Source organism: Leptinotarsa decemlineata, unplaced genomic scaffold (genome assembly GCF_025532065.1).
Source record: "Leptinotarsa decemlineata unplaced genomic scaffold, Ldec_3_MD MMD2_tig00001393_RagTag_RagTag, whole genome shotgun sequence".
NCBI classification, from domain to species: domain Eukaryota; kingdom Metazoa; phylum Arthropoda; class Insecta; order Coleoptera; family Chrysomelidae; genus Leptinotarsa; species Leptinotarsa decemlineata.
The window spans coordinates 8,558,469-8,702,647 of NW_027412562.1; the positions used below are offsets into that span (position 1 = coordinate 8,558,469).

At 35.2% G+C, this 144,179-nt stretch overlaps 1 protein-coding gene across 2 annotated transcripts; it reads right to left on the reverse strand.

The window, feature by feature from the left end:
• Nucleotides 1-7,234: 7,234 nt before the first annotated feature.
• On the reverse strand, nt 7,235-107,214 carry RunxA (RUNX family transcription factor Runt related A). 2 transcript variants are annotated; one of them, XM_074175952.1, is made up of 5 exons: nt 106,179-107,214; nt 48,665-48,778; nt 24,931-25,035; nt 10,676-10,885; nt 7,235-8,469 (listed from the first exon to the last, which is right to left on the reverse strand). In XM_074175952.1, exons 1-5 carry the CDS (start codon nt 106,600-106,602, stop codon nt 7,841-7,843), a joined length of 1,482 nt encoding a protein of 493 aa, XP_074032053.1. In that variant the 5' UTR covers nt 106,603-107,214; the 3' UTR covers nt 7,235-7,840. The 2 variants fall into 2 exon arrangements, with proteins under 2 accessions (XP_074032053.1, XP_074032052.1); XM_074175951.1 differs by having other exon boundaries at nt 24,931-25,050; nt 106,179-107,213.
• Between the last annotated feature and the right edge of the window lie 36,965 nt (nt 107,215-144,179).

Sequence of the window (144,179 nt, forward strand, 5' to 3'; positions counted from 1 at the left end):
TTAGTTTCGTATACTATGAAAGCGTGTTTTTTAGTCTTTTTGAACTATATTTGTTTTTTCTAAACTTTGGGATCAATCAGCCTTATATTGTTCAGAAAAATGACCATTGATATTTTCCGATTCCGGAGAGGGACCCTGAAAATCAGCTACTAAGTCCAAGGCAGCAGGCGCGCAAAGGAGGGTTACAAATAAGGCAGCAGGCGCGCGTGTCAATAAAAAAAGTACTTTTTTCAAATGAAGAAATACATGTGAAGTGAGTTCGAATCCTATTGCGCCATCTGTCCATGAACAGATCAAGCAATAATGTCGATATATCAAAGAGGTTACGTACAGCGCCATCTGCTCGCTACTAGATCAAGCAATAATGTCGATAATTCTGTCAAATACAGATCCTGAGTTTGAGAGTTACAAGCAAACAAACAAACATACATACATACATACATGTAGGTGAATCTGATAAAAGAGTGTCAAAAATGGTTATTGTGATATTCGATTAGCGATTTTACCATTTTGTAATGTTGGTACACTCGTCTTGAACATATCTTCTCAGTTTCAGCTGTTTAGCATATTTAGTTTATTGGTGAGTGGCATTAAAGTTAGAAGTGTTTTGCGTGTTAGTCGTTTTCTGCTATGAAAAAAAAATGGAGCTGAGCATTTTCATTGAATATTGTGTGAATAACAAAAATAAAAAAATATTCATTCATGCTAAACGGTTTCATTGAAAAAAAGATGTAGATAATGTACTAACAACTGGAAATTAATTCTAAATACCGTAGATTGCTAGGGAGAACAGTGCGATGACTACTACCTAGGACCTTTCGAATTATGTTTTAGTTTCAAGTGCATTATCTACACCATTATCATCTTTTTTCTTATAAAACCGTTTCACGAAAATAACACAAAAAATAAACAACTATGAGAAAGAAGAACACAAAAACCTGCAACAGATTCTATATCGGCCAAACCAAGAAAAAACTGATCCAAAGGTACGACGAGTACAAAAAAGCATACATAAAGCATACATCTAATATATAAAAGTGGATGTTTGTTGGTTGGTTGGTAAGTGATAAACTTCTACATCGCCCAACCGATCGTGATGAAACTTGACGTGTATAAGTAATTTTTCATAGAGAAGGTTTTTAGGCTATCAATTTTCCTGTAACTCGCCGCTAGATGGCGCTGTAGAACAAATTTTTTGAAAGCACTATAACGCTGCTCTCGCCTAAGTTCGTTGATTCTGATTCTGTCAAAACATTGAAACAGCAGCGATACAGCAACATAGTACTAATAAGTACTACAACTACAAAATTCCACGCGGGCGAAGCCGCGGGCAACAACTAGTAACATATAAATCAAACCTCGCAACACACGCCATTCAAAAATAACATAACGTTTTCCCACCAGAAAACATCAAACTCATCAAACAAGTCAATAAAGGAAACCTATGGACATCTGGGAAAAACCAAACATCCATAATTCACTTATCGAGGATCAAATACAAATCGAAACACAACAAGGCCTAAAATTCAATATAATACACAATACAATACACATTCCTAGAAACGATGAAACTAGAGACACTCCAACACAAAGGATATTACCTGGTATAACCCAAATACAGGCAAATTTAAAGACACATCCGGATGACAGAAGAGGACAAACACCTGTGTGTGTTTTCACGGTCAGACCAATAGACGTGTGACAAGTAGAATGTACGAACATCAACTTGCTGTCCGAAAGTCTGACCCATCCTCAGCGCTGTCCAAACATTATCAAGAGACAGGACACAACATAGACTTTGCGAACCATCGCCCCAGCGGAAACACTACAAGCTCGGGTAATTCACGAGGTCATCGAAATCGAAAAGCGACCTTTCTGCCTGGGCAAACGTAATGACGGTCAGAAGCTTCCAACTACCTGGAAACCCCTAATTTCCTGATATTCACTCGCCACCAATACGTCCGATGACGGTAATCACCAGTAGCCCCGTCTCCACATTTCCACTTCAGTAGCTCCCGCCAATATGAATACCACCGAACACCCATCGATACCTCAGTTCAATCTAAGGAGTAGGCAGATTAATACCTTAAAGAGAACTCATGACGAGACCTGGGGAGTAGGCAGATTGTGGCCCCGGCTTTGAAATGGGAGCCGAAACGTCGAACGCAAATTCAACAGAAGACAGACATCCAGATCGTGAACCAATTCACCAGACAACCGTCTCCAGGATCAATACTTTAGTCAATAGAACCGGGAGAATAAATGAAACACATGTACAGAGACAAAGAGGGAATATATTATTATTATTATTACTTATGAATAAAGGCTGAGGACAAAGTCCTGTGTGAGCCTAAAAACGAAGGATATCAACAAGTTAATACAATGCATGCAAAAAGAAAAGAAAAATAATTAATATATGCATAGAGCCGATTAAGCAAATAAGCAAATGTCTATTTTGTTTTTGAAACTGTTCACTGAGTCGGAATTCATAACATCGTTGGGTAAGTTATTCCATGTTTCGAAAATACGATTGTCGAAAAATATTGTCTCTGCCTCGTTGAGAATTTTTCCTTTTTTAATTTGAGTGTGTGACCACGTAACCGCGAATCATTGTTGAAAACAAAAAGTTCTTTCTGATTAGCATAGTTATACTTAGCTATACGGAAAAATATGATGAGGTCGACGTTGGTCAAAAGCTAGCAGTTGTGCCATCCTCAGTCTTTCAGGATAGGTTGGACGCACTGCACCAAAAGTCGTACGTGTGTCTCGACGCTGTACATTTTCCAACAAGTCCCTATCGCGCACCAGAACAGGACACCACACTGGACCTGCATACTCCATGATTGGGGGAACGTATGTTTTGTAGAGTTTTATGGAACTTGAATATGATAGATGGAAGAACGTTTTGCGGATGAGGTAAATCAGTGTATTTGCGCGTTTGCATGTGGATATTATCTGTTCGGACCAAGTTAAGTCGGTATTAATAGTCACTCCCAAGTCTACATGTGAGGACACTGTACGTAACGATTGGCCGCTTATTGTGTACATATGGAGTGGATTGTTCATTCCTTGATGAAGTACGACGCATTTGTCGACGTTAAGAGGTAGAAGCCAATCCTCGCACCACTGACTAATCGAGTTGAGGTCTTCTTGGAGGGAATGATGTTCGACTAAGACATTTCCAAACAGTTTAGTATCATCGGCATAAAACGACTTGCTTGACTTTATGTGAAGAGCAAGATCACTTGCATAAACAACGAAGAGGAGCGGGCCAAGAACAGATCCCTGGGGAATTGTCTGTGCGAAGGAAAAGAGTGACTCACTTTGACCGAGAAAGTTCTATCTGTCATGTAATTTTCAATCCATAGGTTTATTTGGCCTCGAATACCGTGTGTGTCAAGTTTGTGCATTAGCCTCCTCACTGGGACCCTGTCGAAAGCCTTGGCAAAGTCAAGATAAACGATATCTGTCGGTATTTTCACATCGTAAGCTGTCGTCCAATCGTTCATGCATTGTAGTAGATTGCTGGTGGTTGATCTACCTTTGACGAAACCATGTTGTTCTGGTGGTATGATTGCGTTTTTTATTAAAAATTCTGACATATCTTCTACGATGATGGAGTCCATTACTTTGGAAGGTACCGATAAAAAACTAATGGGCCTGTCGTTAATTGGATTGAGTTTATCGCCTTTTTTGAAAATAGCGGTGACAGATGCCTTCTTTCAAGCCCGTGGGATGCGAGATTTTGCGAAATAGACTGAAATAATTGTTGACAACGGAGAGCAGAGAGTTTCAGCAAACTTTTTGAGAAAAAATGTAGAGATAGACGGACAAATTTTAGATTATGTTCCATAGATTCACACGTTAACCCTGCGTAGGTCGCGCTCGATCTCTCAGATGTATGACGCATGTGTTTTCAAATTATATCTGTAATTCGCCGAATTTCAAACTGTGCTTCTTGCTATCTTGCTATATGTGTTTCTTCTATGCATTCATGTGGCTAACGTCAGTAGATCTCTGCAGTGTGACTTGTAAACAGCTGATTCCTAACCTCTTGTTGTATTTACATCTGACAGATACTGCGCGACCTTTTGTGTGACACTATTTGACGTCTGAAAATATGAATTCTAAGAGATTATTTGATCTTACAAACCCTGATGATGTTGAATATTTGACACAGTTTGCGTTTCAAGGTAATGAAGAACTCATAAACAATGAAATTCTGGACGAAAGTGATTGTGATGAAGATGATATAATTGAAACTGAAATTCTTCATTCGGACATTGAAAGTGGTAGTGAAGTTGAGTTCAATGAAGACTGCTATGCAGGATACTATTTAGGGAAAGACAATACAAAATGGGGAAAACACGTACCCACGAAAGTTAAAAAAAGAATGCCGCATAACATCCTTACAAAAATACCTGGAGTAATTGGGTTCGCCAAAGGTATAAAAACTGTTCTCGATTCCTGGAAGTGTTTTTTTTCTGACGAAATGATAGATCTCATAGTGAATTCTACTGATCTGAGTATACAGACCATACAACCGAATTATAGTCGTGAAAGAGATATAAAATTGACTGATTTAATTGAAATGAAAGCTTACTTTGGTCTCTTGTACCTAGCAGATATTTTGAGAAGTGGCAGACAGTCTTTAGAAGATTTATGGTCAACAGACGCATGGGTGTTGAGTTGTTCAGAACAACTATGTCTCTAGAAGGTTCAAACTTTTGTACAGATGTTGTAGATTCGACGATAAACGTACAAGAGTTGAAAGGAAAAAAATTGACAAGTTGGCTCCTATTCAAGATTTGTTCGACCTTTTTGTGAACAACTGCAAAGCATGTTATTCCCTCAAAACCCAATAAGTATGGAATAAAAATATTTGCCCTAGTAGATTCCAAATTATTTTATACCGTCAACCTAGAAGTGTATGTCGGCAAGCAACCTGAGGAACCCTTTGAAGTTAGTAATACACCTACTGACTTGGTACTGCGCCTTGCTGAACCTATCTATGACACCGGAAGAAATATCACCGGAGACAATTGGTTTACCAACCTAGAGCTCGTAGAAAAACTAAAGAATAAAAAGCTTTCATATGTTGGCACAATAAGAAAAAACAAAAGGCAGATTCCACCAATATTTTTAAACGTCAAAGAGAGGGTACTACATTCATCTATGTTTGGATTCAGTAAAACAGCCACTTTGGTATCGTATGTGCCAAAAAAAGGCAAAGATGTATTACTCTTATCATCGTTGCATTTTGACGATAATATTGATGAAGGCACAGGGGATCAACATAAACCTGAAATAATCACATATTATAATGCCACAAAATCAGGAGTTGATACTGTAGATCAGCTATGTGCCACATATAACTGTGCACGAAATACAAGAAGATGGCCAATGGTAATCTTCTTTTCTATGATGAATATTGCAGCCATCAATGGAATGATAGTTTTTGCTGATAATAAAAATGCCTTTGCAAATAGGAGGGAATATCTAAAGATGCTAGTTCACAGTTTAGTTGCAGAACATCTTGGACGTAGGGGACAAATAAATAGTCTTCCAACACATCTACAACAGGCACTCAACAAGTATAATCCTGTTTCAGAAAAAAAACATTCTCCACAAAAAGTAGATAACATCAGAAAAACCTGTAGACCGTGCTATTCAAAAAGTAAAACAAGAAGACTGACAAAGTACAGATGCCTCAAATGTGAAGATTATTTTTGTTTAGAACATGCCACAATGCTCTGTCAAAAATGTTTCGATGAGGACACTAATCAAAGTTCAAATTCTGACTGAAACGATTATTTCCAATTTTTGTTATGTTTTTCTATTCAAGCATTATTCATCACATGTTATGTTAAACGTATATGGTGTTCTACCTTAAATCATGTTTTTATTTTATTATAAGGTTAAGGTTTGCTTTTATGTTTATATAAGAATTTATCAATTTATGTTGACTTTTTCTAATTCAATAAAAGTACCTCATATTTGTTTTTGTTTTCATTAATACGACAGTAGTTCGATAGAATATCATTTTTAAGTTCATACATCTGTAAGATACCGCGCGACCCCCTATGATCCACAACAACACGCGACCTACGCAGGGTTAATATATCTAAAATCTGAAATATTATTGATATTGTGCTATTGTTTTTCAATTCAGAAACCCAGGGATAATTTCAATAGAAAGAAAGAGGTAATGAACATTACAATAATCTGGCTACCTGTTCCTAATGGTACACAAACAAGGTCATTCATTCCAATCGGTAGCCGGTCGAGTAAGAGAGTTGTCGTTCAAAAGGTGATGACAGCTGGTTAATGGAAGAACAGATTTTGAACAGTTTTTTAGACAGATTTTCATTGAGGGAATCGAAGCCACGTCCACCAATCATGTTATAAAAGACAAATTTGGAGTGCTCAAGTTGAAAACAACTCGTGCACTTCGACCGTTACCTCATCGCCTATGATAACTTCTACCGCAGTAGTAGACGAAACGAAAGGTAAAATACCGGCAGATCACGGCCAATATTGTTTTTACTTTTATCAACAGAAACTTTTTTTACGTTTATCTCTCTTTTGCTTTTTTTATACTTGGATTGATGATCAACACTCACTCGACTAAGAAATTGAAGATCATTTTCGAAATATATTCTTATTGAAAAAAAAAAACAATGAGAGAACAGCCAAGTTTATATAGAAATATAAAAAAAATTACTTCATTGCATGGTTTCAAAGGAGCAATAGTCTTTAAAATAATACAAAGGAAATATTTTTATGCTACAAAATGGTTTTTGAGGATGCTGATTGAATCTTCTCAGGCCCATTTGCCTACCTGTACATAGTGCCTTTCTTCATTATCAAAAATCTCCTCGGATCCCATGAACTAGACTACTAAAACTACTGTTGGAGCGTTCTCCGTACGCCGGTGGAGACGCATAGTGTGACACCAGCCTTATAGTATAGTACGTTGTAAAATTCCTATCAGACCTGTTTTGCAGGGCTCATTAGTTATGAACTGAAAACGTTTGAAACTGTGGGTTCTATGTTTCCTATTTCATTATATAGTCGTTTCAAAAGATATCACTTCATAAATCATCATCTGCTGTTCTGCAGCGATTCAAATCCATTTCTCATCTGAGGGATTTTATCGTAGTGCATGTATGCATGCTATTGGGAATCTGCTTCTGAAGAACATTGAGATGGAAATACTCGAATGAGACGAAGCTGATTTTTCAAATTTTATTTGCATGATCGTTGTTATGTTACATATCTCAACAAAAATAGTTAGGCTTGTTTGATAACAAATAAAACATTTTTACAAATTTAACTCTAGTTAAAGCATATGGTACATCGCAGAAGGAACAATCACTCTATCTTCTCCCTGAACTTCGGTATTATGAGAGACTATTTGTGACTGCCACTTTCAAAGACTATATACATAGTTGCGACTAAGATTGTGTAATTCTTCATTTTAGCCTAGGTACGTAAAGATCCAGATTGCACATGATAAATCACTTTTCTGTTATATATCGTAACTATTAAAAACATCAATTCTGAGTGAAAATGACTAAAAACAAATATAAACAATATTGCACAAATCTGAGAGTCAGTTCGTTTCTGGTTAGGTTCTTTCACACAAACCTCACAGCTTACTAGCAATTTTTCGGATCGATTAGGAGAGGCTCACTGCATTCAGTTCAGTGAAACCTTTTTATACTGTGGAATTTCAAATCTCTTTCATGAACAGAGTTGGTCTCATGATGGAGGCACGAACCACATTTCTGTTCTCTGAATGCCAAACCAGCGTCTGAAGTTGTGACAAATATCCACATTAATACGGCCTCCACACCACAGCGTCACTATTTTGTCCAGGCCCCCTTTGACCTCCATTGGAACTCAACACCCTGTGTCCATCATCCTGCCTCACTGCTGCGGCTGCGCATGAGCCACTGTTGCTCAGCAAAAGATCTGTACTGCCATTCACCATCTGCCGCTGATTGCTTGTGGACAGATGATCCATCACACTCTGTATGTCATTGTGCTGCGTATGGGTAGTGTGGGTGTGAAGGGAGTGGAAGTTGTGGGACTGATTAGCAGCGGAATAGAGCTGTGAGTACAGTAGACCGGGAAGAACAGGATATATAGAATTGTTACAATTACCAGCGGTGTAAGATCCCTGGGACATATTTTGGTGCAGGGAGAAGTTCGCGTTGTTCACGTGGTTCACCCCCAGACTGGTCTGCGGGTTCAAAAGATCATCTTGGACGGGACTTTCTGCAGCGCTGGAGTTGTCAGAGAGTGATCTTGGTCCTGGTAGGGTGAAATCGGTATGATTTGTGGAGTATCGTGGCACTAGGAGAGATGAAGGATGTGTGCTAGAGTGAGAATGGTTGGTGTGGTTTTGTGAGGAAACTAAGCCCAAATGCTGGTCCAGATCTGTAGTCGCAGCTTCCGGGATCACTGAAACAAAAAATGGTAATGAAACAGAAATACAATGGAAAACTCGAAATGACTGTAGTTATGCGGATAAAACTGGTTAGATTATCCAACATTCTGCTGCATTTCAAAAATGATTACGGTTAAACTGGAGCCTATGGCGTAGAATATATATAAAAGAAGCACTTGTCTCAAACACCAAAACTGCAACACTATACTTGGAGCGCGTTTCATCAATCAACTTGGCGTCTTCAAACAATGAAGTGAACAGTTTACTCACACGCGTTTCACCAACCAAGTTTGCGTCTTCATTTCAGAACTTCATAGAGTATTTCAGTTCTGGTGCTTAGAAAAAGTACTTGTTTTTGATTCAAAAATGATGATGAGCTTCATTGTAAGCTATATCATACCATTTTTCATAATTTTCACTCCTATTTCCTGAAGTTTGATATTATAATTAAGACTTCTTACACTAGAGAAAAAACGAAAATACTGCAACAATACAAAAATTGTAGCTATATCTGTTCAAAACACCCTTTGAGAGAGTCTCAGTGGACAAAGTAGGACCTGTTTCTATGACAAACATCAAATGGTGATGATGAACTATTTCTCTGAACAGCTATAGATTGATTGTTTCTTTATCGAACTGACACAGTAGCGGAAGCCCTTCGTCTTCAGACATGATGGTTGAATGACAAAACAAGAATTATCATTGTTTGTTTCGGAAATACTGATACGAACTGGCTTCAATATTCATTCTGATATATAGAAGCATTGTCCATAAATAGGTTTTGTTGAACCAACGCTTAACTCAGCAAAAAATGGAAGTACTGTCAGACCAAGTATCGAGTGTGTCATTCGGTAACACCACCATACAAAGTTCATCAATTTGATATAGAAGCAATTATACAGAAAAGCCGCAAACGCATGATCTGAACCAGGAGATCCTCTGTGGTTATACTAACCCCAGAAAAATAAAAAAAGTTTGTTCCTACGTGCAATCTATAACCCTACGCGGAATCTATGAGTGTTGGAGGTAACTCATTTATTCTACACCAATATTGTATGTATCTTTTGTAATTTATAATATGTATATTTATTATATTCTTATTCTAGGTAAGACTTGGTGACCAAAATAACCGTGACTAGGGTTTAACACCTAATAACTTCAATGAGCAAACCGATCACCTGAGAAGACTAGCAAGAGGATTGGACCAATTTGATCTAACAAGCTACATATTGACCAAAATGATTCATCATTTGCAAACACATAGAGTTTGAATATTACTGGAGTCTTTTCACAACTCCAAACCATTATTTTAACAACTCTACACGTGTTTAGATCACCAAGTGATCATCTTCAAGAGGAAGATTAAACTAAATATACTTACAATGTTTTCCCTATTTATATCATATCTTCTAGATATCTGCGTCTTAAGTGTCTTAAATTAATTTCACAATATTGCCTTATCTACTAGTCTCAAATTGATTTTACAATGTGTCCTTATGTAATAGTCAGGTAAATGTAATAATTGAAATATTATTTCAACAAGCCATATAATATACTATTAGGTATTGGTCCACCATTGTTATCCATAATATTATTATGTTTACTCATTTCTACATTCACATAGGCATTTATATGCCTGTTGTTAACTTGTCTAACTAATCTCAATGCACTGAAGTCTATGGAATGGTCTTGTTGCAAAATATGATGGGCGACTGCTGATTTTTTTGGTCTTCCATATTTCATGTGTGCTGAGTGTTCCTTATAAAATAAGATATAAGGAACACAGCACACCTAAAATATGGAAGACCAGAAAAATCAGCAGTCACCCATCATATTTTGCAATAAAACCATTTCATAAACTTTAGTTCATCAAGATCAGGCAATATTGTGTAATTAATTCAAGATACTTAAGGCGCAGGTACCTAGAACAGGTACCATCTCGAAGATGGTCACTTGGTGATCGAAACACGTATCGAGGTGTTGAAATGACGATTTGGTGTTGGGAAAAAACTCCAGTAATATTCATTTCAATACCAAAGGTTCCCAACAGTGCAACACAAGTACGTGGAATTTGGCCATACAAGGTCTTATTCCATTTCTCTCTGTTCTATTTCATAACCAGGGTATACAAAGAGCTTCCATGCACTCCAATTTACTAGACAAAGTTGATTATGGAAAATAGAAAGTACTATTTATTGACGCTAATATGTTTTTACTTACAAGAACTAACTGATGAGCTGGTGGTGAAGGCATCTTGTGTGGACGATTGATCAGGCGCGCTTCCTGAAAATCCCAGAGCTGGAGCATTGAACTGGGAAGTCGGCGCTGCGCAAGAACCCAACGCGCTCGATGTGAAGTATGGGGAGTACGCACCCGCAGTACTGTAACCCCAGTGCGAATTTGTACTACTCAGACCAAACTGAGGCATATCTGTAACAAAATTTTTCATTTGATATACTAGTCTGAGAGCGGGTTGCACGGTTTTGGCATGAACAGATATACTAGTAGTAAAATGTAGTCTACAAATGGCGTGCTTCCAATGACAAAAATCATATACTGTTGAAAAGTTTCTATACTAAAAGACTATTAGTAGGAGAATAATTTCAGAAAAATGTAATCCTCTCAATAAATTGTGACGATTGTGTTTTTGTTCAAAGACGATCTATATGAGCTCCAGAAGACCTAATTTACGAATATCAAAGTTAAGCGAGGATTCCCAAGGTGGCTCGTTTGAAAGCATAGCTTTCATATTCATCATTGAAAGAGATCCGTTCACTATATTTTACTCAAAGTAACCAGATGAAACCAGAATCAAAATACAAAGCACTCGTGTTCAACACCAAACAGCGCCATAATTCTCATTAGTGGTGCTAGGCCAAAACACATGCATTGCTGGACTCAACGGTCCTTAAAGCACTAACCTAAGAAAGTGAAGATCTTCTTTCGACAGAAGACTCAATCCAGAAAAAGCACATAGATGGCATATTCATTAGGGAAGATGTCATTGCCTTAACTCACTGAGCGTTGTCTGTCTTTTGAAGGCAGTTGAATCGTGCAAATTCATGGTTCGGTATGATGAGACTTTCGCGGATCAAAAAAATGCTTCGTTTTTGGTTTCTGGTTTCAACCATGTTCTATATAACATAAACTGGCGGGTTGGCTGTCCTTGCTCATCTTTAGCTGCCCAAACCACTGTGCATGCTGTTTTCAGCGAGTGCATTGGCTTGGGATGTGGAAGTTGAGCAAACCGGCCATCGGATGCCTGCTGCCACGTAGCCCCGCTCTATACCGCAATGACAGAATCACTTGTGTTTCTGTTATTTCTTAACTGAATGGCATCCCAAAGATGACTTAGACCTAAGGTGTTGTTGTGATGCTGAGTCTATAGAGGAGATGGAGTTTACGACTCCAACTGACCACCCTGTAAATTCAGTTGGGGAGAGGAAGCTTCTCAACTCCCCAACTCCTGGTCCAACAACTGAACCTTAAAAAAAGGTTTGATGGTGCAGCCAGGAAACGACTGAGTCGTCTCCTCAAGAGCGGGGTACCTTATAAAACCGCCTTGCACCAAATTCTTGAGCGGCGTACACAGAATATGTCTCAGATGGGAGAGCAAACCCCTCATGAGCAGGTTAGCGCACGTTTGCGCTCAAGTGATGATTCACCAAAACCAGAGGCGAAAAAGCCCTGCACGGCTGAATCTGGGGCATCTTCAGATGTAGCTGATATGGGAAAGTTGTCGTGGGTATCAAGATGGAATTCTTGCAACTTGAATATACGACTACCTCATTAATAGAGCATATACTTTGTGCCTGCCCCGCTGGGGACCGAATCAGGTCTTTACGGTTCGGTAGAGCTGTAGTCTTACCATCTGACCTGAAAGACCACACACCATACAAACTAATCGGCTTCGTTAAGAAGCTGGGTTTATTTGCCCGAGTGTGAATAGGTGTGAACCACAATAAACCCTTGCGAGTTGCGGTAGAGGGTTGAATAGACCCACTCACTTTGGACCTAACCTAACCTAATCATTATGCATTATGTTTCAGTAATCATGAAAAATTATCATACCATTGACATTTTCATAAAAATTATGTTAGAATCTATCTAGGGATTTTTGCTGACACAAAATATTTCTCAATTTCAGTGTCAAGTTTAGTTTTCGTTCAGAAAACTAGTTTCAATTGAACATATGTTAATGTTAACTGCTTCCATATTTCTTGTTCAAGTGAAAGAATAAAAATGTAAAATTAAAGTACCTACTACATAAAAAGAGAATTGGAAGTGAACGGTTCATTAGATTCAGGCTATGGCTACTCTGGTCAATTGTTAAGCCAATAATCGAAAATGTTATGATTTCATTAATGATTGTCAGAAGCTGATGAACGATGTGTGCCTCACAGGTGAATTTCCGAATTTCCACTATACAACCAACAGTGTCGAATATTTTTTTACAGCGGATAATTGAATGAAACTCAACTTCTGAAATACTTGGTGATCTGATAAAATATATGTCACCATATTCAACGCAAAACCCAAAAGGTATAAGTGAAAAAAATCGGGCATATATAGACTATATAGAATGTAGTGACTGTTCAGCAGCTTATACAGGACAGACAGGCAGAAATTTCAACATAAATACCATGAGCCTATATGAAAAATCAGCAATATATGGATATCTACAAGAAATGAGCCACACAATGAATGAAGAAAACATGAAAATTCTTCATACGTGTAATGAAGGAAGGGAGATACATTTGTTGGAAGCATTGGAATTAAACTAGAGAAAAAACAAAAAAAAGAGAAAAAAAGGAAGGAGAGGGAAAAGAGGGAGAGGAAACATGTTGGTTGAGCCGCGATGAGATATTTTTGTTATAGCACTTACATAAGAAAACTTTACCAAGTTTATATCTTTGCGGAATATTATTATACAAACTATATATGTTATAACTGAAGGATCGTCGATATAAAGTGGTTCGATGGGACGGAGGAGAAAGTAACCATTCAAACCTCAAATTTAAAGTATGTACATTGTTACGAAATCTTATTTTATTATACAAATATGATGGACATTTGTTATTTAATATTTTATGGAAGAGGTTAGCCGAGTGTAAAACACGTCTATTTTTCATAGTTAACCATTTGGTTTCCTTGAGTTTATATGAAATTCTGACATATTTTCTAATACCATATATATATACCTAAGACATGATTTTTGAACTCTTTCAATTCCAAAAATGTCTTTTCTATACAGCCAAGAACCGGAGATAACATCACAATATGCAAAATGACTCAACACAAGGATAAAGCATTTTCATTTTCATGTAACTTCTTTGAACACATTTTGTGACATGTTTTGTAAACCTTAAATTCACGTCCATTTCGATACCTAAATTTTTAGCCACGTGCGTGGGGCATATTACTGTATCACCAATAACAATATTAATATATCTTTCCACCAAGCTACGATTAGTACCAAAGACAAGCAGATTAGTTTTGTTTGAATCGATTTTGAGGTTATGAGTTTCAGATGCTGAAATGGGACGAGCTAGATCTTTATTCAATTTTCGATTAGCAGTAGCAACGCCATTAGGGTAAATAGATATAGTTGTGTGTCATCGGCATATATATGTGAATTGCAATGTTTTAAAACAGAAACTAGATCGCAAGTGTATACGCAAAACAATAAGGGTCCAAGTATAGATCCCTTTGGCACCCCAAATTTGATAAATTCACTGCTTGATTTTCCCTTTGAAGTTTCTACAAACTGTTAACTATATTTAAAAAAGCTTTTAATTAAATTTATAGCAAGTTCAGAAAACCCGATGAAGTTCAAAATTGCAAATAAAATTGGATAACTAATGGTATCAAAAGCCTTGGAGAAATCTATATGTATTAAAGCAGTCGTGTTACCTTTGTCAGCAGCTTCGAAAATATCATCAGTTATTTTCAAGAGGGCAGTTGAACAGCTGTGTTCTTTACGAAATCCTGACTACTACCTACCTCTGAACAAGTAGGTAGCAGGCTTATGGGGAGCAGATCGTTAGGAGTATTTGGACTTGATATTTTAGGAATAGCCAGTATTTCAGATATCTTCCACATTTCAGGAGATATTTTATTTTGCAAACATGATTTTATTATATGAGTGAGATATGGTGGTATTATAGGACAGCAAAGAAGTAGCATATCTATATTAATTTCATCTCAACCTATAGCTCTTGTTTTTATTTCTGAAATACATTTCTAAACAATATTTTCTGTTATCGGCTTAAAGCAAAAATTGTCAATAGATATATTATTTTTCAAATTACTGTTATAATAATCCAATAACTCATTAGTAGGTATAAAATGTTGGTCAGAATTACTCAAAAAATATTTACTGATTTTAATAGGATCATTAAGTCTTTCTGGCAAGTTATTTTTTTTTTACGAGAAATCTTTAAGTTCATTTTATAATAATTATTTACTCTTATGGTTATCACTTATAACCTGATTGAGATATGCTATTTTCCCATTTCTCATCATGATATTGGTTTGGTTCCTCAGTAATTTATGATAGTTCCAATCAGTAACGTTCTTAGTTTTTTTGAATTTTAACAATTATAAATTGAAAGCTTATAAAGTTGACAACAACTGTCAAGTTGTTTATTAAATACTGCAATTGTTTTCCAAGGCAACCCTTGATTATTATTTATGGTATTTTCAGAAGAGTGCGACTTACAATGATGCGGTGGCTAGACGGTTGTATTGAAGCTGAAGGAGGCCATTTCCAACACTGAATTTAGTGAATTCGTTCGTCTAGATGTTAATGTTATTAAATATTTGTTGTTATTGTTACATAATTAGTAATGGAAAATTGTAAAAATAATAATTTCCAAAAGAAACATTTAATTCCCCATATTATTTCTTGTGAGGTCCAGGGATATGCAATTAGGTCGACTTTTTTTTCTTAAAAACTGAGCAAGATACCAAAAAAATTCAGGAGACAAAACAGTTGTATTTCTAATAGCTCAATCCAAAGAGATAATAAAAATTGCACAAAAGTCAGTAGCGTACATTTTTAGGTCAAAAATATTCGTTCAAATCCCGCTCGAGACGCCACTGGACTTAAAAAATTGAATCGCGTTCAGGCTAAATTAGCTCCCTAATGTTATAAATACCATTGCCAAATTACAACAAAATTAGGTGGAGGATATTTAAGATATTTACGAATAACTTTTCTTTTATTTTTATTTTAACACCCTGTATCTTGAGAACGAAGGAGGTACGGACCCATGTTTATATGAACATTTCGTCCTAAAATTACCTAAAGAATCCTCTGTTGAATTTATGGTACATACTTGATTAACACCCTATACAATATCGCCCCCAAATGGTGATTTTATATTTTTTGAGAATATGTCCTCTTCACTTTTGTTACTCCTGAGAAGTGATAGCTTGTTCATTATAGCTGGAGATTTTAATTTGAATTCTATGGTAGAATCAAAAGATAAATCTGAATTCTCAAATATCTTAAACTCTTTTGACGCTGTGCTAACTATCAATGAATACACTCGTATAACCAACAGATCTGGAACTTTCATTGATGATATTATTATCTTATTTTCAGAAAGGAATTGAAGTATACCTCAAACGTTATAAATTCATGCCTCTCAGACCATCGAACCCAACTCATAACTATTGAACAGCCTGTATATATCAATGCTCCAATTTTACTTATAAAATTTTCAGAAAGTACAATTGGCTATTTCATATCCGAAATAGGACGACTCACCTGGCATCAAGTTTTTAGTGAAGCTGATACTAATGAAAGTGGAATATCTTCTCGAGTAAATTTTGTGATCTTGTCAATTCCCTCTTTCCAGCCAAAAAAAATCAAAAAGAAGCCAATGTAAAACAAAAAGTGGATGTTCATTATCGATTTCGATAATAGTCATTTATCTCCATTTCGGTGGGGAATTTAATTGACGGATGACTGGAATTGACAAATTGGACAATTTTGCCCAACCACCTACTTGTAGCAGATAAACAGACTGAAATATCATCTACGTGTCGGTACCAGTATAAAAAACTATCGTTCAACTGCTTATTTGCAAGTTCATTATCATGGTTACTCATAAAAATTTCAACAGGCAACGAACTTTCTTTCGTAAGCCCTTCGCTGCATAAATAATACTTTCCATTAAATTGAAAAAAGTTTCAACCTAGAGAAATAGAGGGTGAATCTAGAATATGGTTAACAGATTATAACATCCTCAATCGTCTTTGGATGATGAATTAATGCTTGTTTTTTGAACATATCGAATTTATCATATTCAGTTGTGAAATTCGTTCTGGATAGTTGAACATTTCCACTTCAATGAATGTTAATTAACGTTCAGTAGTTTTCACAAATGAACCGAAGATATATAGGGCGTTCCAACGAAAATTCGACCTTCCCTGTAAGTCCCATGTAATCGACAATTTCAAAGAGCACTTCGATTTTTATTTCTATGGGATTAATTCTTGATATGAAAATCATGGTTAACAACTACCGAATGATTCATCATTTGAAAGTTCTTTTGTCCCTCTATTACTTCTATAATTTCTTTCGAAATTGGTTTATTCGTTATTGAGAAATTGAATGTTGAACGTTTTATTTGAGAAAGTACAGAAAATTCGCTGTCGTTCATTTTGATGAGGAAATCAACAACAAATAATATCAGTCTACTCTCGAAAGCGTTCCGTACATTGACAAAATGGTTTAGACTTTCGCGGCTGAGGTTTTCAGTGTCACTGTTTTTTGAGTTTGAAAGCCGTGGATTTTTGGAATTTCTTGCCTAGCTTCTTCAAAGGTTCGAGCCATCATGGCTTGCTGTACGATTACTAAATTTTAGGCTTCGTGAAGCGTATTCATGCCTTGACACGTAATCCTGTATTTGTACCTGTACTTGTACAGGCCTCATGTCATTCTGTTCATTATTCTCGAATTCCTCATAATGGGGTTCCATATTCGATTGAGGTTCACCGCTCTTTCTTTTCTGTTGAAATTCTCCGTGTGTTTGTGGATCTCTATTGCCTCCCGTACCAGTCGGCTATGGTATCCCTGGTTGGGAGCAATTAGTTCTGCGTTTTCAAATTAAATTATGTGGTCTCCTTCACTAAGTGCGTGTTCTGCCACAGCTGATTTGTCCGCTTGGCCTAGTCTGCAGTTTCATTTATGCTCTTTCAGTCTTGTTCCCACGGATCGTTTGGTGGTTTCGATATATACCTTCCCACAATATTTTTAGCCGACCTGAGGCTTTGTTGTATCTTCCTCGTGGGTTTGAACACTGTTTCGATGTCGTGTTTATCCAATAGGAATTGCATACTATGCCAAGCGGACAAGTCAGCTGTGGCAGATCACGCACTTAGTGAAGGAGACCACATAATTTTGTTTGGAAACACAGAACTGATTGCCCCCAACCAGGAATACCATAGCAAACTGGTAAGGGAGGCAATAGAGATCCATAAACACACGGAGAATTTCAACAGAAAAGAAGCAGTGAACCTCAATCGAATATGGAACCCCATTTTAAGGAATTTGAGAATAACGAACAGAATGTTCCAGAAGCAAGTACAGGTACAAGTGCAGGTACAAGTACAGGTACAAATACAAGTACCAATACAACGGATCACCTGATAATGCATAATTACGCTTTACGAACTCTAACAGTTAGTCATCAGACAGCAAGTCATGATGGTTAAACCTCTGAAGAAACTAGCCACTCACGTCAGCGAAACGTCAGGAAGAAATTACAAAAATTCACGGCTTTCAAACTCGTAAAACAGTGGCACTGAACGTTCCGTACATTATTCAAGATGTCCGGAGCCAGCAATTGGCATTATCGAACGATTCTCTGTCACAGGTCTTCTAGATTTGTAGACTTAGTAGAGTACACTTTCGACTTCAGGTGTCCCCACAGAAAGAAATACATTAGTGTGAGATCAGGTGATCTAGGTGGCCACTCCACTGGACCCCTTCTGCCGATCCAACGCATTGGAAAACGTTCGTCCAACGAACATTGAAATGTGGGGGTGCACCATCCTGTTGGAACTTCATTTCATTTTCTTCTAAATTGTCATCATTTTCTAAAATTTGTATAGTTATAGTATCTACACATTCTTGTAATAGATTAAAGTATGTGTCTCCATTGAGATTATCTTCAATGAAGAATGGTCCAACAATATGATTACCGAGAATGCCGGCCCAGACATTCAATTTGTATGTAGTTTGTGAATGTGTTTCCATCACCAAATGAGGATTCACACCGCTCCAGTAAGGACAATTATGTCTATTCACGTCACCATTCAACATGAAAGAACTTTCGCCTGAACAACTCACAAAACAGAAGTCGACGATCAGGATCATTTTCGTTTAATTTCTGAACTAGACTTATTTTGAAAGGATGAACTTATGGGCTTTCAAAATCCGAAAAACACTAGTAGTTGATACACTAGACGCTCTAGCTACTCATCTTGGTAGATTGTCGATTATCCATTTTTACATATCCTGAAACTGCAACTTCAACTCCGTCATTTCTGACAGGACGGATTTCTTCATGTTTTCTGTTGTGAACAGAACCAGAAATTCGAAACTTATCCATCAACCGTTTAACGTATTGATGGCTCACGTTGTGGTCTGGATGATTCGTATTATAAATTCTTGCAGCAGCACATTCATTATTTCAATTACATGTTGCAACAATTTCAATTTTTTCTTCAGTAGAATAAACCATGTTGTTCCACAGTGAACAAGGATGACTCGATAATAATTCGTGAAGAAGTGACAGTGGCCAACTATCTACTTTTTGTTCTGCGACAACTAAATTAAACAAAAACTACCAGTGCAGAAAAAACTAACAGCATCGTCCATTTCGAAACGGTTACTACTGATTAAATAAATTCAATCAATTGAATAAAATCAATCAAGAATGCCGATTTCTTACTCCGGACATCTTCAATAATGTAAGGAACGCTTTCGAAAGTGACTGTACTATGTATGGAACTAGATGGAGGTCATTTTGAATACTTTGTCCGTTGACTGTGGTGCCATTGATATTACTTTTGTTGATTTCCTCAATTAAATGAGCGACAGCGAATTTTGTGTAGTTGTTGTCTGCAGGGGGTGAAATTTCAGGTATGATTTCCATATCAGAATTAGTCTCCCTAGAAATAAAAATTGAAGTGTTCTTCGAAATTTTTGATTACACGTACGTTTCTGACTTGGGGGATCAAGTTGGAACACCCTGTATAATATCCATTAGATAGTGCTAATATTGTCATACAAGATTTTCGAAAAAGAATTATAACAACCATAAAGTATAATTCACCAATTTTTTTTCTATCAGAATATCCCTTTACTTTCATTAATTAAATCTTGACACTCCTCTGAAGGGAATTTATGCACAAACAGATTAAAGAGAGAATATCCAGCATTACTATACGAGAACACTTTACATTCAAATCACTACGCTGAGTTTACAAGCAGAATGAATGGGTTTTGTTTTCATTTAGAATGTTTATCCCTCGGGTAAAATAAAGGGGTACTCCTAAATTAGATATGTTGCACGGCATGGAGAAGTTATTCGGATTTTTGGTTCACTATTTTGAATCTGAGCTTAACAGGATTGTTACTGAGATTTACATTTTCTATGGACCGAAGTAACCATTTGAAAGTGATATGCAAAATAAGAAATTCTTGATTTGATAAAAAATTTGGAATATTTGCTTTTCTTTATTTTACTTCTCTATAACTATAGATGGACATTATCTTTTGATATTAACAGTATACTTCTATTGAGGAATATAGTGAGGACGTAAATATAGTGAGGACTTAAAAAGCCCTTCCCCCTCCCTAACTTTTGAACAAAACAAGCTATCGAGGTCGGGTAAAACTCAGGAAAAAAGTACTAATTTTATTACGTTTTGACATAAAAATGATTGTGGTCACGTGGCTTAGTGTCAAGAGGGCATCATTAACATTTTTTTAATGTAAAGAGGGGTCACGTAGCTCCTGATTTCAAGACCTTTCGATTCTCTATCCAACACCGCTGTGTTCGTAAAAATCAGTCAAGCCTGACAAGCGTCTATTAATTTCAGAAGAATTTCAACTCCGTTACTGATTCTGGTCGAAATAGGTGCGCAAATAATTGTTATTTCAAATTGTGGTTTTTGTTCCAGTTATTTATAGTAGGGGAGCCTACGATGCCAAATGGAGATTTACTCGGGCGTCATAGAGACATATTAGGTTGCAAAGCTTAGATGAAAAGAAGAAAAAAATGTTATATAATATATACCTTTTCATCGGTGGGAGAAGCGGCTATAGATTTTTAAATAGGTAAAAAATTACTGTTGCATGGACATACTCGAGCGCGTCAAATATTGATAGCATCAATGTCCTACTTATTTTTAATAATTTTCGTATGTTAATCTGATTGTTGTTGTACGTAAGGGTTTAAAGTGAAAAGAAAAAAATGTAATCGAGCGCGTCAGATTTTCTAAAGGGGTGTTAAGTGCAACAAAAAAAAGCTCTCATTCGATAATTTGACGATTTCGATCTGACGCAAACTCGAGGCCATTATTATAATGCGGAAAAAAATTGGTAATTTTGAAATACGCAAGCGCGTCAGATTAAGATATATATCGTTCATTTTTATGTTCAAGACGTGATGTCTCATAATCTGACAATTATCTAGAGGGATTCGCCTAATCTGCCAAAAAAAATATTTTTTTAATTTTTTTTTTAAATCATTGAACTTAATTAATTGAGAAGCTCAGGAAATAGCATGCAAATAAATAAGTGTATGTTTCCTAAGTAGAATACTTGCATTTTTAAGGAAATAATTCGAAAAAAATGCCCAAAAAATTTAATTTTTTACAATCATTTGAATAATTAATCTTCATCACGAACGAATCTCTGTGATAGAGAAAAAGTGAAAGAGGAATAGAAACTCTGAGAGGGAAATATAGGTATCACACAGCTGCACGCATTAAACTTTATCGACGAATTTTTGTTATTTCGCCTCGCGGAAATCATCAGATTAAATCTTTTTCGTTATCCTTGAATTATCTTCTTCAAAATAAAAAAAATTAGCTACGCTCGAGAATGTCGAAATGACGTTATTTTTTTACAACTTTGCTGCCCTACCCTATCATTACGTCACTCTCAAACTGTCAGATTACTGGAATATACATTTTTTAGCATGTAATTAACTCACCCTACCTCAATCTGACGCGTTCGAGAATTTCTGATAATCAATTGTTTTTTACTAATCGGATCCTTTTTCCTCCACGGGCGGCCTTATATATGGCCTTATATACCGGTTACAAGGTATTCCCCTATATATTAATCTGCCGCGCTTTAGTAAATCCCGAAATCCCCGCTTGGGCTCCCCTATTATTATACTTTAGTTATTTACTTGTAGACTCCAAATAGCATATAATTTCAATGTCAGTCTAATATTGACGTTAATCGTCTCCGTCCTTTACAAGAAAAAACCGAAGTAATATCTATTTGCGCTGATGATAGGCGTAATTACTATGAAGCAGAAAAAATATTTAATAATCGAATATCTCGTACCTACTTAAGTGAGTAAATTTCAAAGGATTGGTTGCGTAACAGGGAAAAAGGATCTGGATTCTGGCAGTTGTTGTTAATAATTTTTTTTGAGGACACAACACAAGCACTACAGGTAAATTCTTAGGGAGCCCTCTGAGCGGTGCCTGTGAGGAAGTAGCGATTCACATTAGATTTGAATAGCTAGAAATTGAATCTCAGGAAGTAGCGATATGAACCGTTCTTGGTGGAGTCAAATGTGCCAAGTCACTTCCCGTGGAACTATCTATAGAGGAGGGACAAATCTCCAACGTCTCTCCGATGTTTCAGGCTATCAAGGTTGCAAGTGATGTTCGCGTCTCCAATCAGGCGGATGGTTTTTTTCTGGATGGAATCCAGCAGCTTCAGGGTATGTTTGGGGACACAGCTCCATACATGAGAACAATACTCCAAAGAAGGTCTGATCGGAGCTATATAAAGCATCAAAAGTTGTTGAGGTGTATACAGTTTCCTGCTGCGGAACAGTTACAATTCCAGCGACCTTATTGTGCCAAGACATTTGGTGTTCATTTTAACCCCCAACAAACGTATTGAAGCAGACAGCGGAACTGTCTGACCTGACATTTCTATAGCCGGTTCGCAGACATTTACCTTCTTGGAGAAAACCGATGCCTGGGTTTTTGTGGCATTGAATTGAACCTACTTACTATCACCCCAATTCGAAATCACTTATAGATTCTCATTGAGATATGCAACCTCTTGCTGCCAGTGAAGATGTGCCTCCGTAGCCGATGTTCTGGAATCCAAATGGAATGACAAGACAAGTGAGCTGTCGTAAGCGAAGCAATATGTATATTGGACTCTTGGTTTTTCCAATAAGTCGTTGATATACAATAAAAAGAGGGTTGGAGACAATATGGATCCCTGGTGAACACCAGTGTTAATGGTGAAAGTATATGAGAGATATCCCTCGACGGTAACTTGCAGAAAACGTTTTTCAGGAAACTGAAGAGCCATAGAAAAATGATCTGTCAAGCCATAGCATCGAAGCTTGGCCAGCAAATCCTCATGCCACACAACGGCCTTAGAAATATCAAGCGCAACAACTCTTGATTCTCTATGTTTCTCGATTGCGTTATTCCAAATATGGGCGACATACGATAGGTGAGATGGGCCTGTTGATGTATGCCAAATTGATGATCGCTCAAGGTGCTGAAACCTTCTATATATTGAGGATATGTTGGTTTACGACTTTCTCCGTGCTTTTTGATATCACTGAGAGCAAAGCGACTGGACTATAGTTATTTGAAAGATTTTTCTTGGCCTTTTTGATAATAGGCTTAATGTGAGCAATCTTCCAACAAGAAGGAAACCCCTTTCTTGCAAGACAGGTTAGAAAATCAGTAACATCAATACATTATTTGAAGTGTTAATCTGCAGTGGGTGTACACTTCGATAATTCCAGCTCTCCATTCATGTTATTATTTATCAAATCTGTCATAATTTTATCCGTTCTATAACATATCTGTCTTCTTAACAACGATATCATCCACTATCATGTTTTCTCTCGCTTTCGCACTTTTTGTTCTTTCTCTCCAAAGATACGATTATGAAAATCGCAGGCCATTAAAAAGAAAGCTTGATGTAAACTGTTCATTTGCTCGAAGTGACAGAAAATATTTCACAACAAAATATGCGACTCAGACTTGTTTTTATCTGTTTGGTGAAATTCGAGTCTCGAGTTTGTTTTCGAATTCGAAGTTATTTTGTTTCTGTTTCTGAAAACAAAACTAGTCTCAGGCGAGTCCATTTAGTGAAAATCCGCCTTTAAACCTTGTATATCATTCCTTCCTATTGCTAATTGATAGACTGCTAATTGATAGACTAGAACGTTATATTGACGAAAAATTGATTCAAAATCGTAACTTTTCGAGAGCAATAAAACCCGACCGACCCACTTCTTCGGCTTACTCATGAATTGCATCGTCATTTACCAGGATTTATTTCATAGTTTTCTTGATGAAATCAAATTTTTAAAGAAATTGTACCTCTATTTACAACATATTCGCCTGTTATATAATTTATAAGGGCCTCAGTCGTTATACAGTGTGTAATTTGTAAAATAATCGAAAAATGTATTTATACCTACTCAAATGCTTTTCTTTCTCTCAATATATAATGTCACAGCAAAACAGCAAAATGGATTTCTGCAGGGAAAATCAATGGAGAGTGCAACTATTGCGCTTTTCAATTATATTCATTCTTCATTAGATATGAAAAATTATGAAGGTGCCTTATTTTTTCATCTGTCGAAAGCTTTCGAGTCAGTCAATACTCATAATTATTAACAAACTAAGTGAACTGGGTTCCGTGGCAAATTTCTTTCGTGGCTGGCTTCATATCTTGAGGTCAGAAAAGGTATTGTAAGAATTGACAATATTCATTTGATTTTATGTATACATTATGTCTGTGACTGTTCCAATATCATGTAAATATGATATGACTGGAATAAAAATTATTATTATTATTATTATCATATGGGCTTTAGTCGTTACAAGGGTCTCAGTAGTTAATTGCTATTTTCAATTCGAAGAATTATTCGAGATAAATATTTTTTTTTCATTACAAGTTTATTAGTACCTAGTAAAGAGGTCAAGTTCCAGTTCACTAGTGGATAGTGCTTTCGAGTAATTGACAATTGAAAACTGTTTTTATTTTTAATAAGTGAACTGTGCCCCAGTCACAAACATGGATGAACTTTTTGATTGCTACTACCACAATTTCAAAAGTGGTTATCAGAGTTTTTTTCCAAAGTGGAAATTTAACGTGACTTTGATGACGATTATTCTGTTGCCCTGTGTGAATTATTAATATTGCGAAGCTGATCAGGAATACTTACTATTGCAATTTCCTATGGGTGGCATCCTGAATCCAGACAGAGGGTCGGACGCTGCGAAAGGGAAGGGCCGTTGACCGAAGGCAAAGTGGAATTGTTGCTGCTGTCCTAGAAGAGAGAGCACTATATTAGACTAAGTACTGTCCGAAGCTATAGTTGATTTGAAGACACTTAAACTAAATTATTGGGTTTACCCCCAGTTGTTGAGGAGTGAAATGTAGTTTGAGTTCAAAAATACGTTTCTATTATAGAGTGGTTGAGATATAGAGATCCAAAGGTAACGAATAACAAGATGAAAAAAACTAAACGAGAGAGAGAAAAATTAAAACACTTTGTATGTGATGTGCAAATCGCTTTTGATTCAGGTCGCGAAATGTATAAAAATGATATATTCTATTAGGGATTGAAGAGAAGAAAAGAAGAAAAGAAAAAATAAAAGAGAATGTAATATATAGATATAGAGATATATGAATAGCAAAAACCGTTTTCAGGATTCTCGCCCCGGGCCTAGTTATTCTGAATACTGAAGAGATGTTGTTTAAACATATTTTTAAAAACAGTTTCTGACATGTTAAAACAATTGTTTTCCTATTTATGGAGATGATTTATTGAGAAGGAGATATTGTAGAAAAAAGATCGTTTAAATATTTTCTTTTTATGTACAGGAAAGTTTAGCACTATCTTTTTACGCTGATTCAGGTTATGTATATCTGTTCTATAAGACAAATGTTCATATAAGTAGGGAGGATTCCCAATTTGATTATTTTAAAGAATATGCATGTTGTATGAAAACGTCTACGATTAAGCATATTCAAGCACTTCAAATCTGCTAGTTTGTGTAAAATTTTGGACCATCTTCTGTTACCAAATATTAACCTGTTGCAAGAGTTTCGAATTTTTTGTATCATATAGCATTTTCTTAACTTCTACATCCAAATATTGTCTATGGGGATATACGAGTTTCAATGATGAATAAGCAATTTCAAGTTTGTAGGTTACATGTTCACGAAGTCTTAGTTTATGATCTTAACTCAAGCCCAAAATTGTTGAATATGGTCTAAATTGTATCTCAGAGTCTCCAATTTTCAAGCTGTAGTTTTTTACTTCTTCCCTGATGACTTCCAGAGATAATGTATACTGATTTTTTTGGATTGATTTCCAACATAATATTACTACTTGACCTATATCTGAAGATTTGAAAAATAAATATATTTGAGAGTCATGTGCATAAAGGTGATATTCACAAGACTTTAACTTCTTGATGAATGTGGCAGTATGTAGGGTATAGAAAAGTGGGCCTAAAATGCTGCCTTGGGTTACTCCTGTTTTAACTTCTCTCCAAGTAGTAATCTATTATCTAGATAAGATGATATCAACATTACTGATGATGCATCACTGAACCCAAAAATATGTAATATATTACAAAGTATTTTATGACTGATAGTGTCGGATTTTCCGGAAAATGAAATGTGGATAAGCATGTAAATTTAGAAATGGGACAAGTGCATGAGCTGGTGATGAACTTCATTTTTGAAATTAAATAACTGGTGTCTATCTGGTGACTGAGATCTGAAATATATGCCGGCTTACACTCCGCTAGAAGGCACCAACACCACCAGTAACCACCATGAAAAGTTCCAAAGTTATGACAAAATGGTTTAGACTTTTGCGGCTGAGGTTTTCAGTGTCACTGTTTTTCGAGTTTGAAAGCCGTGGATTTTTGTAATTTCTTCCTGACGTTTCACTGCCATCATGGCTTGCTGTTCGATGTTGCTAATTTTTATTTCGGTTTATAAACATTTATAACAATTGTTTTTCTCATTAATATTTCAATGCTGACAGTTTTGGACGCTTCACGGATTCCGAACAACAAGTTTCCATGTTATATAACTTCCTATTCAACGCAATCTCGACGTAAACTGAGGAATATCACTAAGACTAAGACTAAGACTAACCCCTGTACCATCCCAACAGAAAATAATGTAATTTTTTCTTCCTATGGAAAAAGTCAATTCGGTCCTATTGAAGGATGCAGTGTGTCTGTTGACGGTATGATTCAAAGGAATATCTATTTATACCGCCTTCAAAAAACAATGTTTTTTCAATCGCTTTCAACTGAATGATTATTTTTTAGAGAATATATTGGTTGCTACTGGACATATTTTCACATTTATCGTAGTTGATTTGTTATTTTGTTTGTTATGAATGAAATTGTCAAGAATAAGTTTTGTATGTATTTATTCAATTCGTTGAGGTGGATGATTTGAATGCAGTACGCCTGTGACACTAATATATACTGCTGAAGTTTCTATCATTTATAGACAGACTATACAGTGTGTCCAAGATAAGGATCCTAAGCATGGGAATCTCAGTACCTGTTGAAGATACAGCTTTATTTGAAAAGATATCAAAAAACGAATAACACTTTTTCATTGGCACTTTCAAGGTACTATACGATGGTATTTTTAGTTTTTATATCCGACGTTTCGTTTCCAAAAAACCATCATCAACTTTATTTTTTTAAATAGCCCGAAAAAAAAGTACACCCTGTATCTGATTCCATTTTTTATTACGAATTCAACGATGTAACACATGCCATTGTTTTCTTTTTAGTTTAAGGGAAAATTGCATTTTTTCTATTTTTAAAATGTATTTTTAAGTAGGTTAATAATGATTTTTTTAAAGTAATGAAAACAACAAAGAAATTAACGCATTTTTTATTTAATTCAAAGGAGGTGTTCAAACAGGTTTCCGTTATTTTTCAAACATAAGTATGATCTTCTAACTGTAGAACTTAAAACATCACGTAACATCTCTGGTGTAATACTGTTAAATGCGACAGTTACACATTCTCGTAACTGCTGTTCAGTTTCAAAAGAATGTTGGTAAACCCGGTTTTTAACAAAACCCCATATGAAGAAGTCCAGAGGAGTTAAGTTAGGGGATCGCACTAAAGGTTCCAATCCACCTTCCAGGAAATCGCTGCGAAAGATACTCTCGAACTTGTCTAGAATTATGTGCAGGAGCACCGTCTTGTTGAAACCAACAGTTATTGACCTGTGCCAGAGGTAAATTATCTAAACAGTCTTCTACATAGTTTTGCAATAAATGATGGTATCGTTCGGCGGTCAAAGAATTATAGTAAAAAACGGACCTAGTATTTTAGTTCCTAAAATTGCACAACACATATTAAACCCAAAACGTTCTTGATGTCTTGATATTTTCTTAACACGCGGATTTTGCTGAGCCCAGTAATGCGTATTGCGGCGGTTGAAGATACCATTATTAGTGACCATACTTTCGTCGGACCATATTATTTTTGAAGGGAAATTATAATCTTCTTCACACGCGCGTGTATACTATTCGCAAAAATTTCGGCGCCGTTCAAAATCCCCTGGTTTAAGTCCTTGGCAAATCCCAAATTTATAGGGGTGATATCTATTTTTACGCAAAATGAATTGAGCTGTGGATTTGGCTACTCCTACATTATTTTCGATTTGCCTAATTGATATTTCAGGGTTCTCAACAACTGCTTGTAAAACATTATTTTGGGCTTCTTCTGAAGATTCCTTTTTTCGAGATAAAACAGGCTTCTTAAATGAACCATATTCTTTTAAATGTCGAGCCAGCTCTAAGAAAATGGACTTACATAGCTGCTTTCTTTCTGGATATGTATTGAGATACATTGCTGCTGTATTTACAGTATTTTTGTGGCACAAAATGTAGCACGATAGCATGTCAAACTTTTCTTCATGGCTATAATGCTCACCCGGCATATTCGACGATAATAACACAATAAACAATAATAACGACAATAAACAATAATAACGACAACAGTAACAATAACTCTAAAAACAACAACTCGACAAACAGGCTAACAACAACGACGATTACTATTTTATCGTGTAATTAAATAATATTTGACAGGCACGGTGACAGGTATTTACGTCAAAGCATTTGTTTGCAACGCCTACTTAAAGATTTTTTGAAAATAGAAAAAATGTAATTTTCCTTTAAACTAAAAAGAAAACAATGGCATGTGATACATCGTTGAATTCGTAATAGAAAATGGAATCAGATACAGGGTGTACTTTTGTTTCGGGTCATATAAAAAAATAAAGTTGATGATGGTTTCTTGAAAACGAAACGTCGGATATAAAATCTAAAAATACCATCGTGTAGTACTTTAAAAGTGCCAATGAAAAAGTGTTATTCGTTTTTTGATATCTTTTCAAATAAAGTCAGAAAAAAATAAAATTGATATTGTCAAATTCTGGTTTTTCCCAAATATCTCAGCAGGCCATGAAAATTCTTCAAGTTTCTAAACGGCATGTAAATAAGCTTTAAAGAACACAACTTTTTCCTAATTTAACCTAAGCTGTATCTCCAACAGGTACTGAGATTCCCATGCTTAGGATCCTTATCTTGGACACACTGTATATTATATTGTAAAATCGCAACACAGCCAACAAATAATTTGTTTTCCATAAACACCCAAACTATTCCAAGAACTATCATTTTAAAATTACAAATCTCATCACAAATCTATTAATCACCCTTGTAGCGATAAATAACCAAATTCAAATGAAATCAACAAAGTGTCGAGTTAACGTGCGTAGACAAAACAGTAATAGATTCTGGGTGAATATTAAAGAGCAGGCAGAGGTTAAAACGGTAAGTAATTTATCACCCAGTCGGTTTATTCTTGTGCGTAAGAATGCGTAGAGACGGCAAATAAAGACGGAAACCGTGTCTTCCTAACAATCCCTTGGATTTCGTGATGTTCCTACAGGAAGCAACAAGTTGAATATTCACCATGAGATGCTATTAATATTCAGAGTTCAAAGAATTTGTATTTTCGTTTTTGAAATATTGAACGTGGAATTTGGACGCACTAATCAAAATACTTCTCAAGTAAATTAATTCAACCAGTATTTCCACAGGTCTACTGTTTACAGAAGGTCAAAAATGATAAATTAATAATCATCAATGTATTTTATTTACAAACGCCAAAAAAATGTCAAGTTGATTCCAGTCGACAGATTTTTTGAACCCTTCAATACTTAAAATTGAAATCAAATGGATAATTTCTCAAAAAGTCTCATTACTCTTTGAAGCAGGAGTTTTTTCCCAACATCAAATCGTTATTTTGAACACCTCGACACGTGTTTCGATCACCAAGTGATCATCTTGAAAGAGGAAGATTATAAAAAAAAAACTTCAGTAATATTCATTACTACACCAAAGGTTCCAAACAGTGCATCATAAGTACTCTTTAGCGTATAGCGTATAGTCCAGGTATTGAAGTAACGTGAAGGTAATCGGAGATTGAAAACGCATTACTGCCGAATCATATTCTATTCAGGAACACACAAAACAAATCAGAAAACTGGCAGAAAACTGTCTTTAACGGCCCCCCTTTCATTTTTTGAACGGGTCAACTCAAAAAAATGAAATTTGGGATAATGAAATTAATGCATGAATACTTTATTTTGAATTGAAATTGACAGATGAAACTTTCGAAATGGCGGCTAAGCGTCATCTGGAAAAAAAAATAATGGAAAGGGGGGTCTTCTGATAGATATTTTTGAAGCTCCTGACAAATGCTTCACAACCTTCGAATATAATGTCAATATCTTCAACTACTTCAAAATGGCGGAACTTTTAATAATTGCCTGAATACATTGACATTCAACTACATAATATGGATAATGAGCTTGAGGTCACTACGGAAGATGCTCTAAATGGTTGCCTTGAACTTCTTGACATATGAACAGCCTATCCAATATTTCACGCCTAACATTTTCGAACCCAGTAACGTCAATATATCTACAAATATTTATTATTCTCTGCCGTATATCCAATATCGAAGTAGGTTCAATTTCATACACCTTTTGCTCCAAATAGCCCCATAATAAAAAGTCCAAAGGTGTCATATCTGGCGAGCGGGCTGGCCATTCTGTAGGACCTCGACGGCCAATCCAACGACCGGGAAAAGTAGTAGTAACCAAATAGTTTCTTACTTGCATGGTGTAATGTGGTGGTGCTCCATCTTGTTGGAATTCTATATCCATATCGAATTCATTAGGATTCGCTTCGACTTTTTCGGTGATGAGAGGGTCAACAGTAGGTTCCAGCATATTCAAATACAGTTCCCCTGGTAAATTTTGATCAATGAATAGAGGTCCTACAATATGGTTTGCCAATATTTCTGCCCACACGTTAATTTTCTGGATATTGGGTATGTGTTACGCGTTGCACCGTAAATAAAAATCTCTTCAATTTTTTCTTTCAATGGATGAGAACTGATCATTTTAGATATCGTTGACGTGGTACCTTTGTACTAGTAAAACCGAAAACTAAATGAAAATTCTAACTGAACAATGATGTTCATTGTCGTACTGACATTTTTTGACGTTTTTATAAACAAAAAATAACGAAACGAACCTCATCGGGTTGTTGGAATTGCCAGATGGCAGATAAAAAGGAATATTTCTAGAAATATCGATATTAATGTATTCGTCTTCAGGAAATTATTGAATGTTCCGCCATTTTGTAGTAGGTGAAGATATTGACTTTTTAGTCTAGGGTTGTGAAGTATTCGTCAGGAGCTTCAAAATAATATGTCACAAGACCCCCCCTTTCAATTCATTTTTTTCTCAGATGGCGCCCAGTCGCCATCTTGAAATTTTCATCTGTCAATTTCACTTTGAAATAAAGTATTCATGCATTTATTTCATTATCCCAAATTTAAATTTTTTGAGTTGACTCGCTCAAAAAATAATAGCGGGGACATTAAAGGAATGCACTGTATGCGTATACAATTATACTTGAATCATTACTTTTGGAACATCCTCATGAAAATTATCGCCTTAATTCATTCAGTAAAACTATCCAGAATGACTCTATTGATTCCAAGCGAAGATAAATTTTCAAAGTTGACATAATCATATGTCAAAGAACATCAACTTTCGAAGATTTTTGAGATAACGTGCGAAAAATCGATCAGTATTGGCGACATCATTTAACTGATCTTTCAAAACCTGTTTTTGAGTTCTCACATATAGACAATGGGCATACTTGAAGAATGGCTATAAATCAAATCGTGTAAAAGAACAATTCGGTCAGAACAGTCCCAAATTATCTACACTGTAGGTGTACTCCCCTGGCTAATACCATGAAGGGCGTTGGATGATATCCAACAGGTTTGAGTGCAGGATTCTTCACAGAAGTTATTGCTGCATATGATGTTGGCGATACAACTGCCGTAATAGATTTTCAATTGTTGAAACATACTTGCAGACCGGTTTCAGACTGTTTAGCCACTTGTCAGTGCATGGTAGTGTCAATCACCAACATGAAGTCGATGATTTCCGATAATTGAAAATCTAAATCCTTCAGAGTATCACTCCTCGAACTAGGCTGAAGCGGACAACAAACAACAGATTTGTCATCGCCCCATCTGCCTATCAACGAGATAATCAACCGCTTATCCGAAATTCCACCAACTCCTCGTATAAGAAAAGAAAACTTTCCACATATAGTCAGTGGGCATACTTGAAGACTGGCTATAAATGAAATCATTTAAAAGAACAATTCGTTCAGGCCAATGTGAACTCCTTACAGTATAGGTTAATGGGCTGACACCTATCAGAAAACAACTACTGCCCTGAATAGACACCACCTTGCACTGCGAAAAGCCAAACAGCCGGAAACCAGTCTGCAAGTGTGTCCAATAATGAACCTTTCTCCTGAAGTACGAAAAATCACTCACTAGCGGCGCTAGTAGTTCGGTAGGGACAAACACCGCCTAATCCCCATATAAACATATGGTAAAGTACAATTAAAAAAGAATGTTTTTAACAGAAGAAAATGTTCCTGGAGCAAAATTAAAATTTGCAACTGTAAAGGATAACAATGTTATAACATTGAAACGTTGGCTGGCATGCCGTAATTTAAAAGTAACTGGAAAAGAAGTGAATCAATAGACAGGTTAGTATGCAGACTCTAGTAAACGAGTAGCGGTAGATTCAAACTGTAATAGAAGAAATTCAAAATAATTATGAATTTCAGACTTATTTCCGAGTGAAATATGAATCACATATAGATGGTAATGAAATGAATTTAATTAAATATAATGAATATAATTTAATAAACTATTGGGGTTATATCTCATTCTAATCAATGGTAATTAACTATGAAAATTTACTATTCATTTCATGTTTAGAGCATACATATGAATATTAATTTATTTTTTGCACTGTTAAATCCACTCTCCTCGAAGCATGTATCCATTTCTTACATCTAACCTCATTATTATGAGGTTTTATAAATGGTATAAAAAATACGTTTTCTTCCGAATATCGATTATCCGACGTATAATTCCCAAAACAGCAATGCTTTGTTGGCATTATACTAGAACAAAATAATTTTTTATATCAGATTTATATTTTTAAATAATAAATTAATATTACGTAAATAACACTGTTTTACATGTGAATAGTTTATTGTTTGTACCTACTACTAGTGCTGCCTCTCGTGACACGTTTGCTGTACTATTCTCAGGAAAAAGACTCGTTGAAAATCTATCGCGGCAGTTATATCACCAACAGCATATGCAGGAATAACTTCAGTGAAGAATCTTACACTGTCACTTGATTTGTTTTTGAGTGTTCAGTATATAGCTCTTGCCTTCTACCAAAATCGTTAAATCTAAATTTTTCTGGTTTGAAGGCCGTCGATTTTTGTAATTTCTTTCTGATGTTTCAAACTTCATTATATCCACTTTTTTTTTCATGAAAATGAACCTCTGTGTTTAAACTACCTGATGCAAAAATCGATTTTGATATCTATATATATTTTTCTTGGTAAGATCATTACTTACATTTTCACAAACGCACATGGTATGTGTTGTAAGTATTCCAATTCATGTAAATTGAGTATTCTCACTAGGATACCACTTTAAGTTCTAAAGGATTCGAATGGCGCAGATGAGCTAGTTTTGATTAATTAATCACCCAATTCAGTTCGTTAATTCCTCCTAAAGAGCTCCTCAAGCGAGTTTAGGGAAATTCCTTTCTGATGAATATTCACTCCATTATTTTATACCAGATTTTTTGTTTCAGTTTCCAAATGGCTGACACTTAATCAACCCAATTCATCAATTCCATCTATATCAGGGGTTGGAAAGTTGGGAAACTTCTCACAAGTTATATGAATGGGATCATTCAGAAGTATTCTCAACGCTATTATTTCCACAGGTCTTAGAAACCAATTATTTCTATGAAGAGAAGTTGATGGTTCATGAGAAGTTCACTTACTGCAAAATAAGTTTCAAACCAGATTTTTAAAAAAGAACAAACTAGAGTCTCATCAGAATAAATGTATATACTAACCGGGCAAACCGCAGACATCTGTTTTCCAACAACAGTTGAAAACATCTGTGGCTTTAGTGAAAGGGCCTTGAATTCACATGTACGAAACCGAAATTCGCGTAGGTGAATATAGGTTGCATTGAATTCAAAAACGATGTTCATCAAGTTAATAGTATCAACCAAAAATTATATATTAAACAAGAATTCATGAAAATGAATTGGAAGTGCAAACATGTTTCTGGCTTTTCGTCTTTTTTTATGGTTGTGCATTCAAGTGTGAGTGAGGTTGTCTCAAAAATATCATAACAATAATAGGGTTGAGTACTATAGTTTTTCAACAAACATAACAGTCAAATTGATTCAAATAATTGATAATTCAATGAATATACAGCAAATTAATTTGATCAAGTGAATTGAAGATTTTCAAAAAATATATTTGTCATAAATCTGTTTAAAATCTGTTTTTCCGTTGACCAGCTGTTGCACTCCTACGAATGACAACCCTCAGAAGTCGAAACTTGTGCGAGGTGAGGACTACCGAAGTTTTACCTTTCAACGTGTGGTTCAGCCTGGGGCTTGAACCACCGACCAACACGGCGGTCGATTTGAGACAGCGAATAAAGCACCCACGTCGAACCGACCTACTACCGACCGATCGTTTTCATTCCCCAAAATTGAGAGTGAGTTTGGAAAGATCAACGTATGGATCATAGAAGTGATGTAGACAAGGATGTGAATAGTTAAGATCGACAAATTGAAAGACGAACTTGAGGATATCCACGTGTCATTAGTCAAGTTTTATATCGAATAAAGAACATGGGCTTCGATGAAAAACTGATTTTAGAAATACTATCGCAAAGTGAAACTTCAAGACTTTTTTCTGTTAAAGGACATTCATCGCTTGCTATATAATCACCGACAGTTTGAGGTAGATGCCAAAATTTTCATCACAACAGGGATTTTGTGATCCACTGTGGTGTGTGTGTATCGAGGTGTTGAAAATAACGGTTTGGTGTTGACAAAAAAACTCCAATTATATACAAGAGGAAATTAATGAGTTCATTCAAATATTTCAAGGTCAGGTATCAGAAATACTTCAAAACGTTTTGGAAAGTAATCAATATAAATACCAAAGGGCTGCTGGAACTGGAATAAGGACAATTAAAAAAGGCTGGCAGGATAATGAAGCCTACATTGAAAGACAGCTCGATCAGGCCTATCTATGAATGGCCATGGTCATCTACTTATGCAGAAGACTTATTCTTTGAATATCAAAGATAAAAAGGGCACCCACTGCAAAGCGAAAATTGACATTGACCACCGAATAAAATTTGTCTGGATCTGCAGTTTCTACTACAAGGACACTAGTTGAAATCAAAGCCTAAGAACATTCAAGTACCACTGATGAAACATATAGTAGGTCGAAATAATGCTGTCTGGTGTTCGAATGCATTGGTATTGTGAAGTGGCAGATTCGATTCTTCCTCAAATTGTTATGAGTTAAAAAGACAACAAATATCTGATGGTGGAAAGGAACTATTTTCCTGAATGACCAAAGAACTGAAGGGTAATTATTATATTAGCAGACGTATTTTTCAATATAGTTTGAATTTCGGGCTTGAACTGTTTCTGGTTCTGCAATCTAAAAAGGAAGAAGATGAAAGTTGAGACTGTGGGAAGATTTAGGAGTCAGTACGTTTTCATCTACGGTGAGATGGAATGATGGGATAGTATGACAAAATACTTAGCTATCAGTTTTCAAGATCATTACAGAAAAACTGAAGCAAAATTATATAAATATTTCTTAGCTGTTGATTAATAATACACTTATAACACTTACTACCTGGGCTAACAAGTCTCGGGCCTAACACATAGATAGCGCTAGTCATATTACATTCACCGCTTTTTCAATTAGTACTTACTAACTTCCAATAGGAAGCTGTAGAAATTCCATGATATTCTACTTATAAGTTTGTGAGTTATTGTGCTAAGAGTCACACTACTTTTGTTATTTTCAAAACGAAGGATCCAAAACAATTCCATGTTTTAATTTTACACTTCTTCTTGATGGGAGAAAATACCTTTCAAACGACGGCTTGAAAGGTGCTATAAGGACTCCACTTCATCAGAAACAACAATTAAACGTTGATTTGGTGACTTCAAACGTGGTCGTAGAGACGCCGATGATGCAGAATGCAGTGGACAGTAACACCAGAAAACATATAAAAAAATTCACAAAACGTTTTAAATGATCAAAAAGTGAAGTTGTGTGAGTTAGCTGACATTGTAATGAAATCAAAAGAACTTGTTGGTTTTATATTGCATGAGCATTCAACTATGAGAAAAGTGGCTGTCTCGCGAACTCACTCTTCACCAAAAACAAGAACGTCTTGATGATTTTAAGCAGTGTTTGGCCGTGTTTAAACAAACCGGAATTTCGCTCCAATGAAGAGGTTATTGCTGAAACTGAGACCTTTGTTGAGGCAAAAGATTAATCGTTTTACAAAAGTGGTATTGAAAGGTTAGAGCGGCGCTGTGATGATTGTGTGGCTCTTGATGAATGAAGCCAATTTTGAACAAAAAAAACTCGTTTTTCTTCTTAGGCCCGCGACTTTTCAGCCCATGTATTATACACAATGACTCTTATAATGTGAAACGTGAGATGTTGAATAACATATTATGGAAGGAATTTGTGTTTGAATCGAAAGAAAGAGAATGATTTTTGGGAAAGAAAGGTTTTGGCTTTCTACTTTTCCATCTTCATATCTCCTGAGAATATACCCCTTTCTTTTTATACAAAATTCCAATGACTGGGATTTGATCGAATAAGAAAATGAATGTCATTTCGTACTGTCATCGATGAAATGTGTACATTAAACCAAATCTTGACCATAAAGTCGTGATTTCCATTATGAACTGAATGCTTCATCTTATATTGTTATCCATATTTGGTGCTGAAGAAACAATAAAGAAAGTGTCTCACGGCGAAACACTGGATGTTTAGCAGTGAGGATGATAGTGTTCCATATTAATGAAATCTTCCTTCTTTGATTTGCTATATTGTGTAACAATCCTGTGAATTATATCTGATTTGTTTCCATTAGGAATGTTTGGAATACAAACTGAATTGTAAATTTGAGTGGTGTTATCAGCAAACATTTGTACTTTTTCAAATAAATTTGCTGTAGTAAAATACATACGAAACAAAACAGGTCCAAGTATTGATCCTTGCGGTACTCCACATATTATATTTTTTGCAATTAATTATGTCGCCTGTATAGACATATTGCCTTCTATTCAATAAATAATTTTGAAACCAATTATAAACTAAACTTCGGATGCATTATTTTCTGAAGAATTTTATGGTCCACACTTTCAAATGATTTCTTCAGAAAAGACTCCCAATTTTTTGTTTGAATCTCAAAGTAGCTGGATTTCGGTTTTGACATCTAATACTGCAGACTCGGTTGTCACTATTTTTTTTTTTGTATCCGTATTGCTCATCATAATTCTGTCAGCAGACGCTTTCATTTGTTTATTAATTTATTTACGGCATTGTCTATTTTTATACAATGATTAACAATTTCACACATGTACTAAAACTATCAGCTATATGCAGAGAGAAAATATATATACACTCACAGACAAAAATATTGCATATTTTATTTCAAGCCCTGATTTTATTTCTATTTGTCTGAATCTTTATGCAGTTTTTATCATTAAATGGTATATGCTGAAGTATTTTGTGTAATTCAGTGTTCATATAAAAGTATTTGTTTGGAAAGTATTTTTCTTTCGTGTAATTCAATGAAAGTAGTTGTTTCGTAAGGGTTTTTCTTTCAGTTTGTTTCCGAAAGTTACTTCTTCACATGCTCTACACATCTTTATATAGACTTAATTTTTGAAATTGATTGCGTCTTCACTTTCTTTGGGAGATTTCCACATTTTTTTAATGAAAATGGAGAAGCAGAAAGCTAAAGTCTTTTTTTTAAGAACTTGGGTTTGTTTTTATTTCTGTACGTATTTTTTTCAAAACTACAAATTTGTCAAGTATGAGAACAGATGAAAATCATTCTGAGGGTTTACCATCATAACTCTTCTTTAGCCTGTAAGCAGTCTAGACGTCAGACTTCAAATGAGATAAACTTATCAAAGAATTTATTATCAAAACAAAAATATTCTGAAATGTAAGAATCTCTGCAGATTTCTTATATAAACTAATATTAATCGCTTTCAAAACCTATTCTAATGAGAATATATGAAGCAACTACTGTACTGAATTTTGTTTAAATTATTTGAAACAAGTATAACATAAATCATAGAACTCCTAGCCTGCTACGTCGCAATAAAGCATTAAGAAACCGCAAGACTTGTTCGCTAGATAGCAACTTGCCAGAACTTTGTGCTAGTTGTTCGCAAGTGCTTCAAACTCATTGCAATATTAGTTCACTCAACCTTAGGATGCTAGACGAGATCTCTGCGTGAAATTATCAAAAAAAAAAAAGGTTAGTTTCCTTTGTAGTTTAATTCACACATGATAAATGACCAAAAATTTCAAAAATATACTACAAAAAAAAAAGAAAACAGAAGGCTGTTACAGAATTGACTCAATTGCTGCTTTTCTCGTTTTTTAAATCTTTGTACAGAAACTAAATATTTTCGGCAGCTGTTTTCCGGCAGGCATTAACGAAAACCTACTGTGTAAGTACTGTGGGAGATGATGTTCCGAGATTTTATTTCGAAATACTTATTTTCACATATGTATGTATTTCTCCTCGATAGTCTTCAAACGTATATTCACATGTATTCACTTTTTTAGTAGTCGAAAGAAAAAAGTCAGTAGGAAATGATTCGAAAGACCTGTTCAAGTAGAGAAGCTACTGTCTAATAACACGCTTCTTAGTAGAAATTGTTTATTATTATCATGAATGGTGCTATTGAGTTTCATCAAGTAACGGGTTCATTAAATATCAGAAGAGTATTGACAATCAAAGATTGGTTGGATGTTTTGGTCTTTCTTCAGTGTCACTATTTTTCGGGTTTGAAGACCGTCGATTTTGAAATTTCTTCCAGACGTTTCTTCTTCAGATATTTATACATCTTGAGTTTATTTCCGACGACAGGGTATTACGACTGCTAATACCTGTACCTGAATTAGGTAAACTGCGTAAAGCATATATATTTTAACTCAGGTAGATTGATGTGCTAATACCTGTTTCTGAATTAGGTAAATTGCGTAAAACATATTTATGTTGACTCAGGTTGTTTGATGTGATAATACCTGTTTCTGAATTAGGTAAATTGCGTAAAGCATATATATGTTGACTCAGGTAGTTTGATGTGCTAATACCTGCACCTATATTAGGTTGATTGAGTGAAGCGTATTTATGTTGCCTCAGGTAATTTGATGTGCTAATACCTATACCTGAATAAAGTAAATTGAGTTAAGCGTATTTATGTTGACTTGGGTAGATTGATGTGCTAATATACCTGATATTAATTAACTTGCGTGAAGCGTATTTATGTTGACTCAGGTAGTTTGATGTGTCAATAACTGTACCTGAATTAGGTAAATGACGTAAAACGAATTTATGGCATGCTAGCACCTAGGCGATATGCCCCTGTGTGATACCTATGTAATAAGGTATGTGATATGCCACTGCTGCTGATAGTGGGTCTCTTTTGTTTTGTCTTGTCAGCAGGGGTTTATCGCATATGGTGCACTTGTGGAAAGGTGGAAAGATCCACGGAAACAAGGATTAAAGAGCATGAAAGAAACTGCAGGCTAGGCCTAACGAACAAGTCGGCTGTAGCGTACTCAGTGAAGAAAACCACAGGATACTGTTCGAAAACACGAAACTCATTGCCCCCAACAGAAATAAAATAGCAGACTGGTATAGGAGGCAACAGAGATCTACAAAGGCATGGATGATTTCAACAGAAGAGAAGAAGCTGTGAACCTCTATCGAATATGGAATTTTATTCTGATAATTTGAAGAACAGCAACCATCATATATATATATATATATATATATATATATATATATATATATATATATATATATATATATATATATATATATATATATATATATATATATATATATATATATATATATATATATATATATATAAATATCGCGCTAGCGACACGTCAGGAACAAATTCCAGAAATCGCCGGCCTTCAAACCCGAAAAATAGTGAGATTGAAAACTTCGGCCGCGCAAGCTTCAACCATTTTGTTAAGAGTACTGTCCGAAATACGGTATTCACATTTTCTGCCACTGATAATTTATCGATATTTTTAAAATAAACTCGTAGATTCCCCAGCCGAGATTTTTCATTCATATTCAAATGCTCAATTTTTTTCTGCTGTTTGCAGTTTTCCAGTTCTCCAAACTTTTTTCTCTTATGGTCCAATAATGATGATTATTATGAAGCCCTCATTACATAGCAATAATTATAGCGAAAACTAGACTGAATTTTGGTATAGGTATAACCTAAATGTTTTATTTGTATTAACTATATGTAATTTCAATATGAAATCTGTATACAATTTTTCTAGTGTTTTTTTTTGTTCATGCTAAATGTTTTTATTCATATCGACTATATATGATTCAACTGTAATGTCTGTATACAATCTTTCTAGTGCTTTTTTTGTTCATACTGAAAAAAACTTCATTTTTATATTTCATTCATTATAATCTATTGTATATTAAAATGATATAGCCCACGCACAGGTTTATCCTTCTATGGAAACTATATTTATTTGTCGTTAACTAAGATTATTGTGTATTTCAAATTGAATGTCAAATAAATATTATTATCATCATTATAATCTTCAGATACAGCAATAATTCATATTGAGAACGTTTGTAACTTCTCTGCTGGGATTAGGATATTATTGAGATCAAAGTGTCAGTGGAAGCTTCAAAAATATTGTTTTCTCCAAATAAATACAATTTCCGTGTCTGCCAAAAACCTCGAACCGGTAATGACGTGAAACCAGAAAGAGAATTGGTTTTTGTTCGGCAATTTGATGGCATATTGTTCTGCCATCAGCAGGAACGTGCGCGAACCCTTCCATGGTTTAATAAACAAAATTAAAATTACATTGGTGCGAAACAATCAAGCATGTAAAATAATTACTGAATCATGAAGGGAGGGAAGCGGGAAACAGTTTTACCAGAAATGTAATTATTTCCTGTGAGTATATATTAATTAATGTCTGTAGCAGTCGGCGACAGCAGGAGGTGGCAGTAACTATCAGGACCCCGTGTTCTAGAAATACTTCGACAGCTGGACACTTTCCTGATGACATGTATTAGATTAGGGTGAGAATCTCGACACTTGCAGGAATGGAAGGCTTTTCTGCTACTACTCTATTTTGCAGGATCGACACTGGACGCGAAATAAAAGTAGTCCCGAGACTTCATCAGGGTTTGGTTTTTTCCACATTCGAAATGATGTAATCAATTCAACATCGAATGAGTATACGGGGATCAATGTTTAAAAAAAACAGAGGATTTTTTTTACATCGATGAATGGAAACCGAAGACAAATTTCAATAATGTACTAGTTCATATCCATAGTGAAAACAACCCGAGCACACTCCGTTACCTCATCGCATTTGAAAATGTCTATAGCAGTAGTAGTCGAAACGTCAGGCATAAACACCTGCAGATGACGGCCAACAAACACGGATACTAGTTTCGACATAGTTATCTATGAAGGTGGAAGTTCACACTTCATTATTATTGAGAAATCAATTAACATTGTGAACATTCGAACATAAACTAGTGTAACAGGGATAATTTGTGTGGCTTCTGGTTGATAGTGAAGGTTTATCAGGATTCTTCAGTTTATTTACGATTGTCGGTAACGACTCTCAAAACTGAAAATTTACTACTTCCAGTATTTTTATTCAACTAATAAATTTTATTCCAAAGGGCTGTTAGCTTGGTTCGCCGAAATTCAAATTAATAGAAATTCACAGAAAGATATTAAAAAAAACGAAAGGTCAAATAAAATGAAAAACAAAAAAAAATCTTCGTCGTCAATGCTGAATTTTAAACAATTATTTCGCAGACGGTCAACTAGTACCGTACAACTAGTACAATAAATAGCACAGGATACTTCAATATGCTACACTAGAGTGAGTTTTGAATTATGATATTTATCGGTTGTTGGCAGATTCTGATAAACTATTAATATTTCAGGAATAGCTTATCTGTTTAATGTTAGCTTATCTGTAAAATTTATCATTTGTACGGACTAGAAAGATCATTCAATAAAGATCCACTAGTACAGACCATATTGGCATCCATACACTGGACGAATAGGAATGGAAAACACATCGAATTTGCATGGACTCCTACTCACCAAGGAATCTCGAGTAATTAATTAGCAGATCAAGCAGCCAAACGAGCTACCGAAATACCTGATCTGTTTCAAAAAAGCTGTTTCAAAATATATTTTTCCGTTAATCAGCTGTCGCCCCCATACGAAAGACAACTCTCAGAAGTTGAGAAACTTGTGCGAGCTAAGGACTAACGAGGTCTTACACTTTAACGTGTGATTCCTAACACGGTGATGTTTGTAATAATATTCCTATTGGACCGGAAGACGTAAAACTTTATATTAAACAACAGATTATGGATTTATGGCAAACTGAATGGGAGGAAACAGATGCAAAATTGAAAGAGGTTAAGCGAAAAATCACACCCTGGAGGCATTCTATTCCGAAGACACGAAGAGAACAAACTGTGATTACACGCTTGAGAATAGGTCATACCAACTTAACTAACGTATTCATGCTCTCAGAAGAACAACAAACAATATGCCAACAATGTAGACAGAGGCTAACATATCTTGCTGAATTGTGTCCAGTATGATGAAGCTAGACAATGATTTGAAAAACCAAATTCTATGAAGGAGTGTTTGAAAGATCATAATGAAAGTCTGGATAGAATTATAAAATTTATCAAAGCTATTGGGATATACGCAAAAATTTGAACAAGAAAGCAAATGATAAACAAACTAATAGTAGAAGGTCATGACATCGTAGTCGACACCTTTAAACCACAATAAAAATAGGTGAATTAAAGGAAGATTAGAGAGTTTAATCTTCCTCTTGAAGATGATCACTTGGTGATCGAAACACGTGTCGAGATGTTGAAAATAACGATTTGGTGTTGGGGAAAAAACTCCAGTAATGATTATATCTTAGTACTTAATTTATTGCATGAATCTCATTCAATGTCAGATTCAGTATTCTCATTCCTTACACACAGGCAGATCATTTTGCCTCGTAAGATGTATTTTATTTGTTCACCGTTCATTTCTATATGTACATGTATATTCACTGTAAACAATCTTAAGAAAGTGAATGAATATATATTATTATTATCATAAATGCAGTGCCAGCCCAGTTAGTATAAACACGTTTGGGAAAATGCCACGGCTGAGTTTCTGAACATCCCGGAACCAAAGGAATATACAGGTCACTGTTTCAGAAGGTCTTCTGCTTCTTCCCTAGCACAATCAGGAGCAAATATAACGGATATTAAGAAGTACGGATGATGGAAGTCTACAAGAATAGCTGAGGGTTACAATTTCTTATAAGAAGGTTATTGCTGAAAAAATAATCCCAGTTTGCTCCAGCATTACAACATCGTCCTCTTCACTCAAATTTAGTACATTTGTAACATAATTAAATTGTATTTATATATATATATATATATATATATATATATATATATATATATATATATATATATATATATATATAATATATATATATATATATATTGTTCATGATAAAATGTCTTTGAAGATTGAATAATAATGTTTTGGTTATTGCTATTTCGTCGAAAAAAATCGTGTTGAAATATTTTCAACACGCTATTTTGTAAACATCATCTTTCAATACTCTTGACAACCATTAAAAATGACAGTTGTACAAAAACGTATTTTAAGTCAGTTAAATTGACTCTGAACTCAAAATGACGAATCATATACAGAATAATGACAAGAGTTGTATCATTTACACATGTGTTAGAAATCATACGTTAAAAGGTAAGACCTCGTTAGTTCTCAGCTCGCACAAGTTTCTCAACTTCTGAGAGTTGTCGTTCGTATGGGGGCGACAGTTGATTAACGGAAAAACAGAATTTAAACAGACAGAACAGATTTAATTGTAGTTGGAAATATAAGTCATACTATTGACAACCCTTAAAAATGTCATTTTCAATTACAGTTGTACAAAAAACACTTTTATGCCGTTTGTATTTCAAACATTCGTATGGGATCGAATCAGATATCATTCACAGGATTCCTACACAATATAATTAATGAAAGAAGTGAAATTTAATTTACATCGAATACTATCATCCTCACTGCTGGACATCCGATGTTTCGTCGTAAGACACTTGCCTTACCGGCTCTTTCGTAGCAAATTCGGATAACATTATAGAAAAAAACACTGAATTTGTTCGTAATTGAAACTTTTTGTCACAAAATGGGTTGAATCCACTCATGTCATCGACGACAGTCTTAGAAATCACACGTTAAAAGGTAAGACCTCGTTAGTCCTTAGCTCGCACATGTTTCTCAACGCCTCCATACGAACTTGTCGTTCGTATGGAGGCGACAGCTAATTAACGGAAAAATAGATTTTTTAAACAGTATGAATTAAGTATCAAGATGGAGAAGTAGAAGGCCAAAAAGTTTCTCTCCCAAAAAATAATGCTTTCTATTATTCAAAAGAGTTTTTGATATTTCTGAGCACAAATATATAAGTTTTCTAAAGAAGTTAGATGACATGCGCCTAATTTCTTTGTACATCTTGGAGACTTCACTCTATAAACTCAAACCGCTTCAATATTATGTCGGTGAGACCTTTTTGAAATGGATACTTAAAAAGTTTAAAGTCACGAACGGCTGGTATCAAGACGCTCGTTTTGATAAACCGACTTCAGAGGAAGTAAAATTATCTTGCAAATGACTGAATGCCAGTAATAATTTCTTGGCGTTTGTTTATTCGGCTTCAAATTTCTTGAGATGTATGAACTTAGTGGGTGGCATAGGAAAGAATCGTTCATTCACATGAAAGGAAAATTAATTAGCCATCACTGAATTTTGAAACTTTCTCTTTATCTGTCTATTGAAACATAAGTCATTAGTCACGAATTTTGGAACAATAAAACCCTGGCATAATATCAAAATTCGAACTGAATATCAAATTCAGTAAGTTGTTATGTTTAAGATCATATATTGACATATGGAAACACATTTATCCATAAAGTCTGTTATCTGTTGAAAATCTGGTAAAATCTGTTTTTCCATTGACTAGTTGTCGCACCCCTAAGCATGATAACTAAGAAGTCGAAACTTGAACGAACTAAGGACTAACGAGGTTTTACCTTTTAAAGTGTCATTCCTAATAAAGGTGCATCAGTTGCATTTAATCGTATCTATATGGTTTCAGTAACGAAAAAGAAATAATTGAAAGGGGTATATTTGGGAGCGATATATTTTTGGGAAAGAATGGTTTCGACTTTCTACTCTATCTACTCCATCTTTATAAAAAAAAACGTGGGAATTTTACAAAGAAATGAAGAAAGCAATGAATTTCAAACAAGTAACCTCTATGTGTGTAGAGCAGGCGAAGAAGTAAGTTTCAGGCAGAAACTGAAAGAAAAACCCTTCTCGACACAAGTAGTAGTATTTTCATATCAACATTGAATAATATGAAAGGAAAAATACTTTCGAAATAACTACCTTTATGTATATTGTACATAAAATATAGAAAAAACACTTTTTTTTATTCAGTTTGCACTCCAAATATTTGTTATGGAATTGATTCAGATATCATTCACAGGTTTGCTTCACAGTAAGGTATATGAAAGGATTAAAATTTCACTTACATGGAACACTGTCTTTATATAGGGTTTTCTCAAAATAATTTTTTATAGATTTTTTTTGATGTTTTTACTTTCCATACCGATAAGTTACCCCGATAAGTTACCGCGTAAAAATCAAAGTATTTTTCACAAAGAAAAATGTTCTATTCATCAGTAATTTGTCGTATTTAACAATTTCACCTATCAAAAAAATTGCTAAGAAATAATACAATACTTATCTTAACGTTTCGGAGGCAAAAATTTACTTCCATCTTCAGAAAAGGACAAAACATTCAAAGACATTTGCAGTTATTCCTTTCCTGATAATTTATTTCTCAACTTCTTCGACAGATGTCAAAGGAGTTTTGAAATGTGAAATTACATAATTTAGTCAAAATTGATACAACATGATACAACAAGTTTATTGATTTTTACGCAGTAACATATCTATAATATAATTAGAAAATAATATAATTAGACTTATATTTGAAGTTCTTCATTATAATTTTCATATTTTGTCAGATTATATAGGTGAAAATACCCAAAAAAGGTTGATGAAAAACTAATTTTCCTCCACAAAAAATTTTTTTTTCCTTTCATTTTCAACAATTTTTTGGAAGAAGGTGAAGTAGAAAGCCAAACCTTTTTCAAACCTTCGTTCATATAATGACTCAGTACAAAACAAAAAATATTTTTTTGAATACTTCTTGATAATGCCAAATTGGTTGGTGAAAACTCCGCAGAGAAAATATAGAATAGAATAGAAATTTATTTATACTGAACAACAAACAGAATGGTTTCCACTTACATGATGTACAGTTTTTTCGAAAGTTCTTTACATATAGTATTCATTGAATACCATTGATACAGTTAAAATCTATATAAAATATTACAATATAAAACAGTAAATAATAAAATGACCGTGAAAATATTCAGTCACATTTGAGCATTCGGAGGAGTTGTCCCTCTGTAATACTGAATATATCCAGTTCACAGTTCCTCGCCATTTAGTTAACTGTTTCGATACATTGTTGAAGAGGAGACAAATTGTTTGAGATACGAAATAGATTGTCTCTTCTTCTCAGTCTTACGTCAGGTATAATAAAATCAATATTATAGAGAATTTCAGGTACTTTTAGTTTTCTAAGAATGTTAAAAACAAAAATTACTTCCGAGGACTCACGGCGGTCTGTCAATAGTTGCATGTTAAATTCTTGTAATTGGGCTAGAATATGATATAAATAACGGCGAAACATTGTGTTTTCTGAAAAAGAGTGTTCTTAATAATCGTTTCTGGACTGTTTCTATAGTTTCAGAACATAAAAAGGTCTTTGGATTCCAAATGACACAACCATATTCCAGCTTAGAACGAACTTAGTATTTCAGAAAAAAACGTTGATGTTTGATAACGGAAGGGCGTAATGCAACGTATTTATTAAAATAGTCAATGTTTCTTCCAACAATGCGAAAAGAACGACCTATTTCGGTTTTTATATTCGGAATATGAACAATCAATGACTTATGTAATAATTTAATGTCTTCTATTAATAAATGGCAGAACTCTTCACGCCGGCAGGCTCCATATATTCCTAAAATAGTAGCAACCTTTATTATCAAATATTTTTCATCTAGCGCCTCATTTTTAAACCTCTGGAAAACGTAAGAGTTTTTTTATTTTTTTGGCCTATACCTTTGATTTTTCCTTTTTAAGAATGCTATTATCTCAACATATTTGCTTGTATTAACACCATTTTCAATGAATGCATTCGACTTTATCATTGAAAACTTGCTACACAAATTTGACGAGTTTCATATTTTTGATTTCTCTTCTAGATAGGCTAAGAAGACGGTTTCGCTGAAACTTCCTTCGACGTTTTTAAGTTTAAACCAGCTAAGAAAGTTAGAATATGCGATGTTGTACTGCTGAGCCACTTGTTCTGGTAACAATTCAATTGAAGCTCTTTTTGCAGCCTCTTCAATATGGTAAAGAACACACAATTCCTCAATATTGTTCTTCATTATGCAAGACATTAAACACCAGCAAAAACTTCAAATGTGACTTTGAATAAAACGCGTGAGCTGTAAACAATACTGTTTTTTGGGAATACAGGTGATTCGGCGTCACCTGACACGGCCACTTCACAGCGAATGCGATAACATGAAAATATTTAACTAACAAGAGATGTCTAAATGTGTTTTTATAGAAATATCAAATTCATCTATTTTATTATGAAAACAGGACAGTTGTACAAAAAATTTTGTGTGATATTTGTTTTAATAGTAAGTTTTATTTTGTTCGTGAAATTTCTCAACTCGCTACGCTCATTTCGCAAACATTGTCACTCACAAAATAAAACCTTACTTTTAACACTCATATGATAAATAGTTGAATGTTACGGTTTGCAATATGATAAGGAGTTACTAATTTCAGAGTGAATATATAGAACGGATCTTACTCACTTGTTTTGGACCTCGGTTCCCGTGGACCATCGACAGTAACTTTAATTGCTTTATTGTAGGTGGCAACTTGAGGAGGACTACTCGAAACCATTATGGTTAAGGTGAAACTCTTTCCTGAAAATAAAGAAAAATAATATTGAGTATTTCCTTCCGGAGAAACCAAATATCAAAATTTCAATTAGATCCCTGAATAGGTTGAGTCAAGTTATCCAAATATATCCAAATAGAACAACATTAGGTTAAGATACTTTTGGATCAAGTGAATATTTGTTTCTTAATATGTTTGAAAATAATAATCACTGGTATGCTCATTATGAAAGTTATATTACACATCAGTAAGAATATTTTTCAACTATTCACCAGCATTATTCCCCATTTGTTCTCGAAAGTCTCTTCCTAGATTCAACAAGATGTATTGAATATTTTGGGAAAGAATGTTTTTGGCTTTCTACTACTCCATCTGTATCATTGTATCAGATGGAGTAGTAGAAAGCCAAAAACTTTCTTTCCCAAAAATTAATCACTCCTAAAAATATAACCCCTTCAATTCATATGTATTGAATAATACTGTAACATAAACTTATGCATACTAAAACAAGGCTTTTGTGGATGGGAAGTTCATTTTAAAATTCTTATGATATGCTCTTGAGTTATATTGACAAATTCAACCACTCTTATATTCTTATCAATCATTTATAATAATTTATATGACGTTTTGAAAACCCAGACACTCCACTAACGTAATCTTTCCTATAAAACCCCCCACAAATATTATAACGCGATGCCTCTGTCATTCAACAAACCGAGGTTGGTGAGTCCACGGCCGATGGCATTCCATATCCAAGTGCTAAATTGCCAGGGGTTTGGCTAACCCGCAAAACCATACATGGGTCATAGTATACCCCTTTGATTTTACCAAATTCACCATATTGAGGGATTTCGAATGCCAAGACTAGGATCTAATGAAAACCCGATACTGCCCGTAGACAAATATTGGGAATAGTTTCCAAGTCTGAGAGAGACTGAACTGAGATTAGTTTGCAATATTGGGTGCTAGAGTGGAAAAATTGTGGATGGTCACATTATGATCTAAGTTTTATAAGATGGAAGAATTTTTTCTGCATAACGAAGATACTGAATTATGGAAAATAGTTTTAATTGTTCATATATTAACGAGGAAGTAAAAAAAATATCACTCCTGAGAATAATTTCCTTTTCTATAGTTGTTGTTTCCACGAAGGCAATATCCATGGAATCTTTTTGTTCTTTGGTTCATACAAAGGAAATGCCTTTTCAGTTCCGAAATCAATCAGACTTCATTCTTGATTTCGTATATTCTATTATGTTGAGAGGGTACCTGATGTTTATTTTCAATGAAGCCCGATGAGATGGTTACGAATTTGTCCCTAAATATTAATGGAGTGCATGTTTTTTATTGAGTATGGTAGATTGTACTGAATACAACAATCAATCATTGAAGATGACATAATGATCTGCGCTGAAACGATAAAAATACTTTTAAGGTTGAAATTGTAGAGATAGTTAGTTTAGTGCCAGACACATACGTGATAATAATAATAATAATGATAATAATTCATTTATTGACTACGTTATAAGAAAAATTATTAGTAGCAGATCAATTACAATCAAAGCACCTTTTCAAACACGTATAGTCAGTGGGCATACTTGAAGACTGGCTATAAATCAAATCATCTAAAAGAACAATTCGTTCAGGCCAGTCTCAACACCCTACACAGTAGGTTAATGGACTGACACCTATCAGAAAACAACTACTCCCCTGGCTAATACCACGAAGGGCGTTGGATTATATCCGACAGGTGCCAGTGCAGGATTCTTCACTGAAGTTATTCCTGCATATGCTGTTGGCGATACAACTGCCGCAATAGATTTTCAATTATCGGAACACACTTGCAGACCGGTTTCGGGCTGTTTGGCCACTCGTCAGTGCAAGGTAGTGTATATCATCAACATAAAGTCGATGATTTCCGATAATTGAAAATCGAATTCCGTCAGAGTATCATTCCTCGAACTAAGCTGAAGACTACAACAAACAACAGGTTTGTCGTCGCTCCATCTGCCTGTGAACGAGGTAACCAACTGCATATCCAAATTTGCCCAATTCCACGTAAAAGGAAAGAAATCTTTCACGTATAGTCAGTGGGCATACTTGAAGACTGGCTATAAATCAAATCATCTAAAAGAACAATTCGTTCAGGCCAGTCTCAACACCCTACACAGTAGGTTAATGGACTGACACCTATCAGAAAACAACTACTCCCCTGGCTAATACCACGAAGGGCGTTGGATTATATCCGACAGGTGCCAGTGCAGGATTCTTCACTGAAGTTATTCCTGCATATGCTGTTGGCGATACAACTGCCGCAATAGATTTTCAATTATCGGAACACACTTGCAGACCGGTTTCGGGCTGTTTGGCCACTCGTCAGTGCAAGGTAGTGTATATCATCAACATAAAGTCGATGATTTCCGATAATTGAAAATCGAATTCCGTCAGAGTATCATTCCTCGAACTAAGCTGAAGACTACAACAAACAACAGGTTTGTCGTTGCTCCATCTGCCTGTGAACGAGGTAACCAACTGCATATCCAAATTTGCCCAATTCCTCGTAAAAGGAAAGAAATCTTTCACGTATAGTCAGTGGGCATACTTGAAGACTGGCTATAAATCAAATCATCTAAAAGAACAATTCGTTCAGGCCAGTCTCAACACCCTACACAGTAGGTTAATGGACTGACACATATCAGAAAACAACTACTCCCCTGGCTAATACCACGAAGGGCGTTGGATTATATCCGACAGGTGCCAGTGCAGGATTCTTCACTGAAGTTATTCCTGCATATGCTGTTGGCGATACAACTGCCGCAATAGATTTTCAATTATCGGAACACACTTGCAGACCGGTTTCGGGCTGTTTGGCCACTCGTCAGTGCAAGGTAGTGTATATCATCAACATAAAGTCGATGATTTCCGATAATTGAAAATCGAATTCCGTCAGAGTATCATTCCTCGAACTAAGCTGAAGACTACAACAAACAACAGGTTTGTCGTCGCTCCATCTGCCTGTGAACGAGGTAACCAACTGCATATCCAAATTTGCCCAATTCCTCGTAAAAGGAAAGAAATCTTTCACGTATAGTCAGTGGGCATACTTGAAGACTGGCTATAAATCAAATCATCTAAAAGAACAATTCGTTCAGGCCAGTCTCAACACCCTACACAGTAGGTTAATGGACTGACACCTATCAGAAAACAACTACTCCCCTGGCTAATACCACGAAGGGCGTTGGATTATATCCGACAGGTGCCAGTGCAGGATTCTTCACTGAAGTTATTCCTGCATATGCTGTTGGCGATACAACTGCCGCAATAGATTTTCAATTATCGGAACACACTTGCAGACCGGTTTCGGGCTGTTTGGCCACTCGTCAGTGCAAGGTAGTGTATATCATCAACATAAAGTCGATGATTTCCGATAATTGAAAATCGAATTCCGTCAGAGTATCATTCCTCGAACTAAGCTGAAGACTACAACAAACAACAGGTTTGTCGTCGCTCCATCTGCCTGTGAACGAGGTGAAAGATTTCTTTCCTTTTACGAGGAATTGGGCAAATTTGGATATGCAGTTGGTTACCTCGTTCACAGGCAGATGGAGCGACGACAAACCTGTTGTTTGTTGTAGTCTTCAGCTTAGTTCGAGGAATGATACTCTGACGGAATTCGATTTTCAATTATCGGAAATCATCGACTTTATGTTGATGATATACACTACCTTGCACTGACGAGTGGCCAAACAGCCCGAAACCGGTCTGCAAGTGTGTTCCGATAATTGAAAATCTATTGCGGCAGTTGTATCGCCAACAGCATATGCAGGAATAACTTCAGTGAAGAATCCTGCACTGGCACCTGTCGGATATAATCCAACGCCCTTCGTGGTATTAGCCAGGGGAGTAGTTGTTTTCTGATAGGTGTCAGTCCATTAACCTACTGTGTAGGGTGTTGAGACTGGCCTGAACGAATTGTTCTTTTAGATGATTTGATTTATAGCCAGTCTTCAAGTATGCCCACTGACTATACGTGAAAGATTTCTTTCCTTTTACGAGGAATTGGGCAAATTTGGATATGCAGTTGGTTACCTCGTTCACAGGCAGATGGAGCGACGACAAACCTGTTGTTTGTTGTAGTCTTCAGCTTAGTTCGAGGAATGATACTCTGACGGAATTCGATTTTCAATTATCGGAAATCATCGACTTTATGTTGATGATATACACTACCTTGCACTGACGAGTGGCCAAACAGCCCGAAACCGGTCTGCAAGTGTGTTCCGATAATTGAAAATCTATTGCGGCAGTTGTATCGCCAACAGCATATGCAGGAATAACTTCAGTGAAGAATCCTGCACTGGCACCTGTCGGATATAATCCAACGCCCTTCGTGGTATTAGCCAGGGGAGTAGTTGTTTTCTGATAGGTGTCAGTCCATTAACCTACTGTGTAGGGTGTTGAGACTGGCCTGAACGAATTGTTCTTTTAGATGATTTGATTTATAGCCAGTCTTCAAGTATGCCCACTGACTATACGTGAAAGATTTCTTTCCTTTTACGAGGAATTGGGCAAATTTGGATATGCAGTTGGTTACCTCGTTCACAGGCAGATGGAGCGACGACAAACCTGTTGTTTGTTGTAGTCTTCAGCTTAGTTCGAGGAATGATACTCTGACGGAATTCGATTTTCAATTATCGGAAATCATCGACTTTATGTTGATGATATACACTACCTTGCACTGACGAGTGGCCAAACAGCCCGAAACCGGTCTGCAAGTGTGTTCCGATAATTGAAAATCTATTGCGGCAGTTGTATCGCCAACAGCATATGCAGGAATAACTTCAGTGAAGAATCCTGCACTGGCACCTGTCGGATATAATCCAACGCCCTTCGTGGTATTAGCCAGGGGAGTAGTTGTTTTCTGATAGGTGTCAGTCCATTAACCTACTGTGTAGGGTGTTGAGACTGGCCTGAACGAATTGTTCTTTTAGATGATTTGATTTATAGCCAGTCTTCAAGTATGCCCACTGACTATACGTGAAAGATTTCTTTCCTTTTACGAGGAATTGGGCAAATTTGGATATGCAGTTGGTTACCTCGTTCACAGGCAGATGGAGCGACGACAAACCTGTTGTTTGTTGTAGTCTTCAGCTTAGTTCGAGGAATGATACTCTGACGGAATTCGATTTTCAATTATCGGAAATCATCGACTTTATGTTGATGATATACACTACCTTGCACTGACGAGTGGCCAAACAGCCCGAAACCGGTCTGCAAGTGTGTTCCGATAATTGAAAATCTATTGCGGCAGTTGTATCGCCAACAGCATATGCAGGAATAACTTCAGTGAAGAATCCTGCACTGGCACCTGTCGGATATAATCCAACGCCCTTCGTGGTATTAGCCAGGGGAGTAGTTGTTTTCTGATAGGTGTCAGTCCATTAACCTACTGTGTAGGGTGTTGAGACTGGCCTGAACGAATTGTTCTTTTAGATGATTTGATTTATAGCCAGTCTTCAAGTATGCCCACTGACTATACGTGAAAGATTTCTTTCCTTTTACGAGGAATTGGGCAAATTTGGATATGCAGTTGGTTACCTCGTTCACAGGCAGATGGAGCGACGACAAACCTGTTGTTTGTTGTAGTCTTCAGCTTAGTTCGAGGAATGATACTCTGACGGAATTCGATTTTCAATTATCGGAAATCATCGACTTTATGTTGATGATATACACTACCTTGCACTGACGAGTGGCCAAACAGCCCGAAACCGGTCTGCAAGTGTGTTCCGATAATTGAAAATCTATTGCGGCAGTTGTATCGCCAACAGCATATGCAGGAATAACTTCAGTGAAGAATCCTGCACTGGCACCTGTCGGATATAATCCAACGCCCTTCGTGGTATTAGCCAGGGGAGTAGTTGTTTTCTGATAGGTGTCAGTCCATTAACCTACTGTGTAGGGTGTTGAGACTGGCCTGAACGAATTGTTCTTTTAGATGATTTCACCTTTTCAAAATAAATAAAAATATGAGATGAATATATACATACATATATACATGCACATATACAGACACATGTAAAAAACAGATATACAGACAGGATATTTCACAAATAAGATAAAAATAAAAAAGTATAGTAAAGAATTATTGTGTCAACATATAGTCGGTATCTGAAAATATTCGTTCACTGTGTAGAGGCTGTGAGCTATTAAGAGTTTTTTATCTTGAATTCAAATTCGGCATAACTCAAATTTTTATAGTACTCTGGCAAAAAATTATAAAGGTTCAAATTTGAACTGTTTCAAGATGAAGTATCTAATCTAAATCTTTTATTTAGAAGGAAAGAACCATGCCTAGTATTATATGTATGGTTCGTGTCACTTCTTGGATATGTATGGCAATTTTTGTGAATCTCCAGTAAACTCCAATAAATATAAATAGAAGGAACTGTTAATATGTTGAGTTTTTGAAAGTAATTTCGGCAAGAATCCCGAAGACCTAAACCGGCGACTCTTCTTACAGCACGTTTTTGTAATGTCATGATTTGATGAGCATGTGTAGAGTTGCCCCATAACACAGTTCCATAAGATACATGAGAATGGAATAATGAGAAATATGAGATCAGAAGCACATCCGGACTAACTGATTTTTTGAGTATCCTTACCAAAAATAGTTGACTAGATAGTTTTTTTGCTAGGCAGCCAATTTGTTCTGTCTACTTGAGGGACTGTTCTAAGGTTATACCTAAAAGTTTTACGGAGTCATGCTGATTCAATTTACTGCTCATAGTGAAGGTAATTTCCTGAGTTTTTGTCCCATTTTGTGTTAGTTTATTTGGTATCAGCCACTTATTTATATTTGGCAAAATTGACAAGTTTTTTTCTTTCAAATTTATTAAATTTGAATCGGAATGATAAAATGTAGCATCGTCTGCCAATAAAATACAATTAATGTAATGAAGATATTCAAATATATCATAATGTAAATAATGAATAGAAGTGGCCCCAGAACTGAACCTTGAGGTACACCACAAGTAATTTCCTGACTAGAAGATAATGTTGAACCATGAAAAACCGCGTGAACTCGTTGGGTTAAATATGATTCGAAAAATTTGTAAGCAATTCCTCTGACACCATAATATTCCAATTTCTGTAATAAAACCTGATGCGAGATGCAGTCAAAAGCTTTACTTAGGTCACATAGAGTGCATATAGTGTGTTCACCTCTCTCAAAAGCATCGACTACATCGCTCACCAGTTTCGTTACGATGTGGGTGGTAGATCGGTTCTGCCTAAAACCATACTGATTTTCATTCAGAAATTTATTTTCCTCAAAATATTTCGCCAGTCTCTTCTTGACGATAATCTCTATAATTTTTCCAATTATAGGAATAATTGATATAGGACGATAGTTTTCAGGTGAGTTTACATTCCCGTTCTTGTGAATTGGGATAATTTTGGATTTTTTAAAGATGTCAGGAAAAATTCCGTTAAAGAAACATAGATTGCAGAGTGTTGAAATAGGTTCTGCAATACTAAATTTGATTTCCTTCAATAAGGTACTGTTCATTCCATATACGTCATAACTATGAGATATTTTCATGTCGGATATGGCCTCAAGAACTTCATTAGGTATAGTGGGGAAGAGAAAAAATGAATCAGAATATGATGGCCGTGATTTTAAAAAGTCAGTTGCTGAAGCTGTGGTTGCGGGTAGTTGCTCTATCAGTATACCGGCGATTTTTGAAAAATATGAAACAAAATCATCTGCTGATAAATTGCAGGGTATTGGGACATTATTAATCCTACCTCTCTCGAGACTATTCAGCCTCCAAGTATCCTTGGACTTATTTTCCGAATTTATAAGATAGGTTTTATATGCGGATTTTTTGGCTTCTTCAAGTTTGAAATTATAGAAACGTTTAAATATTTTAAAGTTTTCGTTATCTTTGTTCAAATTTGAGACATCACTAATTGTTTTTAATGTTATTAAGGTATTTATAATTTCTTTGAGTCCATCATTAAAAAAATTTACTGGTTGTTTTCTTTGTTTATTTGAGAAGACTTCCAATGGAAAATTAATTTCAACAAGTTTTTTTATTGAGTCTGTAATGAAAAATGCGAGTTGTTCAATATCAACTGAATGATGGAAAACACTTCAGTCCAATTCTTCATTCTGTTTTTTAAATTTCGCCACCTTATACTTTGTTATTTTTCAAATACAAGTCTTACCGGTTCTATAGTTAAAGGACGAACCCAGTTTGATGAACTGACCTCGATGATCTGACATACCTGTTTCTAAAATTCCGGCTTCATATTCTCCCTGGTCGAGATTGGTCAATATATTGATGCACGATTCAGTCCCAGTTCTAGGGTCAATTCTAGTTGGATCGTTTATAACTATTTCTAGCCCAAAATATGTTATAATACTCCCAAATTCTCTACATATACTGTTATATAACTCAAAATTGATATTGAAATCACCCAAAACAATGATTTGGATAAAATTAACTGATAGAAATATTAGAAGTTCCTCAAGCTTTTCCATAAATATGTCATTATCTCCATGGAGGCACGATCTATACACAGTGACTAAGACAGTTTTATTTTGTGTTAATTCAATAGCACAAAAGTCGGCATGATATGCAGTACAGTATTTTTCGAGATTTAGTTGCTTGAACCTGATATAATTTTTTACAAAAATTGCCACACCACCATGTTTATTTTGCTCTCTGCAGTAATCAGCTGCAAGGGAGACATTGGTGAACCGTATCGCTGAAAGATCGTATTTAGTGAGCCAATCTTCGCTCAAACAAACAATATTGAATTCGTTTTCATATAGAAAGTGAGAAACAGAATTGATTTTATTAGATAAGCATTGTATGTTCAAGTGAAAGATACCTACCTCTATGCTGACACAATCACTCAGAGAATTATTTGAGTTTATTATATTTCCGCCTCCTTCCGGGTCCTGGGGTGAAAAAACCTACTAATACGAGCTCCTGCTGGCCAGAGCTCCGGATTCATCGCCTATTGAAAATTTTTCTCGTGGATATTCACTTTAAATAATGAGTAGCTGTTGGGAAATTTAACTTTCAGAGGGTGACATTCGACTTCCGGAAAGTTATTTTCCAGTAATGTAGATAGACTTTCCGGAGTGGTTTCTTTATCAACTCGACAAACATGTAATGATACAAATTATGGAACACCTTTAAGGTGTTTCTTTCTCTGTCTATTTTTGTTATTATACGGCACTTATTTTCACCTTCAATTTTCATCAACTCGGCTGATAAATTGTTCTTTGGTGATTTTATCAGTTTTCACCAAGGATTCCCCATGGGCAATTACTGTTTTTAGAGCAGTGGTTTTGGACGGCCTCTTGCTTCTTTATCTCAGACATTTCAATATCTTTTTTCCTCCACGAAATATTTGAAATCTGTCTACCGCTATCGACAGTTTGATTCAATTTATTGAGAATTTCAATATGATTGTTCAAGAGCTGTATTTTACTTCTCAACTCACTGATCAACTCATCTTTTTGTTTTAAAATATACTTGAAGATTTTAGGATCGAATTTATCTCCTACTACATCTATGGCATCGTGAAAATCCGGATCCGGTAACTCACAATGGTCACATATAAAGTCCTTAGGAACCAAATCTTCATCCACATTAGCGCACTTGAAATGTAGATATTAGCACACACTACACATTGTAAGTCAATTTTCTGTGGCATTTTATGCGTTTATCATTTGAATTTTGGGAGAGCTCGACAGTCACGTCCGAACCGTTCGGCATATTCGATGATACACATGAAGTGAACCAATGAAATAATTGAATATTGTGATTGAAGCAGCGGTGCTTCAAGTTCCATTTTTGGCTTGTTGAATAATGTTCTCCATTGTCAAATATTCCACATAATGAAGATTGAAACAGATTCACCATTTATGTGGTGCCGAAAGGAAGAATAAGATGAACTAGAGACGTCGCCGAAACAACTAAAATGACAAGGAATGGAAAAGAAAGAACAAAAGGCATTTATAAAAATTCGGAGCAACAAGAAATAAACATAAATGACAAAATGTAGGAACACGAAAGAGGAAGGAAATATGAAAAAATCGAAAGATGGAAATGCGAGTATATTTGAGAAAGCAGCAAAACAATTTCGTTAACTCACTTTGTTATGGCCAACGATTATTCCATAAAGAAAGGTTCTAGTTTACGTAAAAATGTTCGGGAAAATGGGAGAGGTCGAAAACGAGTTAGAAAATATCAATGAAGAGAACATCGAAGACATGGACAATAGATTTTATGAACAGATGTACAAACTGGGAGTCCAACTCGAGCAAGCCAACATCGCTACTCAACTAGTCTTTCTTGAATAGATTGGCTGAATAAAAGAAAGGATCAATATACTAGTTTTTGTTTGTTCTGTCATGAGAACAATTGGAGGACAATGAAAACATGCACATACAATGTTATGCATGTTGGAACTGGTTATTCGGTTGACAACCACAGCGTTAATAAGTCCGCTGAAGACTGCAGAACAAAGATTATGGCAAAATTTTCAGAGTTGTTAGGCACAACGTGAGAAATACTGAAAATTTTCAACAAAACAGACAAAATGAATATCAAAGGACCAACAAAGGAGCAGATATTGAAAAATTCATCAATTTAGCCTGTCTCCTAGTTTCAAAAAATATTCGGATTAGATTTGAAGCATGAGCTTGCATCGAGTGTTCAGAAAACAACAAAATACAGTGAACTCTGAAGTAAGGTGTGTACAGGTTGACTCAACAAGATTCCTTCAGTACATTGCTATCAGAGAAAACAATTTTTTCGAATTGCCTAATTTTTTTCGCAGTCATATCGATAAATACTATTTTTCAAAATTACTTACCCGCATACCGGGTGATTCAGCCGAGCTTTGCCAAACAAAGTTAAATTTTTCAAATGGAACACCCAGTATATATATATATATATATATATATATATATATATATATATATTTATTTCAGAAAAACCTATTTTGCAGACAATCATTTTTAAATCACCAACCGCATGCCTACAGCAATTGAGTGGATTTCTTTGAAGGATAGTTGGACAACATCACTATGATGATTTTGGGAATCTCAACTCTCGGAAACAATATATAGAGTGCTCGGTGAAATCGGTCAAGTTTCATTAATTTTCAAATACGGATTCTTTCAAAGTATCATTCTTCGAACTAGGCTGGAGTGAACGACAAACAGCATGTTTGTCATCGCCCCATCTGCCTGTCAAAGAGAAAACCAACCGCAGACCCGAAATTTACCCTATTCCTCGTAAAAGAAAAAAAAATTAATGAATTGAGTGGGCATACTTAGAGACTGGCTGTAAATCAAATTATCAAAAAATTCGTTCGGGCCGGTCTCAAATAACCTACACTGTAGGTTGAAGGCCTGACTACCCCCCTGACAAATACCAAATTATCGAAAATTATCGATTTTATGTTGATGATAGGCACCACCTTGCACTGACAATTGGCCAAACAGCCCGAAACCGGTCTGCAGGTGTATTTCAATAAGTGAAAATCTATTGCGGCAGTTGTATCGCCAACAGCATATGCAGGAATAACTTCAGTGAAGAGTCCTGCACTGGCACTTGTCGGATATAATCCAATGCCCTTCGTGGTATCAGCCAGGGTAGTTGTTTTCTGATAGGTGTCAGTCCATTAACCTTAAGTGTAGGTAATTTGAGACTGGCCCGAACGAATCGTTCTTCTAGATAATTTGATTTATAGCTTGAAAACGGCAAAAATGTAGTTCCTAAAATGTCACCGTTCCTGTAATGAATTTTAGACGAGTGAAATTTTCTGACAAAACGATAATAAGAAGTTTTCTATTTGTAGGAAACAATTTGAGACAATGTATATCAGTAGTGTGATTAGTAGTAGTGTGTGATTAGTAGTAGTGATTAGAAAAGACAATTTTATCGACTTGTCGCCCGCCACCCATGCTCACACACGCGGTAGTCCGTGCTTGGCACTATGATAGTGCGTGATCATTCTTTGAAACCCACAGACACTCATGCGGTACACCGGCTCTGTTATGTCTATCTGCCTGCCACCATCGACACGAAACATAGTGACACTAATCGAAGTATCGAACGTGACAAACACTCTTGTTTTTCTCTTATATTTCATGATGAATTTCACTGGAAAATGACGTGTTGAGGAAAGCGTTGAACAAGCTCTTACTAAATTTATTCATTTCAGAAGTAGCTAGACAGCCAAGGCCTGATTAGGTGTCTTAAGCTTCCACAATACAAATGATTCAATAACTTCCACTTCAAATTTTACTAAATATTCAAGTTTTTTTAATAAAAAATGAGAACTCTGAGCGCACAAAACCTTATTTCACAAGTATAAGTGAATCAAATATCAGGATAATAAAAATATTAATGACAATAATAATGATAATAAGCGGAGATTTGTCGATTCCTGGGAATTACAGACCGATAACATGCACACACAATACTCACCGCAGTTGACAGAGTGTTCGAACGGATATATGAGCAGAGAGGGTCGAAGAGAGGAGTTGCTGGATGTAAAGGGAACCTGCTCATCAATAGATGTGTAACGCAGGACTCGATACAATATAAGCGAAACCTCTCTATGGCCTGGATCGATTACCGTAAGGCATTTGATACAATATCGCATTTGCTCAGATGCCTTGCGGTACCCGACCAAATAGTGAGATGCATTAAAAAACTGATACCACTTTGGCAAACTCGCTTCACCATTACATCCGGTCAAGCCAGAGTCCAAACAGGGTGGGTCACTTTCAGAAGGGGTGTATTTCAGGGCGATTCCACCAGTTCCCTTCTCTTCTGCATCTCACTATTGCCATTATCCGTTGCACTCAGAAATAATCGAGGGTATAACTGTGGCACTCGACTTAAAGACCCAAAAAATGATGCATCTCTGTTTGAGTTTGCATCTCAAATCGTTCCTTTCATGGTTATACTTCCCCCGACAACAGGGAGGGCGTGGAATTTTGAGTTTCGAGTGTCTACATGACAGAATGGTACTGGATACAGCCTGCAAAGTTGCAGGAGTTCGGACACCCTTCTCTGCATGGTCCGTGACCATGAGAGAGCAGGAATTGGAGCATTTCTCTTCAGAGCAGCTGCCCGAGCAGCTGATGAAATTGAAACATGCTAAAAAAACTAGCAATGATGATAGAATCTCTTCTGCTGATAATAAAGTGAAAGAATCCTGGAAAATCATCAAGAAAACTCAGACTGGTTATTCTGGCAATGCAATACCTTGTCTAGAAAGTGCTGAAGATGGAGTCCTTCTTTCTGGTGATTTTGCTATACGCAACCTTTTTAGTGAGTATTTTTCAACTGTTAGCCGTAGCATATCCAAACCTGATACTAAAAATATTAATTATATTTCATCTTCACATCAAAGTATTTTCTTATATCAAGCAACTAAGATGGAAATTGAACAAGAAATTGAACATGAAAGTTTGTTAGAAAAAATCGTCCGGTATTGATGAAATTCCTGGTCTTGTTATAAAAAACGTTGCCAATGTAACTTCTGAGCCTTTGACTCATATAGTTAACTCCACTTTCATAGAGGGGAGGTTTCCTGATATACTGAAAATGTCAAAGGTTTTGCCAATATAAAAAAATTTGGGCTCGAGATCTGACTGTGCATCTTACAGGCCTATATCGCTACTTAGTCAGTTTTCTAAGATTATTGAATACTATTTCTATCAAAGATTATATGATTACTTTGAATCATTCAGATTATTTTCTTCTAGAAGCTTATAGAAGAAATGAATCCACAGTTGGTGCAATTGATCTACTCATTAAACATGTGTTGGAAATCTTGGAAAACAAACAGCAGACTCTGCGGTTATTTTTTGATCTGAGCAAAGCTTTTCACCTCGTTGACCATGACATACTGCTACACAAATTGCAGTTTTATGGTATACGTGGCCCTGCATTGAATTGGGTTAGATCTTACCTGACTGGCCGTAGTCAGCTGGTCTGTGTGAATGGAATTAACTCTGTAAGTGAATGTATAGTAAGAGGGGTACCTCAAGGCTCTGTTTTAGGACCTCTTTCATTTTTGGTTTTTATCAATGATCTTCCGAAATTTTGTTCGAAAGCTTCCATTATTATAATTTTTGCGGATGACACTAACATCTTGGTATCTGCGGAAACTATGCACAAAGTAATTGTCAAAGCTAATGAAGTAACTGATCAAATTGAGGAGTGGTGTTCTACAAATGGCCCGCTGCTAAATTCTGCCAAATCTCAAATGCTCAACTTTGTTACTAAAAATATAACTATTGATAAAAGCTATTTGGTAAGATTAAATAATGAAACTTTACATCAAGTTAATTGTACTAAATTCTTGGGTGTTTATATCGATAATAAACTTACCTGAAGGTTCCATGTTGATAGTTTCAAACTGAAGCTCAGTAAACATACATATTTACTTCGTAGGTTGAAACAAACAGTCTCTTTTGATGTTCTCATGCTTTTATACCACAGTTTAATTCAGTCAGTGATTTCCTATGGTCTTGAACAGTAGGGCTTATCACCTAAAGCTGATGAAGTGTTTGTTATTCAAAAAAAGGTAATCAGAATTCTGGCTGGGGCATCTTCAAGTGCAAACTGCAGGCTATTATTAATTCGTTATAGTGTATTAACAATGCCTAGTTTGTATATCTACCAAACTCTGATATATATAAGAAACAATATTTCAATTATTCCTAGAAATGAGCAAATCCATGAACATTTCACCAGAAATAACCCTCAACTTCATCAGCCTTATAGTAACTATATAATAAGCTTAGTGATGACATTAAGTCCTCAAACATTGATGTCTTTAAAAGGCTGCTCAAGGTTTTTCTATTGCACAAAGCATACTACTCTGTGGATGAGTTTCTCCTTGAATCATAATTTGATTGTAGCTTAGTAATTTTATTTTTATTTAAGTTATGCTTTATATTTGATTCTTTATAATAGTTTGAACTGTTGTATCAGCCAGTATTTTATGTTGATGTTTGCCTAATGTGATTTTAAATGAAAACTGATTCAATGAATGTTTGATTGATTGATTGATATATGTTGAGTTTAAAATACTCGATCAGATCACACAAACTAACGTCCCCCTGAATTTAGTCTTGCAATGAACTAGTTTTGAAAATCTGTATGTTGGTTTTATTGTGAAATATTTTTTTATATTTTATATGAAATTCGGATCAATTCGATATCATATTTGATTAAATTATCAATATTCTGGAGGAAATCTCCAAGCGTTATACATTATTCCCATTATATGGTTTTATGAAATATTCATCGGAAAAGATATTCGAAATATGAGATTAATCATTAACGTACTTTGGATAGCTTGTTAAGGAAATCAGCTTTCGAAATTCCCAACGTTTGAGGAATTCGCGCTGTTATAGCAGAGTGTGAACTTCTCTGTAATTATTAGGCCTGGAATATATTTTACTTATACTTAAACATTTTTGCGCATCTGTTGAGGGTAGAGGCTTACTGATGATTTCAGTAAGTCAGATTAGCTCAAAATATATCCACAGACACTTGTAATGATAATACTAATAAAAGTTATTAGTCACATTGGACAGCTGAAAAATAAAACAAGTTCAAATATTGTATCGAAGTTTTAGGTATAGAAACCATGATATGGGTGAGTTATGACAATATATATATCAATAAACTCTTCAATTCTCAGTATGATAAATCATCAAATATGTGACTGACACAATGTACAGAGTGGGCCAAATTGAAACAGGTCATCGGACCTGTTGTTTGTTCTTTATCATTATTATTATTTTTGAAGTTCAATTTATCAGTAGTAAATATAGTATGAATTGTTATCAGTTTTAAAGAAACTATGCGTTTTAATTACAGCTCTCTCAACATTTGATAGCTAATACTGAACAATTTCTTTCTGTTTTATCGCCGCGTCGTCCAAAGCCTACTTGATCAAAGTGTGTGTATTTCAAAGTCTACATGAGAACATAGTTTTCCATAAATAACTATTGATATCTCATTTGCAAAAATCAGTTTTTCACACCAATGAATTCTAACTAAGGAAAGTGCTTCGAAAATGTTTTCATAGAAACAAGAAATTTCTGACAGGAAAAAAGTTATATCGACTTTTCGAAAATTCACATTTCCACTCAGAAATGAATATAGATATCGATATGAGGTTCTCACCATTGGGTTTATCATAAAATTTGATCTTCAGCCACAGCCATCAGTTTTCATCTTTCTAGTTTGAAAACAGGAGTTTCCCTTTCTAACTGTCCAATTTGGCCAACTCTGCACATAATATTTGGAATCAAATGAAGCAAGAATGATTTGAAACATTCTGTTATTTTTTAGTAATTTGGATGAACAGCAGGTGAGTTCTCGATGGCAATTCAAATGATATCGTCAATACTTGATGACATTTCAAACTCAACTCCATTCTTGTTTGTATTCGACATCTAACCTCCATCTTGAATCTTGCTGAACTTACTTCTATAATTCGCATCCAAGATGATTTCCTAGACTGAATGGGAGATTAGAAGATGATTATTTTAAACCATCCCAATCCCGAATATCTCTGTTGTTAATTACACCTCAGTGATCTTCTTGAGAGCTGCAAAATCTTAATCTCAGCGCTCCACCCTTCGTTACTGAATGATTAATGAGGGATTTACAGAAAATTTGCCATTAGAGGAATTAATGGGTCAATATGCTTCGAATTCAGTGGGATGAAGGATGAGGTGACCCAACCGATTTCTAAAAGGATCAGTGAAATTCACTGCCAATGGAAGATATCTCGACTAAAATTTTTTTATTCAAAATTTCATTTTGATATCTATACAGACCAATTCACAGAACCTCAACGATTTTATCGCTACATACTGGTGTTTGAGCTTCATGAATCTTCGTGGTAATAGACATTTTGCCATAAATTTTGCAATAAGAAGAAACTGCCACAGATTCATGGAAAGTAACGTGTCAAAATGACATTTCATAAAATCTCTTATAATTAATACATGACGTTATTCAACTGATGAAACAATAAAGGCTGGTTTGCATGTCCAAATCTGGAATGAACTATTGTAGAAATGTGTCATTGAATTTTGTCAACCACTAAAATATATTATGAATTTATTTGATTAATTTATTTGAAATGTTGAATATTTTCTAAAAACTGTGAGTGGATTTGAATTGAACATATTGTATGTGAGATATCATAGAAATTTTTCATTCGTTTGGATGACTTATTTATGTTATTATGTGTGGAATACAATGTTATGGCTAGAAGAAAAAGAATATATTTATTGAAATATGTAATCCTAATACACAATATTATATTGAACATATTACATAGAAATTGAAAATAATTATATAAAAAGAAAACTCAAAATGTAGATATAGTTCAAAATTGAAAATGAAAATTTTCAGTTTGAAAAATGATGACATAGGTATGCTATTAAAAATACATTGCGATATAGGTGCAGCTCCAACACAATGACGAAAAGCAGAAAACAACATCCAAATACTATATTTGTTAATATTAGCTCACCAAATATTATTCTATCTAGCATTATGGATGGATTTCAATAACTGTTTTTTTTTAAATACTTAATGATGGATTAGATTTAATTTCATTTGGTCATTTATTGTATGCATCAAACCCTTTGAAAAATAAAGAGTTCATGGCACTTCTCCTATTTGTTCTGCATAAATGCAAATTAGTATGATTTCTTGTGGCATATTTGTGCACTCCTGAAGTTAAACTAACAAATTCAGAAAGATATGAAGGTGACAAGTTATACAGACATTTATATATAAATATAAATGTCATAGTTGAGTTATACAATCGTACAGAAACTGGTAGCCAACGCAAAGTTTGTAACATAATTCCGATTTCAGTGAATCTCTTCACTTTGAGAACAATTCGCATACCGTGATTTTGAAGTTTTTGTAATTGAGATGTTTGATTTAGATTAAACAAAAAAATAATAGAAGCACAGTAATTAAAATGTGGTTTGATAATCGCATTGAACACAGTAACTCGAGTGGATAAATTACCAGAAATTCTTGCAAAGAAATATAGTTTTTTAGATATTTTTTTACATGTATAATCGAGATGATTGCCAAAAAGTAATGAATTATCTAACTGGAATCCAAGATATTTCATACATGACATAATTTCAATGTTTTCATTATTGATTTTTAGATTTATATCATCTAAATCAAGGTTGTTCCATTTATATTTTGTTGTAATAAACATTTCTTTATTTGCCACGAGGAACTCATTTACATCCTTCAATGCGGCATTCATTTTATAAAAAACTTTATCTAAGCTTGTATCGTACCATGCCAATAAATCTATAAAATCAACATTCATAAAAAAGTTCATGTCATTTAAGTATAAGATAAAAAGCAGAGGTCCTAAAACGCTACCCTGAGGCACCTATATGTATATCCAATTCCTGTGAGGTATTATCTTGAACTCTGACCCACACAGCACTAGATATTCATGGAATATTCCCTGTATATCATAAAACGAACGTATATATTCCAAATATTCATAGAATATTCTTGGAATATATACATGCCTTTAGAATATTCATAGAATATGCTTGAATGAATATGGCAGGATTATTCCCGAAAGAATGTGCATAGAATGTATATAAATGGATTATTCTCCCTTGAATATTCTAAGAATATTGTCGATCGAATATACCATATGGTATATTCTTAGAATATATCCCCACGGTATATTTTGGAATATTCTATACAATGGAATTTTGAATTATCTTATAATAACGTATTCAAATAATTCAATATTATTAAAAACAAAAATATTTGAAGATCTTAATGGAATGCATAACCTAATGTACATAACCCTGATAGTGTTAACCAGTTTTTGAACTCAACGGGAAGATTCTGGATGAATTGCTCCAACAGCAACTGTTGGAAACGCAGCAACTGTTTACTCCAACAATTGGAGTAAACGTTTCTCATTGGTCAATTGAAGTGTAGCGCGCGACAGTCGAATAAGCTCTGTGAAAGCGGCTGTCCCTTAATGCATGGTACATTTGCGTTAAATTCGACATTTGATTCAACATAGCGGTTGACGTGGCAGGTTTGGGTGTGTAATGCATGGTGTGTTGGTGTTATTATCAAAGTATAATTCTGTCACGTTCAGTGTACCATTTATAATTTGGGGTTGTCCAATTTGCAGTTGCATATATTCAGTCTTCAAGAAAAGTAAGTAAAATGCAATAGTATCGATAGTAAAGTCATGGTGATTAACCTGCTATACCTCATTTTAGGTTCGAGGAGAGTTGGTGTGTGGGATTTGTTGGTTTGACTAAGTACATGTTTGAACTAGTGTGATTTCAGTTGTGTATCTTCAATAGAGAAAAGTAAGTGAATGACACATTCTTTTGTATCATTTGTTTCCATAATTTTTATCACTCGTTTTCAAGATAGTATCAATTTGCCCAAAAGGAAACAGAGTGGTACCTGGTACAGGCAGGTGCGCCAAGGAACTGAAAACGTAATGAGTACTTTTCAACAAGACAATGCAAGTTGCTCTCCAAGTCATAAAATGTTGTAAATGTTCATTAGTAGGTAACCTATGCGAAAAATATCTATTTGATTTTTATTCCAGTTTTATTGTGCCACTTTCAAATAGTGATAATGAACGTTAATGTACATTTTGTTCCAGGTATTACTATTGAAACACTGGTTGATGCATTGTTGAACAAATATAAGGAAAACTATTCTGGTGAGCAAAGTTTAGATAACTTTAAGTAAGTGAAATTCATTGAAGAACCCATCATACCATTCATTTTAAATACTTCATTTGTGGGTTTATTTTTTTAAGTGAGAAACCTAACCTAACCTATTTCTTGATGTACTTTTTCTTTTTCAATGAAATGATATATTTATTATTTTTTAATTAGTGCTGATGAATTCACAGAGTTGTTATTTTAGTATATTTTTAGGTATACATTTGTTTGAGAGTAGGAACATCCTAATTTGAAAACATTTCTAATATTTGTAATATGACAGTATTCAGTGAATAAATATTTTGAATTAGAGATTTTTTATTTTTAAAATTGGTTGAAACGTCAAATATTTCACTGTATATTGTTTTTAAAATATATTTGTTTATGAATATTATGTGCTTTATTACTTGTGTGAATCTTGCATCAAAATGCAATATATACATGCCTAATAGCGGTTACTCGTCACATTCTTGGAATATTCCAAATATTCCTAGAATATTCATAAAATATATTTAAAGAATATTCTATGGTGTTTCTCTATTGTATATTCCTACAATAAACTAAGAATATCCTGAATATTTTATGAATATTCCTTGGGTTCTATTCCTGGAATATTCTTAATAGAATATACCTTAGATATTCTAAGAATATTATAAGATATTCCAAGAATATTCTCAAGGAATATTCATAAAATATATCAAAGGTTCACCAGGAGCACTTCCAGGGAATATTCTCCAGAAGATATATATATATATATATATATATATATATATATATATATATATCCATAGCATATTCATAGCATAATACAATATCCCTAAATGTATATTCATTAAATATACCTGGAATATCTATTGCTATGTGGGGACTTTTTGCTCTCTATGAGATGAATAGTCAGATAACCATTGGTAAACACCACCATCAATGTCATAGCCTCTTAATTTTATTAGAAGAAAATATTACGATAAATTGTTCCAAAAGCCCTCTTCAGATCAAGAAAAACAGCTACTACAAATTTATTGATATCAACTTCTTTTTTGTATTTAGATATAGTGATTTGTCATGCGGATTCACTTGAATATTTTTTAAGAAATCCTGATTGATTATTTATTAAAATTTCATTTTTTCAACATGATCATATACTTGCTTATAAACAGCTAGTACAAGAATTGGTTCTGTTGGTGGTAATGTATTTATAGGTATATATTCACTGGCTTTTATTGTATTGCTTACCTTTTGAATGGGAACTATAGTACTAACTTTTAAAGGATTTGGAATTTTGGAAGTTTGAAGAGAAGTATTTACAAGGTTTAAAATTATGTCCACATGTTTCAAAAATGACTTTGAGCATTTTGGAATTTAAGATCTCATGAACATTGTGTTTGTTGTCTGAGTAGTTTACAAATAAAAATAATTCATTCATTGTTAATATGTAAAATTTGGAAAAATTAGGATATAGAATTATTGAATTTACAATCTTGAACATTATCTATACTATTAACAATTTGCTGAATACTAATAATGAAATAGTAGTTAAATTCGTTTACTATTTCAGTTTTATTATTAACAATATACATCTGGTATGTTGAGTTGAATTCTATACAGCTCGGAAAGTTTTGGCAATTCATGTTTATAAGCTTGTTTGATGTTTTCCACATCAGTTGAGAGTTATTTTCATACATATCTAGTCTATTGAATAAGTATTTTGTTTTTTTCTTTTTCAATAAATTTACTAGTTCATTTCTCTGTTTCTTAAATTCTTTCCATTTGACATTTCTATTCACCCCAATAGATTTAATAAAATCCTTATATATCTGATCACGTTGTTTTATTTTATTATGAATTTCGTTGTCAAACCATGGAATGTTACTTTTATAGTGACAGACTTGAATTGGTGCAACTTCATCGATAACTGATTGACAGTTATTGAGTAAATTGAAATATATGACACTAATATCTGTTGAATTCAAATCCCAATCACATGAAATAAAATCTAATTTTATTTTATCCAAATTTCGCCCACTAAGATTTCTATAATTTTTATAGAAGTGCTCTCATTTCGTTTGTTATTTTTGAGACAAATATATATCAATGAATGGTCACTTGTTTTAGGAGTAGGATGGACAAAACAGTTTGCACAATTATTATTAGTCAGTACATAATCAATTAGAGTCTCACTATTATTAGTAATTCTGGTAGGATCCAGTACTAGTTGATCAATTCCATATTGCAAAAATATAGACTAGATTTTTTTCACATAATAACTCTTATACAAGAAATCTAAATTAAAATCTCCTACAAGAATGCAACGCTTAACATTGACAGGTGATGATCAACTGAATTGTCAAACATGCGCCAAACTAACTGACTGTTATAAGGAAACAAGTATAGCTGAGGCACCAGTCAATCTAATAATAACACTGATGATTTTCAAACAAGACTCAACCTCTAACGGAAGCAAAAAACTCTTTGGAAGGTTCGAAATAGATGAACATTTCAACCTAGCAGACCACTGTTATAATATTCATGCAGTCATTGTTCACTGTGGTTCTGGCGTTGAATGTGGTCATTATTACACTTTGGTCAAAGAAGAAACGGACTGGTTTAAGTTTGACGATAGTCGTGTCACGAAGTGTTCTGGCGATGCATTGAATTTATTGGAGCCTCTGGAGACACCCTACATTTTGTTTTATGAGAGAGAGGACATTGTTAGATCAAGATCTTCAGATGATGTGGTGCTGCAGGTTTTTCCGGGTTTTCCTGCAGCTGAAAAAGCAAATGCGCCACTGGAATCAATGAAGTCGCCCCGGAGCGCCAATTAATTTTTATTGTTGTATTTATTTTATTTTTATCGTTAGTGAAACATAATATACCTTTCATTATATAATTATATATTAATTATTAATAATTAATAAAATGTTCAAATTGACAAAAATATCATCAAATATATTTTCCAGGTTTTCTATAAATATAGAATCCGAGCTAGATGGAGAATGATAAAGACAACCCACTAACCACTGACACACACCAAAATTTACTCTTATGACCTCACACCAGTAATTTTCTTTTAAAATGTAAGTCTTCTTCGTTGAACACTGTATACCATCCTTCACATAAATCACAACACCCCCGGTTTGCCGATTCGTAGAATCACATCGAATGTGACTATAACCATCCAGTGTGGTCTCTGAATCTTCAATTTCACTAGTTATTTTAGCCTCACTAACTAGAATTATTTTTGGAGAGTAATATAAAATGTTTATTTGAATTCTGTCAATTTATGGCAGCAAACTTTGGGCGTTCATGTATATGATATCAGTAAAGAGGTGGATATAAGGGTCCTTTATTGGTTTTTTCTAGGTGGAGCGCATCCAATACGTCCAATTTTCCATGACTGTGGCGCATAAATCAGGCTGAATTTAACCGATGGTATGGGTTATGTTGGCTTTGAGGATCGCTGTGATTTGTGGTTTATTCGCATACTTCTGCGATACAAGAACATCCACAAGAAGAAGTCTAACGGTGTCAAATTGTACGATCTTGATGGCCAGTTCACATCACTTCAACGTGAGATGACCATGCCCTCAAATTGCTCGTGAAGAATATTCAATGTGATATTAGCTGTGTGGCACTTAGCGCCGTCCTGTTGAAACCAGATGTTGTTGGTGTTCAAAACATCTAATTCAAGCCAAAAGAAGTTGATTATCATCGACTTATAGTGCTCGCCGTTGACAGTGATGGCCTGGTCAACGTTTTTCTGGAAGAAATATGGGCCGATGACGCTGCCAGCCCGAAATCAACACCAAACAGTAACTATTTCAGGATGCATTGGACGCTCTTGGATCTCATGTTTGAAATCTGTTTTTCCGTTAATCAGCTGGTGGATTGGTATCGTCCCATATTAGACAATTTTGTTTGTTAACAAACCCAATGGTATTGGTAATAAATTGATTAACTACCTCTGTATCTGTAGAGTAGGGAGGGTGAGTGTAGACCTACAGCACTTAGGCCACATGTAACCCATTGTACATCCTCCCGAGGAGTTGTCCTCCTAGGTCATCGTCCATCCTGTCCTTTCAAGGCAGGTGGACAGGTCACTAGGAGACATTACCTTTATATTGGCAGGTGTAGACCAAGACTCGCCAAACACACACTCTCTTTGGTAATCTTAAGATGTCTCACGGTGGCATCCGCGAGATGCAGAGACATTACTATCGTTGCACGGCTTCTTCAACCTTCTTGGAGTTCCCTCCGTGGAGGTGCACAAGTGAGGAAGCTTCCCTGCATGGGCAGCCGGTTCCTTGCCTTTATTCAAGGCGGAGCTCTTGGAGCCCGCCGCAGGAAGTGCCCTTGCTGCTGGGGGAATGGGGGAGAAGGAGGGTGCACTTATAGTTGCAGCCACTCCTGCCTGCTTCGCTCTCTATCTCTTTTTGGCCTCGGCGCCGCAAATACGCTTACGCATTGGCCTTGGTATTATATCACGGGGTGATCTGCTATGTCCAGCCTCATTCCAAGCGGTAGATTGGGGTGGACATTTCTGTTCATCCCTAGCCACCGCATTAGATCGAGGTGAGCACTTCTGTTTTGTTGTTTCTGTTTTCGTCTTTCTTCCATTCATGTGTTCTCCCACGAGTAGCAAGGGAAGAGTCGGTCACCTCTAGCAGAGCCCCACATTACCAGAGGTAGGCTGATCACAATGATGTTTCGCCCAGTTTCCCAAGGGGATCGTTCGTAACCGCATATCACCCTGCGGCCATTCAGCTGTCGGCACAATTCCTTATACCTTAGCTTGGGTAAGCTGGTCCATGGTGGCAAGTTTTGCAAAGGCTTCTGGAGAGTTTTAGTTCTCCTCACTCTACTTATTTCTGTCATCGACCAGGAGTCCGGCGACCCCGTCCATAAGGCTACATTGGCTTCTTCGACAGGGCCCCCAGTCCTCTGGACGTTCTCCACCTGGGGACGCGCCCGATTGGTAGCTCAACCCACGGGATTAACTACCTCTATCGCCTCCCCAATTTTATATGGGATTCCGTGTTAGGAATCACACGTTAAAAGGTAAGACCTCGTTAATCCTTAGCTCGCACAAGTTTCGACTTCTGAGGGTTGTCGTTCGTAGGGTTGCGACAGCTCATTAACGGAAAAACAGATTTTAAACAGATTTTTTTAAATATTACAAGTTTCTTTGTTGAGGATCAGAGTTTATTAAGCCCAATATGAGGTATACAAAATATTAATGAGTAAGTGGTAACATGAACAACAATAAATCGTCTGACTTGCAATGTAACTGAAACATTTATCATTCAAATAAACATAATCCAAAACACACCTTACATGCCCAAGATGCAGAGGGCCAGCATTGAAAAATCGAAAACCGTGAGAGATCAAAGTCGGTGGAATTGGGAAATGTTGCTCATATCAGAGCTTTCGAATTATGTTGAAAAATTAAGAAAATTTCCATTAATTCCGAAGATATTTGGTAATAACCGAAATTCGCCAGTTTCATTTCAATTTTTGTCTGACCTTATTCAATTAGATATCAAAGAGTAAAAACTCTTCCTCATTCCCATTTTTTCAAGCTGTATAAGATTGTTTTCACAGATTGTCAATCCAACATCGTTATCAAACGGGAAAAAACCATCGATATAAGTTGAGCTTTTTGACGACAACTTTACAAGTTTTGAATGTCATCTGAAAGAACTCTGAAATAGGCAACATTTTTCTAATTCAACGGACTACGTATCTGTTGTTATTTTAGATTTTCCCAATGCTGGCCCTCTTTGAATAGTACATATATGCTTGCGAATAACATTTTGGAGTAATGTACAGAGTAACCATCTCCATTCCAGCTTGTATTACGGTTTAACAAAACTCTGGGCACGGTTATTTGTCAATATTATGTGAACAAACTGAATTTGACAATAAAACATACTTCATTTCAGGCCACATTTTCCACATGCATCAACCATCAATTCACTTGTATAAATAACGAATCACCATAAATAAAATTTCGTAATTATAATTCACCTAATTTCAATCAAATAAAAAACTCGTCGAAGAGTTTTGCAGCCATCAAAGCAAATACTGACATAAAAACCAGAGAAATACAAACAGAATGCCATAATAATCCGTCGGCCAACCGAAATGGAGTCTAGTTCATTCGACATCGCGAAACAAAATCGATTAAACACTTATCAGCGAAACCACCGGGACAACAATCAGTTCTATCGGTCGGGAAAATATGCAGAACTGTTTTAGAGGGAGGATTTTGATTATTTTGCAGGCATTTTAATGACCACGTGATCCAAATAAAAATGTATTTCTGGAAAAATATTGCTACGACTTTTTGTTTGTTTTCAGTGCTTTGATTCGAGGTCAAACTGTACATTTACATCCAAACAGAGTATTTGGTTGTATATCCTTTGACGAAAAAAAATCTCATCTGTATCATTTTCACTACTTTCAATGCTTGCCATTGTTATTTCATGCGATTCACTATGATCAGAATAACTCAGGACAACATTTTTATCTATTTGGGAGCCTGAAGAGCTTAATGCGTTCATGTCCCATTTCAACAACTTCGTTTCCTCTCCGTCTCTGTTCCTTTGCTGCATTGCCTGAAGTTTAAGTATTCGTTACAGAGATGACCTTTCAACGTGTAGCAAGCTGGGAGCAGCCCTGAAATCATTCTGAGCCGATTCTTGCTTTGTTTGGAGAAATTCTTCAGGTCTGTTCTCGGGCGATCCCTCAAAGAAATTTTTTCCATATATTTGTATGTCCAGCTATATTTCGCAGCACTTTTCACATGTCTAATATACTCACTTCCTAATCTGGTTTCATACCAGTTAGTTTGAGATTCCTACAACTGGTTCATGGCCTATATATCGAGTTGATCACATTCTGCTATACTCATGAGATTCTTCAGTGAATATTACTGGAGTTTTTTCCAACACCAAACCGTTATTTTAACGCCTCGACACGTATTTCGATCACCAAGTGATCATCTTCTAGAGGACGATCAAACTGATCTTGGGAAAAACTCCAGTAATATTGATTACTATACCAAAGGTTCCAAACAGTGCATCACAAGATTCTTCAGTGCCTGTAATACCTGATTATCCTGGCACACAGTATGGAGTCAATTTATTTTTGACCGCCTATTTCCTCAGTTCCTTTCTCCAAGTCATTCCCAAACCAGTGTTGATGATACTTCTGGGTTCATCAGCTCTCCAAATGCAACCTGGACATCTGTGGAAATATTGATCGGCTCATTTCGTTGGAACCCAGAATTATTGATCCTTGCTCCATATACTTCTGTGTGTATGACCAAGTGGTCAGCTGAAATCAAAATTTCTCTTCACATAGTAAATTGTAGCTCTCGTCCTATGTCCGGTTTTCGATGCTTTGATACCAGATAGTGCTGACGAGCATGTTCTCGCGGCCATCGTTCATTCTCCATTTTTCTTCGCGATTTATCACTCCAACCGTTTATGGGAAACATATATTATGGTGTCATATGGTCTATATTTCTTTTTTTCCCGTTTCCTTGTGGCTCGTAAATGTTCCAGAGGGAATTGGCCTGTACAATAAATGTAATCATATCCCTACAAATATTTACTGAGGTGGTGATTGGGTGAAATGGACTCCTAAAGAGTTTCGATGATAAGATACAGGTGTGGAAACTACCTAGAATTTTCCAACTATATGACTTCGAAGCACTTGTGTGAAGTAGAGGGTTACCGAAATGTAGTTTGGTCATTGTAGATTGTAGATTGGCCATTTTTGTGGTGAAAAATTCTAAAAAAATTATACAAAAACTGTTATAATGTGAATGCGGACTAACTTCATTCATTTGAAACTTCAATTCGAGGCATACCTACATTTCGGCGATTTGGTTTCATAGATTGTTACAATTACTGTCTTCGGCAGATGTGACTGTCTACATAGTTCTCTGTGGTACTCAACTTCTTTGGTTCAATGAAACAAGTGTGAACTGGCATCATTGTCGACGGCGTCAATGGAGGCAAGTGATGGCTGTGCAGAGAAATTCGATGACATTATAGTCGACGGCGTCGATGGAGGCAAATGATGGCTGTGCAGAGATATTCGATGACACGTGTATTCCGATTTCACATTGTTTTTTTTTTGATAGATTGAGTATTCATGAGTTATGTGAGATATTAGTGGAAATGATAGGAAAATAAAAATGATTATTCATTCATTAATGTTTGTTTCCCGATAGAGTACAGTTCGTTGAATGGAGTGCGTCAGTCAGTTGCTGTTTGAAATATTATTGAGATATAAGGGTGTTGAAGTAGAAGTTCAGAGGATGTTTTCTACTGAAGTTCACCTCAGAAGTGGGATAGCCATCAACGAGAATGAAGAATGTGAAGCATGGCAAAATTTCACGAAGTCGTAAGAAAATTTTGAATAAACTGGAGTCGACAGATTTCTACCTTATCATCTAGCTAGTCTTCCTTTTTCACGGCCTTGTCGAAAGTTGAAAAAAAGTTTGAAAGTTTGAATCATTCAGAGCAGGAGGGTTATTATGCTGACATAAGTCTAGGTGTGCAGAAAGTAATGGCCGTTAAAACATGGATTTTCCCTAGTGCTTCAAAATTCTTTTAAAATAATCCAGAAAGTGCATCAAAAGTTGTATCAAAGTTGTTGCACTCATAACACGGTTACTTGAGAAAGATTCACCATTTCTGATACACCATGTCTGATAACGTTATATTCAAAATTGGAGACAAAAAAATACCTATTAAAACTTCTTGTAAAAATTGGGGACTCACAGTTGATACAACACTTCGCTTCAAAGAACACGTTACTGATAAATTGAGAATCGCATACGCTTCTCTAAAGCTAATTTTTCCTCAAAGACACTTTTTATCAAAAGACCTCAAAAAATGTTATGTGACACCTTGGTTCTTTCTCATTTTAATTATTGCGATATTGTTTACAGTCCTTGCCTTAATCAAGTCGAAATTCGTCGTATACAGAAAGTACAGAACTCATGTGTTCGTCTAATTTGTGGTATTACAAAAGTCAGTCGTATATCAATTACTGATAAACTGAAAGAGCTTAAATGGCTAAATATGCACAACAGGCGACGTCATCATATAGCTTGCCAGTTTCATAATATATTTAAATCAAAGACTCCACCTTATCTACATGAAAAACTCTCTTATAGAACGGACATCCATAATTTTAATATTCGTAAACAAACCATTCTTACTTTACCATCACACTGTAAAGAAATATACAAACGGTCCTTTTTCTACAATATGGCAGTCTACAGAAATAATTTGCATAAACTGGTTGGATCATACCTACAACTATCGCCGTTGGTATTCAAATCCAAATTCAAAAACTACCTACTAAGTATTCAGTGAAGTTCTCAAAAATTGCTCTGCTCTCTCTTTAACCCCTACCTTCTTATGCTTTCCTTTCCTCTCCTTCTCTTTATTCACTTATATGTACTCATTTAGTTTCGTTAATGTATTGCTATCTGTTAAAATTGTAAATATCTCTTTGGCATTGGTGGAAGAACAGAAACGGTTTTCAACTGTTATCTGAACCAATAAGTCCAGCCATTTATTCATCAGAATATCACTTAATAGCACCATCACTACTGTAAATTCTTCTGTTTTTTTTCTTTAATGGGTAATGAATGTATTATTATTATTATTATTTTTTAAGGGATCTTACGTTCTAACATTCAGGCCAATATTGTTTATCTTTGTTCCTGTTTTGCAGGCTAAACTGCACGAGCTCCCTAAGTTTCGATGTAATGTTACTGCAGCAGAAAGACGGAAAGTTTAAAGTAATTATTGAAAACGAACGAGTCCTGAATAGAATCGATGCTATTGTTATATACCACCTTTGGTTGTAATACTATACTTTTGAGAGTTTCTCGTGTACTTGATCGGTTATCGGTTTCGAGTTTTTTCGAATCTTGGTGTATTCTATGTTCACAGAAAAAGGAAAGATACCTAGAGTTTGTAGATGGTGGTAACAAGTTCGAGAGTTAGATGTTGAAGATATTCATATACCTGGATCGAAGACAGAGCACGGTGATGCACTAAGCCGCGTTCCGGTTGAGGATCACGTTGACAATCTGAGTATCGATGTTACTGTAGATGATTGGATTCTTGCTGCTTGACTTCAAAATAATCAGTTGAAATCAGATGGAAGAATATCATAGGAGGATAATAAAGTACTGCACGAACATTGGAAAGGTTCATAGACTTTTGCATGGAGAAGAATAGTGGTCACCACCTCAATGCATTAGGAATGCCACAGGAGAATTGACAAGGTGAGAGATGCGATATAACTGTGTAAACATCAGGAGTGCTGACGAAGAATGAGATGAGCCGTTGAAAATGTGTCCCTGGGCCGGGTTGGGCTGTCGGGAGCGTGTTCATGTGCCATGTTGGGTCATCAGAAATATGTTTCAGAGCTGTGTGGGTCATCGGGAAAATGTCCCTGTGGCGCGTTGGGCCGTCGTGAACGTGTCCCTGTGCTATGCTGGGACGTCGCGTCGAGAACATATCCCTCTGTCAAGTTGGGCCGTCAGGAACGTGTCCCTCTGCCATGTTAAGCCATCAGAAACATGTTATCCTGCCGTGTTTGGCGGTTGGGAACGTGTCCCTGTGCCATGCTTGCCGTCAAGAACGTATCCCTCTGCCATATTGGGCCATCTGGAACGTGTCCCTCTGCCGTGTTGGGCCATCAGGAACATGTCCTTCTGCCGTGTTCATCAGGAACATGTCCCCCTGTCGTGTTGGGCCATCAGGAACATGTCCCTCTACCGTGTTGGGCCATCAGGAACATGTCCCCCTGTCGTGTTGGGCCATCGTGCACATTTTCCTGTGCCATGAGAAGGTGAAAGGACTGTCAGTCTCAAAAGAATGGAAGGATGGAAATCTCCGAGAAAAAGAAGGGGGTGCTGGTTCCTTTGAACAAACAATGTAATCAATCAGAACAATTTTTATTTTGGTTTCAGTTAAAATGTAGCAGCTATCATCTGGTCAAGAATGCCAGTGTGAACTGGCGTTATTGTCGATGGCGTCGATAGAGGCATATAACGGCTGTGGAGAGAAATTTGATGACATATTTCGATGACACATTGTTTCCTTCGATAGAATGAGTATTAATGAGTTATGTAAGATATTAGTGATGGGGATAGGGAAATACGTGGAAGTTCAGTGTATTATTTCCACTGGAGTTCACATAAGCAACCACTATTAACAAACCAGATTGAGTGATTTTTAGGAATATCAGGAGCACTGGTTACCATACGAGTATCAATATCAACATTGGTGAATTTTGAATCTACTTCTTTTATATCGTGTGAAAATGAAAGACAAGAGTGAGCCAATTCAGTCTGCAGAATTTACGGCGCTAAAACGAATAGGACAAAATTGGAATTGAGAAATACGTAGAACAATAAACATCAAACATGTTCACGGATAACAGGATACTGAAATACACTCACGACGCAACTTACAATATAAAATCAAACATAGCAAATGGAGTAAATGATGAACGGTTGATAAATATTAACGATCTTTGTAATTATATCCAACTATGTTATATCGTTTTTTTTGACGACGACACTTCATTGATTGAGAACATCAAAGCTCAATTATCAGAAGCTAGCTCACGGTTAACAAACTGGCAATGAGTGTAGGCAAAAACTCTCAAGATATGCTTGTCTACTTGCATTTCTTTGACAGAATCGCAAACCATAGAGCTTCGGGAGATTTATCTTTGAGAATAGATTGAACTGACAAAATCTGCTTCACATTCATTGCATTCATTGCATCACATTCAATATTGAAAACGATTTCACTCACTCATACAGCCTCACTTATCATATGGTATAATCCTTCGAGGGGGACATCCGATGCTCAATCCATATCAACCATACAAAAAATATATGTGGATACTGCCACTCAGATATTACGGTAGGGAGTCATTGAGCCAATTCAAATACGTGTATACTAGTCTTCTTGAAATTCACAGGGCGGTATTCCCACTTCCTAATGAAACGCCTTCTTGTTTGACGATTGCTTGCGTTCAGCCTATTCCCAAATAGGGCAAGAAAACTCGTCCAAATAACTATAGACCAGTCGCTTTGCTATCAGTGATATTAAATATCATGGAGAAAGCTGTAAACCACTATATCCTCAAATATTTAGAAGGCTTCAACATCTTGAGCGATCATCAATATGGCTTTCGGAAACATAAATAAACAAGCGACCTTCTATCGTATGTCACCCATATTTGGAATAACGCAATCGAGAAACATGAAGAGTGGAGAGCTGTTGTGCTTGTGATTACTAAGGCCTTTGATCGTGTGTGCTATGAGTGTTTGCTGGCCAAACTTCAATGCTATAGCTTGTCGGATCATTTTTTTGTATGGCTCTTCAGCTTCTTAAAAGAAGGTTCCCTGCAAGTGGCTATCGATGGATATCTCTCGAATACTTTCTCCACCAATGCAGTTGTTTCCCAGAGATCCATATTGTCTTCAACCGTCCTTTCATTGTTTATCAACGACTTTTTTTGGGAAAAATCAGGAAACCAATATATTGCTCTGCTGACGACAGTACACTTATCTCGTCATTACATTTGGATCCCAGGACATCCGCTGCGGAAGCACATTTTCACTGGCAGCAGGAAAGTGAATATCTTGATGATGAAGATCTAGAAGTAATTTCGAATTGGGGTGAAAGTAACCAGATTCAATTCAATGCCACAAAAACCCAGGCATCGGTTTTCTCCATGAAGATAAATATCTCCGAACCGGATATAATAATGTCAGGTCAGACAATTCCGCTTTCAGCTTCAGTAAGTCTGCACCAATATGCACAATCATGTCGCTGAAATTGCAAAAGCTGGTTCACAAAAGCTTGGAACACTGTTCGGAACCTGAAAACTGTTTACACTACGGCTAATTCTGATGCTTTATAAAGCTCAGATCAGACCTTCTTTGAAGTATTGTTCTCATGTATGGAGCTCCGCCTCTAAACATACCCTGAAGATGCTGGATTCCATTCAGAAAAGAGCCATTCGCCTGATTGGAGACGCAATTATCTCTTGCAACCTTGATAGTCTGGAACATCGAAGAAAGGTTGAAGATTTGTTTCTTTTCAATAGATACTTTCACGGAAAGTGTTCCAGTGACTTGGCACATTTGATTCGACCAAAAGCGGTATATATCAGAAATACGCGACGGACTGTGGTTGCTCATTGTTTTGATGTTCAAGTCAGTACACCACGAACTTCACTGTCTGAGAACTTTTTCATCTGGTGATCGGCGTTCATGTGGAATAAACCTTCTGAGAACGTTTTTCCAAATGGATTTGATCTTCAGCGATTCAACTCCAATATGAATCACTATTTTCGCACAGGCACCGCTCTAAGAGCGCCTTGAAGATTTTTCTGTAGTGTTTGTGTTCTGTCCTTGAAAAAAAGCTTACTGAAAACTCAAATATTCATACCTACAACAACCAACACAAAAACTTGATGAGAAGTATGAAGAAGTAGTTGAATAAAAAAGAAATCGTGAAATCACAAAATCACAATTTCTACTTTGTAAACGAATACTTGAATTTTGCTCCGATTCACCATATTAGGTGATTAAGGAACATGCTAGGCGTCAGTTCCCATTTGATTATTTTTATTTAATTTTGTATTTGATTCTTTACATTTTCTTTGTGATGTGTATGATTTAGGTACTACAAATAATGTATTTTGAAAGGGAAACAGTGGCGAATATCGAATCATTTATTAGTGTATTGCCATAAGAGGAATCGGAGAATATTGAAGGGAATCTGAACGAATCTTCTTGTTCGCCAGGCCGCCAAAATCGAACATCAGCGCCAAAGAACGTGCAGCTCTTCAACAGTTGAATTCTGACAAGGAGATTATCATACTATCTTTAGATGACGGCAACGCCACACGGCAGTTCTGAACATTAAGGACTACCAATAGGAAATGTCTGATCTTCTATGCCCAGCAACCTATAAGATGCTCAGACGTGACTCAACAAACAAGATATTGAATGGAACCAACCAACTAACTCAATGAATATTCATCAATTCCAACTGAAAATAATCACCAACTTCGGCATTCTCAAGCTCTACGATATAGACTCTACCGCCTTTCTAAGATTCACAAGTAAAACCGTTCTCGCCATTAAAAGTAAATACATACCACTAATGATGACTGTCACAGTAATTGACGAAACGTTTCGAACTACAAATTCCATTCGAATATGGCCCATCAGCTCGGATTTTTTTTTCTAATCAGAGAAATGCTTGAAATCGTTGATACAATTCATAATAACAGATTTTTTGATGCCTCAGAAAATTTATAAAACGAAAATATTAAATGAAATCCATAGCAATACAGCTACCAAGGCTTCATTCCAAACAACGCGTTGTTTACTCTCTTGCCTAATGATAACAGGTGGAAATCAAGTGAAAATTAGGTATCAAAACAAGTAGTAATCAACATCAGGAACACTAACATTATAAAACAATAAGTGATACCAGGAAATTATTAATTGAAAATATTTACTGACTTCCCAAAGTGAGGAATAGGAAATACTTATTTCCAACGTGAAGTAAAGTATTAGTCTAGTACAAAAAATACATGTGTTTCGGTCTACAGTATTTCATAGAGGTGCCGAGATGGCGTTTTCAACCCGAAACTTTGGGAAGTACACTTTGAGGATGATAGATTTTCAGGTAAATAAGTTCTTATATCGCTAATCTCCCATGTATTACATGGTGTAGCGTTCTTATGAGTGATATTTACAAGTAGCTCGTTTTTAACTTGATTGCTTCCTTTTTTTCTGCTAAGGTGTCCTATATTTTATGTACCTATAAAATTGGAGAAATAAAAGGCCAATAAGATTTTCTCCTAATATTTTTCATATTTATATGCATAAACCTCGTGAGGTTTGTGAGAATGAGGGTATATGAAAAATATCTTCACTTGACTGAAATTTACATCAATCAAACATTCATAAAGAAAAAAAAACAAAGAAATCAGACGCGAAATGGGCGCCGAGTTTTTCAGTGCCGCTTAACGAGATTGTGGATTCCATTGAGCGTGTAGGTGAGCTTTTGGTGAAAAATGCACACTACTTGATGTATTTAACCCGCTATTAGGGTTTGTGTTTCACCTCAAACACGCCGCGCAACACTGCTGGCTTTCAATCGATCGATTTTTCTTTTTTGTTGATACAGCCCAATATATCACAATCGAACGTTTTGGTTATTGAATTGAGATGTTGATACCAATTCTATCAACCGGTAACGCTTCCAGAACTTTCAGAAACATTTTGATAATAACTTCATTCGTTTTTAGGATCATTCACATGCTACCTAAGATGTCATTAATGAAATTCAATAAACAGTAATGGAAAACGATCCAAACTATAGACATAGATAGAAAACTATTCATGAATAACAAACATGTGTATATACATAAATACACACAGGCACCGCTCTGAGACTGATATTTTGGTTAGTATTAAAATTAGTATTAAAAATTTCAATTCATTGAGATAATTTTCCTGTACACTTCGATTATTTTAACTTTACCGATGCGTCATCAATTTATGATCATAGAAATCACACACCCTCTATGTAACATCTCTTTCTATCAACCGCTATGAACAGATGACAATTCGTTAACATTTGTCTTCTAATCAAAGACTTATGTTGAAGTGATGATCAATTAATACTCATAACTGTGGAAAGAGATAACCAAACAGCCGACAGTGTTTTACAATTTACCTACATTTGCCAGGCATGATATTGACAGTTGACAGTATCATTGTTTTATGTTATTGAGTATTGTTTTCGTCAGTTTTACAGTGTCTCTGCATCCATGCACGGATAATTTAATGGAAACTCGTTTGTTAATATTAATATTAACGTTAACGTTAACTAACATCTACATAAAAACTAACTTTTGAGGTTGTTAGGATCCGACATTTCTATAAATTTGAAAATGTTAAGTTATTGTCATTACCTACCCGTTATAATTTTTATCGGGATATTAGCCACTTCGTCTTACATTTGACCACAATTTCGCGATTTATTTCAAATGCACATCAACGATGACGTATCGGTAAAGTTATAATAATCGAAGTGTATGTGTGATAAAGATTCAAGTCACATATTTTACATTTCAAATAGGTTACCAAATTCGTGTTATATTCAATTCTTTTCAACAATTCTACGTATAGAAACGTTGCAGGTTCATTAAACTCAGCTCGACCTAATTATGTATTATTGCCACCTTTTCAGTACATTGAACTGTTTGCAGTTCAAATATATAACAATTAAATAATAAGTGATGAGCAACCAATTTTGTATAACCCCGATTCTAACGAGTCATTAGTGTGCATGTACTCTTCGATGTAAGATGTCAACTTGAATACGAATAAAACGAAACTCTTGGTAATGACTGGTTTCAATTGAACTACCTGGAAAACCCAACATTTCATGGCGATCCTGCCAGTCCAGTCCAATCAGTGTGGAGAGAAAAACCCATATAATTAAAAATGTGTGAATCAAAAGTTACAAACGAAGAAAGACTGCAGATACAAACTACTGACACGGGATCAAATATTGCAAATCAATCCAGTTCCACCAAATTCACACACACCGACGGAATGATAATTCCAATTTCAATATTCATTGCAATTGTCATTATTTATTTTATATGGAGGAAAATGCGAGATGGTATGAAAAAATCGATGGAACGACATATCGCGTTAAGCGAACTTCGAAGGTCTCGTGAAGGTATTAATTCCAAGTGAAAAGGAGAATATCAGAATACGTTAGTATCCAGGGCTCATGAGCAGCAAAGATATTCTGAAGGAGTTCACAGAAGCTAAAGAACAACTGGTGAAATTTGAAGAAAATCTTCGCAAACACTCTTACGAAAAACGAAGTGAAGCAGCTACGCAGAGACGGTATCAGAGGTTAGAAAATGTTAATTCATTTATTAATGAATTAGTTCATGAGTTTAATAGTAGCGGGCCAACTAAGAATGAAATTACTCAAGTAGAATTATAAAAAACATAGATTAGAGAAAGTATCTACTAGAGTAAAGAATATTTTGGATGATAGGATCAGTTCAGTTAGGGAAATAGGTTTTAACACTAATATAGATATAGGTATAATTACAGAGAAAATCATGAGTGGAAACAAATTCGATTTCAAAACAGCAGCTAACTTATTGTCAAAATTAAATGGCACAACTGAAGGCGTGTATTAGTTAATAGAGGGAATTGAATTATATGAACCTACGTTAGACACTTTAGGCAAACAATCGTTAATAAATTATGTTCTTGAAGCTTGCATATCTCACAGAGATAAAATTCGAATGAAAAACAATTATAGCACCGCCGCAAATTTATTAAAAGATTTGAAAACTAACTTTTTGCCAAAGCAATCAGCTCCAACACTTTCGACTAAATTACAGAATATAAAACAAGGTAACTCAAGTTACCTTAGAAAGGACACTAATGTCAGATCCTACTTTAGCTCAGGCAGGTGACAACACAGTTTCTATTGAAATTTTCGGGAAAGAGAATGAAAAACTAGAAATTGACGTTTTCGCAAAAGGTATACAGAATACAGAACTTAGAACTATCATAAAAGCTCGGAATTACAACACACTGACAGACGCAATTAATGGAGCAAAAGACGAGTTCACACAAGACAACCATCAACCCCGACTTTGTTCCACATTCGAAATAAACAAAATCATAATTTCAAAAATTTCAACAATAGGTATAGAGGACAAATCGGGAACAGGTATCAAAACAGTTCGAACAGACATAAGAATACAAGGTACATTCAAAACAACAATTTAACAGGTAAAACAAAACTGCATGAATAAAAATCGTCCCTCTCAAAACTCACCAAATTATCGTCCCCAACAAAATCGAAATACTAGAAGAGACAACAGAAGACAAAATATGTTTTTAGTAAATAGTGTAGAAAACGAGGAATTAAATCAAAACAGCTCACAAGAGCAAATATTTTTTCAAGGCCAATAGTCTGAAAAATTATGCTGATTTTGATATACACTGTTTAAACTATGTCAGATTCAATTACAATAATCAGGAAATTTATTTAATTCTCGACTCAGGTGCATCGATTAGCGCACTTTTCCACAAACATGTAAATAGACACTTGTCTACAATAGATTATTCAAACACAATAAAAATCGACGGAATTTCAGGGTCAACAAATACGCTAGGGTCATTATACTTACCTTTACAAGTCAGCAAAAATGAGTTCACACATAAATTCTCCATAATAGAATCATTCGACGATAACATACAAAGAATTTTGGGTGCAGATTTTTTCAAAAAATTCTCAGCAATCATAGATTATGAAAATTTTGAGTTTTCTTTCACAGTAAATGGGAATAAATTAACATTTCCAATAGAGTCCAACTTCAGTAAAAATACTAGTATTTTCCCGCGTTCTGAAATAATTAAGTACTTCAAAATAAACAAAAATTTCGAATGCATAGTATTTACACAACGGCGGATTTGATCTCCTTCGAGCAGAGTATGTAGAACTATGGAAGCATGCATTTTAAGCTTTTTTTAAAAACCTCCATATGATGAACCACCAATATGGCATCATCTTCAAAATGTTCTTGTACAATTTTTCTATCCTTAGTTAATGGGTCGGTTCTCACGAAAAGAGTGTATATTTTATGAACGGTGTACCTCTAGTGGGTGTCTTCTTTCGAATTCAGCGTCCGCTTCACGATAAGACCTCACGCTTTCACCAACAAATAAAACAATTTCAAATTTTTCTTGGACTGATCGACGTGACATGTTGAACTTTCTTCATCAAAACAAGTTGATTAAAATAAAACCTTTCAAAATATTAGAATATGAACAAGAACTCACGAACGAGAAACAACTGGAACACAGGAACAATTCCCAACACAAACACATCAATAAGAAAACATTAGGGACAAAAATACAGCAGAAACAATAGGAAAAATAGAGCTACAAGGAACAAAAATAGTACTAGAAACAACAAAAGCAATAAGAACTGGTTTGGGAGTTGAAACAATAGTATAATTCAACAATATTGTCAAGACAATAAAAATCAATAAGCAACTGTTTTCCATGGCCATCTTCCCAAGGCAACCCTTGATTTCCATTCAGACATCAATTCAGCAAGTACATGAAATAATATAACTTCTAGTTGTTTATCAAGTTAGGTTTTTTTTACTCCAATAAGAAGTATTTCGATGAAAAGTGAGATAAAATGATTTCTTCAGAGAAAGTAATCATTTATGTAGAACTGAAAGTTAAATTACTCTCAAACAATGAATTTTTCATGAAAAAGTTTCATTTTCTTGGTCTTGTTCACGTGTTGATGATGTCAAAAGTGAAAAAAATTCTACTTCAATAAGTACAGAATTTACAGGGGTATTTTCATGAGAAATGAAATACATTGGTTTTTTTAGAACTGAACAATTTTCAGCAGAATCCTGTATGAGTAGTAAAATTGATGTCCTGATTCCACCACTAAGATCCACACTACGCAAGATGCAGTTCTGTCGCCGGTATATCTACCGATACTGAAATTTGCCGAGCTACTCCAATAATTACGAAAGATACAGGGGTGTTTCCACTTTGTAAGTGAGCGAATGAATTCGCATCAGTATTTTAAAGCCTTCTCAACCTGTCTTACAAAGGGGTTTCTCCTTCTTGTTGGGAGATTGCTCGCGTTCAGCCTATTCCCAAAAAAGGCAAAAATATTTTTCCAAATAATTATAGATCAGTCACTTTGGTGTCAGTGATATCAAAAATCATGGGGAAAGCCGTAAACCACCATGTACTTGAATATTTGGAAGGCTTTAAGATTTTGAGCGATCATCATTCGGAAACAAAGATCAACAGGCAAATTTATATCGTATGTCACCCAAATTTGGAATGACGCAATCGGTAAACATGAAGAGTCAAGAGCTGTTGAGCTTGATATTTGTAAGGCATTTGACCGTGTGGGGCAATGGGGTTTGCTAGCCAAATTTTAATGCTATGGCTTGTTGCCGTCGATGTATATCTCTCGAATACTTTTACCATCAACGCTGGTATTCCCCAGGGATCCATACTGTCTTCAATTTTTTTCATTGTACAATAAATTGCTTAGCTGACACAGCATACTTGTCTCGTCATTCCATTTGGATTCCAGAGCATCGGCAGCGGATGTACATCTTCACCGGCAGCAGGAGGTTGCGTATCTTAATGAAGATCCAGAAGTGATTGCGAATTGGGGTGGAACTACTATGTTCAATTCAATGCCACAAAAATCTAGGCATCGATTTTCTCCAAAAAGACAAATGTATTCGAACCGGACAAATAATTTCGCTTTCTGCTGCTTCGATGAGTTTGTTGAGGATAAAATGGAAAACGATATGTTTTCGCGAAATCATGTAGCTGGAATTGCAACGGCTGCTTCTCAAAAGCTTAAAACACTGTACCGAACTAGAAAACTACATATCTCAGCAACTTTTAATGCTATATAGAGCTCGGATCAGACCTTCTTTGGAGTATTTTTCTCGTGTAGCATACCCTGAAGCTGCTGGATTCCAACCAGAAAAGAGGCATCTGAAAGACTGGAGACGCGAACATCATTTGCTACCTTGATACTTTGGAACATCGAAGAAAGGTTGGGAATTTGTCTCTCTTTTATGGATACTTTCACGGGAAGTGTTCAAGTGACTTGGCACATTTGATTCCACCAAGAGCGGTACATATCAGAAATACGCGACGGACTGTGGCTGCCCATCGAGGTTCAACTCAGTATACCTTGAACATCACTGTTTGAGAACTCTCCTATTTGGAAAACTGCGTTTATGTGGAATGGACTTCCTGAGAAAGTTTTTTTAAATGGATTTAATCTTCAGCGATGCAATTCCAACGTGAATCGCTAATTTACTTCCAAAACACACCTAATAATGAGTGTGTTTTCAGTGAAGGAAGTGAAGGTAAAATGAGTGAAGTAACTTAGCTATTCAATGGTTACACTTCTCAGAAAAGTTCAAAGATCTCTGTGTCATGAACACCTTTGGATTTGTCGAATATGGCACAAACAGTTGATATATGCTTCCAAATCTTCTTGGAAGATTTGGAAGCAAGTTGGAATTGAACTTTAGAAAATGTTATTGCGACTATAATTCCACATCTTCAAGATCCTCCGTATAAGAGCTAAACGCGCTCCCATTATCAAAAACAAATAACAGATTTGTTGTCAGAAAATATGTAACATATCTTTTCGTTTGCTCGCAAGAAAACAATAATTGATAGAAAATCGGTACAAAATTCAATCATATCAATCGTTCAACACATGAACTGAATTTATGAAATTACATTCCAGTCGTCATCCACCATACTCGTAACTTCATATAACGATGAACAAAACTTCATTTATGTGGATACATCACAATTTCTCTGTTTTGTGCATCGGTTTTCATCAACTCAATTATGACCTCAAAAAATCAAATTGAACATTTTCTGTTTTGGAAGTGATGTATTGGGTAATTACATTGGCTGAAATTGCATGCTACAATTTTGATATCATCGCCATTTTGTATGGAACTACTAGGGTATTTTGCGGATCAATGTTGTGATACAGGGAGAGTGTGTGGAATTTCCTGCCAATGTTGGCTTTTTCCATGTATGAGGTAAGTCTAAACTCACAAAGGAATAGTGACCAATGACATAATTACTCATTGTGAAAGTCTGACATTTTGAAAAAAGTTTACATTATACAGGATGTTATAACAAAATGATTCAGTTTGGGATACTGAATGGATGTGAAGCTGTGACAATATTTGTCTTCGCCAAAAAAATCTGCACCAGATGAAAACATTGACCTCTCAATAACAAAGTTACCCACAGTTCGCATTCAATTCGAATGTCACAAATTGTACGAGACAATTTCCGAATAAATATAGAAATCCTACAGAAGGATATACCTGTGCGTGGGTTCAGCAGAAATTGGTATACTAATGAATACAATTTCAAAAATTAAAATATAAAGTAGTGTAGACATATTATTTTAATTATATCTTCAAACTTTCTGTATGAAGATGTGAATCAGTTTCTGTGCATGTCACTGTGATAGTAAACATTTTTCATATTAACGTACTGGTGTATCTGAATGAAGCTGTAAACATGAAAGTGGCCATCACTATGATATAACTCGAATAGTGTATACTGAATTTCATGAAAATTTATTTTCAAGATAATTCCAGGAATGATGTACACGGTGCCTATTACAAAAATTAACAAAATTACCTCATTTGATCATAATTCTTCAATAAAATAAACATATATATGAGGAGAAAAAAAATTAATGAATAAAATGAACCAAAGAGTAAGAGTCCAGTCATTTAAGGTTTTATCTGCGGAAAATTCCTACTGTGCTGAATTTTGGTATAAACTTTTATTATGGCGTTTTAATGAAGATGTGAAAAATTGACTTTGATATCGTGCCGGCTAAAAAGTTATAAGGGTCAAAAGGTCACGAAAATCAGTTTTTCGGGACTATCTCGCGACCTATGGCTCTTAGGTCAATGAAGGTCATTATAAAAATTTTATTCCTCATACGATTATCTACAAAAATGTCTCTTGCATTTTTCTGTAAAGTCAACCGTTTCCATGAACTGTAATAAAATGTTTTTTTTTTATTTTATGTTCAATAATTTTTTATTTGTACATTGAAAAATAGGGAAAAAAATTTGTATATAATTTTCTTTCATTTTCATTCGTCGTCGATATCCTCAATTTCAACTTCATCAAAAGTTGCTGACAAAACATCGAGTGGACTTATTGCTGTATTTAAATCAACATCTTCATCATTTTCTTCACTAGTGGACTCTGTGTTTAAGAATCACTGACCACGACAGTGTCCACAAGGTTTAGAACATCTCAATTCAAATTTTTCACATCCACATTTGCCGTCACAATCTTTTCTACAATTACAAAAGATTGTGTTTAGTAGATCATCGGGTGCAGGTGGCAATAAAGTTGTTATTGGTTGTAATATATTATTTTTCAACTCCCAACCCCACTGTTCTGGATCAATTTCTTTTCCTAGCCAGGTTTGTATTTGATAATAGACCCGATAAATATGCTGTTAAGCTGCTGAAGAAGTGGATGAAAATAATTGAGATTTCACAGCTGTGCTTTGTCTTGTTAGTTTAGCAAAGCTGCAGTATCTGTAATTGTCAATTGAATTTTCTGATTTTGAGCACCGTACATTGCTAGTAGAAAATGTATTCCAGCATTGACAAGGGCATCTCGAGCGCAATTTTCTTGTTGGAATATTTCTGCAGAATTGTGTAAATCGGGTCTTGTTTCAAACATCTTCATGACTTTGATTTTTACTTTCCCAGAAAGTGTTGAAATTGTGTCACATCCGGTCATAGCATGTAAAAACACTTGCTTCTCCTCCACAAAACAAACAAAATTTTTTGAAACCAAAAAAATTAATTCTTTTTTTGCGCGGAAATATTGATGTACTCGGCTCTTCTTGGCGTCATTTGAGGGCCGCAATACTCAAATTGTTCGTATAATTTTTACGACAATTACTGTGAACATTTACAAATGTCACAGTATTCAAATATTCAATGTTACCATCACTTCTACCGACACTAGCATTTTTAATGTTTGTAGACCACGTTTAACTTCTACTACGTCACCACTAGATAACGATTCATTACATATGAAACATTAATCACTCATTATGAAAACTGTTCAAGAGCACAAAACTACGAAAATGACGTCTTTAACACTCAAGAAATATTTTTCAACTGAGCTGAACACAGTCCGACATGCAGTAGCAGGTATGAAGGGACGGGTCTCAGAACAATGTTCAGAACAATGTTAAGAACGGAACATCTGCCAGTGGAGGTCATATATATTATATATAGAAGATTTAACTAAGTTCCGAAATCTCTATAATATAAGTATATTTGTTGATAATCGTATGAAAAATAATTTTTATAATGACCTTTATTGACCTCCGAGCCATAGGTCGCGAGATTTTCGTGACTTTTGACACTCATAACTTTTTTAACCGGCACGATATCAATGTTGATTTTTCACATCTTCATTAAAACGTTCTAATGAAAGTGTATACCAAAATTCAGCTCAGTTGAAGTTTCTCCGCAGATTGAGGTTTAAAAAACCTAAAATGACTGGCTTATAAAAACGAGTTACCATGTGGGCTGAAAATTCTCGAGCCTAGCACACAGATGGGGCTGGCCTTATTGCATTCAACACTTTTTCAGTTAGTACTAACCTTCAGAAGAAAGCTGTTGAAATTTCATATTCTACTCATGGGTTTGTGAGTTATTGTGCTATATTATGCTGTTATTGTGGATCATAAACGCTTTCGTGTTTTAATTTCACACTGCTAGATGGAAAAATATACTGTTTAAGCGAAGCAATAGCTGTAAAAGTGTTATAAGGACTTTGTTCCATGAGAAATAACAAATAAACGTTGGCCTGTTGACTTCAAAAGTGGTCGTAGACACATCGATGATGCAGAATGTAGTGGACGTCCGATAGAGGTAGTAACACATTTAAAAAAATCCACAAAAACGTTTTGAGTGATTGAAAGGTGAAGTTGCATGAATTAGCTGACATTGTAAATGTATCAAAAGAACGTGTTGGCCTTACATTGCATGAGCATTTGACTACGAGAAAGCTTTGTTAAAAGTGGGTGCCTCGCAACCAATAACAACAATATCTTGATGATTCTGTGCAGTGTTTGCCCATGGTTGAATATAACAAACCGGAATTTTTGCGTCGATATGTGACAATGGATGAAACATAGATTCATCACTTCACTCCGGAATCAAAACGATCGTCATCTGAGTGGAGAGCAACTGGTGAACCTCGTCTCCAAAGCGCCCGAAAGCACAGCAATCAACTGGAAAGGTTATGGCCTCGTTATTTTGGGATGTGCATGATGTAATATCCATCGAGCAGGAAAATACAATTAACAATGAATATTAGGTTTCGTTAATGAAGCATTAGAAAGCCGAAATTGCACAGAAACGACCGCATCTAGCAAAAAAAAAATTGTTTTATCAAGATAACGCATCGTGTCACAAGTCAATCAAAACAATGGCAAAATCACATGAATTGAACTTCGAATTGCTCCCACATCCACCGTATTCGCCAGATTTGGCTCCCAATGACTACTGGCTGTACGCAAACCTCAAAAACTGCTCACCGGTAAAAAATATTGATCGAATGAAAAGGTTGTTGCTGAAACTGGGACCTATTTCGAGGGAAAAGATAAATCGTTCTACAAAAGTAGTATTGAAATGTTAGAACGCTCTGGAATGATTGTATGGTTCTTAATGCAGATTACGTTGATGAATAAAGCCAATTTTGAACAATAAAAACGCGTTTTCTTTCAGAGGCCCGGGACTTTTTTGTTAGTTGCTACTACAAGGAAAAAGACTGTTCTGCCTCTTAAGAATATCAACGATGAACGGGGTTCCTAGAGGCGATCAGTTATAAAAACAAAGACATTGACTGCCAGACGGGATTCATTGCCTTGACCACGGATCTTCTATTATTGACATCCATGATTTCAGTCTTTTGTCGATCCCAAAGATGGCGTCTTTGTAAGGACAAATGTTATCGTCGTCTTCCAGCTCGGCTTGTCATTGAAAACAGGTGGAGTCCAACAATATGTTTAACAATGTTTCTTGGTGGAAGGTAATGATGATTTGAAACGAGGAAACGATAAAAAATTTAATGGTTAAGAATACAAAAAACACAAGGATACAAATATTCGAGAGTTGATTCCGAAGGAAATCATATAAAAAATTTGGAAGTGATGAATGATCATCATGGTATTCGATGGACAAATTCAATCAAATAAAAATAATAATACGTCTTCATTCACCATAAAATTACAATTAAAACAGACAAAGGAAGAAAGAAGAGAACAACTTTCAGTATGAAAGTGAATAGGCGGAGTATCAGCCAAGGCTGTTTTTTAAGTCAACCTGGAAATAGCAATAATCAAACAATTACAAAAAAGTCGAGTTAACAGCGATACTTTCATGATAATAAATGTATGCAATCGCTGTAGAAAATTCCATTTTGTAATGCCAAGGTCGGGAACGGACAAGAGGCTAATGAGATAAATAAGTCTTCAGTCTTTTTTTAAAGTTTACGATGGTGTATGATCGAAATTCGCAAGGTAGTTGATTATAATATTTGGGTGCATTATACGAGAAGCAGCGGGTGAAGGTGGAATATTTTTTTTTCGGTGATGGATAGAACTGCACTGTTCCGTGTGGTAAAACTTGTTGAGAATGTTCTAAGCCCCTTCAGCAAATAATCAGGTTGACTAAATATCAAAACTTCATGTGTGTTGGTGAGTAGATGCAGTTTTGTAAGTTTCTCAACTTTTAACCATCCTGATTCTTGCATTGCTGAAGATATATAGTCATATTTCCCGATACCAAACGAAAAACGTAGACAGCTATTTCGAATATGCTGAAGAGCATCCGATTGTCTTGAAGCAGGTCTATGAATACTGTCGCAATAAAAAGTTTTTGACATGATCAGTGACTCGCAAAGTCTAATTTTCAGCTTTGTTTTGAGCAAATCACGATTTGGACACAGCTGCCTGAGGACGTTATAAGAATTGAGGTTCAGATAGCTGACATGTTTAGTGAAGCGAATTAAAACACAATATTAAGTTTATCATCTCAGTCATGGAAGGAAGTATTTCATATTCGATGCGGACTTGAAAAGTGGAGTTGGTGCGCTCTCTGAACTTCTTGGGTCATTGCAGACTTAGTAGGATTGAGCTTGAGCTTATGGGCTGTGAAAATGTCGAAGATAGCTTGAAGATTGTATTAATAGATTACTGAGCAGATGTAGAATCACGAGGCGAAGTATAACTGCGTGTCGTCAGCAAAGTGACGTATATTTCATTTTTACAAACTGATAAAAATCGCAGATGTACAAGCTAAAAAGTAAGGGCCGGAGAATAGATCCTTGTGGCATTCTCTGACACTGCTTTCCGAGAAAAACCAAAGTAGACTCAAAATCTCGTGATCAATAGTGTCGAAAGCTTTGTTATGATCCAAAAGTACTGAACAAGTCACATTCAAATCATCTACAGCTTTAAAAAGATCGTCTGTAATTGACAGAAGAGCCGTGGTGGTACTATGCTGAGGTCTAAATGCTGATTGAATAGGTGTTATAACATGATTTTTATTTACACAATTATAATTCTGATCTTCCAGTATCAATTCCACTACTTAAAAGAGACACGGGATAATTGTGATTAGTCTCAGGTCAGAAAGGGCTGTAGGTGAGTTACACCCAGACAGAGGGATAACCAATCCATCTTTTCAATAATTTGGAAATTTGCAACTGGTTATAATAGAATTCATGAGGAAGATGAAGTGATTTATCAAAAAAGAGTCAACGAGATTAATCATTTTGAGGGATATCTCGTCTGAACCCAATGCATTTTGCTTTTGAGGCATATTAGGAAGCTTCAAACTGTCTCAATGGTGACAGTGGTAAAGTGGAAGGAATATTTAGATTATTTCAAATTGATATAACTATCTAATGAGGACAGTTGATGAGCAGATCTGATAAATTGAGGAATGGAATTGAGGTGCTGAAATTTGATTTGATATAGTTTGGTTTGAATATAAAATATCGAATAATGTCTACCTTCACAACAAACAAACTTTTTCAGATAAACAACAAGGTTTCACTGAAGAAATAAGTATAAAAACATTACTTCATGAGTTTATTGAGCACCCAACAGTAAATTCATATTTGTGGATTGTTCATAGACTTCACCAGGGCCTTCGATGTTCTAGTACTGATGAAATCCTAGTTGAAACATGAAGATCAACACATTAGCGTTGGAAATAATCTGTCAATAAGTAACCATTGAGCAGGGTGTTCCATAGGTTTCAACATTGGATCCTTCATTAATTTTGATATACGCTACTGAGCTTATGGACTATTTTCAAAGACTGTCAACAATTCGAACAGTAGCTAATGCAGATGACACCACTTTCGTAGTTGAAGGACTTGACTTAACGACGCTGAAGGATAGAACTCCTTGGAATTTTTAAAAATTCATAAGCATAAGCATTGCGGATGTAACCTGCTGAATAATCGAATATATCTAGTTTACTTACCGGTTTTCAAATAAGTGTACGCACATTGTTACGGGTAAACAAAATTCAGGTACTCAATTGAGTTAGGTATATCTCTGTTATTCTATGTTCAGATAAATAACGGCTGATATTATCAAATAATTTTCAGTGTATTGTATTAGTTTGAAAATGTTACTTACAAATGAAAGTAGTAAAAAACATAGAAAGTCTCATTTTTCATGAAGATCTCTCTACCACGGCAACAACCATCAATTCATTTAAATCATTAGTGTAAGTTTCCCTACAATAATTTTATCTCATCCCTAAACAATTTCGTTGTCACTGTACATATAAAATATTGCCATTCCAACTTTGTACTCTGTACTTTAGATGTGATTTTATTAAAGCCGTTAACAAGTTTTTACAAAAGTGATCAATGGAAAGTATTGATTTCTCTATCAAATGATTAATAGAAGAAATATTATTTAGATTGATTAGGAGCATAAAAGAGAGCTCTCAAAATGTATAAATAAATAAATTAATATTATGAAATATCAGATGGATGTATTCATAAACCTAGTTTGAAGCAGTAAACAAGAGAAAAATGTACACAATTAGGTAACCTATTCACATATTGAAAATAACGATTACGAAATATCAAACAATGTGAAACCCCTGTCAGACTATTACACTCATTCTTAAACGAGAATCTCTGAAAATGAAACAAAGTTCCCGGTCAAAAAAGCAATTTTAAAAAAACAATTGAAGCTCACCCTAATTTCTATCACGATCAGAGAGACGATTGTGCATTCCCTTTGAAATCCCAAAAACCAGAGAATAAACAGAAGACCAGCATAAAAAGCAAATGTTTTTCAGCGCTAATCCCAATCCAAACTTTATTTTTAAATTAAATCCTATCAGTTTGGAGTCGGTTTTAGCGGAGAGTGATGAGAAATGAAAAGGGTTAGACAAACAGTTTATTTTATGGCAGATTAACTTTTATAATCTGTTGACAGTTTCCGGAACGGTGTTGGTTATCCGCCGCACAATATTCCGCCTCTTGAACATGCGCCGACCCAAGGAAGTTTCCTTTTAAGGTTTTCCTCGGTTTTCTTATGTACACCAACGTTGAAATCTCCAAGCTTTGAATGAGATTGAGAGCTTACCTTAAGGCGGGAGGAAACTTTCTAGCTGATGTTATTGTTATTAATAGTTATCTTAGCAACGACTTTTACTTATTCATGAAAACTTAAACAGAAATTTGAAATGAAGGTGTTCACTTCTCAAAATTGAACTTTATTGATGAAAATTAGTGGTAATATACATTCACAGTAGACAAAGTGGATTCTTGTGCATCTGAATAATCATTTCGGAAAAGAAAATTTGTTGTCATTTATTCAGTCTGTTGGGTGTAATTTTCAAGCACCGTACCGCGCGATTCTCCCATTTTATGGTCACCAAAATCGTCCTTATGAAAGGACTATCCGCAATGTGGTGGATAAATTTGTGTTCACTGCTTCAGTAAACGATCAACCAACACCCGTACGTCAACGAAACGCTAGATCTGCCGGAAACATCGCAGGTATCTGTGAAAGTGTGCAGGAGAATCCGGGAGGCGTCGCTCACAGAAACTTAGGCTTTCGCAGACCACAATTTTGCGAATTTTATGGAATGTACATGCACATGTACATGTACATGTACATGCACATGTACAAAATTCATCTGACCCAGAAACTGAAGGAAAATGACCATAGACAACGACATGTGTTCGATGAATGGTTCTGGAGCAGATGACCCTGATTTTCATCGAGAAATCATCTTTAGCGATGAGGTCCATTACTGGATGAAAGGGTAGGTACGTGAATGAACAAAATTGTCGAATTTGGGACATAACCAATCCACATGAGGTCCAAGAGCGTCCAATGCAATCCGAAAAAGTCATTGTACGGTGTAGATTTTGGTCTGGCGGCAACTTCGGTCCATATTTCTTCGAGGACGACGTCAACTGCCATCGCTGTCAACTGCGAGCACTATAGGTCCATGATTGCCAACTTCTTTTGGCCTGAATTGTTAGACTGTTTTAGTTGAGTTTCCTTAGGTCGCAGGCGTATGCGAATGAGCCACAAACCACAGCCATCATAACCCATGTCAATGGTCAAATTCAGTACCCTTCCGGTACATGTTGTTTCTAGCCTTATTTGTAGTTTTTTTAATCATTTTCATAGATTGTATATTTATTGTATTTATATGAAACTACAAATGAATATTATTATTATTATTCATGCCTAGGTAACTATAATATGAATTTTTAACTACACGATTTATTTTAGCTCTCGTTTTGTATTCAGTTTTGATCTGTTTCTAAACAGGTCTTTCTGAAAAGAACATTCCCTTCATATTTTTTATTTTCAAATTGGAAGTATACTTTGTCATGTGATTCTGGAATTTTTTTTTCCTGAACCCTAATAACTCGTTGAATTTTTAAATCTGTTAGTACAAAATGAAAACGAAGTACTTTTAGGATCATTTTCAATGTTATTATTGATATGGTTCTCATTGCCACCATTATTTACAAACATGCAAAAGTTTATATCCTTTATAGATGATGGCAGTTGCTTTAACCCCAAAACAAAGATGTATATGTTTAGGTTCAACCCACCATTACAGTTTATTGTTGGCTTCGTATTTGCAGACTTGTTAATTCATGAATTAGATGTAGAGTTTTCAGTTTGGACATCTAATCGAACCCTCTGAAAGTAAAGAGAACATCTTGAATTTTCAGTTTTTAAGTTTTTTTCTTAATTTTCTGTTCTGATCCCTATATTTCTTGTAGTATGAATTTTTTCGGGTTGTCTCTAATTATTCCAACCCAACCAACCGGTACCGGAACGGTAGGTGATTGGTTTGGCATGTGTTGTTTGTTCCACTCATTCAATCTACCGTCGGGAGAAACGCTGGTTCAAGACGGCAAGCCGGACGATTAATATTCACTGCCTATCGTACAACTCGTGCTAGGAATCGCACTTTTCGAAGTAAGGCCTCGTTTATTCTCAGCTCGCACAAGTTTCGACTTTTGAGAGTTGTAGCTCATAAGGGGACGACAGCTAATTAACGGAAAAATAAATTTCAACCGATTTTTCCGACAGATCTCTTGGTAATATACTTTATAAATTACTGTATTCAACGCACTGATTGATTCATATTCGAACTCGTATTCATACACAAATCTAGATGATCATAGATATATGAAAATTCTGAGTCCTTCAATATCAATTTTTTTTTCAGATATTTGTTCAGTCCTCTTAGTAAAATGAAAATGTTCATAGTCGAACTTTTATGGCTAGATCTGCTTTGAAGTTATTCTTCCTACTGATGACCACAGAAATTGGGCGAATATCAACTCATTATTTTCATTAGTACTTTTGTATGATCATTGTGTGTCACAACAGCTGGATATCTTCAATCTTTATTTTTCATCTCCAGTCCTATTTTGGTTCAAGAGAATTTAGCTTGAACTCAGATAGCTACATTGAAATTTAAAGACATTTGTACAAACATTTGTAATAATAACAGAAGTGGAGAAAATGTCCACTCCAATCTACCCCTTGGAATGAGGCTAGACATAACAGATCACCTCCAACATCAAAGGCACTTCCTGCGGCGGGCGCCAAGAGCTCCGCCTTGAATTAAGGCAAGGAACCAGCTGCCCCTGCAGGAAAGCTCCCTCACTTGTGCATCTCCACGGAGGGAACCTCAAAAAGGAAGCCGCACAACGGTTTTGGAAGGTGCCTCACCTCAAGGTTGCCAAAGAGAGTGTGTGATCGACGAGTCTTGGCTTACACCTGCCAATATAAACGAGATGTTTCCTAGTGACCTGGAAAGCTCAGGATGGACGATCACCTAGGAGGACAACTCCTCGGGAGGATGTACAATGGGTTACATGTGGTCACAAGTAATGTGAGTCTACAGTCACCCTCCCTACTCTACAGATACGGAACACCATTGTTCATTGGACAACGACAAGTTGTCTCTGATGGGTGCTGGAACATTGTTGAAATTATTATCAAAGGATGGTCACCAATGAGAAGAGTTACTTTGCTTTGTATGAAGAGAAGAAGTTTCAAATAACGTTTGGCTAATGAGCTTACAAGCCATCAAAAATAGGTGGGAAAATGACAAGACTGTGTTCTGTTTGAAGAATTCTAAATACTCGTTTCAGAATCATTTTTAGATTCTTCTTGATAATTTGGTTGCAGCTTTCCAGGAAATATGAAGCTCACTTTCAACCTGTGTATTAGACAGCACATTATATTGAATACAACAGATTACAATAATAGCAACCCGCCTCGGCTCCGCACGGGTGCAATGCCGATACATAATATGAATTCACCCACCGGAAGTTTCAAATAATGTTTGGCAACTGAGCTTACAGGCCATCAAAAATTGCCGGTAAAAAGACAAAACTGTGTGTTTTTGAAGAATTATGAATACTCGTTTCAAAATCATTTTCAGATTCTTCCTGATGTAGTTGACTTGGTTGCTGCTTTCCAGGAAACATGAAGCTTACTTTCATTTACAAACATGTGTATTAGACAGCACATTATATTGAATGAGTGAAACAATTAATTCCTAAGGCGAATCAGCTTCATTAATATACTAGTGATCCGGCTCGGTTCCGCACGGGTGCAATGCTGATACTTTATATGAATTCACCTACCGGAAATTTAGTGCCATGGAGAAACGCGCCCCTTCTACCCCCATAGGGGGCGCTCCTTCAAGAATATTTGAAAATCCTTTCTGAGACCTAATTAGCATCTATATACCGAATTTTAGCTTCCTAGAATTCACCAGTACGAAGAAACAGAGACGAATGAGTGGTAAGTGAGTGAATTTCGCACTTACAAGTATAGATGCAAAAATCCATCCCAAAGAAAATTGGACACTTCAATTTTGGTTGCAAAACGTAAACCTGGAGTATCCCCGATATCAATTATAGTGGAATGTATCCAAATCCACTGCCAAAGATTCCCGATATTTCTCAAAAGAACTAGCACACGTGTGCCTTAGGCTAGAAATGCAGCAATTGATCTGTGATAACTGAAATAAAATATTCGTTCATTTGATACTCCAGAACGAGAGACAATATTTTTGTTCTGGTGTTTGAAAAATATTTCCGTTTACCGCTGTCTTTTTTAGAATTGGCCAGATACGGGTTACATTTGTTTTGTTCTTCCACATACTGCTTTCTGGTTTCCAAGCAGGAGACGATAGTCAGAAGGAAGTGAGAATTTAGAAATACTGTTTTATAAAAAATACATGAAAATAGGCATCACATCTTCTTAGTTTGAGTTTGGAAGCCTTGTAGGGATGATACACTTTCTCAGATATTCTCAATATTCAATAATCGTCACAACAATATGGGGTCCTTTCATCTCTATTTTCCAAATTTAAATTTCCACGCAATCTTTTTCTACTTTCAAATTATATTATCACATGTTATTGTAGACAAAATGATGAATCTACTGTGCACACATTATCGATTAAACAAAGCACTTCTCTGAACATCTACCCTAATTCCATGTACTCATCAAATTAAAAGGGGAATTCCCTCTCGTGTTCGCCACCTTTTATTTCCTGAAATTCCGTTACGGTCAGATTCGTTTCATTACTTTGGAGAACGAACTGTTCCAGATGTAGATTAGTATCGTGGATTTGGTTCAATATTTATTCCATTCAACACCGTACCAAATACGGTTTAATTTTTCTACATTGTCAACAATGAAGATATTTTTTGTTCCGGTGGCCACCATAATACAGTAACATAGAGACAAATCATCTGTTGCCAAATCTAAAAGTCTGATGTAGTACAGAACAAGCATGTTCACAAATTAGCAGAATGATCCGATGGAATTAACTCGTGGCTGCGCTATTCTGGAGGAAAATTTCTAATCAGAAAGACATGAATGGTGATAATCCTAAGTATATCATCAAACTTATGTTTGCCTGAATGTAAAAAGTGAATAAAACCTATAGTTGTATCGAAATATGATTGATTCTTCAGGAACATTTTCTATATGCCTCGCTGTAACTCTAGATGTACTATTTAATCTTCTATCTCTGCTCCTCCGTGTGACGGAAGAAACAACAGGACTCACTAACCAGAGCTAACCTGAAACCGTTCACTTTGTGTGGACACATAAAGATTCTGAATTTTATCACATCAAAATTCTTATTGAAACCATCCGACGTATTTGCTTGCCATAGTCACCTTTGTAACCTTTGAACAACAATCAAAACAGAACACCTTACGAGCCTCAGTTGAATGAAATGCATAAAACACCACCAAGAAGCACTGAAAACTTTGATGTCCTACCCTTTTTCAATGAACCCTTGAAAAAATAAATTCTCCTGATGTCATAACCAATTTAGAGTAAATTGGAGCTGATACTAAAGTTGATTTATTTCCAATATCCCTTTCCTTTTCAATAGCCTTTTTGTGGACTTTCGAAAGGAGATTTGGAAAAAAGCAGACATTCAATTTAACGACTTCGCCTAATAATTGGAGTATCAGGTAATGAAGATCATTTTCATTAATATGAAACTCCACCAGCGATAAGTTACGCAGTAAGAGTCTTATGAGTTGTCAGTGGAATCAATCAAAGAAAGTTGAATGGACCCGAGAATGTTTTAGACATCTGAAATTATTGGGGAGACAGTACACTTGTTTTTCGATTGCTGACCATTTGTATTGAGAAATTGGTCTTCGTAACATTCACATGGTTTTCGAATTCGAATAGATTAAAATTATTTTCGAGACCCATAGGTTGCAGTACTGAGATGAACGAATATACTGATCGGAATGAAATGTTGGTCAAATCTTCAATATATTCTCGAATGAACAGATCGCCATTTGGGCTACACTTTGAAGATTGATGGATCCTAGAAGTGGGGACGATACTAATCTGGAAATGTCTATAAAAACTAGAATATACGACTTGTCTGGAAGAACATTCAGGAATCACAGGCAATGACCAAGTTCCGAAACAAACACCAGAACTACAATACTCCTCTGAGCACTTCTGCAATAATTCTGGTGTTGGGTAAAAAGTGCAAGTTTTGGAACGTGTTCATTGCCTGTGATTCCTGAATTTCATCATACCAGATGTTCCAATTTTACCTTTTATTGATGGACATATATGGGCCGTAAACCAACTATGAGTTCACTGAAACTTACGTTACAAAAATTTTGCTATTGAGAGATATCAAAAGTATTGAGAACTCTCATTTGAGAATATATAGGTAAAAACCTTCACATAAAAAAACTGAACACGTGGTCCTCAATGGAGAAGAATTTTGCTCTGAATGATTTCACGGGTAAATACATTTTAGCATGTTTTGAGTAGGTACGTGAGACAAAAAATTTATCAACTATGCGAATAAAATCATGTCCAGAAGAGAACGACAATCATCCAACAGACAAACTGCTCAACCAATTACAGGAAACAATATTGATGAAATGGGTGCAAAGATAAAAGGAAGAACACAATAAGCCTTTCACAGTTCTTTCATGTCTCCTTTCTGGAGACATGAAAGAACTGAACGAGTTAGACAGCTACCATTGAACGAAAAACAACAGAAAGCAGTTCGATAAAAATGGTAAAAGCTCCGTGCCATCTTCCAATTAATTCCTCTCCAAAGCATAATAGAACTCCGAAGCCAACGTTTTGTACAAGCTTACATTCTGCAAACTGTTTCCCAGTTATTTACCATACTCGATCACGTTCATCTGGCTTCTACAATTGTTTCATCTGTGAAAAGATGTTTTTCCATTAATGTTCATTTCTCAGCAACCGTCTGGTTTTGTTACGTGAAAGAAGCTCCGCGATTCTAGCAAGGCGTTCTGGATTCAAACTGACCTCCTTCAGTTTTTGCATGACTATTTTATTACCAATGTTTGCTTGTTCATCAATAAGCAATTCAGTTTTTGGTGATCAATTTGGCAAGGTTTGTATTCTTGAAAATTGGTCATCCCTTGGTAATGTATATCTTTTTTTTTGTGGTCTGCAATCTTTACTTGTTAAAGTACCAGTTATAACAGAAACTAACTCTATGGAATATTGTATCTCAATCACAAAAACTACAGAAAAAAGAAATATTGCCGGCACTAATAAATAATACTGATAATAACTATAACTATGATACGTTGTGATATGTATGATATCACAAACGTATGATACGTTTGTGATATGTTTGTAATTTCTATCAGTATTGTTTATACATTATAAAGGCTATTTCTGAACTTCGTTGATTGAATTAAACCCAAAATTCTCCAGTGCAGCAATAAAAAAAAACAATGACAAAATATTTTTGTCTTTGAAAATATTCACAGCATCCAAAGGGGGCATTTCAAAAAAGGGACAACTACTATATCAAAGAGGAAAAATAGACGAAAAGTGGAAAATAACATGGGAGGAGAGGAATGAATGTAACCAGGAAGGTTTTGATTCCAGGTGATGAAATTGACTATTCAAAAGCTTTCTCAAACGTTATCATGTCCACTGGAAATCTCACGATGAACTGTTGCTTGAATTTTGTAGCATATTTTTGTTATCATTTCCTCAACCAAGATTTTTGTCAAGAGTATTGAGTTTCCATACAATAATGATAACATTTTCTCATTTTAACTGATATCGTCATGTTATTTTGCCAGTTATTTTCGTCCACGATCTTCAAATGAATGTAATATTATACGATTCACCTGATTTTGGTTAAATAAATATAATACCTATCGGTTTGGATTGACAGTCTGTTACTAGTTCTGAGCTCGTTTTATCTTAGTTTTGACAGAAAGGTAAGTGCTTCTTTGTTCAAAATATTAAGTCCAAAATACTTTTTTGTGTCTTAATAAATAAACTACGCCCTTCATTCTCATACCTGTCAAAACTATATATTTTAAATAAGAAAGGTGAATACTAGCCATTCCGCCAGTGTTACGTCGAAAATATTTTTTTATAAAAATTTCAAAATTCTCGAAAGTGATTCTAATAATTGGCTAAAAGTTACGTCTCATCTGTTTCTGAATATAACAAATAATGGCAGCATGCAAATTCCACGTGTTTTGAAGTTGTTAAACTGGTCTAAAGTTTTTCTTGTAAAAATCTCCTACTCATGTCTCCCGATAGAGAATAATATTTGTATTCATATAGTACTCACACTTCAAACCCAAAATTGAAGACGGAGAAAATAAATTCAAGTTTATTTTGAAGTTTGGAGGGCAGTACGATTAGAGTCCCCAACATTGCACTCGATGACGTTATATTTATTGAATTACGCTACTACGCTTCAACAAAAAAAAACTACTCCATGCTCACCTCTTCCACTCCTTCCAACAAACCTAAGATCATTAAATTTAGCTACTTGATTCTTCATAACAGCCGTACAGTTCCTCAACTCCGCACAATAGTTCTCATCATTCCCAGCTTTAACAGTCACCACAGTCCCGTCTCCGATGTCACCTAACGCCACCACTTTGAAAGCCACTGGTAATGTCTTGTTCGACCTCCAATGAGGAGGTAAAACGGTACAAACAAACAAAGGACTCCCAGTTCTTATGAGTTCCCCAGGATGCTCACTCAGGAAATCGTTCAGGGTCCTCTCGGCCAGGATGTCCGAGGTCATTTTGGTGTACGTGTCCTGAATCAGGCTGGTAGTTCCTTCGGGGGTGGAGGCCGTAACGCCAGTGCCTGAAGGGGTGTTGGTCAAGTGCATGTTGGGTAGTTTCCAGTCACCAAACATAAACAATAGTTCTTAGCACTTTGGTAGTTGGCGGAGATTCTTGAAGTTTGGGAAAGGTTTGCTTTTGGCGACATTCATCTTATGATTCGAAAAGAGTTGCGTTTGTCCATGAGTGGCCATAGTGTTAACAGTTATGTCAGTGCAACAATAGCAAGTGATTGAAAGTTTAAATAGCGACAAACAAAACCGTAATATCCGGCAATCCGATTAAAAAGTATGTAGCACAAAACCGATAACAATTTATTCGAATTCAGCGAGTTAAATTCCACATGTCATTCAAAAAATCCCACGCCACACGATCGCGGGGTTGCCTAGCAACACATGTCAACACTTTTTCTGAATGAACTTTTTTATAGGGGTGGGGAATCGGTATAACGCACTCACATATTAGCCGCCACTTGATCAGGTGTGCAACTTCCCGATGACTTTTTAATGAGAGCTGCGTCGGTTGATTATTGTTAGATTTTCCGCGTGATGCATGTGTTTTTAGGATTGGTGAGCGAAGCTACCGCTGTGTCTATTTCGCTCGCCGACATTTAAACCAAAACTAAAGATTTAGCCGGTATGTTGTTGATTAACTAACAAAAACGGGTCGGCATGTACGTCGCTTCCAAAAATACACACGGGACCCAACAGTTAGAGGAAGACAAGCGACATAAGTGTTGTCTGTTAAAGCAGCAGCTACCGCGCGTTTGATAACCCTTTACTTATCAGGGGAACACCGTACACCCCCGAAACGGGAGAGACAGAGAGGGGAAATAGCTAGATTAAAACAGAAGCTAACATAAAGGGGTACATGTCTGATAGAGAGCAGATAGAGTGTAAGAGAGACCCATCTTGTTTGCGGTCAGAGCAGGCTGGGCCTCACTCCGGTGGAAGACAGCTTGATACCAATTATCCCGTAGGAGAAAGAGACGGAATTTCAACGCGGTTTTTTGGCCACAGCACGCTAGACGCAGGCGTCACGTATGGAGTGAGACGGGCTGCAGCGTGCTTTGGACGGATTGTCATATGTTTTGTATTTGGCAACGTGGTGCCGTGATGTGGCTATTATCCTAACGTGATACACCGCGGAAAGGATGTAGCGGTGAGCAGGATAAAACGGAGGCGAAGGATTTAGGGCTTTATTTGTTTTGGGGAAGTTTGTTTTGTAATTCTTGTGCAAACTTCAGGAAAGTATCGAGTGTATTATAACGAGTAGTGAGGCTGATAGGTAAATTTGGTAGTTGCGAAGTTAGATTTGTTTGTTCTTGAATGACGTCAAGTTTAGTGTTTCGAATCATAACTCTTATGCTTGAAATTGGTGGGTATGAAGGTATCGCAAGACGTGGGCATGTTTTTAACTCTAGAATCGAAAAACGAAATGAGTTGAGAAAGTCAATATATTTATCTACGTTGACAATTATTTGAAGAGAACATCTCTCACATCTCAGCAATTCATATTATAAAGAACGGGTATAAATACAAATTTAAATAGTATTTGATTTGTATGACTGCTGGAAATCCTTTTCTTGTAAAATGTCTACGTGATTGGTTCTTTATTGATTCCTAATCAAATTTTCAGAAATAGATATATGTCTAATTATTCCTCTTATCTTCGAATTCAACAGCTTGTGAATGAAACAAAATGATTCCTATAAAAATAGTATTTTAATGTTTCAGAAAACAATAAATACACTCTGTTCGCCTTAGAGCCACAAAGCGGAAAATGTGAGGTTTGCAAAACTTAGAAATATACTTTTATTTTTTTGTTTTTTGTTGAGTTACAAGTTGTTTTTGGTATATATCACCAAAAACATTTGAATGTTTCAACAATACCACATACATTGTTGCCGCTTAATCGAAATTTTGACATCTATAACATCCATTATATTATTATTATTCGAATAATAAAAGTAACAGAATATTTTTGATTGATGATTCCAATGATTTGTTTTTCTGCTGAAACGGTTTTTCATCAACTTCCACCATATCAATATTCAGTATTCAAGTAACACTTTACAGTAAGATTTTCACTAGAATGTTTCAATATACAATGGCTTCGTCAGACGTAGTCATACAGTCCTGAGGAAGCTAGTGTTTTGTGAAACGAATGTTGCGGTTTTGTGAATGTACAGTGGAAATAAACAATGTGATGTTACCTGGTTACGTTATGGATTTCCGTCGAGTGTCGGCTAATTTCTGCACGCGATGTTGCTTGTTGCGTTGTTAACCTCTTTGAATTTTCATTTGAACCAGTGTATGTATTATCCGGGCGTGTGTTCTACTACTCCGAAGTTTCTGGTGTCTCCTCATTTGAATATTTCCTTGTTTCATCGATATTATCATGACATTCCCAAGGTTTCTGGTAGACCCAATTCTTGAAGTTACTGTTCACGTTTGGCATTTTGATCTGTGTGAGAACGCTGCGGATTATGTGAAGGAACCTGAAGAAAAATCTAACGTACAATTCATAGAAACGATTCGTCCGATTTCTCCCCGATAGATGAGACAATACTGGTTGTCACAGCTTTTATTTTTTGTTAGTCCTCTGCAGTCATCTAATATTTGTTCTACCAGCTTCTTGGTGCATAAATTCTACCGAAGATTCCTCGCTTGCGGAATTACTGAAACTGATGAAAGAAATGTACAAGCAGAACAAGCACAATGAAAACTGGGGATAAACATTTCATTGGGTGTGAATCAACTCAGTAAAGTCAGATTAGAAGAACACTAATCTTTGAAAACATTATTTTCTGAGCAAATACTTGCTTGAAGTTGAAATTTTTATCAGATGTATAGCGGAGATTAGTCCACCTCCAAAATATGTAATCTCAAATAATATAGTTTCATCACTACGATATCAATAATTTTGATTGAAAGTGGTATATTTTCAGGAGAGATTGATTTTTGGGAAGAAAGATTTTGTCTTTTTACTTTTCTCCATCTTCATATAAAAAATGTGGGAAACTTCCATTTCAAAAAAGAAAACGATTATTTGAAAAAAATTGTTTATAAAGATGTAGATCATGAAAATACGTTACTTTCAGACACAAACTGGAAAGCCCTCTCAAAACAACTATTTTTATATAAATATTGAATTACACAAAAGAAAATGTACTTTCGAAACAAATACTTTCATATGAAATCTTGAATAAGATATTTTTCACAGGATTGCTACATATCGCTGCATGTACTCTATATTGAAAAGTACTACATGTTAACATAGCTACTTTCCAAAGGTTTTGCATTTCTTAAAAGGTTAAAATGTTGGTTGTAAAGTAAAGTTTTCAACAGCGAGCAGATCAACAAATCCATTAGGGAAACAAATAATGACACATATCTAAAGCTAAAGGTACTTTTTTAGGATATAGAAGTATCAACTCGTCCTAGAATTTTGTCTACTGGTTCAAAAAAAACAGTATATTCCAGCCTTGTTCAAAATTACTATTTCGATTCATGTTGAATGGTTAGGTTTATTCTGTTATCGACTCTATAATAAATGTAATAGTTTAAGTAAATGTAAAAACACATTTATGAATATGAATGAATGAAGATAAATTTCAAAATGAGAAATAATGTATGAGTATACAGGGTCCTGCAACAGTGGCGCGGTGTTTCATATCTCAATTTAGGAAACAGATAGGAATCTAAATTTATATAATATTACCTCACTGCACGAGCTCGACAAAATAAAAATATTGGCGGTCACATAGGGTGTTCACTTTTTCTGTGCGGATCCCCACTGTGTTTTTTTAAATGACAATCTATATTTTTTATCGATTTTTCGGTACACTTTATGTCTATCTTCACTTCGAAAATATTGACAATTTTCGAGATATCTAGCATGACAGGTTTTTTTTCCAATATTCGTCACTGAGAATATTTAAAATTATATAGTTGTGCCAAGTCCAATTGAATTTTCTTTTGGTCAGATATTCTACAGTGGTAACTCTCTCAAACGTTATATGTGAAGTCGACCTGTGATATACAGGGTATGAAAACCGCTTGCCACATATTGTAAATAAACATTTGCAGAATCTTCCTTATTTTGAATGGAACATCCTGTGTATTATTGATCCATAAGGATCGCCAACGAAACCTGTATAAATTTCATTGAGTATTCCCTATGGCTATGTTCAATAGTTTTTCCTAAATAAGCATTTTTTTTCGAAAAATGGTCGGACAACAAATACGATGTATACAGGAAGGAAACAAGCACGTACAGGTATATTTCTGACAGTTCACATGACTATAGACAGCACAAACGTGCTGGGCTGAATATTCTAGTGCATCGTCTTTTGACTTTTCCTCTAACACACGGGAGGTTCCCAAAAGAAAAACGGACAATACAGAAAATCTAAATAAATGAACTGTAAACGTCCAAGCCAGTCTTGATATACCTATACAGTAGGTTGAATGGAGACCCTATCAGAAAACAACTACTCCCCTGGCTAATACCACGAAGGGCGTTTGATTATATCCGACAGGCGTCAGTGCAGATATTGGTATTAGCCAGGGGAGTAGTTGTTTTCTGATAGGTGTCAGTCCATTCAACCTACTGTGTAGGTATATCGAGACTGGCTTGAACGTTTGAAGTTTATTTATTTAGATTTGTCTATTGTCAGTTTTCAAGCATAGCCCACTGATTAATAAGAAAATACAGAAAATAGCAGTCAGTAACGGTTTCTCGAGTGGTATTGTAGATGATATAATAAGGAAGAAAAAGTTTAAATTAGGAACGAAGCAAATCTCGACTTTTAAAAACGACGAGTAACAAGATAAATATATCTCAGTTCCATACTACCAATACACGAAGAGCTTTGGAAATATTTTCAAGGAACTAGGTATGGAAGTGGTTTTTGAAACAAGTCATACACTGGTCGGTCGGTAGCCAACCGGTTCGGCGTGGGTGCTTTGTTCACTCACTCGAATTGACCGCCGTGTTGGTCGGCAGTGGGTTCAAGCCCTAGTCTGAACGATCGATCTTCACTTGCTATCGACCAACCCGTGTTAGGAATCATACGTTAAAAGGTAAGACCTCGTTAATCCTTAGCTCGCACAAGTTTCGACTTTTGAGGGTTGTCGTTCGTAGGGGTGCGACAGCTGGTTAACGGAAAAAATATACTTTAAACATCAATAAAATTTGTTGGATCTGACCATAAAAGTGAATAGGTTGTATTTTTGACAAAAATGAGAACGTGGAAATAATTTTTATTTGGATGAAATTTTATCAGAAACTTCGAGTTCAGCGTTAGAAGTCCATAAAGATGATTGTTAACTTAACGGAACAACAGATTTTAAACAGATTTTTAAACAGAGCCTTTTAGAAAATCCAAAAGACGAAGACGGGAATTCGGAAAAGTCTGTAATTTACTAAATTAAATGTAAGGACTGCAATGGAAAATATTATGGACAGACAAAAAGATCTATCAAAATAAGATATAAGAAACATTTAGCACACCTTAAATACAAAAGACCAGGAAAATCAGCAGTCGCCCATCATATTTTGCAACAAAACTTGAAATGAGAATACAATACAACGAATGAAATACACAAAATACAAAATGACTTCAGAGTAAAAAAAAATGAAAAGGAATGAAATAGAAATAAATCGTCATCAAGTCATCACCCGAAGAATATTGTGGATACTAACAATCGAAACGTCGTGAAGTAACTCAGTTTGAAATCTTTTTCGATTTATTTTAATTTTTGCTTATTTTCATTGTATTCTTTTTATTTTTATTCATTTTCACTCTATAGTCATTTTTATTTTGAATCTCATTATTTTATATGTTGTATTGTATTTTCATTTCAGGTTTTATTGCTCAACACAATTGATCTTTCAGCTATTCATCCTAATTTCATGTGTTCTTTTATTGATTTTGAATCATATTTGAAAATGTAGTCCGAACTACTGAAATTCATAATCTAAATAAATATAAATTTCTGAATAATAGTAAATGGAAGTTCTAATGTATATGTTCAGATCACTGTTGACTGAGCAATTCAATCTCGAATTTACTTCTGAACAGCAGTAGTGATAAACTTTTCAAAGATTCACTGAATGAATTATACAGCATGATACGACGTGAAGGATCGTTCATAGATAGTGTTGTTATGATTCAGAATGTCAAAATCATTATAGAATCTAAGATTTCCCGAATGTATCTGAAGTCTGGGAAAGAGATTTTTCACGAAATAAGTGGGTTGTTGTTTTAACAGTTCGTGGATGAAACAACCGAAATGCAATTCTCTTCTGTTTTGAATTTTCAACCAATTCAATTGATTGATTGAAGGGGTCACACGATCTTTGTGATTCAGACTGAATATAAGTCTAATGCAGGCGTTTTGTATTTTCTGAATTCTTGCAGAAGTTGTGGAATCGAGGCAAAGGCCATATACGACATCGCAATAATTGAATATAGATACAATCAGAACGTCTGAAAGGGTAATTTTGAGTGACCTGTTTGAATACAGATGTTTCAGAATGACTTGATAAACAAAATATGAGATTATGGTCTATACGAAGCCCTAAGCATTTTATTTTGTTAGTCAATTTCACAGAATGTGAATATACAAATGAATGTTATTTATGGCCCTTCCACGATCTTTGGTTTTTCCACAAATCATCAAAGATGATTTACTAGAATTGAGGTTTGGTCAGAGTTGCTAAAAAATCTGAACAAAGATTTTATATCATTATTGAGCGATGTTTCGAGATCAATAAGATGATTTACTTCATCGGACTAGTACAAATCAAATCAATCAAATCAAATCAATTTTATTTCTTTGCGACAATATAAAATTGTATAAAAGGGTCAGGTAGATAAGATATAATGAAATATATAGGTACGTATGTACAGTACAGAGTCAGGTTAAAATTGATAAATGAAGAGTATATATAATATAGTATATACAAATATAAGAATATAAATTATCACACATAAGATGACTAATTAGGTACATAGTTGGTTAGTTCTTTGGAAGTATTCATTCATGGAGTATAAACATTTTTCAACTAAATGAAGTTTTGAATATGTTTTGAATGTATTCTCACGTTCCAGACCTTTGAGGGTATATAAGGTAATTTATTGAATATTTTCACTCCAATTCTACTTGGAGCTTCATATGTAATATTAACCCTGGACAGTGGCAGTCGCAGATCATTGTTACGACGGGTGTTATAAAAGTGGAAGTCCACATTGCATAAAAAAGAATGCTCATTTTTGAAAATGAATACACAACTTTCAAACACATACAGACCCGTACAGGTGAGAATGTTGTAATTTTTGAAGAGATTACGACATGAGTAGTCACTTTTGACACCAGCTATACATCTTATGATTTTTTTTTAGAAATAAAAAATTTCTGCGAGTGAGAAGAGCCTCCCCACTAACAAGTTACATACCTGAGCCGGCCTTTCACTTGTGCATAATATAAAATTTTCAGTTGCTGTGGAGTGAATACGTGTTTAAGATTTCTAAATATATAGTAGATCGATGAGGGCTTAGAGCACAAAAACTGACAGTGTTCTTTCCAGTCCAAGCGGGAGTCAATGAAAATACCGAGAAATTTACAGTCTTCAAGGACGGATAACTGGGTGTTACTCAGGATTATATCTAAATTTTCATGTTCCTTCTTTGTCGGGTGGAACAGTATTGAATTTGTTTTTTCAGCGTTGAAATACAGACGACTTTCATTAAACCGAGCAACTATTTGTTTCAAGGTAGATACAAGTTAGTGTCGTCTGCATATGTAGAAATTTTGAAGAATTCAAGAACATTGGAGAAGTCAGATGTATAGATAATAGAGAGTAGCAAGAAACCAAGGATAAATGTACTTATATACATATAAAACTACAGAATAAATTGATCAAATAATCAATGTACACCCAGACGGTTATTATGGTGTTTCTCTTTTATTCATGCAATACCAATATATGAATGAATGCCTGTGTAATACTAACCAAAGTAGTATATGAATATTCGTAACATTTCATCAGTTTCGCCAATTAGCAGAATCAATCGTCCGTAGACAAATAATACGGCGAAGGAATGAAGTACTCGCAATTAGATCAGATGTACGACATTCCTCGATCCGGGCGTATATTAATTTCAAGACCCCAACAGTTGACCCTAGAACATTAGCTTTCAGTGTCCGGAATCCCTGGAGAACGTTCCTGCTTCCATCGCCCTTTTGTTGTTCTATCTTCTCAATAATTTATTGGACTGACCCGCGCTTTATGCTTGCCTTGCTGAGTAAATCAGTTGGAAATGGGCTGAAATTTTACTGGATAAGAGAGAAGTAAGTATATTTAACCGTAAATTGTTTTCAGAGATACACCAAATTGACAATTCCAACCTGAATAACGGAACCACCAGCCGGGTACCGACGAAAGTAAATTATTGTTAGACCATTTGCAAACAAAGACGCGTAGATGTATTCTGTACGTATTGTTACAATTCGTACATATAATTTTGGATTTTGAAAAGAGTTCACGAATGAAAATATTACAAACCGAAAATTCCGTAATAATTTCGATATAGAGCAACCACGAAAACAAGTACAAATTAGAAAATATGATGACTTTGCCCAGAATTTCATGAGACGAAAGTGGTTTCTATGGAGAAATAAGTGCCTGATACACATCAGAATAAAAAAACTGGAAAACATTAAACTATACAGTCGAGTCCCTGATCTTAGAAGTAGATATAGCCAAGTGCAGGTTAAACTTTTTTCTCCGCATCCCAAAAATATGATCGAGGTGCCGAAATAGTGTGCAGATGATTTTTTGAAAAATTCAAATACAACTTGTGAAAATGGCAGAAGTTATAAACAATCAACTTAAAAAAATGAGGTTTGGTTTTTTGCAATTATTTCAAAAACTGTTTGACATTTTTCAAATTTGAAAAATGATTCAAGAAGAAGAGGGACTGTAGGACCAAAATCGTGATTTTCCCATTGATTATGCATTAGTTAATAAACATGTTTTTTCTATTCAAACAGGAACATTGCAAGTGCGATAATTGTCAAATAAATCTGTGATCATTAATTTTTCTGGAAATCTTTTTGAAAGGGTTCAGAATAGATTTCCGCTGGAGAAATAAAAAATGAAATTTTTCAATTCGTTATGAACAGTTTACACAGGTTGAAAATCAAAAATCTTCATTGATCATTGAAACATTTCTAATATTACTCTCTATTCATTTTTTATGATCAGAAGAAACTGAATGAAAATTACTTTTGGAAATGTTCATCTGCTATCGTTTGAAACATGTTCATAAACAAATGCGTTTTTTATAAGATATTTTTTTGGAATAGTCTGTGATGCAACCTATGATTTGAAAAAAATCGTTTCCTGAAAAATGTTTCATTGCTCGGAAACGGATTATTTGTTAATTAACATTTTTCATTCTATCACTTGTAATTGATATTGAGAAACCGTTTTTTCATCATATCTCATCTTGCTGGTAACTGAAGAAAAAATGGTTTTCATTTGAATTTTTATTTTTTATTCAATAAACAATTTGTTATGAATAATTAATTTTTTCTATATATTTCTTTTCTCTTTCTACACAATATAACAGGAGCAACCATGTATCATTTCTTGACAAAACAAAAATTTATATTTCATACCAAGTTTTGAAAAATTTTGTCTTTTACTCTATCAAACTCACCTGGTTTTTTTTATGTTTGAACTTATTATAACTTAAAAACAATATAAACATGAATCCATTCAGAGACCTTTCAAAAATAGCTTCAAAAATATATCAGATTTGTCATTTAACAATTATCGCACTTGTAATGTTCCTGTTCAATTGTTAATCAACTAATGCAAAACTAACTGGAAACTCAGGATGATCATTTTTTGACCGCGGACTATTGTTCATTTATTTATCCAATATCAATTTTTCATTTTGATATTCAGTACGTATTTTGGCGTCTTTTGAGCAAGCTAGAGTACCTACCCGTTTTAGCACATATTTTCTAGCCTCTTGAAAAGTTAGAAATATTGGTCCTGAAGATTTTTGGAAAATTCCGTCCTCTTCCAGAATTTTTTCAGATTTGAAAAATATCATACAGTTTTCGAGATATTTGCAAAAAACCAAACCCTTTTTTCAGTTGATGTGTTATAATTTTTACAATTTTTGCAAGCGGCACTTGTATGAAATTTTTCTCTGACTGTTTGTATGCCGTGTTTGAGGAATCGAAACAAATTAACAACATTTTATATAACGGAAATAACTCATCATTTATAATATTTATTCTTGTCGCATGCTATCTCAATTTTTTATTTTGATTCATTAAATGGTATTTTCTTGAAACAATTATTATTGTCGGTTAGACCATGTCTATTTACCGAAAGATACTGATGTATTTTTTTCAACTTTGTAATGATCAGCAGTAAAACTACCAAACCTCTATCCTGCTATTTTAGCCATAGAACTCAGGCAGTACTATATGGTGGAAAAGTTTCGAAAGTTTTTAAAATTGATAAAGGAGTACCACAAGGGTCAGTATTGGGTCCCCTACTCTTCAGTCTATATACTAGCAATTTTCCTAAGTCCTTCCTATCATGCGCACAGCACTATTATGCTGATGATACTCAATTATATTTGTCATTCAAACCTGAAGAATACTCTCAGGCTATTAGTGCTTTGAATTTTGATCTACATAATCTTGAGCGATTTTCTTGTTTGTTTTCAGCAAGTTTCATTTCCTGAAACTGAATTGAAATAAAACTGTTGGAATCGTTTATGGTAGTAAGAATGCAAGAAAAGAATTTACTGCAAACCACTTTGCCATCATTCAGATTGGAGGGGGGCCTTTAACACTTTCTAATAAAGTTGAGAATCTGGGTTTGTGGATTGACGGAATTATAAGATTTTCTTGTCATATCAGCACAAGTATACAAAAAGCATTCTGTAATCTCAAACTGATTTATCAAAATAGACAGTTATTTTATAAAAGAATTAAAAGTTAACTATGTGACTCTTTAGTGTTATCCAGGTTAAATCACTGCGATGTTATTTAGGCTCCTTGTATAAACTCTATTGATATCAAACGAATCCAAAAGTTCCAAAATAGTTGCTTGAGGTTAATCTATGGCATCAAAAAATACGATAGGATTTCATACACATTAACATTAGACGAAAAAGTTTGCTTTCTCCCCCAATGTTTCACAAAGAATTTTACAGACGTTCATTTTCCTATCAAATCACCAAATGTATTAATAAAATACCAACTGAGTTGAAAGAACTCTCGTTATCGACTTTCTGGACACGTATCATCAGATTTCTCTATAGATAGTAAGTTTATTTTATTTTTATTTTTTATTTATTTTTTAAATTCTGTTCATTTTTTCCACTCTTCATTTTCAGTGCGATCTGAGAATTATCAATTAGTTCGATCTGAGAATTATTAATTATACTACTTACAATGTTTAAAAATAATTATGTATGTTACTTTGACTAATCTTTATCTTCAATTTGAACTGTGATTTATTTATTAATTTAGCGATGGCAATGTTTATATTCCTCATAACGTAGGTGCATTTGAAAGTAATCACTGTTTTTCCTTTTTTTTGTGTTTGTTCTGATTTGCCATTTAGTAGTCCGTTTTGGATTAGATGGAAGAACAGATGACAGTCTGTACCTTCCGGTGCCGATTGCAATACTGAATCTCGCCCATTTACTTTTTTTTTCTGTTCACATGTATGAATATAACTGAAAATTATTAAAAGATCTTTATTATTATTATTATCATTTTTGAAAAAGATTTTGGCTTTCTACTGCTTAATTTCCATACAAAAAAATGTGGGAATTTTATAAAAGAATACTTCCATTTCAATTCAAATGATAACGTAATATTGAATGTGGATAATAATTATGTGCATAGTGAAAGTTATACTCACATGTATGACTTCGACATAATTGTTTATTTCCACAGCCCTGCCCAAATCACCTTGATATTAGGTTGTTCTAAAGTTTTGTACGTTTTCTTGAGTCTACTTCAAACTGTAATATTCAAGTGAATACTTATCTAATTCACTAAAAATGATCACAATTTGAATCAGTGCACTTTTGCAAACGTAATACAATTCGAATAATTCCATCAGCATAAAAATTTTATACTCGGATCAGGTGAAGTAGACGAAGGCATTTTTGCCTGGTACTGATTGGCGAAGGTTCTACCGCTGGAAAAGTTATCGAAGTGCTTGAAAAGATGGTAGTCAGTTGGCGAGAGGTCTGGGAATTATGGTGGGTGAGGCAGAACTTCGACACTCAATTCGTTTGATTTTCGGACGATGATTTGTAAATCGTGCTGATGGGCGTTGTCGTGAAGCATGTTCGATCAAGTGCCGACTGCTGCTGACGCAATTTTGGTGCATTTCGTCGATTTCCTCACAATAGGACTCTGCTATTTTGGTTTGGGCCAGTTGCAGAAAGTTATAGTGAATTACATCTGCCACTGACCACCATACAGTTACCATGGTTTGGTGGGTTTTCGACTTTAGGAGCAGCCTGGTTGGCTTGTCGATATCCAACCACTGTCCTCAACGTATCCTTTTGTCGTAGATGATCCACTTTTCATCACACGTGAAGATCCGATAAAAAAAGTTACTTTTTGGTTGCACAAAAGCGAAGAACAGACCTCAAAACGTGATAATTTCTTTCAATCGTTCAAATCGTTGGGCACCCACTTTTTGAGCTTCCTGGCCTTTTCAATACGATTCACACCATTAAAAACCGTATGGGAGCTGACGTCCAGTTTTTCCACCATCTCACGCATCGTTTGTGATGGGTCGTCTCCACCAAGGTCCTCAAATCCTTGTCCTGGATTACTGCTGGTCGACCACTTAGGGGATCATCTTCGAGGCTAAAGTTTCCGGAACGGAATTTTGCAAACCACTGTCCAACAGTGCGTTCGTTAACACACATCTCCCGGACCGGGCGTTTCGACGTGGGTGCTTTGTTCACTCAGTCAATCGGCCGATTTTTACTTGGTATCGTCCAACCTAAGTTAGGAATCACACGTCAAGGTAAGACCTCGTTAGTCCTTAGCTCGCACACGTTCAGACTTCTGAGGGTTGTCGTTCGTAGGGGTGCGATAGCTGGTTAACGGAAAAAATATATTTCAAACATCAATAAAATTTGTTGGATCTGATCATAAAAGTGAATAAGTTGTATTTTTGATAAAGATGAAGTCGATAAAGATGATTGTCAACTTCACAAGTGCTATTTCAAATAATAGATAACAGTATTGAAAATTCGAAGTGTCATTGATTTTAGTCGGCAAAAGCCTAGTTTCATTCAAAATATTTAGTAGTGATAGTAGTGATGTAATTGACCATACATTTGGCATTGTCCAGTTTGAAGTTGTAAAGAAAAATTCAGCCGAAAATCGATCAACGACATCAAATGGTAATGAGCTGAAAAGAGGTGAAATTTGAAATTTGAAAATAAATGAGCAGATTGAATGTATGGAGTGCAAAATTCTCTATCGAATTGTATATATCACGACACAGTAGAATGAATATTTATTGGGATATGGAGTAGAAGATTCACGTGACATTAAAACAGACGAAACTTTTAAAACAATCCAAACCAGTTTCTTTCCTAGGAAAAGTCTGGGTTTCTGTCAACATTTTCTAATTTATTCACTCGGAAAATCTCCATTTTCCATTCGTTAATCTTAAGAATAAATTATTTGGTGATGAGAATAATCTGTTCAATATTTTCTGAAATAATGGAAAAAGATGAAGAAATGTTAACTCCTTCCAAAATTGAATTTGGCAAAAGGTGCAGCATATAATTTACAATCTATAAAAAATTAAAAATATAGTATGAAATATGTTATAAAAAAGTCTACATATTCTATGTTCAAGATTCCATTGCATATTGAAAATACTATACAGGGTATAACTAAATAAGTGTAAAATATTCAAAGAGGTGATTCCTCATCGAAAAAAAGATAGGATCTTTCATATAAACAAATTTCATTGGAGCATCCCTTAAAGGGGGTACATAAAATTTTTATAACAATTTTTTTCACAAGCATTATAAAAGTTACAATATTGAAATTAACCTGACGTTTTGTACTACCAAAAAGACAGTTAGCCAAAAATTTATTTGGTTTACCCCACGGTTGTAAGGGGTGGAAAACGCAACCCCCAAAATTTATTTCCAATGTAACTTTTTGTATTATCATTTGTTTACCATTTAAAAATGTATTTCCCATAGCCTGTTTCATTTTAAATAAAAAATGTCTCATGGGTTTTTTGTCCGAAATAAACCAGTTCACAGCAAAAAATTATTTTACGAACAACTACAGAGATATATCGTCGTAAATGCGAAAATACGAAATTAATCTATCTAGTAGGTCGCTATTAGCGATAGTGACAATTAAATTGGTATGACGCTGTCAGTTTGTGAATTTTCGAAATTGAATTAATACTAATTGTGTGTTGTTGTTCTGTTCTTAATTTGTTACTTTAATAATTCACTTGTTATTAAAATGGCATACACAAATGAGGAAATGGGTGATATGCATTATGTTTACGGTCTGTCGCAGGGGAATGGGTTAGAAGCTTCTAGAAGATATGCTGACATGTATATGATACATGTATATGATACTAACTACAAAATAACAATAAATCCAGTTCGCATTTATGACGATGTATCTCTGTAGTTGTTCGTAAAATAAGTTTTTGCTGCGAACTGATTCATTCAGAGACAGTTTTTGTTTAGAATGAAACAAGCTATCGGAAATGAATTTTTAAATGGTAAACAAATAATAAGACGAAAAGTTACATTGAAAATAAATTTTAGGGGTTGCGTTTTCCACCCCTTACAACCATGGGGTAAGCCAAATAAATTACTGGCTAAGTGTCTTTTTGGTAGTACAAAACTTCATGTTAATTTCAATATTGTAACTTTGCTTGTGAAAAAAATTGTTATACAAATTTTATGTACCCCCTTTGAGGGGCTGTATCTTAGCAAGGGATGCTCCAATGAAGTTTCTTCATATGAAAGATCCTATCTTTTTTTCAATGAGGAATCAAATCTTCAAATGTTTTACACTCATTCAGTTACACCCTGTAGATATTAGATATATCGAAATATTTCAAACTACAACCTTTTTGTAACGTAACCGTGCCAAAAAATCCCGAGGTCTACAGAAATAACAAATCAAGCATATAAAATGTATACATGAAGCAAGAATTCAGAATTAATGAATCTTGAAAGTTATTATCAGGTAAACAATTTCTTTCAGTCAAATTTACTATGAATTTTTGCATTACAGGAGCATGTATGAAAGATGAGCTATACCTACCTAATGGAAAATATCAAATTGAAGATACGGAGGAAAAATCAACTGAGTATTACTCTTTCTGACACGAAGACAAAAGAATACACTCATTTATTCAAATTTCTACAGAAAGAATGAAATGGTGAACCATCAGGCTGGTTATCTTTTTTTTTACTACATTTTCAATTCAATTGAAGGGGTTATATTTTCATTTTATTGGTATTTATTTATTTATATTATTTATATTTTATTGGTACTGAAGAGCCATAGGGCAATCGTCTTAAGGCGAAACATGTAAGTGCAATTTATTACCATTCATTCAAAGTAGAACTCATGTGAATGATATCTGATTTTTATTCCACAACGAATGTTTAAAATACAAACTGAGTAGAGAAAAGTATCTTCTGTATAATTCAGTGTTCATATAGAAGTATTTGTTTCGAAAGAATTTTTTTTATTTCGTGTAATTCAATGTTTATATGAAAGTAGCTGTTTCAGGAGGACTTTCTATCAGTTTGTGTCTGGAAGTTACTTCTTTGCATGATCTACACATCCATGTATAGAGTTACTTATTTTAAAATTGATTACTTCCTTACTTTCTTTCCCAAAAAATTTTCAATTCACTAATGGTAAAAAATATACAAACAACGTCTTAGTATCGATAGATTTGAGGAAATGCCAGAAAAACTTGAGATATTTTTTAAATAACCAAACCCACAAACATTCACTGGAGCATTGTTTCGACAGAAATTCTTCTTCATTATAAATGGACTCTGGGGCAGATATATACACGTCGGAAATATTGTGTCTCTTTTTATGAGTATTTCCCTGTTTATACTTTTCACAAAAATATACTTACGGTCACTTCGTTTTGTAGTTGATTTACTAGAGTATGTTTTGGTCGGGGGTTTCTGCAGAGCAAGATTCAAATACATTTTTTCGATGCCTAGGCATTAAAAATTATTTTTTTTAAACTCAATGAACATTTCTTGTAAATATCTCAAGAACTAATGCAGATATTGTAGATTTGAAAAAATGTCCTCGAGGAGTGAGAAATTAAAAAATATATAGTCGCCGTTTCGAAACTGTAGCGTCAAAATTGTGGTTTCCATTGAGGGTGAATATGAATAATTAATAGTTTCGGTAGGTGGGGCATTTTTTTGAAATTCATCCTCTTCAAGGATGTTTCTTTATTTTTATTTTATTCTTTGTAGTTTTTGGATTGTTTGCAAAAACCTAAATAACTTTTTTACATCTTACATTTTAATCCGTTTATAGCTTTTGCATACCTATAACTTTTGCATACCTACTACTTTTGCATACCTACATACTATGTGTGCACATACCTATATGGTATGTGCACACATATCATGTGTATGCACACATTTATTATCCATATTCAATATCACGTTATCATTTGAATTGAAATGGGTATATTCTTTTGTAAGATTCCCACATTTCCTTGAATGAGAATGAAGGATCGAATAATCCAAAGCATGTATTTTCTCGACAATTAACTCTATATTTCACAATTTTCAACTTGTGAGCCAGACTACTAAAAAAACAAAGCTTCCTTCATGCTATAAGTCAAACAAGCAACAACAAAATATTCGCCTCAAAGCCACCCATGTGGTAGACACTGAAAAACGGTCGAACGAATCCCAAGGAAAATATAATAAATTATGAAAGTTGTTTTGTGTGCAAATAGGAAGTCACAGAGGGATGTTTTCATCATAACCCAATTTGTCACTTGTTCAACAGGCGGTAAAACAAAGTTGTGTTAAAAATGACAAGGCTGGTTGTAAATGAACGATGAGATCAATTTGTTAAGGTTATGAAATGGAATATGACTTGTGTTCTGTTACCCTTACCGTCATCAAACCAGACAACAATAAACCCAAAAAATATGTTGAACATGAGTGACACTTGTTTTTGAAGCAAGGTGCGATTTTTCATTTTCATGGAAAAATTCAATAATATACTAGTTGGATTATTGAGAAAATTCCACACCTGTAATTTTGAACCAATTAAAATACGTTATTTTGACAAATCACCATGGCAATGGAGGTATTTTAGTGTTTTTTTTTCGTGGGATACCCAACAGCGAATTATACTGGAAATTTTTTGACATTCACAATAACATACCATTTTTGACAAATTGGTTTTTGCTTGTTCACTTAATATTTAGTTTCGACACATTTTAATTAAAAAGCTACGACGTTTTTTATATTCTTCGGACACCTCCTCTCTTCTTATTGGCGAAAATGCAGGACTTCGAATGTTTTCAATTAAGTTTCGATGTCTAATAGAATAAATATAATATTTAGACACTAATTTATTCAACTTTTTCCCATTCAGTACCTTCGATTTTGCGTAGTGTAGATGCAAATATTCGTGGACAATTCGGAACAAATTTTCTTTCTTCAAGTTGGAGCCAAAATCCTCTATTATTGCGAGTAAATAAGTCATGGTACGATGATCATTACATCAGACAATTTCACGCATATTTTGCATATAGTATGATTTTCAAATCGATTCATTTGTTGAACGAAGAATTTTATTGATTTTACTGGTTGTGCAATTTTCTTTATTGCAACAAAACACGATTTTTTTTTTATGTTTTGAAGCGTCAAAATACAATGATCACAGCCTCCTATGAGTGATGCTTGCTGACGCTGGTTATTGATTCCATACCATTGAAGCACGCATAACCTACATTGATAAAAACGCAGAAAAAACAATTTTCTGCCACTTGTAGTTACTCAAAACTTATATAAAATTGAAGAATATACTATTTTCTATCTTGAAATGTTATTTCCATGCAACTACAATGAACAGCCATTGCCAATTTGAAGGCCTAAATAATTGCTATCAAAGCTATGCCGCGCTGAGAATCTTTTCCACCACAATTCGGTGTGGAATGAATTATTCTTCAAGTAACCAAACCCACAAACATTCACTGAGCATTGTTTCCGCAGAAATTCTTCTTCATTGTAAGTGAACTCTGGAGGTTTGTAGATCATCTTCAAGATGATTAGAAGAAGAAGAATATACAATTTTCTATCTTGAAATGGTATTTCCATGCAACTACAATTAGCAGAAATTGCCAATGTGAAGGCCTAAATAATTGCTGTCAAAGCTATGTCGCGCTGAGAATCTTTTCTACCACAATTCGGTGTGGAATTTCATTACCGAATACCAAGCGAGGTCAAATCAATATCTGGAAATTTTTTCTCGCTCTTGAATATTTTTAGAAAATTTCCTTCCTCTGCGACTCAAAATATTCATGAGCTCCGAAAAATTTCCGGAATTTATTTGACCTCTAGTGGTATTACAAGTGATAATTTATTACGTGACTCTCAAGATCTAGTTATACATCATTCTCGCAATTTCAGTCACTGTCACTGTCCTTATCAAACTGAGCCAATATAATATATTCAAATATGATTGTGAATAAATATTAGAACTCTGCATGAAGGATTTATATAGAAATTCATAGGTTCAATTTAATATTACAATGACAGTGACTAGACCCCAACTCGAATGAATACGTAAATTAAAAGACAATGATTTTTCAATTGAAACTCCATATTGAATATCAACAATTCATGTATGTTATTCAGAAATCTCAATATTTCAATCAAAAAATTTTTGATTCGAATGAAAAAATTCTGAATAATGCTAATTTAATTGAAATAGAAGAGAATACGGGACGTACAAAGTTTTCGTTGAATATTTTTTTTAAATAAGTTTAAAACAATAACGAACGAAAAATACTAGTATTATTGTGGAAAAAGCGACGGGCGCCTGATATAAAAAAATTATGGTACAAAGCGCCCACGCTTTTTTCACAATAATACTAGAATTTTTCGTCCGTTATTGTATTGAGCTTATTTAAAAAACATTTGAATTGATTGATTTTTGGAAAAGAAAGTTTTTGGCTTTCTACTACTCCATCTTGATAAAAAAAACAACGTTGAGGGAATCTTCCAAGGAAAGGAAGGAAGTAATCAATTTTAAAATAAGTAACTCTATACATGGATGTGTAGATCATGCAAAGTAGTAACTTTCAGACAAAAACTGAAAGAAAGTCCTTCTGGAACAGCTACTTTCATATAAACATTGAATTACACGAAAGAAAAAAATTCTTTCGAAGCAAATACTTCTATATGAACACTGAATTATACAGAAGATACTTTTCTCTACTCAGTTTGTATTTCAAACTGATATCATTCACATGAGTTCTACTTTAAATGAATGGTAGTAAATTGCACTTACATGGAACACTGTCACCCTCACTGGTATACACCGATGTTTTGCCTTAAGACACTTGCCCCAAGGTTCTTCAGTACCAAATTAGATAACGTTATAGAAAATACACATAGTTCATTCATGAATTACGATTTTTGATGTCACGGAATAAGCTTGATCTGCTTATGTCATGGATGAAATCGTAATGTCATTCATTCACCTATTTAATTTAATCCCAACCAAGAGGAATCTTATTTGAATTGAATGGGTTATATTTTTAGGAGTGATTAATTTTTGGGATAGAAAGTTTTTGGCTTTCTACGACTCCATCTTGATACAAAAAACAAGGTTGAGTGAACCTTCCAAGGAAAGGAAGAAAGTAATCAATTTTAAAATAAGTAACTCTATACATGGATGTGTATATTTTTAACTTTTTACTTCGATGTTCTTTAAAAGTGTGCTTTTTAGTTTTTTTAAACTATATTTATTTTTCATTTCTTAGTTTCGTATGCGATGAAATCGTGTTTTTTAGTTTTTTTAAACTATATTTATTTTATCTAAACTTTGGGATTAATCAGCCGTATATTGTTTAGAAAAATAACCATTGATGTTTTCCGATTCCGGAGCTCAAGGCAGCAGGCGAGCAAAAGAGGCTTACAAATAAGGCAGCAGGCGCGCGTGACGATAAAAAAATACTTTTTTCAAATGAAGGAAAAGTGAGTTCGAATTATATCAAGGAGATTACGTACAGCGCCATCTGCCCGCGAGTAGATCAAGCAGTAATGTCGATAATTCTGTCAAATACAGATCTCGAGCTTCAGAGTTACAAACAACCAAATAAACATACATACATACAGGTGAAGCTAATGAAAGCGTGTTAATAATGATAAAAATGAAACTGTATCGATAAAATGTTGAGGTCTTTTGGTATTATTTCTGTATTATTCATATATGTGACGCTATTTATCATACGAGTACTCAAAATGCAGTGATGTATGAAGTCTGTTCAAAAAAAAAGTTAATTTCAAATTTCACGGGCTTCGTTATGAAAAATCGTCGAATCACTATGAGAATAGTTACTGAGGATTTCGGCATATTGGTGGCTCATGACATCCAAATTTTTCGAAAATTTTGGGCATAAAGCGTGTGGCAGTGAAGTTGACGAAAAAACTGTCGCATGAACTTCAATAAGGAATTGGTGAATATATATATATATATATATATATATATATATATATATATATATATATATATATATATATATATATATATACATACAACTATCTAAATCGAGATATTCATTCACTGAATAAAAAACTCCTGAATATTGTCATGTTACAAATAATAAAAATGTATTTAAATTAGGATGTTCCTATACTCTCAAAAAAAATATACTGAAAAATATATAGCATCTCTGTGAATTCATCAGCAATAATTAAAAAATAATAAATATATCATTTCATTGAAAAAGAAAAAATATATTACATGAAGAAATGAGCGAGATATAGGTTTCTCACCTTCAATGAATTTCACTAACTTAAAGTTATCCAAACTTCGCTCACCAGAAGAGTTTGTCCAACAATGCATCAGCAAGTGTTTCAATATTGATACCTAGAACAAAATGTACATTTACGTTTATTATCACTATTTGAAAGTAGCACAATAAAATTGAAATAAAAATCAAATAGATATTTGATTTACAACATTTACAACTTTTTATGGCTTGGAGAGCAACTTGCATTTCCTGAAAAGTACTCATTACGTTTTCAGTTTTTTGGCGCACATGCCTGTACCAGGTACCAGTCCTTTTCATTTTGGGCATATTGATATCATATTGATAGAGACTGGTGAAAATTATGAAAACAAATGATATAAAAGAATGTGTCATTCAATATAATATCTTCTACTGAATATACATAACTGAAATCACTCTAGTTTGAACATGTATTCCACACAAACTCTCCTCGGGCCTAAAATGCGGTATAGTAGGTTAAGCACCATGACTTTACTATCGATACTATTGCCTTTCACTTACTTTTCTTGAAAACCGAATATGGAACTCCACTGTTTGAAGATACAAAAGCAAACTATTCGCTGTACTGCAAATTGGACAACCCCAAACTATAAATGGTACACTAAACATGAGAGAATTATACTTTGATAATAACACCAATACACCATGCATTACACACGCGAACCTGCCATGTTAACCGCCATGTTGAATCAAATGTCGATTTCAACGCAAAGCTGCCAGGCGTTAAGGGGCATCCGCTTTGACAGAGCTTCGACTGTCGCGCGCTTCACTTTAATTGACCAATGAGAAACGTTTTCTCCAATACTTTACGTCCCCATTTCTCTATTGCCAGGATTTGTCGATTTGAATAACTTCAGATACAAAAAGACAAATAGGATGAGAATAAACCGATTTATTAGACCATTCGAATTTTTTGTCGTTTCCAATAGTTGGAGCAGTTCATCAGAATCTTCGCGATGAGTTCAGAAACTGGTTAACACTATAAGAGTTATATACATTAGGTTATGCATACGAATAAAATCTTCAAATATTTTTGTTTTCAATATTATCGAATTATTTGAATAAGTTATCATAACATATGAACATTCAAGTAATACACCGTATAGAATATTCCAAAATATACCGTGGGGATATATTCTGAAAATATACCATATGGTATATTCGATCGACAATATTCTTAGAATATTCACGAGGGAATAATCCATTTATAGACATTCTATGCACATTTTTTCGGAAATTATCCTGCCAAATTCATTCAAGCATATTCTATGAATATTTGGAATATATACGTCCGTTTTATGACATAGAGGGAATATTTCATGAATATCTGGTGCTGTGTGGGATTATCTTGAAGTTATGCGCCACTTGCGAGAATCAATACGAAATAAACATCCGGTATTGTGGAAAAACAATTCATGGCTTTTGTATCACGATAATACACCTGCTCACTCGTCGCTGCTAATTCGTAATTTTTTTGCCAAAAACAACACCGTAGTCACGCCTCAGCCACCATATTCACCACATTTGGCCTCCTGTGACTTTTTCTTGTTCCCAAGATTGAATTGATAGAAACCGACTTGCTTAGAAGACATACCAAAATGTGCATAAAAATAACGTCGGAAATTGATGAATTAATAAATATTTTTGGATAAATACAAAAATTCACCTGATTTTTTAAACAAACCTCGAATATGTACTTTCTAAGTTATTAAATGCGGAAAATTGGGACTTATCTCCTCATGAAAAAGTATCACGGAATCGTTGCTATGATGCTATCATTTTCAAAATAAATTACACGCGATTCTTTCATGTTTATAATATTTTCCAGATAGTTTCTAGAGTTTTAGAAAAAAGACACATCCCAAGTTCTAAATATCTCAAACTAGCAAGATTGAAGTTTGATCATACATTGCAAATTCCATTATTCTCCTGTTACTGACTCGTATTCCAGAGCTTCAAAATTGCTTCTTCGGCTTCAATTAATAAATCTATCAAAAAGCTAGAAAGCGCCAATAAACAATACCCACTCGATCTGGAAAGCCATCAAAACACTGCCACTCCATAGAAGTTTTCATTCAAGGGCTCAACTGAAACCAACTTAATTATGCCGAACCAGAGATGATGAAATTACCGCCTAACCGGGCGACCACCCAGCTTTACGCCAGTCGGAAACATGAAGAGAAAACTTCACATAAACGGAAGTATACACGTGTTTTGTGTAAGCTGTTCGCCTTTCCAAACAATAATTTCGCTCTGAACAAACAGGGATGTATTAATTTATAGTTGGCCACACATTTCGTGGAATATTAATCATTCCCGAGATGGAAACCGGTGAAAGTACAAGAAAGCCGTGATGTTCAATGGAAGAAGAAATTTTGTTTAAATTGAAAGAGATATATTTTCAGGAGAGACTGATTTTTTGTAAAAAAAAAGGTTTTTGGCTTTCTACTTCTCCACATGTTTTTTGTATGAAGATGGAAAAGTAGAAAGCCAAAACCTGTCTTTCCCAAGACATTTTGGATTACCAAAAAAAGCACAGATAAACATTAGTAATGGATAATGAAAGTCAACCTGATTATGGAGAATGATAAATCTAATATGAAAAAAAGTTTTGCAAAATTGTGTTGGCTACAAAAACGTCTGACAGATTTTCATGATTTTTGATTATTTGGTGTTTTGTCCAGTTGGAAAAGCAGAATCGCTATTGAAATGTTTTAAAAATCAGAAACACTCTAAATGTAAAGAACAAAATCGCAAAATCATGTGGATTGAATTATTTATGGAAATAAAAAGTGAAACTGGAATCTCTAACGATAAATATATCCAAAACAAGTACTTTTCTCAATCACCATTACTGTAATAATCGGTTCGACGCTCTTTTCATCAACCAAGTTGGCGTCTTCAGGAGATGAAGAAAACTAGTTACTTTTCTCTTGAAAGTTTTTGCTGATTTCAACAAAGTGATTCATGAAGAGGTAAACAATAGACTACTTGTAATGGGACATTTGTCACTGTTCCTTGTTTTCAAGTAACACTCAGCTATCTCGAAAGTTCCGAAAGCTTTCAAAAATCTAGTGTTACGTACGGATCTTAACAATTTCAGACAGTTCCCATTTATTCTCATGCCATTCTCCACGGCGTGTTGAGCGACATAAGATTTTTGGGTCCTCGAAATTGGATGTATGCTGTATGCTCTTTGAAACAGGTTTTGATGACTTGCTCAGTCTGACCAATATTTTATTGTCGCAGTTCTCACAGCTTATTTTATGTATTCACGACTGTCCATTTTCTACCATCTTTTTGAAAATATGATGTAATCCGTTAATGTATCTCGGATCACACGGAAAGACAAAAAAAAATTGATATCTTCTTGAAAAAAGTTGAACATTCGTTCTGAAATTATGTTTTCTTATAAACTCATTATCCTGCGGTGGGTTAAAGGGCACGAGTAAAGGTAATCGCATTGCCAGCTCTAGCCAAGGAAGCCTGATGACTTCGACAATTGCGGAACTAGTCAAATATTACACCCATGCTCAATCCCTAAAGAGATGGAATGAAATCAAAGGATGCAATCTTGCCAGGATCACCCTGGACGACCCTGGAAAGCTGGCGCCGAAGAAATATCTGGCGATGATCAGGAAAAATCTACGCTCAACAGTAGGATTTCTGAATGGCCACTGTCAACTGAGGAAACGCCTCCTTAGTATGGGGCTAGTGGACACACCTCTATGCAGGATGTGTGAATAGGAAGATGAAACTGTCAGGGATGTCAGGCATCAAATCCTAGACCTTCATTACTTCTGATATCTGAGACAAATGAGACACCAAGAACTCCCCATATGGAAACTCAATATTTCGAGATGCATTTTTGAGAATTGAAACAAGATATTTATTCATTCGTCAATTTCTATTTCGTCACCTTCAAAGTAATCTCCCTTAGCATTGTCCTTGAGTTCTCTCATTACGTGTGGTAATGTTTTTCCACATTACCACACGTTTCCTTCGTATTGCTTCTCGCAAGCGGCGAATAACTTTTTATTGACCGTACAATCATATGGCACTAAGCCACGGTAAACGAAGAAAACAGTGAGCAGAACTTCGAGCTTGGCTCTCCTGGGTTGTTCCATTGGGGTGATTGGACTTTGGACTTATTTTTTGAACAGACCTCGTATATTGTCTACATGTCGGATACAAGCCTAACTCATCTTCTGCTTCGAATTCAAATCTAATCATGAACAGATTAGATAGAAATGAGGTCACTGGGTTTCTCATGTGCCTTCATGCCGTCGGAAGAAACAAGTTGTTGAATTGAAAGTAATGTTGATTCATTTAGATTTTTGTTAATTGTATGTTGTTTTCGACTATACACCGAGACCATTGACCCTCAGAAGATCCATCAAATATTTGATAGGTTTTGTATAGGGAAACAAAGAAGATACCCCGAATTATATATACTGAAATCTCTCCATTTTACATCCTAAACAATCTCTCATGTGAATTAAGAACAATTTAACTCAATCGAGAGATTGAGAAAGTTTATAAGTAAAAGTTTATAAGTAAGGAATCTTATGGTGAAGACAAATGGTCGCACTGACTTGCCAGACTCGTGAATTTTTGGTAGAACGTATAATATAGGAACTATAGTTTACTTTTTTTGACTCACTCGTGAATTCACGAGAACATTCCCCGCAAATTTCTACCCGAAATCATTGATGTATATCGGAAAGTGAAGATGGAAGTGTACCATGTTAGATATGAATACAGACCTTAAAGAGTTAGAAATTAGTTTTTTCCATTTCCTGAGAACGCCAAATTGGTTGATGAAATGCGCATCAAGAAGAGTATTGCAGTTCTGGCAATTGGGAAAAATACTTGTTTTGGATTATTTATTTATAATATTATACCACATATAATTTTTGTTTTGTTGTATTTATTTCCGCCCAGAAAGGCAGAATATCCACTAAAAAACCTACACTTCATCAACTCGACATTCCTGGTGAATCAAAAAATCGGAAACTGCTTTAGCTTTCCTCACATGGATATTCGCGAAACCGAATATCCATTTCTGTACTAAGACCGTGACAGACAAAATACGATCTTAAATTAGAAGCCAATAAGACTCCAAAGCTGCATTTTTGTGCATTCTATGTCCACCCGGGTGGTTGTTAGTTTAATTACTGGGGTAAAAAGGAAATTCTTGCGTTCGGGATTTCGGTGAAGCGGACATTGCGATTTCCAACTGCTTTGGTCCGAGCTGAGTTTCTACAAAGGAAGGAACTTCACGCTACCAAATTATTTTGAAGCTGCGAATAAATATATTCACAGTGATTAGAACATTGCTACAGGTGCTGATCAATTTTCTATTCGTATGATAATATATCTATCATATAAACTTCATCAAAGATTACAGCGACTTTTTTGGAAATACCAGTAGCTCTAGTGTATACCGCGTTTTGACAAAATCCAGAAAATACCGTTAGGAATTATCATTTTCGAGTGTTTCAAAAAGTGTTTGGTCAAGCGTTAATAATGAGTAACTTCTAAATTACAACTATTTTATACTATAACATAGTATCTACGTGTTTTCCTACTTTCTAATGGATGTATCTGCCTGGAATTGTCAGGTGTGAATTCATAAACTATATGAATAAATTGAATTTCCGAAAATACCATAATTATACCCAACTTTTCTTAAATGTAAATAAACAGATTTGATAATGGCGATTCATTCAGTTCAGTTTGTTCGTTCATAAGATATTGTGAGTTTTTGATTTTGTGTATTTCAATACTCTCCATTAGGTTAGGTTTTAAACCTTTCGTCTGGAAATGGAGGGGCTTGAATTCATGATTGAATTCATGAACAAATGATAGGCATATGTAGAGTTTATTTTTTCCATTTTTTTTGTTTTTCCTGTTTGACCTATATAAAACATCGGACATGACCCACATGATAATTTATACACTCCCATTTTCACTGCATTTTCAAGGACTCTGGCTCATAAATCAGAACGAATTTGACCCATGGCCTGAATTATGTTGGCATTGAGGACCGCTGTGGTTTGTGGCTTATTTGCATATACCTGCGACTCAAGAAAACCCCACAAGAAAAATTCTAACGGGATCAAATCGCAAGATCTTCGTAGCCAATTCACATGACCATGCTCGTGCGGAATATCCAATGTGGCATGAGCTGTGTGGCACGTAGAGCCGTCCTGTTGAAACCACATGTCGTTGGTGTCCAGATCATTCAATTCAGGCCGAAAGAAGTCGGTAATCATCGATATATAGTGCTCGCCGTTGACAGTGATGGCCTGACCAACGTCGTTCTCAAAGAAATATGGACCAATGTCGCCACCAGTACAAAATTCACATCAATCAGTGATTTTTTGGTATGCATTAGACCAGGGGTGGCCAACCGGTCGATCGCGATCGACCGGTCGATCGCGACGATTAATCCAGTCGATCGTAGCAAGGCAAAAAATATAAATAAATAGACCAGACTGCGCAACGTAATTTAGACTGGCAATGTGATTTAGCTTTCTTGGCCGATTTTACTGGAAAACTGAGTACATTAAATGTGAATCTACAAGGCAAGAATAAAACATTAACAGGAATGATGAGTTCTATTGCAGCATTTCAAAGTCAAACAGCGTCTATGATAGTTGACATAGAGAAGACAACATTTGAACAACTTGGATCAAGGATGATATGGAAAAACATCCTACCTACAAGTTCACGAGAAATTTCTGAGAAGTTCACGACAGAAATTAGGGCAATGATAGCAGACTTCGAAATTCGCTTTAGTGATTTCAAAAAAATTGAGAAATAGGTTCAATTCATCAGTTACCCGTTTAATGATTCCATTGCTCATAGTGATATCTATGAATTGGCTACAAAACGAAATTATTACTCTGCGCTGCGACATATTTCTAAAAGCAAGGTCATCCTCAGGTCAAGATTTCTGGGCATTGGTTTCCAACGAAAAATATCCAAATTTGAAGAAATGTGTTGAACAACTTCATTCGTGTTTTAGTTCAACATATTTATGTGAGTCAGCATTTTCCTACTTAAAACAAACAAAAAATAAACACCGTTCTCGCTTGACAGACGCTCATACATTGGATTCTTTAAGGTTGACAAACCAGATTATGCTAAACTAGTTGACGATACTGTGACGCCATGCTCACACTAATATATAGATAGGACCTATAAATGTTGATTAAACATCATCAACTCAGACTTCCAATCCAAAGTATTAAGTAAATTGAAGGAAACAATATCATATGTGATACGAAAAGGAACTCCTAAGACTGTTCAATAAAAAATATTTTATGAATGTGTACTAAACACTATGCTGTTTCATTTAGGATTTCAAGAAGTATGTAAGTGGTAGATCGCACAGGGTTTCGTCAGTAAACAGTAGATCTTATGTCTAATCAAGTTGGCCACCCCTGCCTTAGACGCTCTTGGATCTCATGTGGAATGGTATTATCGATTCATGCGCTCCACTATTTCTACAGCGTCATGTCCATAGTATGCAAGTAACGTGTCATCTGCAAATAAATTTAAGAAATCATAACCTTGTATATAATTTACATCATTCAGGTAAATTATAAATAGCAGTGGTCCGAGTACACTCCCTTGAGGTACGCCTATATTGTTTGAAATTTTAATTGAGAAACATTTCCCCACTCTAGTTGTTTGTGACCTGCCATTGAGATAATTTTTGAACCAACTTGAGGCTATTCCATCGATTCCATAATATCCCAGTTCACGAAGTAATATTCGCCTATGGATAGTTTCAAATGTCCTCTTGAAATCAAGGAACACTGCTACTATAAATTCATCACTATCAATTTCATTCTTTCATTTTGAAACTGTTAATTGAAGGGCAGTTTCACAGGAGCGGTATTCTCTGAATCCGGATTGATTTCCTATAAACAGGTTATTTTCAGTAAAGTACCTAGTAATTTGTTCATGTACAACAATTTCTAAAACTTTCTCAATAATCGGCAAAGTAATTATTGCTCTGAAGTCTGATTCATCAACTGCATTATTTATTTTTGCGATAGGAACAACTGTACTTTATTTCAACATATTTGGAAAGTTACCGGACGACATTGATGTTTGTATTCAGTTTAGGATATGAAAAGTGAAAAATGTTGCTTTCAAAAATGTATCAAAAAATAATTGACGTCAGCTCACTTATATCAATCTTCTCGAATTCAACAAATCTCGTTTCTATATTATTTAGATTTTGAGGAGACCATTGTGTTACACTTACAATAGAATTGGAGATATCTTCAATACTTTCAACAAAACATCAATTGAAGTTGTTAGCAGCTTGTAGCTCCGTTCTAGCTTTGACGACTGCGGCGTTAGTACTAAAATTGATAGATTTGAAATTTAATGGTTGTTTGTCACCTTTTATCAATATTTTCATTGTTTTCCACATTTCCCGCAAGTTATCACTATTCCCATCAATTGTATTTTCATAGTATTGAGACTTTTTGAATTTTAACATATTAACAACTTGATTCCGTCTCAGTTTATATCGCTTCCAGGACTCCTCCTTCTCAATGCCGGATGAATTCTTTGTAAGCTCTGTCTCTAAGTTTCGAAGCAGATCTGATTTCGTCATCATACCAGGGGACTTGATTTATTCTCAATTTCAACTATTGGCGCAATATCATTTAATAGTATTTACAATTTCGACTCAATATTACTGTATGTTTCATTTACATCATTAGGCCCGTTCATCCAATCACATTCAATTAGTTTCAAATTTATTTTATGAAAAACATCATCATTTAGTCTTCGCGTAAAAAATGTTTTACTCACTATTTGATCTTTGTTGTGTTGTGTTTACTGGTTCATGATGTATACAAACTTTCACATCATTTTGATTCGATAGCACATAATCAATTGAAGAAGAACTAGTTGAAGTTATTCTTGTTGGTCCATCAACGAGTTGTTCAATTCCATAAGCTGTAATAATATTTTGATTTTTTTTGCTGTAGAAGCCATCTCCCAAGAAATCTGTATTTACATCACCTATTAAAATAATTTTTTTGTTGATTGTGAAATAATCTTTACACCACTCTTTGAATTTATTTAAAATTTTACTATGACACGCATTTGGTGAATGATAAAGTCCAGCAATCAATCACTTACTACCATTCAGTTCAACATTAATGAGTTGACACCAGTAATTTTTATCCGAAATACATTTTTTCTTCACTGAATAATAATAAGGGGTTCAACGAATGTATTAACTTTCCTCAGTTTCGAATCTGGAAACCTGAAGTTTTGGGTTAATAAAACAACATTGTAACTATTTATTTTGAAAAGTCCATCAGGAAACTTAATGTGACAAACCAAATTCTACGCGAACGAGGCCGCGGACAACAACTAGTCTTTCTATAATCCGGTCCAACAGCATTGAATTCCATATCTGAAATGATGCTGTATACTTCATACTCGGTGGATACTCGAAATTTGAATGTCTGGTTACATAGTTTATTCACCACGATTGATAGTTTTATCATCAAGTGTGGCCATTGTTAGAAATGCCTCAGAAGAGTTTTTTTCAAGAACAAAACACAAGCACTACAGAAAAATCTTTGGGGCGCTCTCAGAGCGGTGCCTGTGCGAAAGTAGCGATTAACAGTGGATTTGAATCGCTGGAGATTAAATCCATTTGGAAAAACGTTCTCAGGAAATTTATTTCATATAAACGCAGTTCTTCAGATGAAAGAGTTCTTAAACAGTGAAGTACGAGGTGTACTGAGCATATAGCATAGTGTACTTGCATATTTCCAATATAATTATAATAATAATAAATGGTGTCTTTATTTTTATCTTGGCGGAGTTTAGCTTAAGCTATTCTACCACTCAACCAATAATATTTTTATACATGAGTGTATTAATAGTGACACAGTAGCATAACTAATCTGGGTTTTAACTTCATATGACAAAAGTATATAAAGCTAAATTAGTTTGAAAAAAAACATGATGTATAATGCATTAGATAATTAATTTAGGTTTGATTTCATTTGATTCAATTCAGGCAGATTCATTGTTTACCGAAAAGGATGGCTTTCGTTCAATCCTTAAACGAAGGAAAACAGAGTGATTTCAATTTTTCAGGATATGAGTTGTACTCGGCTACAGCGCTATACGAGAAAGAACGTTCAAAAAAAGATAGAGTGACCCTGGATGGTAAGCATATTGATGTTACGAAGGTTTCTAGAGTGGTACTGATGACGTGGAGTAATTTTGGAGTAGAGATAATCTGGACATTGGTTTTTCAATAACTTATGAACGAAGCATACAAGGTGATGTTTCCTTCTATTTAACATTTTCAGCCAACCAAGGTTGTTTAAAAATGTTGTTACATGATCTCTGCGTTTCAGCGAAACGGACACACGCATTCTGAACTTTTTGGAAATAAGTGTATCACATAGTTGAATTTTCAGATGTTTAGTCAAGTAGTGTCTGTGTGAGTATAGATGTTTCAGTAAACCATACACCGCTCTTTGTGGAATCAAATGTGCCATGTCACTTGAACGCCTCCCGTGAAAGTTTCTATATGAGAGAGACAAATTGTTACGTAATTTATCAGCTTTGAACTGTACAAAAAAAACAACTATACCAAATGGTTACGTAAACAAGATGAAGTAAAGAGGGGTGAGTTCCTGAAATACTAGGTGTCACTTCAACGGGCGCCAATAGATTCAAATATTTAACCCTGACTCAAAATAAAGGAATTGGAGAAACTGAATTTATGAGAACTACTCTAAAAAGTAACCAATTGATAATGAACTTTGACAGGTAACAATTAGAAAGACTACGGTATCAATTTATTAGAAATATATTATATACTGGCTCATCTATAAATATATAATGAATAAAACAAGATTTAAAATGGTTGGGGGGGTTTCGTGCACTTAGAAAACTCTCATGAGAGAAAAGAAGAGGAGTGGATGAGATCTGTATTGTACCTAAGTCTTCGTCCAGTCCCCTAAAGACATTATGCAAAACTTACATAACTAATACAAATGACAGAAAACATTCAAACAATATTCGCTGAGAGTAATTCCCCGTTGATGATTACTAAATGTAGATATTGACCCGTGAAAGTTATGGAAAGCAAAATAAATGATCAGGAACAAATTTCGCTATGCGGTACTTAGCCAGATTTCTGGATTGTACGGAGTACTGCACTTCCTGGAACGGGTGTTAACTCCCTTAATTATATCTTCAGAAGGCGACCATGAATATTACGGTATTGCGACCAGCGAATGATATATATATTCTCCTCCGAGTAACTTTTATTTCCTCGAGATGATTTCAATATATGGGGTTGAACGCCTAGAAAATCATATTTCTGATTGTAGTGATTTTATTATAGAAATTTGAGCTGTATGAAATATAGGAAACCTATTCAACTTGGTGAAATTATAAGAACTCACCTCCAATTACCGATTCCCTAATAATCGCGAGACGTTGACTTCCTTTTCCACCAAAAAAAATGGAATGATATCTAAAATCCTCCGTAGAGACAAATCGACAGTTGATAATCTAATCCGACGAATTATTCAACCAAATATCACTGTCGAAAGGAACACTGATCAACGACGTTAGATAGGTGGTCTAGGATTCAGTGAGATTCTTAAATTTAAAGTTTATAGTACCCTCAATGATGTTAGGCTTTTGTTCTTTTGAACCTAGGCAACTGCAAAATCAGAGCTGTCAACGTATTTGCAAAGTGAGAAATAATAATGAAACCAACAGAAAACTGCTGAAAAGCAATATCTAACTACCCGAATGTAGTTCGACTTACTCTCTCACCAACACGGTATAATATCGAATCTAGGTGGTCTGTCAAAGCCATAATATCATGCAAATGGTAAAATCAGTTCTAGCCGGCAGGCCATTCATTCATGTTCTGTGGCCAGAGAGTGGCTCCCGCGAAATGGTGGTCCGAACGCCGAGTAAAGGGTGGATTAAAGCGGCCACTGTCCAAGGGGTGAATATATGAAGCAAGGGTTGAAAAGTACACTGTTAACGAAAACGGACCTTGTTAGTAAAATTTCACACAATGGCCCGTAATTCAAGTTGAACTATGAAACGGACAATAGAACTGAAACAAAAGGAAATCAACGCGCCACGCGTTTGTTATACGCTCCTGTAGAGAATAAATCTAGGGAGATAGTTCACGTGGACTTTTTTGCGTTTCTACCAGAATATAATGGTCTTCCAGTACGGGGTTTTTCTTGTTTTGAAAGAATACTGAAAGAATTGGAATACGTGAAATATCGGGAGGGTTTCTATTGAGATATAGATTCCAGGGAAAATATTCATTGGAAATAAAGTATGTTTCGATGTTGTATGATTTTACGTCTATGTTCAAATCAAAGAATTCAACGAAGAAATTTGTGAAAAAGTGTCAATTGCCGTTATTGAAACATAGCTATTATTTTCAGAAGGGGGAAAAGTAGGTTCAGTATTAGATTCATTCAGCAACGCAGTGCGATTCTGGAACGGTAGTATTAATTTTGATGAACATTCAAAAATTTCGACTCAAACTTTTTGCAATAGGAAGAATTATTGCAACTATTGTGGTTGATTCTGCATTTATGGTTCACAAATGAAAATGACATAGTTCCAAACACTTTTTCGTGGAACACCAGTAGTACTTTTTTGATTCCATCAGGTATTTGTTTCTGAGTAGATGCTTTTATCATAGACATGGATTTGTGATGCACTGTTTGAAACCTTCGGTGTAGTAATGAATATTACTTGGAGTTTAATTCCACCACCAAACCGTTATTTCAACACCTCGACACGATCTTCAAGAAGAAGATCTTCCTCTTGAAGATAATTACTTGGTGATCAAAAAACATGTTGAGGTGTTAAAATAACGGTTTGGTGTTGAGAAAACACTCAACAATAACATTCATAATCATAGATGTACATTACATTGTCATTTATCGTAAGAATAGCGACCCCGGCTTAGTACATGTAACAAACATACTAACCACTTTTTCATATCACCTGTTTCTCCCATTGTGTCACATCAGCTAGTCCATGAAGAGGTTCCTTGCGTTCATCCAAAGTTTCCAAAACATTCCAAAACACTTCATTCTGAAATGGTGTAGAGGTCCAGATATAAATTGATTAGAAATTTAGGCGTTATTGAAGAAACTTACTACTTAATAACTCATAATTACACAAGAGTTGTGGTATAAACTAACTGAAAATTGAAACACAATAAAAAGATTTGTTTGAAGGTAATTGACAATGTTTCATGACGAATTTCACTACTTCGGACTTCCATTGTCTACTATATAAAATGATTTGAAATCCCTGAAACAACTAAAAAAGAATAATTGAAAATGAATAGCTGAAAATAACAATTATGTTAAGGAAATAAACCTGAAATGAAATAATAATAAATAATAGTGAAATAAACTACAAGTAAAAATATAACAATTGAATAAATAAAAACAAAATAAAAATAAAGGAATAAAAAAAGAAAATAAAAATAAAAAGTGTAGAGATTCAGGGTCACGTTAGTTCACGACGTTTCGATTGTTAGTATCTACAATCGTCTTCGGGTGATGACTGGACTGATTCCTCCGAGAGATGATTATTTATAGGTCGTTCAAATACTTTCACTTATCCCTCCTTTCCATTTTCCGCTTCAATGGTTCCGTGGGAGATGACCGTTTTGGCGGGAGTTGGCCATTTTTCGCTTGATGATGTGTTTCCATATGTTGCGTATTTCTACGCTGGCCTGGCTGAATACGTTGTTGCACAACATGTATGCGGCTTCCTTGAATTTTCTCCTAAACCAATGTTCCTCTCTGTGCAAGATCTCAGCTTGGGACCACCCGATGTTGTGTTGATGGGTCCAAACATGGTCTGCTATTCCTGATTTGCTGGTTTCCCCTCGTTGTGTGTGCTTCTTGTGCTCGGCAATGCGAACATTCACTTGGCCTCTTAGTTTCACCAATATAGGATTTTTAGCACTCACAGGGTATCCGGTAAATGCAATTCTTGGAATCGCAGTCCACGTTTGGTGGCCTGGTTTTCGCCAGGCTGCTACGGATAGTGTTACTGGATCTGAAACAGATTCTGATGTTGTACTTGGAACCAATTCTTCTTATCCTCTCCGATAATCCTCTGATGTAGGTAAGTGCAAGCACTGGTTGTGACGGCTCCTCTTTCTTGCGAGGCTTCTGCTGTCTTTCAGCCAAAGTCTTTTCTACCATCGCTTTGGAGTAGCCATTCCGTTGAAGATCATTTTTGATGATGTCTAGTTCCTTTTCAAAACCTTCCTTCGTATTACAGAGCCCAAAAGCACGGTCTAATAGAGTCTTGATGATTCCTCTTTTTGTCGATTGATGGTGGTTGGATTCGTGGTTCAGATACTGTCCCGTATGAGTGGGTTTTCGGTATACAGATGTTTCCCACTTAGTGTCGGTCCTCTTCACCAAAACGTCTAAGAATGGCAATTCGTTGTGGATTTCCTTCTCCATACGCTGTTGATGTGTTTCAGGAAGGCGTCTAGTTCAGTATTCCCATGGTTCCATATTATGAAGGTGTCGTCAACATATCTCAGCCAGACTCGGGGTTTCTTGTGGGCTTCTTCTTCTTCCTTCCAACTGAATGACGAATTCTTCACAATAGATGAGAGACGGCCAATGGGATCGCCACTTTCACCAGTCATAGCCAACATGTATATGGAGTGGTTTGAAACTCTGGCCATTAAAAGAATTTCACGAACCCATTGAATTGACACATAATAAACTTACTACCAATTTCTACATTGGAAAACAGATTCAACAGAGAAAAAATCAATTCTATTCGGTCATCCAGTATCATTCTGAATTCCTAAATCTATTACTTTGTAAGCATTCCAAATGATCGAGGTTCAAACCTTTACCTTCCAAATTTAATATACCATAGTCCTGACTAAACTTATGTCCGCTGACAAAAATTAGTTTGCTAATGTGCAATTGGTCTTTACAGTCATAAAACTAGACCTATGCTATTTTATTCTCCGGCAAAGGGTATCCACGTTTGTCGACTATAAAATTTTATGCAAGAACTACAAGTCAACTTATATACTCCGTAAATTTTTTTTCAGTGTTTTCAATAAATTTGCTCAAATTATTAATTGTTTTGTAAGCTATGCCCAATTTGTTTTTCAAACAGGCGATGTTATCGGTGGGTTCACCAGAGTATGTCAATGTCCTATGAAGCTCATTATATTTTTTTGAAGTGGGATGTATGCCGTGAACTTGTCCATCATTAATTTCATTAAAAGTCAAACCAAAAAAATGTATTGGATAATTCACCTTCATTTCACTGGTGGTAGAAAAAGTTAAATGATGTGGTAGTCTTCTATCCTCCATCTATGAAAAATATTCCCAATTTCATCTAAAAGGCATGGTTTCGGAAACAGAGATAGAATTTTCGCCTTCTTGCTTTCTCATAAGTTCAGAATATTCGAAACTGCTCAGGAGCACAATTCCCAACATTTGAGAAAATCCTGGAACATTTTGGAATGTTCAGGGATAGTCTGAAACGTTCTAGAACATCCTGGAGTTATATGGTGTAGCTCTCAACCCCCAATAAAGAAAAAGTTTCACGTGAAGGGCATAAAAGCATCTTTTTGCCCACTTGAAATTTCTAGGACAGTCGAAAACATTCGAAGGAATTCGAGAGCATTCCACATTCATTCTAAAACTTACCAAATGAATCCAGGTTTTCCAACAAAGTCAACTACTGCACTTGGTGAGTGATATTTCAGATCAGCTATTAAATGCTAAAAACCTGAATAGGTCCGTGGCGGGGCAACAAAATCTGTGTTCTGCTTTCAAAGTCTGAATTTACTCCAAGGTTGACAGACATTTATACATTTTCCTCGATCCAGTGAGTATCCGATCGGTGTGAAATTGTTTTATAGATCTCCTATGGTGAATTTCAGATGAACGCCCCCCTCTCCCCATTGCTGCAGGATACTAATTGCACCCACCAGGATACGCTCTCCTGGTCATCTGAGGTAGACTGTAACCATCAAGACCAGAATGTGCAATCCGCAACGGTTTATTGTGGCTCACACAATACGACGTCTTAGTAAAGAAAGGTCTTGTCTCCTTTACTTATTTAGGCGAGTCCTTTTAGGAGAGATGAGTCCAACAATGCATTCCTGGTCTGTTCAATTTTCCACCGCAACCCGCAAGGGTTTATTGTGGCTCACACCTATTCACACTCGGCCAAATAAATCCAGCATTTTAATGAAGCCGATTACTTTGTATGGTGAGTTGTCTTTTAGGTCAGATGTTGAAAGTATAGCTCTGCCAAACTCTGAAGATCAGATTCGGACCCCAGCGGGGCAGGCATAAAGTATGTGCTCTGCTGTTTCATAGTTTTCCAAATAGAGGCGACACACACTGTCTTCCGACAGTCCAAATCTCTGCATATG

Coding starts and splice junctions, on each gene's coding strand:
- RunxA (XM_074175951.1), bottom strand. CDS start 106,602: ATGTTTGGTGACTGGAAACTACCCAACATGCACTTGACCAACACCCCT. Junction 10,886..24,930: donor ACCCATAGGAAATTGCAATA/GTAAGTATTCCT, acceptor ATTTTGTTACAG/ATATGCCTCAGTTTGGTCTG. Junction 8,470..10,675: donor CAGCTCATCAGTTAGTTCTT/GTAAGTAAAAAC, acceptor TTTTTGTTTCAG/TGATCCCGGAAGCTGCGACT.